The sequence below is a fragment of the Nyctereutes procyonoides genome, unplaced genomic scaffold (genome assembly GCF_905146905.1).
Source record: "Nyctereutes procyonoides isolate TBG_1078 unplaced genomic scaffold, NYPRO_anot_genome, whole genome shotgun sequence".
NCBI lineage: Eukaryota > Metazoa > Chordata > Mammalia > Carnivora > Canidae > Nyctereutes > Nyctereutes procyonoides.
The window spans coordinates 25,113,057-25,254,789 of NW_026575159.1; the positions used below are offsets into that span (position 1 = coordinate 25,113,057).

General features: G+C 53.3%; 1 protein-coding gene and 2 long non-coding RNA genes across 7 annotated transcripts; 1 reads left to right on the forward strand and 2 right to left on the reverse strand.

The window, feature by feature from the left end:
- Window positions 1-1,112: 1,112 nt before the first annotated feature.
- ST3GAL1 (ST3 beta-galactoside alpha-2,3-sialyltransferase 1) lies at window positions 1,113-96,171 on the reverse strand. Of its 4 annotated transcripts, none has more exons than XM_055313999.1 (10): window positions 95,980-96,171; window positions 77,439-77,595; window positions 42,353-42,407; window positions 20,668-20,783; window positions 19,317-20,238; window positions 11,585-11,781; window positions 10,490-10,669; window positions 9,092-9,137; window positions 7,550-7,669; window positions 1,113-5,567 (listed from the first exon to the last, which is right to left on the reverse strand). In XM_055313999.1, exons 5-10 carry the CDS (start codon window positions 19,626-19,628, stop codon window positions 5,394-5,396), a joined length of 1,029 nt encoding a protein of 342 aa, XP_055169974.1. In that variant the 5' UTR covers window positions 19,629-20,238; window positions 20,668-20,783; window positions 42,353-42,407; window positions 77,439-77,595; window positions 95,980-96,171; the 3' UTR covers window positions 1,113-5,393. The 4 variants fall into 4 exon arrangements, with proteins under 4 accessions (XP_055169974.1, XP_055169973.1, XP_055169975.1 ...); XM_055313998.1 differs by having other exon boundaries at window positions 95,832-96,171; XM_055314000.1 differs by lacking the exon at window positions 95,980-96,171 and adding an exon at window positions 94,892-95,039.
- A 99-nt stretch (window positions 96,172-96,270) lies between these two features.
- On the forward strand, window positions 96,271-104,960 carry LOC129502432 (uncharacterized). Its single transcript, XR_008662966.1, has 3 exons — window positions 96,271-96,624; window positions 101,431-101,642; window positions 104,691-104,960. It is a non-coding gene; the product is annotated as an uncharacterized LOC129502432 (long non-coding RNA).
- Window positions 101,668-108,340, reverse strand: LOC129502433 (uncharacterized). 2 transcript variants are annotated; one of them, XR_008662968.1, is made up of 3 exons: window positions 108,049-108,340; window positions 107,035-107,185; window positions 101,668-103,835 (listed from the first exon to the last, which is right to left on the reverse strand). It is a non-coding gene; the product is annotated as an uncharacterized LOC129502433 (long non-coding RNA). The 2 variants fall into 2 exon arrangements; XR_008662967.1 differs by lacking the exon at window positions 101,668-103,835 and adding an exon at window positions 105,102-106,510.
- Between the last annotated feature and the right edge of the window lie 33,393 nt (window positions 108,341-141,733).

Below are 141,733 nucleotides of genomic sequence, written 5' to 3' on the forward strand. Positions count from 1 at the left end.
CAATCAGGGGTGACCAGAGCCCCCAGCAGTGGCTGCAGGAGCCTGGGAAGAGGTGCAAGAAGGAAGTGGAGGGGGCAAAAGAAATCAGCCTGGGTGCCCAGGGAGGGGGGCTCACAGTCTGGCTGGCATGTCCTTCTCCACGCACGAGCTTGATTTCATAACAGGAAACATCTATCGGAGGCTTCAGGGGCATGTGTTTCTTAGCCCGCGGTGTGTAACTCATTGAATCCTCAAGCAGGTTTCTAAGGTAGGTACCCCGGCATCCCGGCTTTACCCACAAGGAGCTCAGGCACAGAGAGGTTAAGGACCTTGCTCGAACTCACACAGCTAATAAGAAGGCCCTGGAGTCAGGCCGCCTGCGTTCCTCTCTGTGCCCTTCTGCTCTGACACTGCCTTCAGAGGGTCGCCGCAGACAAACTTCCCAAATGAACCTGGGAGACATCCTCGTGGGGGGCTGCAGAGTGACAGACAGGAGCCCTGGGTCTGCTTGCTTTGAAGCCCACCTCTAATCCCATCTGGCTTTGCCCATGTAGAAGCCCGGCAACGCTCACCAGCCCCGCAGGGCTGCTTGGAGAACTCAGGATCGTGCCCAGGGAGGCCTCGTGCCAACTGTGACATGCCACACAGATTGGGAGTTACTACCGCTGACGCCAGTTTTGCATTACAGAACCCCAATCCTGGATTTCTGGATCTGTTCACAACAAGACTTGGGCCGACTCTGGATCAAACTTGGATGCATCCGCAGATGTACCCATTCATCGGGAAAAGAATGAACCCTCATTCGGCCCGCATGGGGCCCTGGCCAAGGCTGTTTCACTCAGCAGGTGCTTGGAGCAGCTGGCACAGAGGTCACACCCCCTGTGACGGCCAGTACGGTCACGTCCATTCGACAGAGGGGGCAGCTGAGATTCAGAGAGGCTAGGTGACTCATCACAGTCACACAGCAGCGAGAGGCACAGTGGCATTTGAGACGCTCATGCTCTGAACCCCTGGGCACTTGGTCGGGGACGACCCTAGACCAAGGTGCTCCCTCAGCAGGTGAGCCACTGGGCCTCTTGCAGGACGGAGAACAACCCCTGACCGGACGACGCAGAAACAGGACGACCATCCCCGAACGATAAAATAGCTTTGTTTTAATTCACTTTGATTTGGATCATTGGAAATATTCAACAATAAATAAAACAGAGCAGAGGCCGAGGAAGGCAGGCTCTTGCAAAGGTCATTCAAAAAAGCATCCAGGTTAGCGCTCAGCTACAAAACACACACAGGAGCGAGGCCAGAGGGAGAGGGAAGCAAAATTTTAAAATACCAACAATGAACCCAGCATGATTGCAAAGAACAAAAAAGTGCTCGAGAAACTTTGGCTTGGACGCGAAGCCGGTGAGGGGCCGGCGCCGTGGGGCAGCCGCGATCGTCCTGGGGGCGGCCCCTCAGGACCCGGGCCCCAGGGTGAAGCAGGCGTTGGGCGCAGGGCTGTCCGCAGGTGGCCACCAAGGCCAGGCCCGTCCTTTGAGGGAAGCGCAGCAATGGGGTCAAGGGCAAGGGCAGGGCAGACGTCTGCTGGGCCGAGAGGAAAAGTATGGGCCAAGAGGATGCAAATGCCCTGAGGCTGGGATGCGGGGACTGTCGCTTCTTCACCTGTCTCTGATCTTCCTCCCTGGTCCCCTGCTCTTCCCCGCAGGGAGGCATCACGGAGCACCCCACAGGCCGGGGCGCTGGTGTCTTCAGGACAGGCCCGAGCGAGGCAGCGGACTTGGTCTCAAACCTGTCAGCCCAGACCACAGGGGACGATGACCGGCCAGTGGCCTGTGGGCACGTTTGCTGCCAACCAGATGCCCGTGGTGGACACGATGACGACCCCGAGCTCTCCGGAGGGGCATGGGTGGTGGCCGGTTCCCGATGGCACGAGGCTGGCTTTGGCCGGACGGCGGCCACTCTGGGCTTGCGCCTCCCTGGAGAAAGCGGTTTTGGTCCTACCCACGTGAGGGACGGTGAGTTCTTTTCTGTTTCCCATTTTGCTTTGTGTCCAGGCTGCCTTGAAGAGGACCATTACCACAAACATCACAGTCCTAAATATTCCCCGCTGACTCCACTCTACCCTGGACCCCGAGAGGCTCGGTCCTTCTGGCCTCAGCACTTGCAAGAATCGCACCCGGACCCCCCCCCCCCCGCCCCCGACCTTCTCGTCTGGCTTCCCCGTTTTAAGTCCCATTTCCTTGAATTCGGCTTCTCCCACTAAGCACATGACCCTAAAATCATCTCTTTAAGAACTTTTTTTTTTTGCCTGATGGCTCTGGGAGCCAGACGCTACAAACCCGCCCTATCAAGGGGGTGAGGACAGGGGCGGAGGGGGGCACGTGGAACTAGGTCTTGCATTTGCGGCAGGTGACTCCAGCTCCTGGCTCCCCAGGGCCGGGGAGGGTGCTAAAATCTCTCCCTCCCTCCTCGGCCCTGGTCTTCCTGGCTTTGGGCTCAGCACTAAGAGAGGCAGGGATGCCTCTGCTCCCTGTCCCGGGGTCCAGGACTGGCCTCCAAGGGAGCTCTGTGCTTGAGGAGCAAGCAGGGCCCTAGGCTGGGAGCCCAACACTGGGGTGGGCATTCAGGAGCCTCCTCCGAGTGGAGGGGCGGGTGGTTCTCGTTATCCTGCCCACAGCCACGAGCTCTGGGGGAAATACTCTGGTCGGATTCTCAGCCACCCTTACCCCAGGTACGGATGCCAGGGGGCTGAAGCCCGTCGGTGCATTCGGGTTAGACCCCTTTGCTAAGCCAACGAACACAAAGACAAGTCTGCTGGGGCCGAGGGAAGAGCAAGGATGTCTCCCTCACTGGAGGGATGGGGGAAAAGGCAGACACCGGAGCTTGCGGGGGCCACCACAGGCAGCCTGAGGAGCCCACCTGTGCCCGGTCACAGTCCTCAGGGAGGCTGGATGGAAGCCGGCTGGGAAAGCCCACCTCGAGGTGTGTTCAACATGCAGCGATCGTGCTCTATCTTTGCTCAAAGGGTCTGACTTGCGTTGTCCAGCACAACAGGTTCACTTTTGCAAGCCACTTCCCTTCTCCGGGCCTCACTTTTCTCAAGTGTTACACGGGAAGGCAGGTGGGAAGTCCTCTCAACAGCCTGGATGGCCCAGTGGGGTGGGGAGGGAGAGAGACCCCCCTCCTTACTCTGGGGACCTGTCCTGACTCAGCACAGCTCCGATGCAGGCTGAGCGCTCTGGACCCATCAGCTCTGACTGGACTCGGCTCTTCCAGGACTCGGGGAGGAGCTCGGAGGCCGCTCTGTGCCCACTTCTCTCAGCGGATTCATCAGCCAACCCACAGATGCCTGCTATATAGTCTTTGGGGATTTATGATCAGCTTGCTGACCTCGTAGTGATTTACGAGCCTTTAGGGGTCAAGAGAGTCTAAGTGTTGGAGGATTTTAAAGCTCAAACGGGTTTTTGTTTGCTTGCTGTCGTTTTGTGTAAACCATTGTCTGGGTTCTGAACCTCTGACAATCGAATGAAAGCTACGGCACCGCTCCCCAGGAATATATGCTCATACACACAGGCTTGGGGTAAAACACGGGCATGGCGTGCTCTCTCTGGGGACACTTGCGAACCCCCTGAAACCACCTGTGGCCCCCTGAGCTCCCCAAATGCCTCCCTCTCTGTTTGCAGAGGCAGAGACTGAAGCCAGGAGAACAGAACTTGCCAGAGTGCTGCTGCAAGGAGCACAGGAGACGGGCCCCCGTGACAGCCGGGACGCTGTCATACCTCCTCGAAGTAGCAGTGGCCTGTTAGGAAATGCTCTCAATAGGAAACGTGGATTTTCTGATTCAGTGTCAGCAACCGGAGCCAACCATTGCTGCCCTGCCTGTGTGACTCCACTCCCCACCTGGCCCCAAGGTCGTCCCGCTGGGTTTTGCAGATTCTTAGCCTGAGAATGATCCCGACCCGCAATGATGGAGAAGGGAGGCAGAGCTGAAGGGAAGGAGGTACAGAGCACTTGGAGAACCTACCAACCTGAAACCCTGGCATTTGCCCACCAGCGAGCCCCCAAGCCCTAGATATGCATCCCCCTCCCAAGTCTGAGGACTCCTGCAAACCTTGACTTAAGCCCCCCATGCCCCGGCTGCCAGGTGAAGCAAGAGCAAGCTTAATTAAAACATCAGGACCAGCTACGGAGCCACAAAGTGCACGCAATGTCAGCTGAATTAAAAATAATAATAATAAATCAATAAATAATCATGAGGAGGAATCAGAGCAGCCCAGAAGTGAGAGGATGAGGTATGTCTTCTCCCGCTCCGAGGGTCATGTTCCTGGGATGGCCCCACAAACCCCAGGACACTGTGCAGGTGGCCCGGAGGGACTTGGCCCGGAGGGTGGGCTCCTGGGGGAAAGTGCTGGCTGGTGGAGGTTCTGTGTGTGGCCTTGGAAGGTCATGGGCCCCAAATCCATCAGTCTGTGAACCTAAGAATGACGTGCCGCGGCTGACGCGCCTCTGGACGCCGTTGAGCATCATCCTAGCTTCGTTCCAGCTCTGGGACCGCCTCAGGAAACTAGTGAAGATGTTGCCCAGATCCAGAGCAAGGGGGTGGCATTGCTGGGGGGGGGGGGAGGGGGGAGCTCCCCGTTCCCGAGTTAAGGCTTTTGCCTTATTTCAGCCAATGCGCACAGCTCTCCCCCAGGCACAAAGGCACGTGGAAGTAGTCAGATCTGCTCTCAGCCATCATTTATGGCCACAAAGATCGATCACTCAAGGGAGCCTCAGCTTGCAAAGAAGACACCTGCTGGAGTCTGAAACACTTGGCCAAGCGTCTGTGAGGACCTTCGGCGTGGGGCGCCTCTCCTGGCCACCACAGAGGAGCTTCGGGAAGACCGCAGAGGCGGTGAGGGAGGGGCCGGGCATCGTGCAGAGGAAGGTGCCTCCTCATCCCCAGCGTCCACATGGCCCGACGTGGCTCTGTCCCGAGGTCGTCCTCACCCAGCAAGCATCAGAGTCAGAGAGTCAGCCCCGGACCCCTCTGCCCAGGGCCAGTGTCCTTCACTTTAGAACACGGAGTCTTCGATATCTCCCCCTCCGCCCCCCAAAGCTGAAATGACTTGAGCGTTTGGAGACCGGACCTCCTCCCGCGTCTCCCCACCTGCCCCCCGCTCCAGGACAGCAGTGGCGGTGCAGGGAGGTGGGGGGGGTGTCCCCATCCAAGACCAGTTCTGACACTCGCTCTGCAGACCCAGCGGGGCTCTAGGGCCTTGCTGAGTCGATGCTGCCAAATGTCGGGGTGCGAGGGGGTGCGAGGGGCACCTGAACACGCCCCCAAGGTTGGCCCTCAAAGCCCCCAGCACATATTGGCTCCAGCCAGAGGCTGGGGCTGGCCACGGAGAGGCGGGCTCCGGTGCTCCTTGGCAGCGTCATCTCCCCTTAAATATCCGGATCTTATTGATGGACGCCAAGGTGGACGTCACGTTGGACTCAAAGTCTCCGTCGTGCACCCCGGTCTTGCGGAAAGCCCCCGCCGATGGATTGTTCTCCCAGTAGTGATGCCAGTTCCCCTTACTGTCTGCCCCGAAGCCGTACAAGTCCACCTGTGGGGGGGGGGGAGGGCAAAGCAAAGGTCAGAACCAGACAGCAGGGCTACAGGAAGAAGCTTGAAGAACGGGTGCCCACAGGGAACCCCTGACTCTGTCAACACCACCTCCGAAGAGCCACATGAAGCCTTCTCCCCATGAACCCTTCCAGCTCCTTGCTGGGCCTCCCAGGGGCTGAGAGGAGCAAAAGCACGAGAGGTCAAAGTCAAGTCTCCGGCCCAGGGGTGGCCCACAGGGTGCTGGGCAAGAGGGCCCCTTCCCCAGAGCCCGCAGGGAGAGCGGGGTTGAGGGTAGGGCCACCTGCTGCTGCAGCCTGCAAGTGCCAAGCCCACTGCTCTGAGTCTCATGTCCCCCAGCTGGAAACTGGGGCCAAGAGGGAATGAGCACATGGAGGCAGGTGGTAGGTGCTGTTCTTTTCATTCCCTTAGGCTAATGTCCATGTGGTCCGGGGGCCTCCAGGGACCAGGACCCTTGCCCACATGTGACAAGCATTTACTGAGCATTTCCTTGATGCCGGGCACTGCGCCACACACGTCAGACTTCAGGGAGGCCTTCGTCGGGGCCCCCTGGGTGGGCGCTGGGGAAATCAGGGACACGGGAGCCTCGGGGTCTCAGACCTGGAGCTTGTGACTGGCCAGGGGCACCAGTGAGGGACAGGAGCTAACCTCAGGCCTCCCGCAGCATGGAGGGCAGGGCCCAGAAGGAATCTAGGGATCTGCGGGCGCAGGTGACATCTGAACTGGGTCTCGGGACAGGAGTGGAAGACGTCCGGGAGGGAATAATCGAGGGCTTTCCAGGGAGAGGAAGCGCTGTCTGGGCAGATCTGGGGGTGGGGCCGCACCCAGGGCAGGGGACAGGAGGAGGGAAGAGGAGGGAGTAGCACTTCTGAGGGAGCCAGCTGGAGAGAAGGAGGAGATGCAGCTTCTGGGAGAGACACCCAGGGTCTTGATGGCACAGCGGGGCTGGGGTGGGGATAGGGGTGACGAAACAACCCCTGCCCCCACCCTGCCTGGGATTCCACCCAGGAGCCAGGTGGGGTAGGGGCAGGGATGCCTGCATGGGACAAGAAGGATCGCGCTGCCGGATGCAGGGCCCGGGAAGAAGTGGGGGGTGGGTGCTGTGGTCCCTCCCGCTCCTCTGGCCAGGGCTGCAGCGAGCACCCCACAGCATCAATGGAGGATGGACGGTCAGGCCAGTCCACGAAGGAAAATACAAAGCACGCTTGGCAATCACGGGTTCTCCACCTCGGGGAAGAGAGGAACCCCTGGGTGCCTGGTCCCCACTTTCGGACATTCTGGTGAACATGGGCCTGGGCATGGTCTGGGTGCTGGGATTTAGCTCCAGGGATGATTCATTCTCTTTCTTTCTTTCTTTTTTTCTTTCTTTTTTCTTTCTTTTTCTTTCTTTCTTTCTTTCTTTCTTTCTTTCTTTCTTTCTTTCTTTCTTTCTCTTTTCTCTTTGATTTTATTTACTTATTCATGAGAGACAGAGAGAGAGGCAGAGACACAGGCAGAGGGAGAAGCAGGCTCCATGCAGGGAGCCTGATGCAAGACTCAATCCCAGGACCCCGGGATCACGCCCTGAGCCAAAGGCAGATGCTCAACCACTGAGCCACTCAGGTGTCCTCCAGGGACAATTCTAATAAGAGGCCGAGATTCAAATCACAGGTCTCCCTATTACGATCGGCTCCGTTACTCTGCCCCCCAAGTCTGAGCTTCCACCCATGGGCTCTGACTCTGCCTTGGGAGCCCGCACAGAGGGAGCCAGGACCCTTGCTCCTGAGAACGTGCTCCTCGGAGAACAGCGCTACTCCCTGAAACCCACTGTGACAGCAGCGCTGCAAGCTCCAGCGGGGAGAGAAGGAATCGGAGCTTCTGGAAAAAGAACTACATTGGAGCCCGCGGCGAGGAAGGAGGAGAGCCTGAAGGCAGGTGCTCTCAGTGACGCTCCTGGAAAGGTGGGAGGGGGAGCCCTCGTACCTCGTCACAGATGTGCAGCGAGAAGATGACGGAGAGGATGCCGGTGGACGGGTACCGCCCGTGGCCCTGCAGCCAGCTGTCGAAGACGTACTTGATGAAGGCCGGGTGGTAGATGAGGATCTGCGAGGGGAGGACAGAGGCCTTCGTGAGCCACTGCACAGGACGCCGAGCACCCGTCAGGTGCCCCCCGCTGCTGGGGCCTCGGGGGACAGAGCCGTGAACGGAACCGGGAGCCCTGCACTCGTGGGCCTTACGTCTAGTGGGAAGGACGGGCAGTAGCCTAACCCCGGGGCCAAAGGATGCTAAGACACAACTACAGAAACGTGGAGAGAAATTAAGCAGAGGAGACAAGAAAGCACTGGAGGGGAGGAGGCTCCCTGAGAAGGAGACTTCCGAGGAACATCCAAAATCAGGCCAGCGAGGTTCCGGGAAACAGCATGAGGGGGGGACGGGATCGCTCTGGTCACACTGCAGGAAACACATGCACCGAGACACCTGTCCTGCCGGTGATGGGCCTGAATGGTCTCCACGCCCCGACATGGTCCCATGTGCTCGCCTTCCCTCTGCTCGTGTGACAGATGAGGAAACCGAGCTCAGAGAGGCGAAGCCGTGGGCCCGGCATCACACAGCCAGGCTGGCCACGCCGGGAGGTGTCTGGTATCAGACCTGCCCTTGCCTCCACCCTCACAGCTGCCGTGAGGACAGCGAAGGGGACTTCTCAGGCAGGAGAGGGTGAGCATGCACGTCTAGGAAGCCTGACGCCAGCCCCCAGGAAGAGACTGGAGCTGAGGACCATGTGGGTGTCTGGTGAACGGTTCATTGCTCAACCCGGCCTCAAGCCACTGCCGTCTGGGAGGCTCTCCCCTCCACCCACTCAGCCCTACAGGGATTCCCATGTGGCTTCTCCCCCAGGCGGTGTACTCCAGTGTGAACAGCAGGTGCTGGGGGCGCAGGGAGCGCTCCAGTTCCAGCCACACCATGAACTGCCTGTGGGGTCCTGAGCACATTACTTGACCTCTCTGACCCTCATCTCGACATCTAAAAAAGCACAGTGTGTGCAACGGACATGTGTGGTGGACACGTCATGACTTTCATCCTCCAGCCCCTTGCCCAGGTCTTGGCCAACCCCCTTCCGGGGAGGAGGAGCCAGGGAGGCAGGAGGTGAGGTCTGGCTTTGAGAAGCTCACCCCTGTACAGCTCTGATTCTAAATGCAGCCACATCAGCACCCCTGGAGGGCCGGTTAAAGCCCAGGTCATTGGGCCGTCCCCTCCCTGTAGAGTTTCTGATGCAGTCGGTCTGGGGTAGGCCTGAGTATGTGCATCGCAACAGTATATCCCCGTGACACTGCTGGTCGGGGGCCCCACTTGAGAGAGGCTTTGCCAGGGTTTGTCTGTCGAGCCGGGAAGCTGCGTGGAGGCCTCTGCCCACCCAGGAGCCCAAGGGCTCTCTGGAGCCGGGTGCTGGCAGAGGGGAGAGGTGGTGCTCTCTGTCACCAAACTGAGCCTGAGCTCACAGGATGAGGGACCTCAGCCTCGACTTACCTTATCCTTTTTCACTTTGATCTTTGCAGGAACAGGAACATAGGTGCTGCAGGCAGAGAAAGAGCAGGTGGTTAATGTGGGAGGGGGCGGAGGGGGCCGAGGGGGCCAGGCTGCAGCGCTTGGGGCTGACCCTGGAGAGGGAGGTAGAGACGCCACTTCCCGCCCCGACCTGTCCTCCTGCAGCAGTGGCCCATTACGGACACCAGAGGGCGCTCGTGGCTCACTCAAGAATTTTCTATATCTATAAAAATATGTATATATACATAAAATGTATATACGATATACATATGTGTATTGTACATATATATATAATATATAGACTTTTTTATTGAAGTTCGATTTGCCAACACATAGTATAACACCCAGTGCTCATCCCAAGAATTTTTTTTTAATGCCATATTTTCCCCCAGAAAGGTGAAGACCAGGGGACTGGCTCCAAGCAAGCCTGAAGGAGCCTGATGGAGCACAGATCAAAGGATGAAGGACGAGCCCCACAAGGCCCCCTCCCATCTGCAATGTTACATGTGCCCCAAGGTGCAGATGTAAACGCCTTACGTGGGATCTACTGGGGCAATTCATGCTCCTGACCCCGTGGGACGGGGTGGGAGGAGAGGGCAGCTGAGCTCAGGCCTGGCCCACTCCTCCCCTGCCTGAGCCTGCATCCCTCATTGCCCTCCTGAGGAGGTAGCCCCAGACTCCTGCACCCCAGGCCATCAGGCTTGGCCGGGCCCCGGACTAGGAGGCTGCTGGACATCTGGACAGGGAAGCTGCTTCTTTTCAGGAAGAGTAAGGGACCTAGGGCTCAGACCGAGGCCCAGCCTGGCTCTCAAGCTTGGGCAGCATGGTCGGGCAGGCTTCTGTGTCCTCCCAGGGAGGAGGGAGGCGAGAGGCACAAACCGCGGAGGAATGCAAGGAGACAGCAAGTGCCCAGTACCCAGTGGGGTGCCTGGAACAGAAGAACCGCTCAGGTGAGCCCCCATTCTCGGGGCAGCTCACAACGACTCAGGCCGGGGGTGCTGGGCCTCTCTGCCTGCCTCCAGTGCAACCTGGGGCTATTTTTAGAGCTCCCAAGGTGGAGGGCTGTCAGCCTTGGGATGCACGGCAGAAACAACGCAGGTCTGTCATGTGCAGAGTCCTTTCTTGGGGGGGGGGTCCCTCCTCCCGAGGAGTTTCCAGTAAGCCCTAGAGCCTATTCTGGAGTCCTGAGGAGGGGGGAAGGTCAAAGCTTGCAGGGTGTTAGCAGCAGAGGAAGGCACCAGGAGTCGCTGCAGGCTGCACTGCAGGGCTGGTGCATTCCAGAAGGAAGTCCAGCAGGGGAGGCATCCTGGTGCGGGCACCACATGGTGGGGGCACGGAGGACCGGTGAGGGCATGGGGGCTCTCCATCCCGGGGACTCACTGAGAGATGGTGCCTGTGGTGGTGGCACTGACCACCCACTCCAGGTCGGTGGTCTTGAAGGGCACCAGGACCATGCTGACATTCTCCGCCAGCTCCCTGAAGCTCTCGGGGTACACCAGGTGGTGGGTGGTCTTGCTCCCGACGTCCATCTCGAAGCCCGCCGTGGGGGCCTTGTTCATCCTGGGAGGGAAGGGACAGCGGGACACGCATCGCATCACGTCGCACGGGGGCGGCTTCGATGGAGACGATCAGGACACAGCTCAAATGCTCTTGCTGCTTTCCTTCTCTTACGCGCTCTGGAGTGAGCCTGACCGTGGCCACTCCTGCTGACCTACTGTGTGCAAGGCCCCGTCCTGGCCAAGAGGCGTGCCTTGTTACACCCGAACGATGACTGCGCCCGGGAGGTATTCTCTGGTCCTATTCTATGATGGGAGAAATCTGAACGCCAAGAATTAGTCCCAGGACACGGAGCTGGCAAGTGTGCAGCCTTGAACTCAGGTCTGTCTGACCTGGGACCCGATGCTTTCCTTCCCCCACGGATGTTCCTGCCGCACGCCGGGCACATGGGGGCTCCGAGAAGCTGGGCGAGAGCAGTCTAAGGACATAAATGCAGAGATCGCAGAGACGGGAGACTATTCTAGAAGGCGCCTGGGGAGCAGCGGCCTCACTGCCGACTGAACAGCGTGGAGATTATAAGAAACCCAGGATACACCTCTTCCCGGGGAAACTATTCTCCTTGGTGACAGGGAAATGCATTTACGTTAAGAGCACATAGTTTTATTACAGCCTAGGTTGCAAAATGGGGCTGAATTTTAAAGATCGAACAAGGGTCTGCAACTGCCTCTTGCCCTCCCTCCAGGCCTCTCTGTGCAAAGCTCCCGACCCGCTGGCTTCCTCCCATGTATGGTCTCCCATCGGGGTCCAGAGAGGCACTGCTGGTCTACCTCCTTCCTATAATGCACAGATGGGGAAACTGAGGCCCAAAGGGAGCCCCCAAGGTCTGAAGGGGAGTCTGGGCCTGCTAGGACTGGGTCTTGCCCTCCTGGCCCTGAGCCCAGGCGCCTCCCGCGGCTCCGAGGGGCTCCAGGCGCTCACCTGAGCACGAAGTCGTGGCTGTCGATCTGAGGCCCGTACCAGGACTCTCGGAGGTTGCCAGAGTTGCCCACGACGGCGCAGCGCCGGCAGCCCACCGACCTCTTCTCCAGCAGGGGGTCCACGTTCCCGGGCACCACCTGGAACAGCTCCCTGATGGTATCGTTCAAGTTGTTGGGTTGCTTCTCCCGCTGGAGCCTCTGCGGGCAGAGGGTGGAAGGAGAAAGGTCAGCTGGGCTGTGTTGCCTCTGGCCGGGGCCCCTGAGCCCCCTCCCTGGGCCCCCTTCCCTGGTACCTTCCTTTCTGCAAGGAGCCAGAGGCCCCAGGAGGCTCAGCCAGCCACCTCCTCACCCGTCCAGAAGCCCAGGGCCCACTCCAGGAGATGGGAGAGAGCTCCCTCACTCATTCTGCAAAGGCTTATTGAGCACCTACTATGTGCTAGCTCCTCCATCAGCCGGAGGCAATGACATCGGGTGATAGGAGAAGGGTCAGGTGACCTCGGAGCCCACCTCCCTGCCTCTGCTCCCTCCATCCTCCTGCCCCCGCCGCTGCTCCCAGGGGACCACTGGGCTCCAGCAAGACCAAAAAACCAGCCCCTTGCTGGATGCACAAGGCCTCCGATGTCTGCCTGGCAAACTGTTTTCATCCTCAAAGACCTAGCTCCAGACTTCCCACCTCTTCACTCACGGTAAAACCTGGAGACATTTCCTAAGCAGTTATCACCTCTGACCCCGTCGCCATGCCGCAGCGTCTATACCACACCACATCTGAACTGTGGACAAGGAGGATGCTCTGGGGCCCGGGCTGGCTGAACCAAAGGTCCCAAATCCCAAACCAGGATTAGAACCCAGGCTTTTAGAAACCCATCTCAAAGTCTCTCCCACAATACTGACCCCATCTCAGACCCTTGGAACCTTGACCTTTCAGAAAGCCCAGTCCCTGGGGTTGCAGGGGCCGGGGTGGGGGTGGGGGTCAGGGGTGGGGAGGGTGGCTGTGGGGTGAGTCTCACTAGCCTCTCCCAGCCCCCTGCCCAGGGCTCAGTGGCTGAGAAAAGAAAGGAGAGCCTAGGGCCTGCTTTGACCACCGTCCAGGAGATTCGTGATGGGGTCTATGGGGAGATCCAGAGGCAGGCAGCCCCCCCGGCCCTGAAATGGAAGGAATCAGGTCTCCGAAGCAGAGGCCCACCAGGAGTTCCAGGTGGCTCCTCTAGTTAAAACCTCCAGCATCTCCTCCGTACGTGTCATGAGAGAGCCACAGGCGACAAGAGCTGGACCACTCACCACTCACCACCACCCCTAGGAGGCTTATCATAAATTAAAAAGAGAGAGAGAGAGAGAAATAACGAGTGTTGGGGGAGGATGTAGAGATCCTGGAACCTCATGCATTGCTGGTGGGCACATCAGATGGTGTGGCCGCCGTGGAAAACACACACAAGTACATCCTCGGAAGGATGGAAACCAGGGTTCTCGTACGTCTGTGTTCACAGCAGCAGGGTCCGCCGCAGCCAAGAGGCGGAAGCGACCCAGCACCTGTCTACTGGCAAGTGAACGGGTAAGACAAGTGCGGAACATCATTCCATCATAAAAAAGGGAATTCCAGGGGCCCCTGGGTTGGCTCCGTCGGTAAAGCATCTGCCTTCGGCTCAGGACACGACCCCCCAAGTGCTGGGATGGGGCCCTGTGTCGGGCTCCCTGCTCAGCGGGGAGTCTGCTTCTCCCTCTCCCTCTGCGCCTCCCCATCCCCACCCCCAAGCTCCTGATTTCTCTCTCTCTCTCTAACAAATAAATGAATAAAATCCTTAAAAAAGGGGGGGGGACTTCTGATCCATGCTACAGCATGGATGGGCCTTGGAAACATGTTTTGTGACAGCAGCCAGACACAGGAGGACAAATGTTGTAGGATTCCACTATATGGGGTCCCCTAGAGGAGTCGAATCCACAGAGGGTAGGCGGCTGCCAGGGCCCAAGGGAGGGCTAAGGGGAGGGAGTTAGGGTTTAACAGGGCAGGGTTTGGGGCACCCGATGCTGGCTCTAGAGGGTGGTGTTGGTTACACAACCCTGTGAATATCCTTCCTGCCACCGAATCGTACACTTAACAAATGGTCAAGATGGTAAATATTAGGTTATGTACATTTTAACACAATAAAACAGAACAATCCCCAGATTAAACACCTGCTTCCGATAAGATCTCCTGGGCCGGCTCCAAGCTCCCGGGTGGGCAGTCACCCAGGACCTCGTTGACTCAAAGAGCCTGACCCCGGAGGGCTGGGCTGAGCCCAAGATCCTGTGCTTCCAACGGGCTCCCCGGGGGCGATGCTGCTGCTGGTGTGGGTAGGGAGGGGGCCGCAGCCACGCTGTCCTGCAGGAACCTCCACGGAGGTCCCCACCCAGGACGGGGCCCTGTGCGCCCAGCACCGCGAGGACACGCTCAGGGCTGGGGTCTTCACCCCTGCGCCTTTACCTCATGGGAGTCTGGCACTGTCCCTGGGATTAAGGAGGGACACGGCATCCTTTGGCCGGTGCTCAGCAGTATTTACTGAGCACCTAGTACATCGCCCACGTGGGTGCGTTGCCACCGAGGCCCCGGGGTCTGAAGTCTTGAGGGGCGCCCGCCCAGGGGACGTGACTGGGGAGCACGAGCACAGCGGTGTCTTCGCCCGGCTATTACTGACTCACTCATCTTTAATGGCTCATTTCAGAGAAAAAAAAAAAAAAGTCAGTTCATTTTACGAGGAAATCTCCCATCCTGACCACAAGTGGAAAGTGAGGATTACTTGGCAGAAGCAAAAAAAAAAAAAAAAAAAAAAAGTAATCGCATGAAACAATGAAAACAAGACGACTTTGCTGGGTTCCCTCTCGCGCTGTTGCTCGCCGGGCAAGCCGCCCACTCTTTGCTGGAAGGAAGACCGGCAGGTGCGGGAGGGAGGCGGAACGAAATGTCGGGTCGGATTAACGTCCTTGCGACTGCAAACACAGCAAGAGAATTGAGAGCGGACTCACTTCCAGGCCCTGGGACGCGAGCATCTTCTCAACGCCCGGCCCCGGCCTCCCGGAGCATCGCGCTGCCGGCCACACCCGCGGCTTCGGATCTGCGGTCATGCCTCGCCGGCAGGGGTGGACACGGGGCCCAGCGAGTCTGGGAAGGGCTGGGCCGCCGGGCAGGTTTGCATCCACACAGGAACTGGGTGGGAAAGCCCAGCGGTGGTTCTGCAGCTCTGAATCCTCAACCCCCCACCTGCTCACTGCTGTGTCCGAGCCCCTTCCCCCCCCCCCCCCCGGGAAGGAGCGTTCCAATTGCCCTGACTTTTGCAAGTGACGGTAAAAGCATCACCAGGCTGCTAACTCGCGCACGCGAAAGGATGCTGAGAAGTTCAAAAACACCCTCCCCCTCTCACTCTTGCAGGGGAGCATCCAAGTATCCCCTTTGTATACAGTCGGTGCTCCGTAAGTGCCTGCCAACTGGGGGCTGGGGGCTCCCTGAGGCTGTCCTGTGACTTAGGGCAGGGCGGGGAAGCAAGTGCAGGGTCCGCTCCACCGGGCTAGGGCCAGGGGGATGCAGGTCGCGGGCACCCTCACTCAGGGCACAGACGCCGAGTGCTTCGCTCACCGCCCCTGCACTTCGCCCGACGGCACGGGGGAGCCGGTGGGTGTGAACTGCGGCACAGAGGACATCCGGCCTCCTGACGCCCCTGGAAAGAGGTACCCTCTCCCGCCTCCTACCCTTCCTCTCTTCTCCGCCCAGGGAACCTTGCTCCTCCTTCTAAATCCAGCTTGCCCTACGGCTCCCCTCTCGGGGGCTTCGCAACTCCCAAGGCATCTCAGTCCCTTAGACTCCAGCTCCCCACAGCTCCGGCTCTGACCCGCACCCCCTCCCGGCCTCCCTTCTGGGGTCCAGGGGAAGGGAGGCCAGCGTGCTGGGTCCCAGGCCCGGCTCCTCACAGGTGGCTGAGTGGCCTGTCTTCCCTGGGCTGGGTGTCCCCTTGCACAGATGGCAGGAGCACCCGACACTAGTCGTCTGGGGCAGAGTGAGTCCAGGGAGAGTTGGGGCCTCCCTCCCCTGTCCCGAGGCACCAGCCACCTTCAGCTGGTTCTCCTCCAGCTCAGCCCCCAGCAGCCACCCCCACCCCCCAGCCTCTGAGCATCTGAAAGGCAAGGGCTCCACTTGGGGTCTGGGGTCCTGGGTCCGGATCTGCCGACGAGATGGTCCCGGCTGTGAGGGGGCCTGCATGCAACGCTGTGATGCATCCTGGAATGCACAGGGTGGTGTTGACCTCAAATACCCTGTGCTCCAACCAGAGAACAGGAATACTTGTCCAATACGGGGTCCTGATTCTTTCCTCAAGACACGTGGGCGGGGGGTGCCTGGGTGGCTCAGTCGGTGAAGCGTCTGCCTTCAGCTCGGGCCATGATCCCACACTCCCCAGGATCGAGCCCCACATTGGGCTCCCAGCGAGGAGTCTGCTTCTGCCTCTGCCTCTGCCCCTCCCCCTGCTCCTTCTCTCTTTCTCTTTCTCAAATAAATAAATAAAATACAAAAAAAAAAAAAAAAAGACCTGTGGCCTCTGTGTTGTCCAGGAACCTAAGAAGCCGTACAGCCCTGCTCCTTTCTATTGATTTCTACTGGTGAGGGCTCTCTCCCCGCCACTACCCATCCCTTCCAAGTGGCCACGAAGGGCTTGAACTGCAGGGAAGAAGGGGTGCAGCTAAGGGCTGCAGGTGGGGACACGGGAGGGCAATTTGATAACATCCCAACAGTCGCTTAGAAAAAATGTTCAGGGGCAGCCCGGGGTGGCTCAGCAGTTTAGCGCCACCTTCCGCCCAGGGCATGATCCTGGAGACCAGGGATCGAGTCCCACGTTGGGCTCCCTGCGTGGAGCCTGCTTCTCCCTCTGCCTGTGTGTGTGTGTGTGTGTGTCCCATGAATAAATAAATAAAATCTTAAAAAAAAAAAAAGGAAAAGAAAAACGTTCAGCTTTGGATAAGCGCTGTTGGGGGGGGGGCGCGGGGGGAAGAAATTCATTCAGACTTGCCCATTCAGCCGGCAAAAATAAATACAAGTGTTAAAAACTAACGCTTGCAAAAAACAAACAAACAAACAAAAAAACCTAACGCTTGCAGGGGTGCAGAGAAGCGGGTGGCTGGCGGGGCAGCTGTGACGGCCTCAATCTGAGACTCAGCCAGATGAAGAGGTTCCTCAAAAGCAAGACCTAGAAAGTCAGGAGCAAAACCCAGGCACCATGATGCACGGTGATGCCAAGTCCTAATTCCTGAGCCTAGAAGGCACAGAGCGTGTCCTGTGAAGATGCAGGTATAGCAAGAAATGGAATTTTTTTTTTCTTAGACCTTTTTATCCATCCTGGGCTAAGCCAGCCTGAGAGGTTTAGGAACTGCCCTCCCCGAAGACCTTTGGGAAGGAAGCCGGTGAGTACTGTCCTGCTACCCATTCTAGAAGTTTCTCATCATCACTTCTAGGTACTGAGGGCGAGATCGGGTGTGCTGCTTAGAGCAAATCACTTCTCTTAACCGAGTTTTCGCTCCTCTATCCCAGTGGTTATGGAGGCAATTCCGCGATCCCTCGTCCCCCCTCCAGGGTCACCTGGCATTATCTGGAGACATTTTGGTTCTCACAGCTGGGGGGTGGGGGGAGGGTGCCGGCATTTGAGGGGTAGAGACCAGGGATGCTGCTAATACACATCCTACAACGTGCAGGATGGTCCAGGCACAGAAGATGACTCCGAGGGTCAAGAGCACGAGGTTGAAACCCTGCCCTAATCCTGGTCAAGCATGGGCCACTTCAGCAGACACTGGAATCTTCCAGGGGGTGAAGGCCTGGCCTGTTGTGGCCTGTCACCCCAGGAATCGCACACTGAGGTGCTCAGCACAGCCCTAGTGAACCAAGACTCAGCCCGGGCACTCCGATTCACTTCTCCTGAGTCACTGTAGACTCTTCTCAGCTGTTCCAAGAGACCGTAAGCTCCCAGAGGGCAACAGATGCTTAAAGAATTGCTGACTGGGAAAGCCGGCCTCTTGCAGGAAGGCCCCCCTGGTTTTCTCAGCCTACGGGCAACTCTCTGTACTTCTTAACATGATATATGAAGAACTTCATGAGCCACGACAACGGCCTCATGGCTCGCACCCCGCTCCTCCCTCCCATTTGGAGGTTAGCCGGGATGCCCTACCTCTCCAGCAACCACGCAGGCCTTTCTCACGCCTCCAGGCCAATACGCAAACCGGCCCCTCCGCCTGGAGAGCCCCCATCTGCTCCCCACCTGGACCACCTCTCTGAGTCCCTTATGATGAGCTGCGCCACTATCTCCCCCGGGAAGCCCTCTCCGAGAGCCCCGGCCCCAGCCCCAGGGTTGGGTTCTGGGCCTCTGCACCTGCTGTGCCACTTCCCGAGCAGCACCTATCACCCTAGCGTGTGGCTGTCTGTCTCCTCCCCTCTCACCGCCCCCTGCAACCCCCAAGAAAGGGAAGATCGTCTTTTCGGTCTCAGTCTATTGGTGTTTGGCATATAGTAGGTACTCAATAAATCTGAAAGGCATAAATTATGTCTTACTCCCCTCCATTCCCTTTTGGGGTTCAGCAACCAGAATAACCTCTCAAACCACTAGATCAGATCACAGGACTCCCTTCAGATTCACAGTGGCTTGCTGTCGCACACAGAACGGACCCAATGCCCCACTGTGGGTGCTGCCCACTGCCAGGCCCCCTGCTCCTCCAATACACCCCAGCAGGGGCCACCCCGGGGCTCCCAGGCTGGATGCCACCATGACCTGTAGCACATTCTCCGGATCCTCCCACGGCCGATGCCTCCTCTACCTCTGGGTTTTAGTTCAAGTCTTGTCTCCTCAGAGATGGCCTGATGGCCCCATGTTCAGAGGTCCCCGACCCCAGCTTCTCTCTATCACAAACCTCATCTGACCTTCCCCAAGGCATTTCCACCCGAGCCTGTCTTCTTGGTTTCTTAACTCTCTCTCTCTCAGCCAGTTCCATGAGGGTAAGGACCTTGTGTCTTTTTTGCATCTCAACATCTGCAGCGAGTGGAGCCAGTAGCCTCCACAAAGGAAGGTCCAAGCCCCAACTCCCGGAACCTGTGAATGGGACCTTGTGGGAAAGGCACTTTACAGAGATTGTTGAGTTAAGGATCTGAAGATGGGGGCACCTCGGTGACTCAGTGGTTGAGCATCTGTCTGCCTTTGGCTCGAGGAGTGATCTTGGGGTCCTGGGATGGAGTCCTGCATCAGGCTCCCTGCAGGGAGCCTGCTTCTCCCTCTGCCTGTGTCTCTGCCTCTTTCTGTGTGTCTCTCATGAATAAATAAATAAAATCTTAAAAAAAAAAAAAGGATCTCGAGATGAGATCACCTGGAATTTAGGGCGCCCTGAACGGAGTAACTGGTGGCCTTGCACAGAAAGGCAGAGAGAGACCAGAGATGCAGAGAGACCCAGAAGAGAGGGTCAGGTGGGGATGGAGGCAGAGCCTGGCGTGATGTGTCTGTTGTTTCAAGGCACCCAGTTTGCGGCAGTCGGCTCCAGCAGACCCCACAAACGAATACGGAGCACTCTGCACTGATTTACATGTAGCACATCCTCGGTAAATCATTGTTGAACGAATGAATGCAGGCCAATATCCCAAATCTGGCTAAGCGCCCGGCAGGGCCCCAGGTGCACCCCTCCCCACACTCCGCACGCCCGTCCCGCTGGGCCCCAGCCCCACACCCAGCCCCGGCTCTCACCAGCCACCAGCTGTAGGTGTCCTCCTCCAAGAGCGCGTTCTGGGCGGTCAGCAGCGGCTGCATGGACCGGTTGAACCTCTCATCGAACCAGGCCGAGACCCTCTGCTGCCCGATGCAGCGGGCACAGGTGCAAGGCCTGTGAGTGTATTTCATGAACTTCTTAAAGTTCTCCGAGAGCTCGACAACCATCTGCTTGGGAAACCAGGTGGTGGTCACCATGGTGTGGGAGTAATTCAGGAAGAAGGAGGTGAGGAAGATGAAGAGGACGAGGAGGGTGAGCACTTTGAGAGTCCTCTTTCTCATGGTCACCATCTCTGCTCTCTGGATGGGCGCCTCCTGGGGCTGGCGGGGCTGGAGGAAATCACGCCTGGTAGATGGGGAATTTGGAACAAAATTCCCAGAGACGAGAGGCTTGGTCACAGGGTGAGGCAGGGACTCGCAGGGGGGCCTCCAGACCTGCTACAGCAGACCTCACTCCCGCCAGGTGATGGCCACACCGGTGCGCTGGACATCACCCTGTGGTGGTCGGAGGTTAAGTGGACCCCTCGGGGAGGGGGGCTGACGCTTCTCGCATATAATTGGTCTTTTCAGGAAACAAGCAGGCTGCTTTGTCAGCAGTCCTGAAACATCCGGCAATGTCTCTTGAAGCTTTAATCAAACTTAATAAAATGACTGCCTTTGCCATCCAAAGGGGTTGAGGGGTAATTAATCTTGGTGACAGGGCATGGACTCTCGGGGGTGAGGGGAGGACCTCGGAGGAAGGGTCACAGTGCAGGATAGAGGGGAGCTGTCTTTGCCACTCTTCCTCCGGAAGAGGGTGATGTGTGATGACGCTTAATTAGAAGCGGCCTTTCCCATGCTGTCACCAGGGATGGGCAGGTAAGCAGCCCGCCCGATGAAGGCACTGAGGGTTGTCTGTCATCTGCACAGAAAAGGAGGAAGAAAACAGGATGAAATTCTATTAGTTTGCTCTAAAACACCATTTCCCTCTCACCACCTCCTCCAGGATGAGCTCTGTCAGCTTCTGCTCTGGGGCCAGGCCAATGCGGTGGGTGGCAACGGACCATCTCTTTACCCTCTTGGGCCTTGGTGTGTGCGTGTCTATACTGGGATGTCAACGCCCATTCTGCAAGGTTGCTAAGGGACACAGGAGTCGCCCCACCGTCTCTCCCCCGACCAGAACCTGGTACATTTAAGCATTCAACCGAAGTCTGTGGAATGAGTCAAGCGTGCACGTAGGGTGCGATGCACACAGAGATGGTTCAGCACAGGCCAAGGACATGCTACTTTCTTTCTCCGTCACTCCCTTTTGGGGTTTGAATTCCATCAAGGACTGTATGCTTCTGCCCACCTCAGCCCTCAAACTCTGCCAATTAGCCTCGGGCCTCCGGAGTAGGCTTGAGATGGCGCAGGTGCAGGTTCCAGTTTACCAGATGTATGGTCTTGGGAAGTCAGGTCAATCTTCCTCTGTAAAATGGGAAAACAACACCTCCACTTACAAATGGTTATAAAGATAAGATGCTACATGCCGAGCTTCTGGGATCTATTGGGCAATTGCTAAGCTTTTCCTCTATCAATGCATGGATAAATATTCTTGGGTGATCCACTAAAAACCAGACGTGATGGTAAAAACCATTCATGTACAGCGACTTCCCGCAGCCGTCCTCCCTGCATACTGCCAGCCTGATTGGGGTTCCCTGTTTTGTGCTCAGAATAAACTGAGATTCAAAGAGGTGAAATGACTTGCCCAAGGTCATGGGGAAAGGGGGAAGCATGACCTGAATCCCAATCCACGGGCCTCTGATTCCCCGTGCCTGGAGGGGCTCTGCTCTGGAAGCAACACCCTGTCTGTCACGGGTCTACAGTAGGAAGAAGATAGAGAAGTGGGGGTGGGAGGGTATATTTTCATCAAAGAAAGCAAAGAGGGACTCCTCAGATGCCCGCCACATGAGCCCTCCCCGCCCCAGACTGCACTGGCTTTGTGGTGGTCACATCTCTTCACATGAGCATGACGACTCTGGTCTTTGCTCGGAATGTGTCCCTCGTCCCCGACCTAATCACTGCCCTGTCAATTTGTTCCTATCCTCGATATGTAGATGTCCACGAGCAGGATCCATTTTTTTTTTCTAGGAAAGTGACAGTTGAAGGGTTATTGATTGCCTTTTGGTAGGAAAGCGGGAGGGGGGCAGGGCGCGGGGAGGGGATGCTTAAAAATCAGGTTAACGTGGCTGGCAGAGATTCCCCACCCTCTCGGACCTGGGACGGGTATGTGCGCTAATTCATCCGATCACACTTCTGAAACCCCTGACTTGCGGGGAGGGCAGAGACTTTATTCTGCTCTGGCTGTTTGGTCTGGCATACAAAAGTCAGGCCATTTCAGCAGCTCATGTGGAAGAGGGGACAGCTGAACAGAGCTGAGACAAGTGGTGCTGAATCCCTGATCTAGCCATACCTGCAGCCCACGCGACACCTCAACTTTTCAATAACATGAGATACTAATACATCTCTTTTATTTTGTAAAGCAGATTACTCATAACTTAAAGCAATGTGACTGACCCCAGGCTGACCCCACTGTGCAGAAAGCCCATCCCACCCTGCTTGACTCTTGCTCATTCTTCAGGAATCAGCAGGTGCTCCCGTCTGGAGGAAGGCCTGCCCACTCCTGGCAGGAGCAGGGTCCCCTCCTGGCTTCCACAGTATCGTGGTTCCACTCCACCTGCACTGTTTACACTTATCTATCTCCTCCCTGGGCTGGGAGCTCCATGAGCACAGGAACTCCATCTCAGTCATGGTTGGGCCCCCGTCCCCTGGCGTATGGATGGCATGAAGGAATGGGGAAAGGCAAGGACCAACAGGTCAGAGGAGCGATCTGAGCAGAAAAGCAAAGCCCAAGAGTCAGAAGACTGATTCTCAGGCTGTCCCACCCATTCTCTGTGTGACTGTGAACAAGTCACCTGCTCACTTTGAACCATTTCTTTACCTGGAAAATGGGGGTGATAACACAGGTTTTATCCACTTTTCTGGGCCATCAACCAGGCAAAGTCTGTCGGATCATCTGATTTACTCACTACGTTATTTCCTAGGGCCCGGCGATGTGCCAGGCTCTGGGACAGGGGGTTGGGACACATCGTGAAAGAGTCTAAGGTGGGAGCTTCCTAGGCACCTGCAACACCCTGGTGGCTTTGGGAGAAAGGAGGCTGGTACCCCTGGATCAACGTGAAGGAGAGAAGCAGGCATGTGTGGGGTGGGGTGGAAGCCGTTGGCAAGACTAAGTTTGCTCTGAATGACATGGGGACCCGCTGCAGGGTCTGAGCAGAGGAGCGACACATTCTCACTGCATTTGTCTTCATGACGAGCACGGCCCAGGACGCTCTCACTGACTCTGTACCCGGTGCCAAGGGCAGAGCCAAGGTCGCTTAAATAGAGCTGTTGAACCACGCAGACCAAATAAAATCCTGAACGAGAGGTCAGGTGCCCGGCGACGCCTGGCTCCATGAGGGAGGTCCTCGTGGTCTACGCTGGTGCTGGGGTGGGCTGAGAGGGCAAGGCTGGGCTGCAGAAGCAGGGGAACCCCTATACCCTCCTCCCGTCCACGCAGCACGTCCCGGCAGCTGTGTCTCGGAGGCTAGAGCACGTGTTTGGATCCCACCTCCTGGCAGAGGCTTCCGTGCTGGTATCAATTAGTGCTTTCCGAAGCCCTGGCATAAGCTGCAGTGGAAAAGCAAGAACACCCTTCCACCCCCTTCCCTGGCCCCGGGGAAGAAACGAGGAATGCGTGACTTCTCTGTGCTCCAGTAAGCGAGGCAGCCTGTGACACACGGGGGAGTGCCAGCCCGGCTCCCGGACATGGGACCTAAAGCCAAGATGCCAAGTGTGCAGTGAGGGAGGCCGGCCACCTCCCCTCCCTGAAAAAAAAAAAAAAACAGGGTGTGGGGAGAACGCAGCTCCCCGTCCCACCTGCAGAGTGGCTGTCCTCTGCAGCCACACACCGGAGACAAACCATTCCGTTTCTCGTGCTCTGCGGACACTGCACTTGTTACAGATGGAAAGTTCCACGGCCAGCCTGCGTCGTGCAAGTCTATGGGTGCCAGTGCCAATGGCACTTACTCACTTTGCATCTCCCTGCGACACTTTGGTAATTCTCCCAATACTTTCAACTTTTTCATTACTACATTTGCTAAGACGATCTGCGACCGGTGATTATGATGGGCTGAAAGCTCAGATGATGGTTAGCTCTCTTCTGCTAGGAGGTATTTTCAAATTAAGGTATCTATCTTGATTCTTTTTTTTTTTTTTTACGATTTCATTCATTGATTCATGAAAGACACAGAGAGAGATGCAGAGACACAGGCAGAGGGAGAAGCAGGCTCCTTGCAGGGAGCCCGATGTGGGACTCGATCCCGGGACCCCGGGATCATGCCCTGAGCCGAAGGCAGACGCTCAACCGCTGAGCCACCCAGGCATCCCTCTATCTTGATTCTTAAAGATATAAAATGCTATTGCACATTGAATAGACTCCTATGGTATACATGCAACTCTTGTCGGCACTGGGAAACCAGGAAATTCATTTGACTCACTGCGTTACCACGGCCAGCTTCACTGTGGCGGTCTGGGACCCGGCCCCCACGCTATCTCCAAGGTACACCTCTCCTGGAGGAGGCACCAGAGAATGCCAGTGACACACTAGCGGGGTGACCCACATGGTGCCGAAGCACGTTCATGCCCTTTCAAGGACCCAGAACGTCAAGATTTATCTAAAAGTGGGTCCCTAACAAAGATAAACCCACCTGGCAATGGGGAGACGCTGCTAATGACCAGCCACTGACAGATGAAGCGTTTGAAATGCTTGGAATACCAGGTGGGTGAACAGTACGGGTTTCTGAAAGTGTAGTTCACACCTGTCCAAGTGCACGCTTCTCCCCAGGCTGGGATGCCCTCCTCGGCCTCTGCACGAGGGTTGCTGGTAACATCAGCATGTCTAATGAAGAGGGGCTGCAACCGTCCTCCGTGTGATCCTCACACCGACGGGGCAAATTGGATAATTATGCTTATTTCTCTGATGTAGGAAACTGCGGCTCAGAGAAGGCAAGTGACTTCTCTAAGGTCACACAGCAAGATGGTGACAGAGCCAGCACTCTGACCCAGGCTTCTGATTCCCTCTTCCAGATCTTTTTCTTTTTTTTTAAGGATTTTATTTATTTGAGACAGAGAGCAAGAGAGAGAGAGCACAAGCAACAGGGGGAGGCACAGGGAGAGGGAGAAGCAGACTCCCCACTGAGCAGGGAGCCCAATGTGGGATCCCGGGACCATGACCTGAGTCAAAGACAGACACCCAACCGACTGAGCCACCCAGGCTGTCTCTCCTGGATCTTTCTAGGTGCCGATACCTAACACGTGATTTCATTAATATCTGCTCTCATCTTCATTATCTTGTCATTTTCCTGTCATTCCTTTGGACTTGAAATCTGTCATCTTAACAATTTCTTGAGGTGGATACTGCCCTGTTCACATCCTCCTTTGCTGTGTGAATTAAGGTATTACATTCATTTGAATCATTGTATTTTTCAGTTTTAGAATTTCCATATGAGCAAAATTTTTATAAGCGCTAGGTCATTGCAGCTGACATTCCCCATCTTGTCCATCTTCCTGCGAGTATTCATCACAAAGACGATGTCTGCACCTTGTGACGTTTGGATAACCTGTGGGTCTATTTCTATTGTCTATTTTCTCTCTTTATCTCTCTTGGATCACTTGGTTCTGTCTCCTGGCACGCCTGGTAATGGTGCATACTGTGTGTGCCAATAGCGCAGAGGCTCTGGAGCGGGCCGTCCTTACTCAGAGGGGAACGTGTGCCTCCTGGTGGGCAGGCAACGCACAGGCACGTTACTTTGATCCAGGTGATGACCGGGATGACTGGGGCCACGCTTCAGTGTTCACAGTGACTGGTTCTTTCTGGCTTGCCCCCACTTACAGCCCTTCTCAAAGGGTAGCTGGGATGCCCACCAAGGTGCCTCCTCCTTGCATGCTCTCAGCTCCCGATTCCTGCCTCCCCTGCACCGTGAGGTTATCAAAAGCTGGGTCTGGACTCTTCGTCTCTCAGCTGCTATTCACAGCTCGGTTTCTCAGGCTCTGCTCCCAAGCAGCTGGAATATTGGTGGATGCTTCAGAAGGAAGAAGGGGTGAAGAATCATTCCTTGTTTTCTCTGTGGTTCCCTTTGCTCTAGGTTCTTGGTTGCTTAGATTTGGGCTGACCTGGAGATCCTGAGTTCTATTTTTTTTTAAATATTTTATTTATTTATTTGAGAGAGAGAGAGCACAAGCATGGAGAGGAGGAGAAGGAAAGGGAGAAGCAGACTCTTCGCTGAGCAGGTAGCTGGACACAGGGCTCAATCCCAGGACCCTGAGATCATGACATGAGCTGAAGGCAGATGCTTAACCACCCGAGCCACCTAGCTGCCCCCTGAGTTCTATTTTTAATTTTTATTTAATTTGCTTTATTCCCAGCCATGTGAGATGGCCCCACACCAAGCTGCTGCTCTCTGCTTGCTTCTGGAGCCTCCTACGAGTCAGCACATCCTTCAAGCAGGAAGGCAGCAGGAGTACCGGGGTCAGCCCATCCATCTCCCTCCTCCCAGGGATCTTCACCTCTCAAGTGTTAGCTGCCTTGGCTGTTCTCTTAATGCCTCCAAAGAGCTGGATTTCTAGCTCATTCACCTTTAATAGTCCTTGCTAGGAGAAATGGTCCACAAGCCTCTGCCACTGCTGGAAGTGGAGGCCACAGTGTATTTCCTCTGCCTCTCTAGATGCCTGGTGCCTGGCATAGAGTCCTGGGTGTGTTAGGAGCTTGGAAAAATCTGGAGAAGAGGGCGGGGCCCAGAGAAGCCCCAGAGGTGCCATGCAAATCAAATCTCTTCACACCAAGCCAAGCGAGCAGATGGTGGGAGGGACGGCAGCAAATCAACAGGCAGAGGGCCGCAGCTGCAGCCCTTGGTCTGCCACCAGCTCCCCGCCCCCGGCTCCATCTGCTTTCACTTTGCCTCAACACACACACCAGCTTCAGGACACACAGCGAGGATGACTTCCCAGCTTAACCCACCCCGAGAACACGATGAGTAGTTACGGGGATTTAGCATCCATGAGCCTTCCTTCCGATCATTGAAAACCGGGTCCCACTATGTCCTGGCTGCTTCACATGGCCCAGGGTGGCATGGAGTCAGAACGGACTGGTCAAGGGCTCCAGGCTTTCTAGCAAAGAAGATCCATTCTTCCCTGAACTGCTCTCCAGCCCTGGCCTGTTCACCGGACACCTGGAACCCACCTAATCTGCTTCTATGAGGCACCTGCTAGTGGGTCATGGTCAACAGTTGTCGGAAGAGAAAATGGCACAGAGGGACCCGGGTTCAAGTCCTAATTCCTCCCATTTCTGGCTCTGTGCTCATGGGAAAGGTGCTTCATTGCTCTGATACTGGCTCCTGAATCCAAGAAGCGGGATTACTAGGGTCCACACAGAGGGTTGTGGTGGGTTAAAAAGATCTGCACAGAAGCAACCAGCCAATCTTTGGCACAGAGTTGGCCCATTATAAATGTCAATTCTCTGTCCTCCCCAAGGTCCAGGCTCTCATTAAAAAGAAAAATCCAACAGAACCTCTGACTTGCCTTCCTAGCAATTATTTAAAAGAACAAATGAGGGGCGTCTAGGTGGCTCTGTCGGTTGAGGGTTTGCCTTCAACTTGGGTCACCATCCCACAGTGGAGTGGGATGGAGTCCCACATCGGGCTCCCTGCTCAGCGGGGAGTCTGCTTCTCCCTCTGCCTCTGGCCCCCATCCCCTACCACCTGTGCTCTCCCTCTAGCTCTGCTTTCTCTCAAATACATAAATAAAATCTTAAAAAAAAAAGAACACATGAAATCAGACATGAAAGAACCACCGAGGGGTGTTATGAAAATGATGATCCCAACTTGCTCCATTACCTGCTCCCATCCCTTGAGGGACTGGACTGCTTCTGGTACTACTCGCCATGACCTCTGAGAGCCTGCTGGTCAAGTGGCCCAAATTCTCTGTGCAAAGGTTAGTGCTCAGAGTATCAACCTTGCCTGCACATGAGCGCGTTAGGGCATCCTCCTGTTTCTTGCTGCTTCCAAGGCCTCCTGGGCTGGATAGTTTACTGGAGCGAGAACTCTTCCTTCCCTCCTCTGTGTCCTCTCCTCTACGTTAGGGTCTGAAAGTCTGGAATCCACATTTCCCAGCTTCCCCTGCCCTTAGGCCTCTGGAGCCAATAATCGATGGACAGCCAAAAGGGAGGCAGGGCTGTCCTCCCTCCCATGGCGGTGGAGGCGGTGGCATGGTCAGAGCATCAGACCCAGAACCACCCGCCTCCCTCACCTTTGGGCTGGCTTTTGCACTGGCTTCCTGTAATTTCCTGGCCTCTGGACCTCGGCCTCCAGCAGTAGTACAAGGACTCCCCTCCTGCCACCTTTCCAACAACTTTGCAAGTACCAGATCCCCTGAATCCAATCCTGCTGCTTAAAGTTTCTGCCTCAGTTCCTTTGTCCACAGCATGGGGATAAGAAGGGGACCTACCTCCCTGGGTTGGAGCAAGAAAAACATGAGGCCGTGGAAGTCAAGTGTGTGGAGCAGAACTCAGCACATCCCAAGTGCTCCCTAAGCATTATTACTGCAGTGGGTTCTGTTTTCTCACATGGAGCCCAACATCTTCACCCTTACCTTTCAGCCCTATTTCTTTTTCTTTTTTTTTCTTAGAATTTATTTATTTATTCATGAGAGACCCAGAGAGGAAAGCAGAGACATAAGCAGAGGGAGAAGCAGGCTCCATGTAGGGAGCCTGATGTGGGACCCAGGACCCCAGAATCACAACCTGAGCCAAAGGTGGACACTCAATCCCTGAGCCACCCAGGGGCCCCTCAGCCCCATTTCTTCTGGCAGATGTAGAGGTTGAGCTCAGAGAGGGGAAATGACTTGTTCACTGACAAGAGATGGGGCGCCAGCGTTGAGAGGAGGCCCAGGCCTCAGATTCCAAGACGTGCCTGGCTCTGTTCACGCAGCTGCCCCTGGCATGGCTGTTTGCACGCTCGCTTCCCATGGAAGGAGCTCAGGAGGTGTCTGAGCCTACAAAGAGCAAGAGCCAGCAGAGGCCGAGGTGGAGAGGTCTGGGAGCTGGTCCAGCTGCTGTGCAGCCAGGGGTGAGGCCCTGCAGAACAATCCGAAGGCCGGGAGCCCCTGGCAGTGTGATCCCGGGGGTGGTATGTGGGCCGCCTGAGCCTCGAGTCTCTGGTCTATATAAATACGGGGTCGAAACCACCCTTGCCCCTGAGGTGGCTGTAGGGCTGTAGTTACTCCATTAACAGTAAGTAGGGTGTTCTCTCTGGCAGGCCCTATTCTAAGCAGTAGATCCAGTTGCCGGAGCCCCACGACAGGTACTGGGGATCACCTCCATCTTTCAGAGGCAGGAACAGAGGCCCCATCGAGTTCCCTGCCTGAGACCCTCCGCTGGCAGGTGATGAAGAGGGGTTGTAGGTGAGACAGGCCAGAGGGTGGTGTCCAGGGGCCCGCCCTGCTCTGAGCCTGGCATCTGAGCTGCAGGAGGGGTGAGGAGCCCCACTGGCCAGTACTGATGGGATCAGCAGGGGCCCCAGCTCAGGCCCCCCCCCGTTTGTCTGGCTCGGTCCCCGGTGGGCTCCCTCCAGCTCAGCTCCACCCACTCTGAGTCAGCCACAAAGCTGGCAGCCATATCCCCATGGCCCAGCCCAGACCTGGACGCCCTCAGTGCCTCGCTGCTCCCCAGGAGTGGGGGTGGGGAGACAGGCCAGCCATGCTGCAATCGGACCCTGTTCCCAGCCCAAAACATCACCCAAGAGAAACCCAGCCATGGTGAGGTGAGGCCTGAGAGGAGGTCCCCAGGCCGCAGGGGTAAATAGGGGTGACAGGCTCCCCTGACACTGCAGAGTGGGGAGCAGCAGCTTCTCTCCTCCCAGAGTAAAAATTGGGTTTCTGATTAACCCAGCCAGCAGGTGTGCTGACCCTGGGGCCTCTCTCCTTCCTGAGCCTCCCAGGGGACAGGGGATGAAGGACACAGCCCCCACGCTGGGGCAGCAACCCCGCGATTGGCAGTGACCCGGAGCCACCTCAGGACTTTAGGTCAGTCCGCATCTCTGGGCCTCCTCTACAATGAGACGACAACGCCAGCCCGTGCTCACCCCAGACTCAGTTACGAGGAAAAAATTTGGGACGCCTGGGTGGCTCAGCAGCTGAGCGTCTGCCTTTGGCTCAGGGCGTGACCCCAGGGTCCTGGGATCAAGCCCCACATCAGGCTCCCTGCAAGGAGCCTGTTTCTCTCTCTGCCTGTGTCTCTGCCTCTCTGTGTGTGTCTCTTGTTAATAAATAAATAAAAACTTTAACAAAAAAACAGAGAGAGAAAAAAATTAATGCATACGTGGTTAGCACGGACGGTCACTTTCCAAACAGACTATAACATGTAGCCTCCACGTTATAAACATGTCACCTAGAACACTGAATATATATAATATGCATGAGAATCAATGCTGAGGGTTTGTGGATATAGAAAGTGTCCAGAACGATCCTGACCTTCAGGAAACGAGAGCTGTTATCGACATTAATATTGGGGAAATTTCACCTCGCCCCGGCCTCAGCGTACATCTGAGAAACTAGGAAGCATGTGTATGCACTGGGGGGTAGGGGCAGGGTTCAGAATGAAGGCGAGGCCTGTGCGAAGCAGAACACTCATCACGCTCAGTTACTGTGCACCAGATGGACACCTCACTCTGATTTGCACCCCGCCACTCCCTCCACGGATTCTCTCTCCCTTTGATTCTCTTACACAACGGTTACGGGGCACCTGCTGTGCAGCAGCCGCTCTGTCAAGCGCTGCACAAAACAACAGTTAGAGAAAGTAGATGACCTTCATCCTTGCCCTCAGGAAACTTAACCTAACAGAGTGGGGGGCAGAGGCTGAGATGATTCAGGAATCACACAAAGAATTAAGAAAGGCTGAGATGATCACATCCATGAGTCAACTCAGCTAGGCCATGGCACCCGGATGCTTGGCCAAACGCTAGTCTAGGTGTGGCCGTGAAGGCATTTTTATAGATGTGGTTGCCATGAAGTAAAGGAGATTATCCTCCAAAATGTGGGTGGGCCTCATCTAATCAGTTGAAGGCCCTAGGTGCGAAGGAAACAGAGGCTTCCAGGAGAGGGAATTTTGTCTCAGCACCGTAACAGAGAAATCTAATCCTGCCTGAGTCTACAGCCTGCCATCCAGCCCTATGGATTTTGAAGTTGCCAGTCCCACAACACTTAAGCCAATTCCTGAATATGTGTATGCCTATTCTGTAGGGTCCGTTTCCCTCGAGAACCCTGACTGATAACAACCACCTGCAGTGCCACAGGGAAGTGGGCATGGGCTGCAGCTGGCAAGTGTCCCCAGGAAGTGGTAATGGCCTGAGGTCTGCACGACAGATGGGTCACGGGGCAGAAAAGATGAGCCTCCGGACCGGCTGCTGGTGCAAAAAAGGTCTATGGGGGAAGAGTGGGTGAGTCCGAAGGAACTGAAAGAGAGAAGACCAAGCCCAGCAGAACCCCAGAGAGAAAGATGCAAAATGGAGCTGGAGGGCAGGCTGGGCCACACCCTGGGGGCCACAGCAAGCCCCTGGCAGGGTGTGACACGGTGAGGTTTCCAAGTCAGGCTAAGGGAGGTCATGGCCTGCCTGGGCCACGCTGCTGGGACACAAAGTCAGGGCCCCCAGAAGGGCACCTCCCACGGCGCCACCTCTCCTGGCCCTGCTGTCGAGGAGCCCTGAACGTGTGCACCTGAGCCTTCCTGGTAGGGTGGGGGTGTTCAGGCGGGGAGCTGGGCATCTGGGCTTTCCCTCTGTCTTTCCCGCCTTGCTCCGTGTCCCAGGCTGACCTTAGGGCCTGCATCAATGGGCTCCCACCCTGGGGGTCTTGTGGTGGATATGGCCCATGGGAACGTAGGTGGGAGACTGGAGAGAAAGGGGACAGAGGCTGGGGGTCCCGCCCGTCTCTGCATACACTGGTCAGTCCCAGGGTCTTAGTGACATCTCTGACCTCATCCTCTCACCTACTTAGCCCTAGGGCTAGAGACACTCACGATTTCCATCCCCAGGGATGGGCTGGTCCCCGTGGTTTCTCTACCCATCCCTCAGGCCCACGTGGAGCGCACCACCTGCATCCTGCCGAGGGCCATAGATGGCCTGTGGGCCCCTCCTGTTGGAGGCAGCAGGCCTGGAGGTGTGCCCTGTACCTCTAGGAACAGCCCTGGCAGGCTCCGGCGATTCCCATGAAGAGCTGGTCCGGGCCAGCTGGATGCCCAGAGCCCTGGCTTCCCTCCCACCTCGGGAGCTGATCTTTCTGGAATCTTCCCAGCTGCTGCCCAGGAACTCACCCCTCAGGAGGTCTTCCACTGGGAAGGTCTACGGCAGGGACAGAGCCAGAGGCTCCCCCCTGGGCTCCCCTGGGGGTCTGGGCTCACCACCTTCCAGGTCCCAATAGGGGGCACTCTAATGAGCCCGAGCCCTGGACTCCCCGAGTGACAACCTCCAGCCGCCTCCCTGGCGTTGCCTCCTACGGGCCGTGCAGTTGATGCAGGCGAGCCACCGGGCAAGGCCGCTGCAGCCCGTGGCTGCTCCAGAGGGTGACTGTGGCTGGCCCCCCACCCACTCCAGAGCCCCTCTCTGCCACGGATTCACCTGCCTCTCCCGTTACCGGCCCTCTGACTCCTGCTAGGCTTCGATATCAAGCTGTCAGAGACAATCCTCGTGGTTTTGCCAGCAGACAAAGGCCCATAGAGTATCTCTAACCAGCTCTGTGGCCACAGGTGGGGACCCTTCCGTATCTGGGGATGGCTTTGCAGCCTCAACCGCCTCCCCATCTTATCCGTGCGGAGTCGGCCCATCCGGCAGTGTCAGTATCTGGCACGTTCTTGTGCAAGGTGCCCAGGGGATCTTTGGGGCAGGTACCCTTCATTCTGCTCTGCAGGGGGTGAGGTAGCTGGGCTCTGAGAGGAGGCTACACGGCTTCTTAGGGACTAGCCAGGGCATGCAAGAGGCAGTTCCAGGTCCTATGGGGAAGGTAATACTACCCGTCCCATTCTATAGATGAGGTTAGGATATCTTCTCTAGGTCCCCACACCCAGGTGGTACTGAGAGATCGAGAGCCCCCTCCTTGTGCTCGACAATCCTCCTCTCCTTACCCAGGTACCTCTTGCCTGCTTGCTTGCTTGCTGGAGGAGAAAACAAAGATTCCCTGCAGCACCAGTAGTGAGGTTCAGAACAGGCGGCTTGGAGAAGCGCCCCCGACAAACATGATTAACCAGGATTAGGGTCATATGAGAAGCAGTGGATATATTTTCATATTTTGAGCCTCACAAAAGGAATTTTAATCCGCAAATCTTCTTATGTGTGTAGATTGAGCGGTGGTAGATGCTAGATTCAGAGTCTGAAGACAACCACCCGACACTCAAGGCGTGCAATGTGGTCAGGACTGCATATGCACGTCCAGGCTGACACCTGCCCCCACCTGCCCCCACCAGAAAATAAAGGGACATTTCCCCAATTTGGGTGGTGCCGACGTCCTGGCAAAGGAAAGACTGTTCAGAGATCTGAGGCCCCACCCCAGCCCTGCCTTACGGGTCTGTGGCTGGTTCTAAAGGGTCCCGGGGAAGCAACAGGCTGGAGTCCTGGCTGTTCTGGAGTGAAGGTTTAGAAAGTTGGGGTAAGGTCCTCCCAGCCCCCCGACTTCCAAGGAGAGACTTTTTTTTTAACCCTAACCATTTATAGGGGCATCCAGAAGGCTCCTGAAGGCTCCCTGGTGACATCCAGCATGGGAATTCAGATTGCAGGATAAATGCAGAGCATGACCCGGCGGCAGGAGCCCGGCAACCCCCGGCGTTTGGAGATGGGAAGGAGCCCCAGGCGACAAGCGTGAGTCTAGCACAAATGATCCCAGAAACCAAGGGTTGAAGGGGTGTCGTGATGTCCAGTGGGGTCACTGGGGTACGGCTGTCCTGGCCTCCCCCCCCCCCCCGAAGCCCCCTCTCGGGAGAAGCAGAGGTCAGCTATCATCAGAAAGAGCCTGTTTACCTCCTAGCACGACTAAGCTCACCCTGGGGAGAGGAGGGACATCGTGCCTCATTGACAAGGGACTTCCGAGCAGCTCACTGGGAGGACCGGGAATGTAGGTGCCTGAAGCAGATGGGCAAGACTCATGTCACAGGCCGGGCTGCTTCAGAGCAGTCGAAACTGGGCAGCCCTGTGTGGCTCAGGGCAGGAAACACACAAGCCCAGGGCAACTCGGGACAGTGGAGGGCCCAGCAAGGAGGGGCCAGAGACCAGTGGTGACCCAACACGTGGGGCGAGGGCGTGGGAGGTGTCCCCAGAGCTGGGAGCAGCCAAGGGGACAGAATGAGATTCTAGTCTTGGCATCCAGAGCTGGGGAGTCCTGGAGAAATCCATGCCCAAGCGTGCGGGGAGAGGGCAGGGACACCTGTCCCCTAATATCCACAGCTGTGTGCCAGCACCTGGCGGGACGCTGCTTCTCCCAGGGGCTCATTCAATCATCACATCAGCTTTGCGAGGGTATGACACTTCATCTTGCATAGCGGCGGCCAAGGGCACGCGCTCAAGGGCGCACAGCGAGGGATCCGGATCCCACCTCGGGTCAAAGCCTGTGCTGCGTGTGCTGTACCTTAAGTGGCGCCGATCCCCTGCGCCGTCGGTATTTGAAAGCAAATAGGGAGATGCTGGGACCTGGGAACGGCCAGCCAGCTCTGTCCCCTCGGCATCACTTCCTGCCCCATGTCGTTAGCCATCATGAAGACAGGCTCATCGTCTAGCACCTACTGGCCACATGGGCTCAGACAGGTTAGAGGACCTGTCTCAGGGTCACTCACCTGGTTAACAGCAGACGAATGCAGTCACCTCAGGTGACTAGAGGCCTAGAGGCCATATGGGAAAGTGCAGAGCCACCGGGGGCCGGGGGTGGGGGGCAGCTCCAAAGGCTCATCAGCTCTGTGACCCTGGACAAGCCCCCTGACCACACTGAGCCATCCCCGGCCCCTTGCGCAAAACCAGAAAAGTCACAGCACGTGCCTTAGGAGTTCCGAGAGGGCAGCAGCAGGGAAGAGCTCTGGCCTCTGCATGGGTCGTCAGCCCATCCGATCCCTCCTCTGTATTTTTTTTTTAAGATTTTATTTATTTATTCATGAGAGACACAGAGAGAGAGAGAGAGAGGCAGAGACACAGGCAGAGGGAGAACCAGCCTCCATGCAGGGAGCCTGATGTGGGACTCGATCCCGGGTCCCCAGGATCAGGCCCTGGGCTGAAGGCTGCGCTAAACCACTGAGCCACCCGGGCTGTCCCTTCTCTAGCAGGCATTTCCCGTCACTGGCTTCACGCCCAGTGAACTCGATTCCTGTTAACTCGCTGAATCCATTAATCTGCCCATTTTACAGATGGGAAAATGGAGGCCCGGGGAGGTTAAGCCACTTGGCCCAGGGTCTTACATTTTACAAGTGTAAAGCTCAAAGGTGATCCACGCAAGCGCACCCACAAAACCAGAGCATTTCATGCCAAGTATCTGCCCTTCAGGTGGTGGAGCCCATGGTCTCCCCTGGGGGTACGTCCACACCAGCAGGGGGACTGTCCCCACTCAGCCCTACTCCCCTGACCCCTGCAAGGTGCACACAATGGCTACTCACCCTCTATCCATGGAGAGGGCAGGGAGAGCTGGAGAGAGCGAAGGAGTGAGCCTTGCTGACCTGCAGGACAGGTGAATGCTCTGGAGGCTGGGGCGCCCCTGCTCCAGCAGAGCTGGTCCCCCAGTCGACAGTCAACACTGGGAGGCTTCCGCCCATCCCCACCTGCGTCTCTGCTGAGCCCTGGGGGCGGGGGACTGCACGGCTTGTCCCTTGTCCCCGGCTCCCCATCAAAGGGCCTCCCACGTGGGGCCCACAGCGCCTTTAGGGCACTTTCATGTTCTGCCCACTTTGCTTTAAAACAGGTGCTCTTTTACCTCCTACAGCATGGCATGGTGGGGAGGGGTGGGCTTTGGAGAGGCTGGCTGCTATCCTTGGGGTCACAGAGAGACCAAGGCTAGACAGGGTGGCCTCGGGATGATGCTGGGTGGAGCACAGCATACTCAGGGACCGCAATCCGAGTGCCAGCCCTTACATTTTGCCAGCTGGGGGACCTTGCCGGGGCTTCCCTGTCTCTGAGCGTTGTGGGCTGACGCCGGGACCTCCCGAGCATGTGTGCGAGGGATGCTGAGAGGAGCCACTGCTCCCTCCAGCTGTATGGCCCCGGGTGGGACGAGGGACCAGATCTGGAGAGGGGATGTCCCACATGCTTCCTTTCACTGTTTTCTTGGGCCTTCTGGGGTCCTGACTCTTTGCGCCTTCTCCTCCCCTCCCCAGTGAGCGACCAACAGCGTCCTTTACCAGGGGAGACGCTGGCGGGTAAATTCTGCATCGGTGGCTGTGCGTGTGCATTGTGCACCAGAGCTACGTATCAAACATTGCTATGTCCTGCGAGGAAAAGGAATAATCAAAAACCTAGAACGATGACCCATCGGGATGAGTTCGCCTCCTCTAGGCTGTGCGTTGCTTTGTTACGATTTCAACTGCACTTCTTAAGGATTTTGGCGGAGTTGTTTTGACCTCAGGGTGAGCTGGCTTCCCTCGAGGAGGCTGTGTCGGGATGGGTCAGGATGTCGCCATCGACATCTGTCGTCCAGAAGCACTCGGACCCCAGCGGCTGGTGGGGTTCCCGAGTGCTGGGGACTTGGCGGTAAGAGCCTAAGGAGCAGCGGCTACGACACTGTGGACATTTGAACTTTAAATACCAAGAATGGTGAGGAGTCACTGGGCGTTTTGTCCAGGCAGGTCTCCCCTTTGCTGACCTAAATCGCTCTCCAGAGATCTTGAGACCCTCGCTCTGGCCTTGGCCAGGCTGTTCCCGGGAGGCAGTGGCATTAAACCCCTCAGCAGTCTCCGGTGGAGAAGGACACCGGTTTTGGCCTTGGCGAGGCTCAACCCTGTGGGCAGTGGTGCAGGCCGCGTGACAGTCCCCAGGGCACTAACCTTCGGAGCAGCCCGCCTCACTTGGCAACGCCCACTGGCTAGGCAGGTGCCCCAGCATCCAGGGACCCACCCGGCAGCTTCTACTTAGAAAGGACCAAAAAAAAAAAAAAAAAAAAAGACCAAATCTGCAGATAAACAGCTCATAGAAAGGTACAAAGACCTTGACTACATTTGGGATTTCCTCCTTTCATCACCTTCTACCTGGAAGCGTAATCGATCATCGGCTCGGAGCACGTTATTCCTTTACTGGCTTATTAAAAGACATTATTCTATAGACTACTGGGTTGTGAAATATTACTATTATAAATTATCATTCCCGCCGTGAACCTGTGCTAAATTATTGGCAAAGACCATCTCAGTCTCTGAGCGTAATCTGCCTCGAATAAAATGTTCTTGCTAATGCAGATAAGAAGCACACGGTCTTCAGATTCAACTTCCATTCACGAGGCTCACAGAGTACGCCCCGCTGCTCATTTTCTCCCCATCTGACAGGTAGGCCGAGAGAGAGATGAGGCCTTCAGATAAGCCGTGACCTGACCCGGCCCCAGGAACCTTCCCTCCTTGCTGTTTCCGGAGCTCAAGATCTGCAACTGTCGTCTTGCCCCAAATTTAGAAGGGGCTGTCACCCTGAGCCCCCTTCACAACGGTCCCTTGTCTACACCCAGAGCCTCACTGAGTCAGCCGGGATCCTCAAAACAGGCTAGCTTCTCAGTTAGCAAGAGGGGGACTGGATAAACTCAAAGCCTGGACCGTACATGCGCTCCAGACCCTCCACGCCCCTCTCTGCTCATATCTCTCACTTCCCAAAAGTCTCCACCGAGCATAAAATCCGAGGCTCTTGCCACAGCGTGCAGGATCCCACTAGAGCTGGTCCTTGCCTACTTTCCGACTCCACTCTCCACGCCTTTTGTTCGCTCACTTGACCTACCAGCCCGTGCCCTCCCTCAAGATGGCAAACATGGGACCTGTGCCCAGGCTGTGTGCCCTGCTCAAGTGCTCCTCCCAGATAGGAGGCTATCCATCACTTAAGTCAGGATGCTGGGTCCCACGTCAGCTCCCGGGAGAGACTATCCCTCCACCCTCTGCATCCCTGAATCACGATGTCTATCACACTCAGCATTTCACCTGCTTGTTTCCCAATGTTATATCCTTATAGACAGCTGAAAAGATTCTCCATGCACCTAGGTCCCTTGAGCTCAGACTCTATTTTGTTCCCTACCGTGTTTCTAGAACAGTGATCTTACATAATCTCGAATAATCACCTGAAAGGTGGGTACTAACCCACCTTACAGGTAGTAAAACTGAAGCTAAATGCTGTTGAGCAATTGCAATTTGCCTGATCTCACGATTCACAGGTGATAGACCTAGGATTCAAATCTAGACATTTTTAGTGCCTCCCTATTGTCGAGAGACACCATTCCATGGGTCTCTTGCATTCCTACGTGTCTTATTTGGCACTAAGAAAGCTAAGACCCTGACTGTCTTTTATCTGGATCATTCTTTTTTTTTTTAAGATTTTATTTATTTACTCATGAGACACACACACACAGACAGAGAGAGAGAGAGAGAGAGAGAGAGAGGCAGAGACACAGGCAGAGGGAGAAGCAGGCTCCATGCAGGGAGCCTGATGTGGGACTCGATCCCAGGACTCCAGGATCACTCCCTAGGCCGAAGGTAGGCGCAAACCACTGAACCACCCAGGGATCCCAATCTGGATCATTCTTCAGAGCTGCATCTACAGCCACCGGTTGCAAGGCACGAGGTCACGTCTTCCTCTGGGACTAAAAGAGGGCTCGTTTACTGTTTGCTACCAAAGGCTGAATTTTATCATCAGCAAAATGCCCTTGCTGATGGAGCAACGTTCTGGCTCCCGCGTCCCCCAGCTGGTGAAGTCCAAGTCTCCAGTGCCACCTACCCAGGAACACTTCCCTGTTTCCCTCCCCTTCCTGCTCCCCCACCCCCGCCACCCAAATTCATGTGAGACAAGGATGTACTAGAAGGAAGACAGTAAAAGAAAATTCGATTGGATCAAAGAAGGCCAAGCCAATGACCCTGGGGCAGACATCGCGGAAAGGAGAAAACACGAGAGAGGCGAAAAGTTTCTGAACGTCTACATTTTGGCGACCTTGAGAGTCCTCTCGGCCGTGAACTCTCTGGAGTTCGAGCCAATGAAGCAAGTGGTCAGACTGAACCTGACCTGCCACTGGGAGCACAGACCGTGTCTCGTTTAGTTCAAGGTCTCTGGGACTGTGCCCGCATGGGGACCCGCCTCTTGGGTAGACGGACGGAGACTGAACCAATGACGCTGACTCACGGTGGGCCTGCTGGTCGACCCCCACGCTACTCACTGCGGGGGTGGCAGGAGGGCCCGGGCTGCCTCCTCCAGGGGGGCTCTTCGGAGTGTTCCTTTTGGGAAACATTCAAGGGGTTCACAGGCCAGTGACCAAGCAGAACTGCTTTCTGATTATTATTTTTCCAGCTGAATGAGATTCAGTTCATGGAACCCTTCTGGGCCCCAAGGAAAGGGAGACATTCCTCCGCTCCTGGAAATGAATTGCTGGCTCCACCGCCACAAGAACCCAGATCAGGGAGGCCGAGAGAGGAGGACTGCTGGAGGCTCTTAACTGAGAGCCTGAGGCAGGACCGCAGAGGTCGCGCCCCCCCCATCCCTCTGCTGAGAGACCCCCGGGCTTACAAAATCAAAGGGGAGCTCCTGAAGGCTCTGTTCCTGCGCCTGGCTGCTGCCTGCCTCAGAGGCAGAGGCTGGTGGCATTTCAGGATCACAGAGGAACGCGGGGAGGACCATACGTCTCTGTTTCCTCTTCCAGGCAGGGAAACCAGGGCTCAGGGAGGGGATACGACCTGCCCAAGGTTGTGCATGAGTCTGTGGGGGCGCACAAGCCTAGAACCTGGGGTCCGGAACTCTCCAGACATGTCCCTTCCAGCACACCTTCCAGCACACCTGGCCCATGAACAGCCCAAGCAGGTGCCAGACAGCCATCAGTATCAACACAGACAGCACAAGTGCCCCCCCCCCCCACCCTCCCCAGGGCAGGACTAGTGACTACCTCTGCCCCTCCCCCACCTCCACCCCTACCTCCAGCAGGTGCTACTTGCTGGACTTCCCCTTCCCGAGGTCAGTGCAAGGTCAGTGGTACAGCGCCAGCCCCAGTTCTTGCTCTATTTCTGTAGTTCTGGAATCCAGGCTCTGCCCGGCTTGGAAGGACAAGCCTGAAGTAATGGACCAGAGTCCTGGTTTGAGAAAAAAATACAAAGCAAGAATAGGGAACTACTTCGAATGCAAAGGATTAAGGAACAAGACAAGTAGCTTCCTATTCGACACACACCTGCCTTCTGCCCCATTCAGTTCTGTTCCATTTTCCTTGCCACACAGCCAAGACCGCCTGTCTCACCCCTGCAGGCACTGGGAGGGTGACAGATGGAGGAGGCAGCAGAGACTGGTAGCTATGCCGGCCCCAGGGCCTTTGCACACGCCGTGCCCCCTGCCTAGAATGTTCTTACCCTAGAATCCGCATGGTGTGCTCCCTGGCTGTATTCAGGGTTCTGCCCAAATGCCCTCCTTGGAGGGGCCCGATCACCCTAAAATAGCGTCACTGCCCTCTTTGCCCAGCTGCATTTCCCACGATAGACTTAATCGCGAAATGACACTTCACCATGTACAGAACTCCTTTGCTTGCCTGTCTCCCTGCACCAGGTGAGCAGGGACTTTTCACCCGGGTCCCTTACTGCCATGTCCCCTGTGCTGGGAACAACAGTGGTTCTCAACAACATGTGTGGGCCGGAGGCAGGGTGAAAAGTGCTCAGAGCTCAGAAAGCAGAGGTTCGTCTGGGTTTGTGCCTTGTGTGTCTGTGGGGGCGGGGGGAGGTCCTTGGTCATTCCTGGGCCTCAATGTCCTCATATGGAAAATGGGAGGGTGACAGTGACCACCTCAAAGCAGCCCTGTCCACGGGCAGCCCAGGGCAGTGTCCAGCTCCGGGCAGGTGCCCTCCCAACCCGGGGCCGTGTGCTGGAGGCCTGCCTGCCCCTGAGCGAGCACACCTTCTGGAGGGGAAGACAGGGCTCGGCCTACAGACTTCCTTTGGCTTTTGCAAAAACGACAAAACCAAAAATACTATAAAACCACACGATGCATTTGTGCAGCCACAGAGGGCGGTGGTGAAGAAGCAGAGTCCTGCCTCCTGGGGTCCTCTGTGGCTGAGGCAGGATGTGGGGCCCACAGCATGTGACGGGGGCACCTGGCTCTGCTGTGGGGCCCACAGGCCCACTTCCCAGAGGACCGGGAGCCTCGGAGTGACCTCTAGGGAATCGTGGAATGTCAGCCATGGGGGCGGAGGGGCTCATACCTCACCCCCACCCCCACCCCGGAGGTGTGTGTGTGTGTGGCTCTGGGTTTGTCCTGACCAGACCAGTGTGGGATTGTTTATCAAATACCACCCTTCTCGGTTCCCCACCCTGATGCCTTTTCTTTGTCAACTCAGGAGCAGGAGCAACTGTATGACATTCATCAAATCATCAAAATCTCACTGCTGCTCTGGCCTGGAAACCAGAGCCGAGGATCCCACTGTATGTATGGACGGACAAACTGAGGCTCAGCAAGGGAAGGCACTTACCTCCTCCCACCAAAAAAAAAAAAAAAAAAATTCACACACTAGAGTCTTCCCCAAAGCAGAAACTAGCTAGTTAAACAGCTTTTCCCGGTGAGTGGGGGTGGGAACCCCCTAGCCCAGCTGCTGGATCCCCTCACCCCCTCAAAGAGGGTTTGCAAATCAGAGTCACACCCACTTCCACCCCCACTCCAGAGTTTTCTCTGAGGACTCAGGAGACCAAATCAGGCAGTTCATCTGCGGTCATTTTACTAAGTGGGGCTTGTTCATTCTCAAAGCTTTTTCAGAAACAGGTTCTAGGAAATCTTCTAAAAACAAGAGAGTGGGTTTCCAGGAAGAGAGGAGGAGACGGGCACCCCTAGTGATGGGAGGGAGGGGACGTGAGAAGCAGCGGGACCAGGAGAGAACAGATCCGGTCAGAGCCACAGTGAGGACCTGGAAAAGGCTTGGAGGGGGGGAGGGAGAGGCCCTGACGGGGCCCTAACAGGATGTGGGAGGAGGGCATCGGGGGCCTGCTTGGTGTCAGCCCCAGGCTGGATGCCCCCTCCACCCCCCACCCCCCGCGCCCTCCTTCCCACTACGAAGTCCAGTGTCCTACTTTCTGAATCACAAAGACACAACCACCGTCAAAATAATCTATCTGTACGGTCTGCACAGAAGCAGAATGTTAGACATGCTTTAGGGTCAGGCACAGAACGCACTCCCCGTGCTGTCTGTGCCGGTGACCTGTTGATGCCCTTGAATATAGCAAAAAGGGAAAAACACTGGGTTAACCAGAACTTTCTGATGATTAGAGGAACCTCTCATTTCCTGAACACTGCCCGGCAGCATGGGGTTTAGAAAGGACAGCCCTCAGGACACCTGGGTGGCTCAGTAGGTTAAGCATCTGCGTTTGGCTCAGGTCATGATGGCAGGGTCCTGGGATCGAGTTCTGAGTCGGGCCCCCTGCTCCGTGGGGAGTCTGCTTCTCCCTCTGTCCCTCCCCCCACCCATGCTCTCTCTCTCTCAAATAAATAGATAAAATCTAAAAAAAAAAAAAAAAAAGAAAGAAAAGAAAGGACCACCTTGGAAACAGCCTGTATGTCTGGAAAGCCTACTGTGTCCTGGGTCCTGCAGGAGGCACAGTGAGAGACACAATAACAGGGTCACAGGCCTCCCACACTGGGGCAGTGGAGGGACATCCATTCTGTTACAGCTGAAGGCAGAGAAAGCAAGCAATTAAAAGCACAGGTTCCGGAGTCACAGAGAGCAGGGTTCAAATCCCAGCTCCGCCACTTACCAGCGGTGCAACCTCGGGGGAGTTCCTTAACCTCTCTGAGACTCAGTTTCTTCATCTGAAAAATTAAAAAAAAAAATAACTCAGACTCAACCGCAGGGAAAAGGCATGAGGGTCTCTCCAGAGAGTGCCAGCGACGTCCTCAGCTCACAGGCACAGAGTGAACGTGAAGTGCTATTTTGATGGCAGGGCCCTGTAGGGCCCCCGGCGTTGGGAGAGGACAGCGGTCGCCTTCAGAGTGCGGGGCCGGCGGCAGGGGAACCCAGTGGCAGGGCTCAGTGCTCCAAACCGTTAAGTGAAAGCATGCACCGTCCTGTCTCCTCTCCGAGACCACTTCCTGCCTCAGATCAAGGCCCGGGGGTTGGCGTGCACTCATCCGGTGACCTCTTGGGCACCTGGCAGGGTTAGTCACTCTACACACACACTGTTGACGGCAGCCCCAGCCTCCCATGGGAACAGGAAGGAAACTGAGGCTCATGCAGGGTGGCCTGGTGGGGCCACAGGAGTGGTGGGCACAGAGCAGAGCTGGAAACCATCCTTCCCCCACAATGGAGGACAGAGGACTTTTCGGGTGCTCCTGCAACGGGCCTGGTGGCAAGTCCCAGATCACATGGAGGTGGGGGGGTCTGATTCTGGAATATTCTAACTGGCAAGAATCTGACAGCTGGGAGAGGTCAGAGGTGACCTCAGAGGGAGAGGTGACTTGAATCTGAGATTTAGGGAGGTGTTATTATTGTTTGAGCTTTTTTTTTTCTAGATGCTGACACAGGGGCGGGCCCTTCCTAAACAGTCATAAGGACGGAAGAAAACACCCCCACTCTGCCGTGGGATGAATAATAAACCCCCGCTTGCAGCCGATGCAGCCACACGCCTGCCGTCTTGGCTCTTGTCACCTGTGAGGCATGCAAAATGCTTTCCCTCTGGGAGTGGGGATGAAGAGGACTTTCTGTAGCGTTCCAATTTTATTATGTGCACTGCCAAGGCAAGCAAGAAGAGAACTTTCTGAATAGTCAAGACCACCTGGGCTCCTTTCTCTCCCCCTCACCTGAGCGCACCTGCTCCCATGGACCTGAGCCCGCTGACCTCTGCACGTCAATAATGGATGACCCAGAGGCCCATGGATGTTAATATTACATAGCGGCCGCCCCAGCCAGCAGGAGGGAGTGGGTGCCTAGGACAGGCTGGCCTGCCTCTTACTCTCCACGGAAGTAACACGAAAGGAGAAATTTTAAAAAAGTATAAGAAGGTTTAATTAAAAGTAATTACTCTCCAGAATAAGTGGCATGTGTTGCTGGCACCCTCTGTCCCATCACACGCACGGGAGCTTTGAGGGGAACATGGTCCTGTGTAACTAACACTGGGTGAGCCTCAAGGCCATTGAGGCAATGGCTGGGGACCACCAGCCTGTCACTCCTGGCTGTGTATCCTTCAGTGAACCACTTACTGCACCCTACCTCTGTTTCCTCATCTGTAAAGTAAGGAGAATGATAGTGCCTAGCTCCCCGGTTGCTGAGAAGACTAAGAAGGCAAACATATATGAAGTGTTTAAGGCATGCCTGGCAGGTACTAAGTGCTCTCTAAAGGCTAAGGTGCCATCATCACCATCACTACCACCACCACCAGCAGCTTCAGAATCATCTCCATCATCACTATCACCATAACCATTATCATCATCTCCATCACCAACCTCACCATCCTCACCATCCCCATCATCATCATCATCATCATCATCATCATCCCATCATCACCATCATCATTTCTTATCACCATCACCACCACCACCATCATATCATCATCTCCATCAATATCATCTCCATTACCATCATCATCACATCACCATCACAATCATTACCATCATCATCGTCATTATCACCATCATCATCATCATACCATCATCACCTTCTTCACCACCACCATCATCATCTCCATCACCATCATCATCATCACCATCTCCATCAACATCATCATCATATCATCACCATAATCATCACATCACCATCATTATCATCTATCATCATCATCATCACCATCACTGTCATCATCACCATCATCATTGTCTGCTCTGGGCCAAGTACCACAAATCTTATGGAAAGTCTCATTGCTCCCATTTCCCGGATGAGGAAATCGAGCCTGTGAGAGTCAAAATGCACTTAATTATTCATCATGCCAATAATTAATTATCAGTGACCTGGGAGGAGGCTCAGAACTTGCACATGGTGCCATCCACCCTGACGCTGCTGAGCTGAGCTGAGTTGAGCCACATTAGACTTCGAAAGGAGGGCTGTCCCCATGTCCCTTGATCTTTTTCTCCTTAGCTAGTAGATCCTAAGCAAGGCCAGATGCAAATTAGGAAGAAGAAACGTAGAGTTTGGGGTGTCACCACTGAATCCCAAGAGGTAGCTCTGAGCCTGGTGGTTCTGTCTCTGGCTACTCAAGATAAATACCCAGACTCATGAATAAGTCCCAAAAACGTTCCTGGACATAGGGCAGTAAGAGCAAGTTCTCCTAATGTCCTTCCACACCCAGCCCTGTCATGCAGGGTCACTGTGGTGCTTTATTGGTGGGAGACAGTATTTCTGGGAGGGGATTCGGAGAATTACAACTGCCACTTTGAAGTTTACAACAGCATCTTTGTAAAAAAGAATCTGAGTCTATTTTGATCCTGAAGATTGCCCAGTTACCCTGGTGTAGCCACAAAAGGCTGCACGAAAATGAAATCTGCTGAGATTTTGCTGGCAAAATCTTTGGCCTTTTTCTTTAAAAAAAAAAAAATCAGTGTAGTTAATATACAGTGTTACATTAGTTTCAGGTGCACAATGTAGTAATTCAAGAATTCTATAGGTTACCTAGTGCAGCATTATTGACAATAGTCAAATTATGGAAGCAGTCCAAATTGTCCATCAATAAATGAATGGAGAAAGAAGATGTGGTTATAGAAATACAATGGAATACTATTCAGCCATAAAAAGAATGAAATCTTGCCATTTGCAAAACCCTTGTCTTGCAAGGTGGAGCCTGGAGACAGTGACATGCCTTAAGTCTCGGCAGGTTAGCAAAGCCCAGGGCTCCCCAAATCTGGTTGGCTCCCATTAACTGCCTCCTGGTTCACTGTAGGATTCCAAAAATGTGTTTTCTGAGCACTTGGTCTGTGCCAAGGGATAAGTGCCAAGGACATAAAGATATATGGAATTGAGGAATCACTGCTGCAGGGAAATGCCCAATCAGTATAATGTGGGACAAGCCCCAGCCAAGCACTAATAGCGACCTAGCTTTTGTTCAGCACCTCAATGTGACTGTATTTTGGAGATCGGGCCTATGGGGAGGTAACTGAGGTTCGATGAGGTCATAAGGGTACGGCCCTACATCCTTGTAAGAAAAGGAAGAGACACCGAAGAGCCCTCGCAGTGCACCCAGACAAGAAGGGCCCATGAGGATGCAGCAGAAAGGTGCCTGTCTGCAGGCCAGGAAGAGAAGTCTCACAAGACACCAACTTTGATGGCACCCTGATCTTGATTCTAGAATTACAAAAAAAAATACGCTTCTGTTCTTTAAGTCACCCAGTTGTAGAACTTTGTGGTGGCAGCCCCAGGAGACTCACACAGGGTTGTAATCATCATCCCCATTTTACAGATGAAGAAGCTGAGCCTAAGGAGGAGAAGGACCTTCCGGAAGGCCACACAAATAATAAGTGGTCGAGCCCGGTGGTCAGACGTAGGCATCTGGCTGCAGGGCCCAGCATTTGATGGCCAATTGTATATGCAAATATTTATTTCCCCACCCGCCCCCTCCCTGTCACTGTGAGAGGGTGATTCCTCCGACTCCATTGATGTTGGGCTTGGCCACCTCTCTTGTTTTTGCCCAGTGAGATGTGAACAGTTATCATGTGTACCATCTCCAAGCAGGAGATGTAAATTGGATAATGTGTTTTTTTACTTTTATTTATTTATTTATTTATTTATTTATTTATTTATTTATTTTTTGTGGAGTCTTCAGTTCTGGCATGAGCATGGCATGTCCTAGATAATGACTACCTGTAGCCCAGGCCTTAGAAAGACCTCAAGGAACATCGCTGGGTTGCAATTGATCCTCAGTCAACTTGTAATGTGAACAAGAAACAAACATTTGTTGTAAGTCACTGAGATTTGGGGATTGTTTGTTATGCAGCAAAGCTGACATATGTAGGGCTCCTTTGTAATTATCCTATTTCCAACCAATTGTCAATGTGTAAGGATGGAGTAGGTGCTTGGGACATCTGACGTCCAGCACAAGCTCTGTTATGCACCAGCTCTGTGGCTTTCACTTATCTGTGCCTCAGTTTCTTCTCTGCAAAATATGGGTAAAATGACACCTGTATCTTGGAGTTCTTGCAAGGATTCTGCAAGAGATGATATGAAGTTCTCAGCATCGTGCCTAACATAGTAAAGACCCACTGGGACTGGGGTTGCCAAATGGGATGATGGAGTGATGTGTCAAAGTCAAATATACATGCCTGGGTCAAATCAAGTGCTCCCTTTTCAGCACATCTAACAGCCAGTGCTCCCCTGGCCAGCCAGTGTGCAGGTCTACGTCCTTACAGGAGGAAGACCAGAGGCTGGTCGTGCTCAGGGAAGCAGCAGGGAGTAGATGAGGGAGGAGGAGGGGGGAGGCACTTGGTCCTGGTGACATGGAAGATGGGCTCTCTGAGGCCCAGAGATGGGAAAGAAGGGTGGGAAGGTACTGTGAGGGGCTGGTTCCTCTTCCATTCCAGTCCCACTTCATAGATGAGACACTGAGGCCCAGGAAGGGGAGTGTCTTCCCCAAGGTCACACAGCTGGTGAACATCAGAACTTGGACCAGAACCTTGGTCTCCAGAGACCAGCTCAGGCATCATTCAGCTGCCTCCTGCTCAGTTAGGAAGAAATGAGACTCATGCTTCATGTTGGCTTGGAAGGCAAATGTCAAGTTTCTCTATCCTCGTGGGCGGATTTACCAAAACACGATTCCACAAGCTTTCCTTTGAGTCACTTCAAAACACTCCCTTCCCTTTCCGGGAAACTCAGTCCTATTCACACACACTGGCTCCTGGACTGCCTGTGTCTCTGCCTCTCTCTGTGTCTCTCATGAATAAATAAAAATAAAACCTTAAAAAAATAAGAAAAGGAATTCCAGAGTCTTGTAGGGTAAAGCTTTGAAAGGGAGCAAGGAGGACAGAGGCCTCGAGCTTTTGTGTTCGTTTTTATCTTGCAGGGAGCAGGGTGGAGTTGACTATGAGTCATAGGTAGAGGAGTCCACGGTTTCAACTTTCAGGGAGCGTAACTGAAGCGAGCTTCATGTTTATTCATCTGAAAACTGGGGGAAACTGAGGCCCACCCCACAGACTCCTGGAGGGTAGCAAATGGTGGAAGACACGTGGAGCATCTCTGAGTGGGCACCATAGATGGCCCAGAGCTGCCATGGCCCAACACAGCAGCCACCGTTGGGAGACAACTCCTCCTGGTCTCTTGCACATCCAGGTGTCTTACGAGCAGAAGCACTGGCAGCTTCTGTTCTGGGCTATCTCTTCAAGGATGTCTGGAGAATGGCAGGAAGAGGTAACGGGTCCCTCTGGAGCAGAGCTCAGATTTGCTTACTGTCCAGTACCATAATGTCTCCCTCCAGGGGGCAAGTTGGGGAGGTTTGCTTGCAGCCCATTATAAAAGCTCACGCATGGTCCCTCATCTGTGAAGCAAAGCCACTGGACTTGGGGAACAAGTGGAAATGATGCAAACATGAAGCTCAGGCTGCCCTGCTGTGCTGTGAGCGAGAAAGTCCTTTGTCTCGGATCTGGGGAACTCATGTCTTCCTCCAGCATCTGCCATCAGGCTCATGTCTTAGCAAGCAAGTAGAGCAACACCTCAAGATTTCCACAGGTCTCGGATGCCTGGATGGCTCAGTGGTTGAGCATCTGCCCTTGGCTCAGGTCATGATCCCAGGATCCTGGGATCGAGTCCCATATCAGGCTCCCTGCATGGAGCCTGCTTCTCCCGCTGCCTATGTCTCTGCCTCTCTCTCTCTCTCTCTACTAAATAAATAAAATCTTAAAAAAAAGTCTTAAATAAATAAGTAAAAAATAAATAAAATCTTAAAAAAAAGGGATTTTCACAGGTCTGCATAGCCACTGGTCACACGTGGCAACTTTTAATTAACGTTCAATAAAATGTAAAATATAGTTCCTCCACTACATTAACAAAATTTCTAGTACTTAATGGCCATATGTGGTTGGTGGCTCCTGGACTGGACGGACAGTGCAAACATGGACCATTCCCATCACTGGGAAAGTCGTCTTGGTGAGCCCTGGACTGGTAGGTAAGGGCACAGGGGTTGGGGTTCGATCCTTCCTCCTCCTACTTACTGGCTGTGAGAGTGTGAGCATGTTACTTCCCCTCTTTGAATCCCTCTTTCTCATCTCAAAGACCAGAACAATAGGGCTGGCCACGTGGGTTCTTGTGAGGATTCTCCAAGATAACACACACAAAGTATACCTCGCCTGGACCTACAGTGAGGGCTCCCCACGCAAGAGCTGATGTTCTGAGGCATTGAGCAAATGCTAGTTCCCCCTTCGCACCACAGGGAGGGTGGCGGCAGGCAACACGAAGGATGCAACAGAGCAGGAAGGAAGGTGGCATAACACAGAGGGGCCTGGGAAGCCAAGCCCAGAGCTTTGGCCTTATCCCAAAGGCAAGTAGGAGCCCTCGAAGACTGTGGGCAGAGGGAGGCCTCTGCTCCCCCTACCTGAGCTCAGTGTGGTAAGAACGATCACAGCCTTCGGCCCAGAGGACATGGATGAGATTTTCCCACTGTTGCCCTCGAGCCGTGAGGCCCTGAGCCAGAGGTGTCAGACCTCAAAGGCCAGGGCTTACGCCTGGCAGACCATCCGGCATCCATCAGAGCTGCCTTGCGGGGTTATTGAGAGGGTTAAAGTGAGGCAACACATGCAAAGCTCCCAGAACAGTTGCTGGCACATAGTAGGGACACTACGAAAAGAAAATTTGCTACTTTTTTCCTCTCCGGAAAGGAAGGCTGGCCTACGGGACAAGCAGGAAACCTGAGTGGCCCAGTAGGGCAAGGGGTTGGTAACCAAGAGCGCCAGGCTTTCCTGAGGTAGCAGATTACTCCCTGTGACCTCTGCAGTCCCTTCACCTGGCAAGGCAGGTTTCAGGTTTTCATTTTCTTAGCTGGGGTCAGGCTACTTGGAAGGCTCCAGGTCCCCGCGGAGCAGATGCTGTTGGGGCCCAGCCTGAATGGCCATCCCCCCTTAGCTGCTGTGGCGGGCTCCAGAGGATCACCCCGGCTGGACAGGAGCGCCCTGCCTGGGAGGTGCCCGTGGCCTGGCCCCCTTCACCCTGGGTAGCCCCCAGGATGGCTGAGGTGCCTGGGATTACATGATGCTGGCATCCTTGGCCTGTGTGTGGAGCCAACCCTGTCGTGGGCACGCTTTGTTCTCAGGGTTCCCTTGTGCTCAGCTGAGGCTTGTCCCTGCTCGGCATCTCTCCCCCTGCCCTCCCCTGTCTCCCTCACCCCCTTGTCCCCGGTCCTGGAGCACCTCGTTAGTAATCCCCACACACCCGAATGCCTGCCTCAGGCTCTGCTAGGAGGGAACTCAGATCCCTGCAGGAGGCTGGTCTGAGCAGTGACTGCCAGTAAGAGGGAGCCTCGGGCCCAAAATGCTTTCAAGTTCAGAGAATATTTCGAGAGCAAGGAATCTCCCCAGCAACCATCTGGTCCAAACCCTTGGCTTTATAATGAGGAACTGGGAGTCGTCGGTCAGTTAGCAAGGACTCGTCGGGGCCCAGAACATGCCAGGCCCCAGTCTGGATACTGCTGATACACTGGTGAACGAGGCAAAGCCCCTGTCCTCTTGAAGCTTATGCATCAAATCAAACAGCAGACCCCAGTGAATGCTTCTGTGGAGAACGAAAGTGGGAGGCATGACGGTGGACGACAGGAGCCCTGCAGTGAATACTCGGCTGGGCCTCCGAATGAGTCGGCCTGTCAAGGCAGGGGTGAGGGAAGCAGAGCCCAGGCAGAGGGGAGAGGGGGAGGGAGATGACAGGGCAGAAACAAGCTGGTCTGGCCGTCCTCAGTGCGGAGGCCAGTGCGGCACAAGCATGCCCGGGGTGGGGGTGGGGACAGGTGATTCTACAGGACAAGCTCGGATGGGGAAGTGGGACCCGATCACATCAGCCCAGGAGCACAGTGACCTGTCACCCAACAAATGGGCCAAGGTGACTCCTCCTAGTTCCCCTTCCCAGGCACTTCCTCTGGGTTGGCTCTGTCCTTCGGAAACCAGGCGATGCACCTGTTCCCACCGGACCTCTCAGGCCAGGACCATCTCTCACGTCGAGTGTTTCCATACCAGGGGTTAAGCCTCGTGGATAAACCAATTAGAGGCCTTTGAGCACCAGCTCCACTTTCCAAACTGCTTCTCTCCATGCCAAGGTGCCTGTCAGTCACGTGGCCGATCAATATTTCATCATCCCTCGTTTCATCCCACATCAAATGAGACCCGGCTGCAGGAGGCGCAGGGGAGACCTGCCGCAGGTAACCAGAGACGGGCTGAGGCCAAGCGTGGGCTTTCGGAGGGACTCGCTGCTCTCGGAAGGCAGCTGCACGTCCTGCCGCTTGCTTGCCAGGCAACCCAAAACCACTGCCTGGGAAGCATCAGAGCCTCAGTCTCCTCATCTGGAAAATGGGCACAGCAGTAGCCGTGACACAGTGGAGTGAAGGTGGCTCACAGACCCGGCACGCAGGAAACAGGTGTCTGGCCTTGTCACCACTGACGGTGTCACATGCCTTGGCCTGGCTGTCCTCCTCCGCCCAGGGGCACCCACCGTGACTGGGAGCAGCCTGGGGACCCAAGGCAAAATCCCTCGTGAGGGAGGAGCGGGGAGTCTGAGGAGGCCTGCCCCCAGCTCTCCCCTCCTAGGTCCTTACACTCCACAATTCTCGATAATAACCAGTGACCTCTTCAAGGAGGATTTTAAGTGATCAACAGAGGTGCTCGTGGCCACAGCAGAGACAGGGCAGAGGGGGAAGTTCTTGCCATCCTCCTTCCTCCGGTCTCCAGCATTACTGTCCCGTGCCCGGATTAAATCCTTTTGAGACTTGTACCTTTTGGCAGTAAATACTCATCTTGAGTTTTTGTTTTTGTTTTTTTGTAATATGTTATTTATTTATGAAAGACACAGTGAGAGAGGCAGAGACACAGGCAAGGGAGAAGCAGGCTCCATGCAGGGAGCCCAACGTGGGACTCGATCCTGGCACTCCGGGATCACTCCCTGAGTCAAAGACAGACGCTCAACCGCTGAGCCACCCAGGCGTCCCGATCTCGGGGGTTTTAAAAGATCAGCAAACACATTGTGGAAATTCTCATCAAGCCAAAGCCGGCTAAGGACGGGGAAGCAAGGTTATCCAGGCTCGGGGCTGTCATTAGTGGTACAAGGAGAGGTTAGATAAGCCGGGGATCTCTAAGTCCTGGGAGAAGTGGGGGAGATGCATATAATGGAAACACTGTGGAGAATCGAATAAGGGAGAAGGGTGTCTTAGTGAATAGCTACTACGTGCCCAGCACTTCAGCTGACCTCACACCAGCAGGTAACAAACACTTCATGCAGATTAAGCCACTTCATCTTCCAAACAACCCAGGGGCACTAGCGGCCCAGGGACCACTCGTTTTAGGGACCTAGTGGCACTCCGTATTTAGGCAAGCACAGAGAGGTGAGGTCACCGGTCCAAAGTCACACGGCCAGTAGGTGGCAGCGTCAGTAGCTTGAATCCAGATCCCCAAGCCCTGGGGCTGCTGCTGATATGACAGGAGGTCAGGGAGTCTCCCCCTTGGCTACAGACCTGGAGAGTTCTACAGGATCACCTCCATTCATAAGGAGCGCGCCCACTGAGGTGCAGAAAGGTGAGAGGTCCCTCCGCGAGTGGACTCGGAGACTGGACCCCAAGCCTCAGGTCTGCAGGGGGCCCTGAGGCTGACCAAGCCAAGGAGGGGGTGGGGGTGGAAGAGAAGGAGGGAGAAAAGCCACTGGCCCCGCAAATCCAGAGAAGCAGGTCCATCTCCCCATTCGCACTTTGCAAAACCAGGTGGGGTATTTGTGTTTTTAATTAAGATTTTCGACGGGCAGTCCGTATCCTACATGCAGCACTGGGTTTAAGAACAGCTGCTAAAAAGGATCAGAAGAGAAGGCTGGAGGAGTCTCCTCTGGCTTGGTGTGAAATTCACGTACGATTTTTGAGTATCGGTCTGACGACCAGTGCAGAGAAGGGTCCCGATTTGGGGGGAAGAGAAGGGTACAAGGGACTGGTGGCTTCTGTGGAAGTTGGGGGTCCTCACTTGGGGTCCCATTGGGGCTGCCCAGGACGAGCTGATTGGCTGGACAGGGCTCGCAAATCTCCGGAGAGCACACTTTCCAGGGTCAGTGGCAAGAGCAAAGGTCAGAGGGGAGGGCACAGGGCAGAGGACTCCCCTCTGGAGGGCCATGCTCCACTCTGGGCCATCCTGCTCAGGGTCCCAATGCCTCTGGCCTTGACCCAGTCCTGGGCCTCTCCCTGCAGCAGTGCCCTCCCTCTCCCCCCCAGCAGCAGCAGCCCTCCCCTCCCCGACCTGCAGCAGCACCTCCTCCATCCCCATCCCCCACCCCCACAGTGGGGGGCCCACCCCTCCCTTCTCCTGCTGGGGACTTACACAAAGGAAGAGATAAAATGGGCACTGAGGGAGGCACTTGACACTTGATGGGATGAGCACCACCACGTGTTATACTATATGTAGGCAAATCGAACTTCAATAAAAACAAAATATTTATAAAATATAAAATATAAAAATTTATATAAAATATAAATATATATTTATAAAATATAAAATATTTATAAAATATATAAAATATTTTACATTGTATATAAAATATAAAATAAAATATATATAAAATACATGTATAAAATATTATATATAAATATATATTTATATATAAAATATAAAATATTTATATATAAAAATATAAACATTTTATTTTATATAAAATAAAAACGAGGACACCTGGGTGGCTCAGCGGTTGAGCATCTGCCCTCTGCTCAGGGTGTGACCCCGGGTCCCAGGATGGAGTCCCACATCGGACTCCTTATGGGGAGCCTGCTTCTCTCTCTGCCTGTGTCTCTGCCTCTCTCTGTGTCTCTCATGAATAAATAAATTATAAATAAATAAATAAATAAATAAATAAATAAATAAATAAATAAAGTAAAATCAGGTCCTTGATGACTGCAGCTAAAAAAAGAAAATGTTAACTTTTCCAAGGTAGGAGCTGGGAAACCACAGTCTGGCCCCCTATTTTTTTTTTTTAAGTAAAGTTTTATTGGAACACAGTGACGCACATTTCTTTCTGTATTGCTTGTGGTGGCTTCTGTGCTACGAGGACAGGCAAGGAGCAGTGACAGAAAGGTATAGCTCTCGAAGCCTAAACTACCTACAGTCTGGCCCTCTAAAGAAAAAGGTGTCTGGCTCCCACTCTAGGGGATCAAATGCCCGGAGCGACAGTGGAAAATAAGGGCGAAGCAGGAAGCTCATGCCAGCCCCCCCCACCCCGGGCTAATGTTCATAATATGTAAAGAGTGCTCACAAAATAAGGACACACACACACACACACACACACACACACACACACACTTCATTTCTAAATATGAGGAAAAGCCAAAAAAAGGCAAGCCGACTCAGGAGAAATGCAAGTGACTGATAGACTATAGTGGATCCACTTCACTAACAGTCCAAGTGATACACACGACAGAGTGATGTCGTTTCTCATATACTGGAATCTCCGGGATTCCAGAACAAACCACAGGACTGAGTAATCGCTGCTTCTGCATCTCTCCCAGTGACAACATGCTCCCAGGCAATGGGGGGGGGCGCTTCGTGGTGGTTTCAGGGTCACCAAGCAGCACGGAGTACCCCAGAGCCACACAGGCCGCCTCTCCGTCGTGTCGCCAGCATGGCGCAGAGAGGGGACACGCCTGCCACGTTGTGGAAGGGAGGCAAATGGCCTGGGGTCAGCAAAGGGGGGCTGCCTGTGGCTGCCCCACTCCTTCTGGCGAGCTCTCCCTTCCCCTGCCTGTCCCTCCCTTCCCACCCCTGCGTCCCCACTCTGTGGGACGGTCACTACACGGGCAGAAAGAGTGGGGGAGAGTGTCCCAGGAGGCTCCTCAGAAGTCTGTGTTCTCAGGCTGTGACCTTGCAGCAAATGAGTGAGGCTGGAAGGGATGGGGTGGGGGGAGTCCTGCATTCTCGGGGCGCAGGTAGACACGCGGGGTCCAGGCGTGACACAGGTGTGCCTGCTAAGATCCTCGAGGTCCCCTGGGTTCCTGGTCGCTGTCCTTTCCATCCTGGTGCCGCAGCTGACCCCAGGCCCTGCCTGGGAAGCCCATCTACCTCTCACCATTCAGCCAAACCCTGCTCATGCCTCACAGCCCAGGTGATCCACCTCCCTTCCCCTTCCTCAATGTCTTTTGGGGTGACCCCCCTTCCTCATCCTACCATCCTCTCCAATTTTTGGACCTCTCTATTCTCCTGTCCCACAGGCCTCAGAACAAAAGGTGGGCCTCAGAAGGTGAGCTCCTCACTGCCGTCTTGGAGGGACAACAGCATCCCATGAGATGCGGGCCAGCCAGCCGGCCCTCCCTCCAGAGACCGCACCCTGCACCCTGCCACCTCTTTCCGCTTTTGCATCTCACGTTCTCCATTGTCCTCTCTCTTCCAGTCCTGCTCACTCTGTGTCCATTCTTAAGTTCTCCATGCTCATTCCTGCCCCGGGGCCTTTGCACCTGCTGAATGCTCAGACTCTTCCCTGTCATTCCCACCCCAGTTCAGAAGGAACCTAAGGCCAAAAATAACCTCCGTTTCTCTAGCATGTTCTCTGGCAATCTGGATCCACCCGCCAGACCACAGTCTCACAATAAATAGCTCTGTGATGTCAGCAGGGCAACAATTACTGAAACGGCCAGCCAGTGTCACAGCTAGGACATCCTGAACTGGCACTGCCTCATAACTCTCGTAATTCCAGGCCCAGGTTCATGTTCCTAGGCCATGAGGCTGACCACAAAGAAGAATGAACATCCCCACTCAGTCTGGGATGTCCCTGGCAGGCTCTTTTAAGAATGCCGGCTCAAGGGCAAGGACACGTCCTTTTATCAGACTCGAAGCACTGGGTTGGAGGGACCCTGCAGAAAGAGGCCACAGGTGATCTCGGTACTGTCAGGGCTGACACGGTGAGCTCAGCGAGCCTACAAGCTGCCCACCAACTGCTCTCCCGGCGGCAGCAGCGCCTGGCCAGGACTGCCCACTGGTGGGCCGGCCGCTTCCTGTTGACGGGCAGCCACTCAGAATGTGCCCTGTGCCAGGCTCCCGGCCAGGCGTTTGCTGAAACCCTTCCAGGGCCATTTCTGGCAGCACAGTGGCTGGCTGGTCCCATGCAGGAGGCTCCGAAGCCCCAGCCCGACTCCGGACCCCGCCATCACAAAGCCGTGCGACTTAGAGAGACAGTCCTTACCCCTCTCTGGGGACCCCCACCATCCCTTCAGCTCCAGCCTTGGAGAAAGGTAGCACTGAGGGCCCATCAGGCTGGTGGGCAACAGGCCTCCACGAAGCCACAGAGGACTGTGATCTACATCCCTTGGGTCACCCTTCCCTGGGGTGGGGGGTAGGGGGACCTTTGGCAAGTTCCCAAACTCTAAGCCTCCGTTTCCCAATCTGCCAAATCTTGTGCTACGTCAGAGGGTATGGAGACTGCTGCCTCAGGGGCATGTTTTATCTGTGCCATATGGCAATAGACAAAACTCTGAATTAGCTAAAGCTTTTAAAACATCAGAAAACTGGGACGCCTGGGTGGTTCAGCGATCGAGACCTCCCTTCGGCCCAGGGCGTGATCCTGGGGTCCCGGGAGCCCCATAGTGAGCCTGCTTCTCCCTCTGCCTGTGTCTCTGCCTCTCTCTGTGTCTCTCAGGAATAAATAAATAAAATCTTAAAAAAAAAATCAGGAAACTTCCAATAAAAAAAAAAAAAAGTAAGCTTTCCACTTCCTTGGCTGAAGGAAGAGAAGATCCGGGAGCCCAGAGGCTCACATTCCCCCAAGGGCTAAGCAAGAGCCAAAGGGGAACCTGGTCCTTCGGCCAGTCCGTCACAGACCCCACTACTCCCTACTGCTCACCCAGGCCTCCTTACCCGTCTGTACTCCCCACACAGCCCCTGTGGGCCCAGGAGACTGCGGACCCCTGAACCCCTGTGCTCTGGCTTCCCGTGACTTTCCTGACATCCACCCGCCACTAGATGCTGCCCTGCCATCCCCTGGGGTAGCGAGCCGAGTGGAGGGTTGGCAGCTTGAGGACGGCTCTGTGAAGGGAGGGGCCCTGTGTGTGCCAGGATCCCGATCCCGGGGCCGCAGAAAGATGAGAGCTCCTGAAATGTAGGGAGCAGCCGCCGGGCCATGCGGAGCTCCTGCCGCCGCCTCGGCCTCTGTAATGACCTGCAGCCTGTAATCAAGCCCCATGAGAAACCTTAGGAAGGAGGGTTTTTTTCCCCGGGGCAATTTCCTGATCATAGAATTTGAGGGTTGGAAGGGACTTTAAAATGGCATCTAGACCAACCCATCATTACTGTCTTGCTGTCTGCCCAGCACTGCTGGGAGCTGAAAAATATAAGATGCAGCAAAAGCAGCCCCACCCCAGAGTCCTCCCCAGCTGCAGAGGCCCGGAAAGTAAACAGGTAATGACAACGCAGGATTACCAGGGCTCCGGTCCCCAACAGCTATCGGTACTCGTACTCGGTACTCGGCTCTGGCGGGCGGCGGTGGGGGGGGGAGGGGAGGCAAACACTGCACGGCAGTAATCTCTCCTAATTCTCAAGAAAACTCTCCCAGGAGGTGCCGGTTTGCAAGTGAGGACTCACAGGCTCAGAGAGGCTGAGGCCCTTGGGGGAGGTTGCACAGCCCATAGGATGCTTGAGCAGACTTTGATCCCAGCGATGTCAGACTCCAGAACCTGATTTGTAAGCGGCACCTTATCCTGCTCTTCTGGAAGGGCAGCGTGGGGAGCAGAAAGGGAGGCCTGGGACCAGAGCCTGCGGAAGGGGCAAATGTCTACACTTCTCTTGAAGGACAAGCAGAAGAGAGAGCAAGCCTGGGGTGAGTGAGCGGCCAGGTTGAGGGCAGGGCAGGCACAGAAGTCCGGGGCCTCGTTAGCAATCCAAGAAATGCAAATGCAAACAGGATGAAGCATCACTTGATACCTATTAGCCTGGCAAAAAATAGCAGGCCGCCGCGATGCCAAGTGTCTGTGGGGCGTGTGTAGACACAGAACCTCCTGCTGGGCTAATGGGAAGGTAGACTTGTCTGCCGTTCTAGGGACCAGCGGCAGTACCCGGGCAAGTTACACATAGGCACCCTCTGTGCCTCAGCAGTAATAGTGCAGGGTGAACATGAGAGCTGCCCAAAGTATCCAGCAGAGTATGAAGCACATTCCAGAATGTTCTTATCTATGTGAGAGGAAGAAAAATTCTGGTTTACAGATATTAAAAAAAAAAAAACGAGGGAAATGTTTCTGTTATAATGTCAAGGTGGCAGGAGCCAGGATATACCTAGGATGATCACAGAGCCACCTTGTAGGATGGCCCCGGGGGGTGTCCGGATTGGATGCTGGGCACACATTATGAACTCGATAGATGATGACAAGCAGGGACTGTTATGTCTAACAATCATGCTTTGGGACCTGCGAGGAGGTCCCCCATTCACCACCCCCCCATTCAATACACATCACCTGCTATGTGCCAGGGAAGGAATGAGCCGGGTGTTAGGGCTGCAGTAGGGAGCGAACGGATGAAGCGGCTTACATCTCCTAGGGGCTGCAGAGAGTCAGCAAAGAAGGAAATGCATTCCTGGTCAGATGTGCAGAGGTCAGGGCCAAGAAGAACGAAGAACGAAGAGGAGGGCCCAGCAGGGGCACTGGGCACAGGGCTGGGGGCAGGGGGAGGTGTCATTCTGTGCATTATTCTTTGGCACACTCCATCTCGCTGGAGGCAGACCTCTTCCAGCATCACAGAACCTTCAGTATCCTGACCCTTTTGTCTTCCCAGTGCTGGCGGTCGTCCCAGCTTCAAGGGGGCACTGACCCTAGACCACTAAGGTGCCTTCCCTGGGAATCGGGAGCTCACAGATTCAGATCCCACTTCACGGACAACACGAACCCCCCCTCCCCAAGGACGAGGCCTTGCTCCCGTCGGCTCTGCTGGACCACAGCCTTTCTGTCTAGAACCTAAGTGCCTTCGTGTGGGGCATCGAAGACCTCAAACATTCTCTTGCTTCCCATCTTCCCCTCCGAAATCCACACCCCCACCCCCAGGGATGTCTATTCCAGGAAACAGTTTGACCTGCAGGCCTGTGCCCAAAGGGGTCGATCACCATGTTATTGTTAAGAGCCAGAGAGCTCCTAGGAGCCCCATCTTAAGGAGAGCATTAAGAGCAGCCTGGTAGGTTCAAATACCCTTTCTGTGATGGAAAAGTCTCCATCATTAACAATGCTCATGAAGAATTCAAAACGACAGGAGGAAACATCTGCTATACTGCTGAATTGGGGAGGAGGGGCGGGGAAACACAAAAGAAACAATACCAGAACCAGAATCACAGTCTCAACAAAACAGGATACAAAGGTGCAGAGAAAGGAAATACCCTAAACAACACTAAAAAGGGTACATTCTGGGACGGTTTTGTTTTGTTTTGTTTTGTTTCTTCCTCCGGGGCTGTTAAACTTTTCCCCAAGTCCAGGATTTTCTTCAGGGGTCATGGCTACTCTCCCTGGTTGTAAAACAAGACTACCGAAACCCAAAACAGAACAAACCCACCCCTAGACAAATAATGGCATGTTTAAAATCGTCTCTAGCGACCCCCGTGCTGGGCTGGTGTCTCCCCAGGACCTTGCCCTAGCCAGCTCCCAAGGGAAAGCCTCCCAGGATTTGGGATTTCATTTCCAGAGGCTCAGGCCCAAAGCAAAGAAGGAAAAAGAGGCAGCAATAAAGAATACCTGCCGGGGCAGGAGGTAAGGGATGTGTGACCAGGCAGATCCAGCAACATTTTACAAATTAAAAAAATAGAAGCTACCAACAGCTCCGGGGAATGAGGGCTTGGAAGGACCGCCCTGGACCCTAGGCTCCCGGGGGGGCCCCCCTCAGCCCCAGAGTTGCCGACTGTGAAGTCTGTGGGGTGGAAGCACTGTCGGGAACGCAGACAGGCTCTCCCTGGACTTTGAAAGCTCACTGTGGTTGCATCTCCTCCCACCCTCCCGCTGGAGACGTATCACAATGTCATGGATTGTATGTCACAGCTCAGAGAGGTCATCCCACCTGCCAGGGCCACACAGCTGCTCAGGGACAGAGCAGGAAACGGGACTCCGGCCTCCTGATGCAACCGTGCAGTGCTCCACCCCCTGGCACAGCCGGCCCAGGAGCCACGCGCTGGCATCCCGAAGCCTGGGTTCAAGTCCGCCCCGGAGGCCGTGGGTCTTGCCAGTTAGCCCCTCAGGAGATCAGGTTTGCTTTGCAAATTGGGGGCTCTGCCGGGACCAGGGTAGACGGCGTGCCGGGGAAAATGGGCCTTAGAGCATAGACACCAGGATGGAATCTCAGGAGGAGAGCTGGCCCTGCTGAGACACTTGGCAAAATGTTTCCACGCTGCTTTTGGCCTAATAGAGCCGGTTTCTGGCCAACTGTGCTCAATGCCTAATTCCAAACAGATGGGTCTGTGCCCTGCCCCCACTCGTCTACTGTGGCCTCCTTGCTCCAGGGGCCTCGGGCGAGACGGGGGTGTGGGGGAGCAGCTTTCTGGGGGCCTGCTGGGTCTCCCCAACCCCACGGAGGCAGAGACTGGGAGTCTAGACCTGCATTAGCCAAGGGATTAACAAACTCCATCCTCTTCTGTCACAGCACTAGGTAGGGCCAAGGTGCCGGAGTCTGATTCTGGCTCTGCCAAATCTTTGCTGGGACCACTGGGCAAGTATCTTCCCATCTCTGTGCCTTTGCCTCCTCTGAGAAGCAGGCACGGTTGTGCTGAAATAAAGCTGTGTTTGCAGGGCACCTGACGGGATGAGCACTGGGTGTTATGCTAAATGTTGGCAAACTGAACTCCAATAATGAATAAATAAATACATACATACATACATACATACATACATATAAAAGCAAAAAATAAAATGAAATAAAATAAATGAAATAAAATAAAATAATAAAAGAAAATAAAATAAATGAAATAAAATAAAATAATAAAATAAAATAAAATAATAAAATAAAATAAAATAAAATAATAAATAAAGCTGCGTTTCAATCAGCCAGAGAACGTATGCCAAGTGCTCAGAAGAGGCGTCCCACGGGGCCAGGGGGATCGGCCCAGCCAGTCACGTCTCCTGCCCTGTGTCCGAAGCGCAGGCCACTCTCATGGGATTCCCACGACCCCCCGCCCCAGGCCTGCAGTGGGGTCAGCACTCTCCCCACATAATGGATTTCAGACTGCTCGCTCCCAAAATACCTGGTTTAACGAGGGTTGGACAAGTTGTCATCATCCCAGTTGCTGAGGTGAAAATCAGAAACACAAAGAAATTAAGACCTGGTCCAAGGTCACCCAGCCTGGAAGCAGTGCAGCCAGGACACAAACCCCAGCGGATCCCCCTGGCACAGAGCTCCTAACCACCACGCAACACCACCGCTTGCAGCGGACATCACCTTCTGCAGGGGAGTGCATCCTGCTGCTTCTCCCAAAGGTAGTGCTGAGCTGAAGGCCGACCTGCACCCCGGGGCTGCCTGCATTCTGGCAAAGCCCCTGAGCTGAGGATCCTTTCTTGCTGCAGACAGAACAACTCTCCCCAGCCCTGGAGTCTCCCAGACCCCGAACACCCTCACCCCTGCTGCTCACTGTCCCATCATCCACTTGCCAGCCAGCACCCCAGGGTCTGGGCTCCTGCGGATTATTCTCTTTCAGGAGGAAGAAGACAGGGGCACCTGGGTGGCTCAGGGGTTGAGCATCTGCCTTCGGCTCAGGGCGTGATCCCAGGGTCCTGGGATTGAGTCCTGCATCGGGCTCCCTGCAGGGAGCCTGCTTCTCCCTCTCCCTTTGTCTCTCATAAATAAATAAATAAATAAATAAATAAATAAATAAATAAATAAATAAAATCTTAAAAAAAAAAAAAAGAGGAAGAAGACAGAGACGATGAAGACTTTAAGGGTTCCCACACCCAGAGTCAGCTAATCCATGTGGCCTTCTTCTTCTTCTTCTTTTTTTAATTCATCTGTTTATTCATGAGAGACACAGAGAAGGAGGCAGAGACACAGGCAGAGGGAGAAGCAGGCTCCATGCACGGAGCCGGATGTGGGACTCGATCCCGGATCCTGGGATCACGCCCTGAGCCAAAGGCAGACGCTCAACCACTGAGCCACCCAAGTGCCCCTCCACGTGGCCTTCTCATTCAAGGGTCATCTCTAATCATAGAGTTTGCTTCAACCAGATAATCTCTTCCCTTTTTACCCAGACATCTGTCTCCATAGAAAAAGGCCTCCACGGAGGGGCCAGGGCCTCATTGCTGTGGGTTCCCGAGATAGGATTACATGGCAGAGAGAAACGGAGAGCACCGGGACTTTGGGGCAACAGGGAAACCACTATAAAACCCTGCCAATTATAGGGCTAAACAATAAAACGGAGCTGCCGCGGCCTCCAGGATGAAAAGCCCAACGTGGTGTCTTGGACTTGCACCACTGCCCGGGATGAGGTCAGAGTGGTGGCTCACGGGGTGGGGGTGGGGGGGTCACTCTGCAGCTGAGTGTCCTGGGTGGGATGTGCTGCAGCTGCCTGGTGCAGAGCAGGGGAGGCAGCTTCAGGAAGCAGGGACTAGAGGCCACATTTGCTGAGAACCAAGGGCGGGGTGACGGCTGGACACTCAGGTACATCACTGTACTCGATTCTCAGGACACCTCAGGCAAGGCGGGCCTTGCAGCCCCAGGAGCCAGATGAGAAAATGGAGGGTTGGAGTGGCAAGTGGACCTGCCCCAGCCCCCTGAGTACTGATTCTTGAACCCAGATGGGGCTGATCCCAGGACACCCCCCAGCCATGCTGACTAAGTGCATGTGTGCACCATCACCCTGAGAAGACGGGGCTGTTTATTTTTTAGCAAAGGAGGAGGTGAGAGGTTGTTTTACTCTAGATGGATGGAGGGACCTGGCTTCTGTTTATTGATAGGTCAAAAGTCAAAGAAAGGATTTGAGTCTGTAGGTAAAGCACTGGATGAGGAAGTCAATCATCCTGCTTTTTTTTTAAGATTTTTATTTATTTATTCATGAGAGACACAGAGAGAGAGGCAGAGACACAGGCAGAGGGAGAAGCAGGCTACACGCAGGGAGCCCGACGTGGGACTCGATCCCAGGACCCCAGGATCACGGCCTGAGCCAAAGGCAGACACTCAACCACTGAGCCACCCAGGTGTCCCATATCTTGCCTCTACTATGAGGGGGCGCCTGGGTGGCTAAGTTGGTTAATAAAAGCATCTGCCTTCGGCTCAGGTCATGATCTCAGGGTCCTGGGATCGAGCCCCAGGTCAGACTCCCTGCTCAGCTGGGGCCCTGCTTCTTCCTCTGCCTCTGCCCCTCGCTCGTGCGTGCTCTCTCTCTCACTCCCCTCTCTTAAATGAATAAAATCTTTAAGAAAAAATCTTGCCTCTACTACAAATGCTGTGTGATCTCGAGCGGATGACTCCGGTTCTCTGTGCAGTGATGTCCTCACCTGGAGAAGAGGGGGTTGGAGTGGTAGCTTGCTTGATCCACATGCTTCCCTCCGGCTCCGGATCCTATCTATTGCACGTCAGCTTGGTGCAGGGGGATGTGGGGGGTTACGAGCAAAGACCCCGGTGTCGGATTGCTAGGTTCAAGTCCTGATTCTGCCTCCCCACCCCCACACCCCTGCATTATGTGAGCTCAGGCAAGTCACTTTACTGTGACTCAGTCTGCCCTGTATCAAATGAGGGTAATGACACCCGGGGCAGAGGCTGCTATGCCAATTAGGTGAGATACTGTGTGCGGAGCACAGGGGGCTGTGCCTCTGTGTGTGTCAGGACTCAAGCCAGGGCCACACAGAGCTCAACACAATCTGATGTAGGAAGGAAACCGCTAGCCTACTGCGGGGGGGTGGGGGGTGGGGGAGTGGTCTCACATTGTAATGCCTTCTTCTGGGGGACCCACAGCAAACAGGACCCTCACCCCAGCTCCGGGGACAGGTCAATCCAGGTCGGCCCTGGTCAAGGCTGGGTGCTTAGAAATCTGGGTTTGTCCACTGGTTTCCAGAAGGGAGGCATTCCCAGGATGTCAGCGTCTAGAGGGCCGAGCCACACCCTCCCAGGGTGACCTCCAAGGGACTGCACCCATCCCCACTCAGAGCTCTTTAAACTCACTCTAGAAATGGCATACCTGGAGGAGGTGATTTAGTCTCTTGCCCCGGGGTGGGGGTGGCCCAGCTTAGTTGTCTGCAAGGAAGGGACCGGTCTAGCCCAGATGACCAGGCTCAGGAGCTATGGAAAGGTCATTCCCAGGTCCCCTGACCCGTTCCCATACCCTGGCTGCTTGCCTGTGCCCTATGCCCCATGCCGGGCACCATGTCGGTCACCCCGGGCTCAAAGCTGAGTGCAGCACTACCTGTAGTCCCCAGGAGGCCCTGCCTAGTGAGGGGTCATGTGAATAGCAGATGGTGCACGAAAGGGCTAATCCAGCTCTTTCCCTCTACACCTACATGGAGTCAGGACCAAAGGTCAGGAAAGCACAGCCCATGGCTCAGACTTGGCCTGCCTCCTATTTTTGTAAACAAAGATTTAGGGGAACACACCTCCGCCAATTCACTTAAGCATTGCCCGTGGCTGTGTGTGCATCCGGCCTGCCAAAAACAAAAATGTTCAGGCTCAAGTTTGCAGCCCCGCAAGCATGCAGCCACCCGAGTCCTGCTAGTGCATAAGGCCTTCTCAGTCCGCTGTGGTGAGATGAGAACATTCCACCAGGACAGGGGAAGCGGCGGGGGCCAGGACTACAGCAGATGGGGCGTCAGTGACAGCTTCCCAAGGAGGTGGCCCTACTGCTGAGGTGGTAAGGGCTGGGCAGACAGACGCACCTGCTGGGTGAAGAATTAGGGGTGGGCCCTCTGGGCAGAGGGACGGCACGCATCAGGACACAAGGAGTGTGCAAGTGCTAAGCTGGTCCTTCCTACGGGGCAGGCGGGCAGGCGGTGCAGGACAGCTGATGCTCAGGAACCAGGTGCCAAGGCTTGTGGGGCAAACCCGGTCCCCATCCTGACAGCAGAGCAACCACTGAAGGACCTACTGGCCCTGTAGCCGTAATGCAGGTGACACACAGAGTTCAGGCCACTGTTTCAGAGGTGTACCCAGTGCTTGCACCTCGGAATTCAGCATCTAGCAGAGGAATCTGACAGGCCAATGCCAGGCAGGATGTGCTGAGGGCCTGGGAGGGGTACAGAGAGAATGTGAGCGGGGGTCTGAGGGAGAAGGACACGGGGTCCATTTGGGAAGAGGACGAAAAGGGTCCCAGAGAAGAACCAGCTCAGATGTGAGGGGTGGGGGTTGTTTAGAAAAAAGGTAAGAGGTCATGAAACTCTGGACCAGCAGGCTGTCCCACTTGGTGGGTAGAAAACCGAAAGGCCAAGCTAACAGGGAGACAGAGGGGCAGGCCGATTAACTTGCATCTGAAGTTGGGGACAGGAGGCTAGAGAAGCCTATGAGGGATGTCATGGGGCACCCATAGGAGAGGGCCAGGCCCAGTGATGGGTGCAGGCATGATTTCCTAGAGGAGGTGATGTTGTGATTTGAGGAGCTTTAGGGAATTAGCTGTAGGATGTCACTGGGGTCCATTGAGAGGCACAGTGTCACTCTTGGTGATGCTGGTCACCCAAAGACCAAGGAGGCCACTGCAATGCTGGGCCTTTCTCCTTCCTCCCTGACCATCTGCCAGCCCCTCACTTGCTCTGCAGGGGCCCCCCGGGGGTCTGAGGCTCAGATTCCCCAGGAACGCTCCTGCCCCCTTAGGGTTTGGTGACGGCCATCCCCCAGGTACCACGTGGACAGGGCTCTCACCTCCTCCATGCCTCCTGAGAGTTGCCAGCCCCAGCCACCCTCCACTGGCAGCTCTGACCCTCTCCCAGCATGTCTCACTCTCCTACAAATGCCAAACTCCATTTGCTAACTTTGGAGTTTATCAGAAGACCCCCCACAGGATGTACATTTCACAAGGGATTGCTTGTTAGTTTGCTGAGGCATCCCCAGCTCTCCGAAGCCCTCCTGGCACAAAGAAGTATTCTGTCAATACTTGTTAACTGAATTAATGAATAAGCCAGAGTGGGGAGCCACAGTCTGCACCAGACGCAGGTGGAAGAGGAGCCAGCACTTGAGTGTGAAATCTCCCAGATTCCTTCACGCAGGCCCCATGCTATGATGATATAATCTGAGCCAACCTTTTATCTTTTTTTTTTTTAACTTCTGTGTATTTTCAAAGGCTGAGAGGATGCATGTGCCTCTGTAAAGCTCAGACTATGAGCTTCCAGACAAAAGTATTTCAGGACAAGACTCCCAGCGTGAGATGTGCCCCTGACGGAGCACGGCACTGCCCATCGGGTGCAGCCGGGAGTTTAAGGAAATCCCTGGGCCCAGGCACTGTGGGCTCCTTCTTTGATTTTGGCCCTGCCCAATGGCCAGATGTTCTCAATCGGGTGGCTAAATGAAGATGGTCACGTCACCAGCAAACAGAGGAAGAGAAAAGGAGGAGCGGAGTCAAAAGTTGGGACCAAGCCTTTGATCTAGTTTCTAGGAAAGCAAAGAGGAGGGAAGCAGTCTGTTGGCCCCCCGGGACCTGCACAGCTGGCCTCTCATCTGGGTCTCACACTTTTGGTTCTACTCTATAAGCCACTCCCTGCACATGACCTTGGCTGTATTCAGAGGGTCCCTCGCCCTGGTAAGGGGACAGAAACGCTGCCTTAAGAAATGGCTGTGTTGGAAATTCAGATTGTTAGAAATGATGTGAAATGGGTGACTTTTATTGTCATGACCTTAAAAAATACTTTATTGGCATTAGTCTACGTACAGTGTTATATATAGGACATATACACATAATTGTATATTCGCATGTAATATATATACATATACACACATATAGAGCATGCATAGGGACACGTGTGCATAGATATATAGCACACATAGCATTTAATATGTGCCCGGCACTGTTCTAAGTGTGCTATATGCATCCACTCTTTTGATTCCCACAGTAATCCTATGATGTGGATCCTATTATCCCATTTTACAGACGATGGAAGGGAGGCACAGAACAGTTAAATACCTTGTCTCAGGTCCCTCAATCGGTTGCAGGTGGACCTGGGATGTGAGCCCCTGTCCCCCCAGGCAGCCTGCTCAAAAAGCCATATTCTCAACCACTGCACCTACACTTCTGAAATTATGTTCCCGGAACCCTGAGGGTCACGGAGGCCCTTCCAAGGAGTTCATGATGCAAACCATTTTCATACTAATACTAAGACATCATTTCCTTTGCCCCTGTCTTACAAATGTACAGGGGAGCCTCCCAGAGGCAAGCGACAAGGGATTTCAGCACAGATTGAATGCAGAAGCAGACAGGAAAACCCAGCTGTTTTCGTTTAAGCCAGACATTGGAGAGATTTGTAAAACGGTACCAGTCTTCTCACTAATGTTCTCTTTAGGCATGAAGTTGTTTCTCATTATACGTATGTTACCATGTGATTCGTTTATTATTCTTATTTTCCAAGGAAGGAACAAATCTGAAAAGCACTTCTCAATTTTAATAATTGACAGGACACATGTTAACAGGAGAGGGCCCCCATAAGGAAAAGCTACTTGGGATCATCAGTAATGTTTAAGACTGAACATAAGCAGCTCGAGAACCACTGCAGGACACCAGCTATGCTGCTCCACGCCACGTCCTGCAGGGTCTTGGGAAGGGCACACTTGGCAATTTGGACAGGACTCCATCTCCTGCCCGTGCAGGACTGACCATACTGAAGCATCCCGGGCACCTGCCTCCAAAATGCCCGAAGACTCCCCAGGTGCATGACAGCTGATAGGATTCTCCCCAGTGTGTGTGTGTGTGTGTGTGTGTGGCTGAGAAGCACAGCTCTGAAAGGGTATCTTCCCTCACTCCCTCCCTCAATCCCCCTATCCATTCACCCAAACCACCTAGGAACTAATTAGGAGCTGGGTAGGAGCTGGCGCAGCCGCTGTAAATTAATTTGTCGTTCTTGACTATTTTTATTTCGGAGGGATGACTTCAGAGCCCTAGCTCTCTGGGTTCCCACGGGATGTTGGAATTCTGGGAGCCCCCGAGTGTCCACGGAAGGCGGGCATTCTGCGCCTCTCATGGTCCAATGGCACCCTGAGTTTCAAGGAGACCCATGGAGCCTTCGAACTCCAGAGTTCTGCAAAGTCCCTGAAGCCTATCGGGTCCAGGACCCAGAGCAAAGGATCCCCAGATGTTACAGACACCCAGCATGTCAGCATCCCTGTTCATGCTGCAGGAGTGTATTTTTCCCTGTGAATTACCAACAGTGCAGTTTTACAGATGAACATGAGGGGCACCTCTGGCTCCAGTCCCACCTGCACAATCCTAGAGAATCCTCCCTCCCCCATCATGGCACACGCTGCTCCCAAGAAAGGAAGGGCCTGAGGACCAACTCCCTCTCCCAACAGAAGCAGGTTTCTCTGTGCCAACTCCCCGTCCCTTCACGAGCATCCCTATCTCTCCCCTATTCCTCGTGGACCTGGATGCAGGGCCCAGCTGAACGCAGACCCCCTCGTCAACACCAGACCCCATTGCCAGGTCTCTCCCCCAGTCCCAGCAGGGATGGTCTTGCAGCTCTCATGTCCAGTCTGCCTTCCTCTCTCTGTTCCAGAACAAAGTCACAACTGGTAACAGGGCAGCAAGAACATCTTCGGGAATCTCTCTCCTGAGAACTTATCTCAAGAACACAGTTCAAATGAAGGAAAATGCTAAAAGGATAAAGATGTTCAACGAAGTGCTGTTTATGATGATGATGCTATATCTACGCAACATAAGCTATAACATGCCCAGTGACACAAACGGTGAGGTCACTCGGGTACTACCACTCGGTGAAGCATTACACAGCCACAGAATGAGACGATCCTTCATGTCACCGCCAGAAGCACTCTCTGAGAGACCCCAACTCCATCCAGGTACTGAGGACACAAATGGGGAAGGACATGGCTCCTGCCTTCAGGCAAGTTCCAGTTGAGTGACTGTCCATCTGCTGTTCCTTTAAAGTGCAGAGAGCCAATTCCATTCTATTCAACCAACAGAAAACAAATCCATGCCTCCTGCCCCAAAAGCCTTCCCTCCCTTCTCTTTTTCTGCTGGCTGATCCCTCGACACAGAGGGTATTTTCAGCACCTATGAGGAAGTGTTCACATGGAGGCCATTGAGCAATATGGAGACATGGCCCTGGGAAGGTACTATGCAAGACAAAGCTTCCCAAGTGGATTTGAGACAGGCAGGCTCTGGTTCCCTTCCACTTCCTTCTTCCTCCTCCCCGTTATCCAGATCAGAAAGGGCACCTGGCCATTTGGGCAGGTGTGCTGGCTTGACCTGAGGCAGGCACGTCATCAACGGCAGCTATTCCAGCAAGCATAGAGGCAGAGCTATGAGCAGCACAGAAATAGTGGCTAGTCCCAAAGTTATAGGACCATGAGCTCCCAGATGTGGGATTCCCCCATTTGCAGTTCTCCAGAAGTTGGAGGCAGAAGTCACAAGAAGCGACTGACCGGTCGATGCCCCCAGGGAACAGAAGAAGAGAGAAATAATCCCTCAGGGGGCCCACGCCTGCAATTAGCTGGACGTCATACTTATCAATCCAGCTGCCGCCGGGGCTGGGTCTGTGTGGCCGAGACAAGGAGTCAACTGTGCCCGCCTGCATATACCCATTCTCGGCCCTGCAGATGCAGATGTACCTGGCACAAGCAGGTGACCCAGGTGAAGAGTGAATCACACTCCGGCTCCCCAAGGCGCTGCCAGTCTAATGGGGAAAACACACACAGGCACTGCCAGACGGGCAGTGTGGTCGAGACACACACACACAGGTGTGCCCTGGGGTCTGGGGGGAGGTCAGCAGACAAGTTGCAGGGAAGGATTCCCAGAAGAGGCGATACTTGAGCTGAGTGTTGGAGAGGGAGGATTTCAACAGGAAGGTACAACGAGAAGGGTGTTCTGGGTGGAGGGATGAGCACGAGCAAACCACACGCTCCGAGTCCCGGAGACATGAAAGTTCCTTCGTTTAGAATGAATGTTCTCTGTGATAAACACAGGCTAGATCTAGACCTACAGCTGCACCTCTATAGCCACATCTGTAGCTCAAGTACCTGACAATGAGCTTTTTTGGCTATGATAGAAGTAAGCCCCTGACATTAAACTTTGGATTGCCAAAACATTCACTTTAAAGACATCTATCTCGCTCTCTCTGGCTAGATGGGTGCTGGGGATTAAGGAGGGCACCTGTTGTGCTGAGCACTGGGTGTTGAACGTAAGTGATGAATCACTGAGTTCGACTCCAGAAACCAATATGGCGCTAAGTAAAACTTAGGAATTTAAATGAAAACTTTAAATAAATAAACACACAAATAAGTAAAAATAAAGATATCTACCTCAAAGACCTGTATCGCCCGCTACACAACTAGATGAACAAGCAGGCCGCCCCACCCACGGAGATCTCCTCTTGGAAAGCCAATGGTGACTCTAACGGACAGTTTGAGTGACCCCGCTTTTCCCTTCCCATGCCCTCACTCCTGCTTTTAGGTTTTGAATTCACCAATCGAGAGTAAACCTGCAAAAACCTGGCACCCCAGCCCTTGACCCCAACAAAGGCAGTACCCCAGTCCCCTTGTGGGCATTGCCCCAGGGGCTGACCACAAAGAGGAGGCCCAGGAGAGTGTCTCTGGCAGTCAGAGGGTTAAGACACCCCCCCCCCCCGGCCAGAACAGTACCTGATGCACAGCGTCCAGAAGGGCCCCAAGCATTTTTACATATATTAACACGTTTGATCCTCACAACACCCCTATGGGGCTACACTACTGTCTCATCTATTGGGTCCATTTTGCAGATGAAGAAACGCAGATCAAGACAGGTTCAGTAGCTTGCCCAACGTGGTACCGCAGGCCACAGAAGTGTGATTTGAACTCAGGCCTTCTGTCTTAACAGTTTACACTCTTGACACTACTCTTAAAATTACTGTGTGGTTCGCAGAAGGTGAGGTGAGGCTGGAGAACGGTGATAAGGCCGGGGTCCTGGGTGGGGGCCCAGGTCAAAGCGAGGCTTGTCCATCCTATTGTGGAATTTGGACTCTGTCCCAGGGCTGGAGGGGACATGGACACCGAAAAGAGGAAGGACATGACTGGATGCCCTTTGAGAACAAAGGTTATTGGTACATATCCAAGTGCTTATCATCCAGGCATGACTGGAATAAAAATAAGTCATTCACAGCCGACTCAATCTGTGGGCTTGGCCTCCAGAAGCACAAAGGAAATTTCCATGCTTCTGGTGTCTGGTGGTACCACTGCACCCCCCAACTTCTTGTGGCACAAGTGGTGTCAAGGCCTCCAGGCCTGGCCACCGTGGTTACCCCAGAGTGTCCGTCCTCCCATGAAAGGTGTGTCTCAGCTCCAGCCAAGACACCTGCCCTGAGCCGAGCCGGTGGAGAGGGAAGCTGTGTGCACGACAGCTCGCCCATGGCCCAGCAGCGTGGGTCAGCTACGAATAACACAGGTGACGTGTCGGCACTGATGACGGGCCAGGCACCAGGCCGGCTTGGTGCACAGCGTCTCACCCCGCCAGGCCCTCACCGGGAGCTGGGGCTGTCTTCCTTACAGACAGGGATCCGGGTGACAGAGCTGGACAGACACAGATGGAGGAGCCTCCAGGCCCATCTCAGGCCGAGATTTCTTCGGGTGAACCCTCAGAACTTGCACATCCCTATGGGGTCCATGTCACCAACAGGTGGAACCGGCCCCATCTTACCAGGGGAACGAGGCTCAGCAGGTTAAGGACCCACGGGGACAAGCGGAGTCACAGTGAGCTTGTGGTGAGGCTTGTTGCTTGTTGCCTTTCCCCCTTCCAGCCCTGGCTGACCACCAGGGCTGGATCTTTGAGCCCCCAGGGAGGGCACTCACTGTTGCCACCTGCCCCAGTCTCAGGTGTGGGTGTTAATGATGCAACATGCCTGCAAAGCCTTCTGGGACCACAGTGGAGAGCATGTGCTCTGAAATCCAGAGTCTGTTGGTCCCCAGCTCTGTTTTACAAATGAGGTGACAGGTCCGGGAAGGGGTAGGGATCAATGAGACCTGCTGGTGGTGGGAGAAGGCCAACCACATGGCTTGAAGGCCCATCGCCACCACTTACTGACAGCTGTGCATCTGTGGCTAAGGTACTTAACCAGTCCGGGCTGATTTCCATCACCGGTGAAACAAGCAGAATGACAGCGGCCAGCTCCCAGGATGGCTGTGGGGGTTAAATGTGTTAATGCTTGGGGCTCTTAGAAGAGCAAGTGACCCACGGGGAGACCTTCTGAGGGTCGGCAAACACTCTGCCAGCACTTACACCCCGGGAAGTTCAGGTGATTCCTCTGAACACAGTCCCAGAAGTGGGATCGTAAGTTAGATCCCTTGCATAATGGCCAGGAAAGTGCCTTTCTGCACTCAAGTGCCGGCATCACTTAAGAAGAAAAAAAGTCGGGATGCCTGGGTGGCTCAGCGGTTGAGCGCCTCCCTTTGGCCCAGGGCATGATCCTGGGGTCCCAGGATCGAGTCCCACATTGGGCTCCCTGCATGGAGCCTGCTTCTCTCTCTGCCTGTGTCTCTGCCTCTCTGTGTCTCTCATGAATAAATAAATAAAATGTTTAAAAAAGAAAAATAAGAAAAAAAGTCTTTAGCTCTGATTAGCCCAAGAACAAGGGCCTGAAGCATCTAGAAGGCAAGTCCCCCCTACCACAGCCCCCAGGATCCCCACCATCAGCCTTTCTGCTAAGTCTCCATCCAGCCTCCTGCTGCAAGGAGCCCCTCGTGCCCCGTGACCCCTGCGGCCCAGGTACCTCGGGAGAGAGAGCATTCTCACCCACCCCCAGGAGGCCTGGCCCACGCCAGGGAAGCTTCAGCCCCACCCCTGGCTGCACCCCTCCTTAGCTCGGGCTTGCCTTCCATTCTCAATTCATACCTGGTATACTGACTTCTTCAAGAGAACTCCCAAATTGTATTAGCTTCAGGCCTCCCCAAACTCAGAACTGCAGCTGTGCCTATCACTGTGCTGTTAATGTGCCTGTTTCTCCCACTGAATCCTTAATATCTCGAGGACAGAGCTCTGGTCTTACTGTTTTATCCCGGGTGCTTGGCACAGGGCCCGGGACCCACGGGTGTCTGCTGCCCAAACGAACAAACGAATGGATGGATGAGAAGGACAGAAAGAAAAACGGCCTCCCTGCCCGCAACAGTTGCTCTTTTCTTAAAGGTTATCAGCAACAGAATCCCACCCACAACTCGCTGCTGCCCATTTTCATATCTGTGACCACCAAGCTTGCCTCTTATCTGGTCAGAATGCCTTGGCCTCTGGTTCGCCTCTGGACCAGCTGATAACATTTAATTTTTTTTTTTTTCTTTTTGGAGGAAATACTTGAGTTCTGAGAGAGAGTGCCCATGTGCGTGACTCTTCAGGCCTGAAAAGATGCACCAGAGACGCCAGTCCTGGCTTTCCAGGGCGAAGGCCCGCGGCCCCTCGGGGAGAGTAATGAGTCCCCCACCTGTCCTCTGATCACCAGCCGGGGCTCCTCGTCCTCGTGCTCTCTCCTCCGGCACACTACATTGTGCTCTAACCCGCCACCCCCCACCCAGTCCCGCCTGTCCCCACCCTACCGCACCTATACTTACATCCCTGCTTACCATTGATCTTCCCCTCTTCCCCGTCCCTTCACCTGGCACCTGAGCTCCCTGGGTCTCTGTCGGCCCAGGACGGTGCCTGGCACATAGAATGAGCTCGGAAATAGTTGTTGATGCACAAAGACACTGGCATTTATCAAGTTCACATCCTACAAACACTCCACTGGGAGCCAGGGATCCAAATGTGTTTTAAGTTAAAGCCTCTGTGCAGAAGCAGCTCAGCTGGAGATAACACCCCGCTCCAAGGGAGGAAATGCCCTCTCCCTGGGGGGAGGCCCACTTCTGCATTCATGCCCTCAACCCGATCAAGGGCTTTGCAATCAGGACGCCTGGAGGGGCTCAGTGGTTGAGCATCTGCCTTCAGCTCAGGGCCTGATCCTGGGGTCCTGGGATCGAGTCCCGCATCAGGTTCCCTGCAGGGAGCCTGCTTCTCCCTCTGCCGGTGTCTCTGCCTCTCTCTCTGTGTCTCTCATAAATAAACTAGATTTTTAAAAAAAGGGAGGGGGCTTTGCAAGCACAGGACAGCAGCCACCACCATCCCTCCCCTCCATGGTAATGCTCATGCACACACGTGGCCCTGCACAGATGTGCGGCCCTGCAATGCCACATACATCTCTGCACAGCCTCAGACTCCATCAGACGTGCAGACTGTAAGCACCTCCCGGGAGTGAAGGAACAGGGTGTCCACCAACACACCGTCGCCTTCCTCAGTGGTCTCAGGTCCATGGGGACAAACACTTCCCTCACCCTCCCCTCTGCTCAGGTTTTCTGGGCCAGCAGTGTCACCCCAGGCCATCCAATCAAATGCCAACAGACAAACAGGCACTCACTGTAACCTTGCCACATTTACTAGTTGCACAACTTCGCACAAGTTATTTATCTCTTCGGACTCTTGTTTCCTCATGTGTTCTTGGGCCACCGAGTTGTTAGGAGCTGCAACAATAAGCGAAGGGTCTGGAACAGGGCCTGAACCATAGTTTAATAAATGTGTTGGCCTGCTGTATTGGCAGTGGGCCTGGGGGACTGGTCAGCATCACTGAGACAGACGTGGATTTCAAGAATGCTGTAGCCTCACCCAGGTGCACTGGTGGTGGTTTTAACATATACATAGTTTGATTTAGAAATGATCTAGATGACGTGCCCATATATGCACATTCACACACATGTATGATGTGTATTCACATACATGTGGATGCGTACACACATGTCTATGACTTTGCATGAGTATATGTGCACACATGTGTGCACATGCACACAAACACACACACCCTGCCTCCCGGGTCTATCTGCTCGGAGGGCCTAGAGGCCACACTATCTCAGTAGCAACAGACATACCCTATGACCAGATGGTATTTCTAGATACCACTCTCCACTGAAAAGAGCCAGAGCTCCTTGACAAACTGCTGACTCCGTCATTAACCAAGTGATAAAGCCAACATCGCAGTCAAGGGACAGAGCAGCACTCACCCTCCAAACACGAGGCATGGGAGACACGATGTGAGTGCTGCGGGATGCCTGGCAGGAGCATCCGATCTAAATCTACTCACCAGGGAGCATCAGACAAACGGCGACTATGGGACACTCTGAAAAGTAATTGGCTTAAACGCGTCAAAACCATTAATGTCACGAAACACAAGACTAAGGAAGTTTTCCAAGAAGGCCGCGTGCCAAATGGATTTTCTTTTGCAAGGAAGGACTTCATGGGGGAGCGGGGGAGGAGCACTTGGTAAAATCAGAACAAAGTCTGAGGCTCAGGTCGGTAGCAAATCAATGCTAAGTTTCTGACCTGATTGCACTGAGGTTATAAGAATCCTCTGATTTCAGGAACAGAGAGAGGAAAGGATAGAATGAATCCAGTAAAATGTTACCCCTTCCGGAATCTGAGGGAAAGGTATCCAGGAATTTTTTTTTGGCTCCTCTTGCAACTTATCTGTAAATTTGCAATTATATCAAAATCAAGCAATTGGGGGAAAAATGTAATGGGAAGCATACTCTGGGTTCATGTGCTGAGAAAATGTGACTTTAGCACTTAGCACGATAATTTAAAGCTATTATGATAATTATTATTATGACCAGACGGTGCACGTAGCACATCATCAGCTTGAGATGGACAGAGGATGTTATCACTGTTAATGTCACCATCACCACCACCACTGTGGTGCCTGATGGGCTTGATACTAAGTACTAAAAAAAAAAAAAAAAAAAAAAAAACAAAACTTTTCTTATTATTACGTCTAATTACTTCATATCGGCATTAAGCTCCACTGTTTGAAGTCCAGTTATGGAAACACCTGTTTCAAGTGCTTCCAGCACTCACCTGCAACCATGAAGAGCTTAAAAACCAACCAAGAGAAGAGAGGAGGGGCCCATTTCAGATCTAGATGTATAGATACACATTGATTCAATCCTTTTCTATCACCTGAATCTCTTTGTTCTTGCTACTTCCTGGGTAACCCAAAGTCGGGAAAGTCCAGCTCTTAAAGACAGAACCTGGGGCCTTTGCCTATAGGCCTCCCGGCCACCTAAGGATCCCTCTCTGTTCCCTCTTGGAACTCACCCAAAAATGCTGTGCAGCTCAGCGACTGGCCCTCTTATTCTGCACTGCACACCACCTTATTCAACAAGTAGAATCTCCTATTATGCCCCAAGTCCTGACCCATCCAAGATGGCGGCACTATTGCCAAATCCAAGCTTCTCCCCATGGGTCTGTGGATTAGAACTGGCTGTGCTCAGCTCGGTTCTGAGATGCGATAAGGTCCCAATCATCATTACTTTGTCTAACACGTTCTTCGAAGGTAAATCCATGGTCCCATCCCTATCATTTTCTGTCTCCATCATTGCTCATTCTTCCAAGACTCACAGGCACCATATCTTTAGTTCATTTTCTTCCTCTCTTGGTTTCTTATCTCTCTTCAACCCCTGTGGACACTATAGTCGTTGCTTCTTCTTCCCCTTTACAGGAGGCCTCACACTGCATCTGACCTTCCTACGACCATGGAAAGGCTCATATTTGTATCAACCTATTTGTATAGGTAAAACTGATAAATTCTAATGTCCAAGTGGTTTAGTGTTTACATGGACTCATACACAGTGACCACAGGTTGGCTGTCCAAAGACATTTTAGAAGCAATTCTGGTTTTACAGGTAAGAAGGTAGATAAATAGATAGATGTCCTCACCAATAGTCATATATAACAGCTACACACACACACATACATGTACCAACCTTCCTTCTTCCACGGTGGCTGCAATTATATCCAAGCTCAGTTAGACACTGGCGGAGCAAAGGGAGACATCCCCGAGTGACCACAGTTTTCCCAAGCCAGCTTTCCTCGCTGATGGAAGCATTCTCAATGTGCACTGTCCACAATGGTAGCCACGAGTCACGCGTGGCTATTGAGCACTTGAAACGTGGTGAGTGTGATTGAGGGCTGAATCCTTCATTGTGATTAATCTTAATGAATTAAAATTTAAATAGCCACACTTGCAGGGGCTCTGCATGTAGACAGCTTCTCTCTAGACCAGGGGCTAGCACCCTTTTTCCACGAAGGACCAGACCGTAAATATTTTAGACTCTCAGGCCACACGGCCTTTGTCACCACTGCTATTGTCATGTGACAGCACCACAGACATATCTGAAGGAAGGAATGGGACTGGGTACCGATAAAGCTTTATTTATAAAAAATGACCAGGCTAGTTTTGTCCTATGGGCCCTAGTTGTTTGCTGACACGCACACCAGTACAGGTCGCTCCAGACCTTCTTGGGGATGGCAGGTACTGGCCATATGAGGCCGTTCCTAATCCAGTTTGTACAGAAGGCTTTCCTTTTAAGAAAAAAAAGGCTGCTTTATATTCTAATGGTCCTGCATTTTTCCCTGAAGGTAGAAAGCTTTACCTCTTAATGGAATATCCCCAGGAGAACAGGCCAAATGACAAAGAGACCACAAGACAGGGAAACATCTCTCCTCCCTTACTCAAGTCAATCTATGGAAGAAATCAGAAGAGACAATACCTCTCACTGGTGGGGGGGGTAGGGGGGGCGAGGGTAGGCATTTACCTCAGTAGGCTGAGGGACTGTCCATCTCCGGTCCTCAAATGAAACTGCCCTGGCCACAGAGCTCCAAGCGTTTGCTCACCACAGCCCCTGGCGATGATGATTATTACTTCTATTGGCATTTCCAGGTCAGAAAGGTTGAGTCTGAAAATGGTCCCGGCTGCAAGGGAAGAGGAGAAAAGCTCAAGTCAGTTTTGACATTTAGCTCCTCCACCGTGTTTTGAAGATGACTCGAGACAATTCAAAGGCATTTCCCCATCGCTCCACTCTCTCACCCAATGATTTATACAAATGTTTTGTTTTGTTTTGTTTTGTTTTGTTTTAAGTAGAACTTATCCTGTGCCATGCACACAGCCAAGTGCCAGAGACAGAAAGGTGAGGAGACCGTTGTTCAAACCCCTGGGAAGCTCAGCTGGTGGAGAAAGCAGAGAGATAAACAAATAACTCCGGGCAATGCGGTACAAGCATGTGAGGGATATATTTGGGGAGCTAAGGGAGAAATGACCAACTCAGCAAGAGAAAAGCAGGTGGGTTGTTTGTTGCTCCTTGCTCAAGTGAGATGCCGTTTGGCAAAAGGAAGGAAGGAAGGAAGGAAGGAAGGAAGGAAGGAAGGAAGGAAGGAAGGAAGGAAGGAAGGATGTGGGGAAAGTGTCTCTGAGGAAGCAGATGGGGAAAAATCAATGTGTGAGGTCGGGGTGGGGATGCACCAGGCTGAGGCCCGGTGGGAGGCTTTGGAAGGCCTCCCCTGAGAGTAAGAGCCCTCAGTTTTGACTTCTTACTGTGTCTCAAGCACCGAGAGATGAACAGGCCACATATTTTCTCACTGAGTCCCTGATGAAGGGGGGTCCTCAAAGACTATCCCCATTTTATGGATGGGCAGCGGGGCCTGGAGAGCTATGAGCTCTTTGACCTGATGACAAAGGCAGTAAGCGGTAGAGCACAGCCCCCAACAGGACGCCCCCATGATGCGTGAGAACTCCAGTGGCACAGCCCTCATCTTTGCCACTGGGGCAGGTGCGCTGAGCAACGGCCCCCACCTGCCCGGGCCACCCGGTACACATGCTCCTTGGGGGCAGCTTTGCTCCCCCTCCCCACATAAATTGAGGCCCATTTCGCCACACTCTGGATCTGCACTTGGCCATGTAACCTTGCTTTGGCCAGTAACAAAAGACACAAATAAAAGCTGTAGCGGTGCTTATGCACAGAACACCTCCCTTTCTGGCTGCGGCGAGGCCACATTACCCCACCTGAGCTGGTCACTAGAGGCCCCAGGCATCCCAGCTCAGCCGGGCCCCCAGGTCCATGGACCACCCCAGTGAGTCCCAGCCACGCTGCCCAAACCACAAGAAATGGCCAATCAACCCACAGAATCGGGAGAAATGACCGTTCGTTGTTTAAGGCACTAAGGTTTGGAGCTGTTCCTTATGCAGAGAAAGCTCACTGATAGAATCACCAGGTCATCTTTACGCTGCCAGCAATGGCGATAAAACATAATAAACCTGCAGCTTAGAAAGAAAGATCCTGGGTCAGTGACGTGGAGGGCCAGACGTGCGGCCGGGTGGCGGTGGCACCGAGGAGAGATGGAAGATCACGAGCTACGCTAGAAGTAAAGTCAACAGGATCCAGTTACACAATGACCCAAGATTGGTCTAGAGGCGCCCGGTGCTGACTAAATAGATTCTATTTGGGGTGCGCTGAGGGGGAGGGATGCTTGCATGGAAGACACACGCAGTGGCCTGAGCCAGGGCACTCAGGGTTTAGCGTCACAGAAAATACGAGCTCCCAGAATGAAACTTTCTAGTCTCAGCCATTAGAAACAACAAATACCCACCATTTGCTTCGACGTGGATGGAACTGGAGGGTATTATGCTGAGTGAAATGAGTCAACCGGACAAGGACAAACATTATATGGTCTCATTCATTTGGGGAATATAAAAAATAGTGAAAGGGAATAAAGGGGAAAGGAGAAAAAATAAGTGGGAAATTGCAGAAAGGGAGACAGAACATGGAAGACTCCTAACTCTGGGAAACGAACTAGGGGTGGTGGAAGGGGAGGAGAGCAGGGGGTGGGGGTGAATGGGTGACGGCACTGAGGGGGGCACTTGATGGGATGAGCACTGGGTGTTATTCTGTATGTTGGCAAATTGAACACCAAAAAAAAATAAATTTATTAAGAAAAAAAAATGAAACTTTCTAGTCCTTGTTGTTTGAAAGGAGAGCTGAGATGGGGGGTTCACTGCCCCGGCCTTCTGACCAGACCTGCCACCGCCACCTCCTCTGATGCCAGTCCCTGCCGGCAGCAGCCCGCAGCGGGACCTTCCTCCCTCGCGTCACCAGCTCACACCTCCCGCCGTGTACTGCTACTCACTGCTATTTCACCACCAATGGCCCTTCCCAGGGAAGGGGCAGCTGGCCGTCTGGACAAGGCCAGGCACTGGCACCGCCCAGGGCTCCCCGCACTCCCAGAGAGCATGTGCCCCTAGCCTGATTAACGCCACGGGGGTGCCAGGGGTGCCCGTCGCACACACCACTCTTGCCACGCGGGAGAAAGTCAGTTCTTGTTCCTTGAGTGAGAGAATGAACAAAACCATTCATTCCTGGGTCACACGTCCAAGATGTTTTGTTGTTTTTTGTTTTTTGTTTTTAACATACTCCCACACTCAAAGCTGGGTTAGCCACCTTACGTCCGGGTACCTGTGGCTTCCCATGCTTATCTTCACCCCTTTGCACTGGATTCCCAATCCCAACTGGCACGTTGGCAACTGTGGGACTTTTATAAACTAGAACTGTTCCCCAGGTGTCCCCCACCTTCCAGGCCCTCGGTGTCTCAGCTCCTAACACAGCACAGGGATGCTAAGTACACAGAGAAGGTCACTATCCCACTCTGAACCTGTTCATCCCCAGGTGCAACCTAAATATCTACTGAGACTCTCTTTGCCTTCTGCTTTTTTTTTATTTGTTTTTTTTATCGAAGTTCGATTTGCCAACATATAGTGTAACACCGAGTGCTCATCCCATCAAGCGCCCTCCTCAGTGCCCGTCACCCAGTTACCCCAACCCCACCCACCTGCCCTTCTGCAGCCCTTTGCTCATCTCCCAGAGTTAGGAGTCTCTCATGGTTTGTCTCCCTCTCTAATTGTTCCCACTCAGTTCCCTCCTTTCCCTTATAATCCCTTTCACTATCTCTTATATTCCCCATATGAGTGAAACCATATGATAATTGTCCTTCTCCGTGCCTTTTGCTTTTTTTAACACGCAGCCCCGAAACCTCTTCTGGAATGCCACGTCGTGGCTCTCTTCCCACGCTTTGCCACCCTGCATCTCCCCATGCCCACCTGCCTCCCTACCCCTCCTCTCCCAGGCCATTCTCTCCTTTGCTTCTATCCATACAACCTGCAACCACCAGGTACCGGCCCAGGCCCCCGGCTGCCAACCGCTGGGCTTAACCCGGGACACTCAGGAGCGAGAAACATGTCCTCCAACATCTATCTGCCACACAGGAGATGAGGGCCCATAAATCATCCCTTCTTTGGCCCTAATAGAACATCACCATGGGCTGGCCCCCACCCTACGGCACCATCACGCACTAGACCATGATCGATCTCAGGAGAGATTCTGTTCTCCGATTTTTGTTTCTTTGGGGAGCGGAGCAGGGGACCAGAAGCGAAATTCTACCTCACTCCCAGAGGAGGACAGCCAGTTGGCTTAATAAATCACAGCTTTTTCCTCCACATGAAAAATGATAATCTGGATAATTGTGAACGCTGAGCCCAGCTGAACAACAGCTTTCAATTGCACAGACACCTTTTCTCAGATGCCCGTGGTCATGTCATATTCCAAAACGGGGTGCCCTGCCGCTGGGTGTACCGACCCGGGGAGGCTGGTCAGGCCAGGCTGTGTGACTATGGACAAATGGCCCTTCTCGGCGTCTTAGTTTGCTCCTTGGTAACACGGATGCGGTTCCTGCTTCAACTACTTCGCAAGACTATACTGAAAAGCAAGTGGATAAAAACCAACATGAAATAGTAAAGTGAAACTAGTAGTAGGAATTGTGGCAGATATACTTTGAAGGGCTTAACGGCACTTTCCTAAACCAAGCCCCGTGTTCTCAAAAGCTCTGCTAATCTCCACGGTGATGTGACATCAACTGTTATGTGCGTTATTTTGCGGATGAGTAAGTGGAGGCTGGAAGAGGGTAAGCAACTCTCCAAAAGTCAGAGCCGTGGCCAGAGCCCAAATGATACACCGAGGCCCACGTGGACGAGCGCGGCGCTCGCGGAGCCTCTGTGCACCGTGCAAGTTCCCTGCTCCTCCCTGGCAGGGGCCACAGCACACTGTCGGGCTCTGCCGGTGAGGAGGGGTGGGGGGCACACAAGCCAGCAGCAGCCTCGCCACCCTGCACCCCAGGGGCACACCTGGCCCCAGGTCAGCACACAAGTGGGCGGTTTTTCAGTCTGAACTCCTGTCCAGAACACACTGACCACGGAGACAGAAGTCAACATGGAGACTGTCTGGCCGATCCATCTGCAGAGGGACAGGTGCCCCAGATATAGGCAGGTGCAGGGGCAGATCAGAAGCTGGCGGGGAGGCAACCCAGAAATGCCTGGAGTAGGAGCTGGGATGCCTGGAGCAGGGGTGCTGGCCGGGCTCCGGGGTGGGAGCAGGGTGCAGGGCCGGGGAGCCAGGGGTGCCAGGGACTGACTCGAGGGTGGAGAAGCTGGCCGGCCCCTTCCTGATGCTGCTGCACCTCCCTGCTCGTGGCCCCGGAGCGCTGATATGAGACGCACGGAACCAGGCGGGAAGCACGTGCACTTGTTGGCGGGAAAGCTGCCTCCCACGTGTACCCTACCGCTCTGGAAGGGCTTCACCTGGGGGCAGTCCTCAGAGTAAGCGGGTTTCTGAACCCAGACGCTAGGTGCTTCTCCAGGGGAGGCGTTATCACTGCCAAGAGCGAATGGATGAGTGTGGACAATGAGGCCGGCACCGGGCTCAGCATCTCGTGGGCATGAGTTCATTCAGTCTTCACAGCCATCCCTGGGGAAAGCGGGGGGAGCAAGCTGACCTCCATTTCACAGGTGTGCAAGCTGAGGCTCTGAAAGGCCATGAGGTGGGAAACCAGCAGAGCAGAGGCACAGCTCAAAGCCAGGGCCTCCTCCTACACAGGCCCTTCTCACCGTCTAGCCCATCAGGGCTCTAGAAGGTTGTCCCCCCCACTTCACTCTAGAAGGTTGTTCCCCCCACACACACTTCACACCCCACCAGTCCTCGAGCAGGGGGGCGGTGCGGCTCGCTGGCTCACCCCTGCTCTGGGTTCCATAACATCATCTGTGGCTCCCAGCTCTCTCCAAGAGGCTTCAACTTTGGGTTGCCCACAAGGAGCACAATCAGCTCGAAGATCCTAGAGAAATGAAGGCACAGGTGCTCCTCCCAGCACCAACACGGTGGTGATCACTCCCACGTGCACGAGCTGGGGGACTCAGGCTGCTCCCTGCCTGCCTCTACCTGCCGGGGCTCCCCAAGTGCACCAGCCAGGGGGCTCAGGCCACTCCCTCCCTGCTTCCACCTGCTGGGGTTCCTCCAACATGGGGCTGATTGAACCTCTCCAAAGTGCAGGAAAGGAAACCTTGTCCACACCTCATTACTGAAAGAATGTAGGTCACTCAGGACCCCCAAACGTCTCTTACACCCCCTTCCTACAAGCACATGACAGGGAGATGCCCAGTTCCCTCTTGGGGTTCCTCTGTGGGGTCCCACGGGCACTGGCCCTCTCTACCCTCACCGCCACTGTTACCAGGTCCCACCATCTTCCAGCTGGTCTGCTCTCTGGGGCTCTCCTCCATCCTCTCCTGTTATTTCTCTCAACCGTGGGCCAGAAAGCTGGGTGGTGCTACCGCAGGGCACAGGTGGAGAGACTGAGGCTGGGACACGGGGAAGCCCCACAGCTGCCCCAGAACCCCCAGGGTTCTCCAGGTGTTGGCAGTCCGCCCCCTGTCTCCTGCCCCCAGGCCTCTTGGACAGGAGACGCCTCCTCCCTCCCCTCCCCTCCCCTGCTGGGGCCACTGAACCTGCCTTCAGAGCAGGGGGACAGGGTTCCTCTGTGCCACCCAGAGCCACGACACCTGTGTCTGTTTTGCAGGCCGGCACGGCCTCAGTCGGGAGGCCTAACTCCGGATTTTGGAACACAATTTTGTGAGTGGGGGGGAAGAAGGAAGGGAAGAGAATTTGCTGACCACGGACACCTTGAGCCGGAGGACGGGCCTGGCCATGACATAAAGCCTGTCTGTGTGGAAGGTGACCCAGAGTGCCACCAATTACCATCCTATTTATATCCCTTTGAAATATGGCTAGGGAAGTGGGGGGAAGGGGGGCTTTGTTCTTTTGGCCTCTCATCTGATTCTCGGGAACAAAATGAAGGGAGGTGGGAGGGAGGTTGGCGGCGGGGCCCCCTGGCGTGGGCGGTGAGAAGACCAGACCCACTGGCCCCAGGAACCTTCTGGCACATGGGCACGTTGGAGCGAGCCCTGCTGGTGCAGGAGGAGGGTTACAGCTCCCCCGCTCCCCGACTCGACCCAGTAGTCTGGGGGGACCTCAGGTCAAACACCCAATTCAACAAACTTCAGTTTTCCCAACTGTCAAAACACCGATAAGGAGAATGACCACGGAGGAGTGTTCAGGAGGTTGCAGGAGTTCAAACCGTCCAGAACATGGTATTCTGGGCAGGAACTCAGGAAGGATAACAGGGCAGACAGCCACCAGGACTCACAAAACCCAACCCTGACGTGTGCTCGGAGGGAGGTCCCCAGGAGCCCGCGGGCGCGGGTGGTCTGAGGTCACGGCGTGCAGGGTGAGGGGGACACCCAGAGCCGGGCGACCTGGCTGCTGGCCCCCGGGAGGGCAGGGGACGCCCACTCTCTAGGACACCCTGAGCGTCCCAGGTCGGGTGGCAACCCAGCAGGCAGGGCAGGACTTGGCAGCTGCCAACTGCGGGCTGGCTGCTGGCCCTGGCTCTGGCGGCCGGCAGGCCGGGGAGCTGCACGGGGCGGGCTTTGAGCTGAGCCAGCTGCTGGAGCTGTGACACAGGGGACAGAGAATATACAAAACGTGTCGTCTGACCCATCCTCACCTGCCGCTAGGGCCCAGCGGCCACACCACAGCCCCAACCACTCTCCCGGCCTCGAGTTCAGAGTGGCACCCTCCCACCTCCTCCGGGAAGCCCTCCAGGGAAGCAGCTCTCCAGGCCTTCCTCGTCCAGGGAGGTGTCCGGAGGACAAAGGGCCACTGTGTGGGCCACGGAGCTCGCAATCACCGGCAACGCGCCAGTGGACACAGAATAACCGCGTGGGAGGGTGGACGCAAGGAACCAGTTCCTGGGAGCCTGGGCCAGGCGTTTCTGAACTTGAACGATGACGACGGTGACAATGGGTTGGTCCCAAGGACCAAGTCGTGTAGGGTTTCCTGAGTATACCTGGCGGGAGCGTAGGAATTCTTTCTCACATTCTACAGATAACGAAAATTGGGGGCACAGAGAGGTACAGCAACTTGCTCAAGGTCACACAGCCAAGAAGCAGCAAAGCCAGTATTTTTTTATTGAGCCAATCAATGAATGACTCAGGAGATGAATAATTGAAATCTTGGACTCGGAAAGGTTGAACAAGGGCATCACTAAGCCTCTGTGCAAATGCTCAGATTTTACGATTCTCGTTTCGTGCTCTGTAAACGTGCAACCCTTGTCATTTGTTATCATTCAATCTACTCACACACACACCCCCCCCATGCCCCTCCGGTAATGGTGACAGCTTATGACACCACCGCTCAGGCTCAGAGAGAAGAGAGGCCTCCTTTACGTCAATCCCAGAGGCAGAGTCCCAATGACGCAGACATATTCCAATATCCAAAACGGGTGTCTGGCACAGTGTAGACATCGGTTCAGGTTTTCTAATCCCGGAGGGCGAGGATCGGTGTTGCATCGTTCGCGTTGCTCCCAGTCATAGGCAGAGACAGGAAAACAACGGCAGATCTGTGGGAACCAGTGCTTCCAACCACCACCCCAAAAGGCGCGTCTTTCTTTTAAAATTTCTAGTAGGTGGTGGTGCGCGATCTCGCTGGCCTCTAAACTCCCCCCCCCCTTTTTTTTTTACCAAACGGCTGAGGTTTGAAATTTCAGATTTTGCTTTAGGAACAACCAGGGATGCCCCCACCCCCCTTTCCAGCAAGAACGTTCTTGTTTGCGCAGCTCACAGGTCTCCCAAGCAACCGGGTCTTTCTTCATCACACTCTCCACCAGGTGGTAGGATTAAGTGTTTTCGAGGCAGGAGAACAACAAACAGACCTTTCTCGCCATTGTGAAGATGTCATTAAAAGGCAATTTTCCAATGTTGCAAGAGCAACTTTTATTAATCATTTTACTTGGGCCAGGGCGGCTCGAGAGGCACCTGCCCTGGGAGCTGGGTGGGTTCACCCACCTGGTGATGAAGTTTTTACTGAGCTTTTCTGCTCGGGGTCCTGCCTCCTCAGTGGGCTCCCAGTCCTTCCTGAGCCCCAGAGACTACCACGGTTACCAGCTCAGTAAACCCCTCCAAGCAGCACCAACTGGGGAATCAGGGAAAAGGCCTGGAGCACTCCCCCCCCCATCCATTGGGAAAGAGCATGTGGAGAAAACTCAGGGCCTCCCCACAAAGACCAGGCCACAGAGCCCGGTCCATCTGCCAGGCCCTCTGGGTGAGATGGCACGCAGCGTGCCCTGGGCTTGGGGACAGGTAGCTGCTGTGATGTGTTCCCCACGTGCACCTCTTAGGGAGGCTGCCCCGCCCTCCCCAGTCCCCCTGATGCAGGCAAATGGGATGATCCCAGGAATGACCCAGCATGGTGCCTGAGATTTGGGGCTTTGGGCAGAAACCTAGGCAGTCTGCAATTCTGGCTCTGCCACTCTCTGGCTCTGTGACTTTGGGCAAGTGGCTTAACTTCTCTGAGACTCAGTTTCCACATCTGTAAAACGAGAACAGGGAACATGTGCAAGTGGTGACTATAGGGCTGTTACAGACACTAGGAGAGTAATACTAAGGGAAGGGTCGAGGCTGCCAACGGCACGAGCGTCCAGGCCCCACCGACGGGAGCGATATCCTTTGACCCCCTTCTCAGGAACACAGGGCACATGACAGCCTCTCTGCGCTCTGACGGCGAATCAGCCACCCCCCCTCCCCAGGTGTGGTCCTGGAGGCCCAGGATCTTGTCCCACGTCGGGCTCCCTGCAGGGAACCTGCTTCTCCCTCTGCTTGTCTGCCTCTCTCTCTCTCTCTCTCTCTGTGTGTGTGTGTCTCTCATGAACAAATAAATAAAATCTTAAAAAAAAAAAAAACATCCTGTTCATGCCTTTGTCCTCGGACTTAGACTCCGTGTACCAGCTCCCTTCCTCCCCTTGACCACCAGATTATTTATGTGCACAATAACAGCATGGTGGAAAAATCACCCAACTAAATGTCCCAGTTATTTGTCGACAGCTTCCTTCTGGGGGGTCCACTGGGATCTGGCTCCCTGGACCCCGCCCGCAGAACCTTACCTGGGCCCCTCTCCTAGGAACCACCCCCACCCCAACCCCACCCCGGAGATGGAGCCCCCTGGCTTCCTAAACCCCAAGCTGGTTCTCAGCCAGGTCGGTTTCTGGCTCAGGGTTCACCGGTCCCTACCCTACACGATCTCTAAGTGGTAGCCATGGCTGTTGTCTTACGTCCTGCGCTGTGATGTCATCCTGCGCTGTGTTGCATTATCACCACGACAAAGCCTGGGCTCCTTAAGTTGACTCTCGAAGACCTCAGTAGGATACGGAGACTCAGTTTGGGTTCCCTTGCCACCGTTTTCAGACTCCCCCAACCAGCCAACCAGTTGTGGGGGAGCAGAGGGTGAGGTGAAGACAGCTAGACCCTCGCGGGGTGAGGATGGAGGGTCAGAGGCCTGGATCTGCCTTCTCCACAAGCACAGGCCCTTGTGTGGACCAGGTCACCCCACTCAACTGGACAGCTTGAGCTGGAGAGGCAGGTGCTGGGAGGGGTGAGCTGAGGGAGATGTGCAGCGGGGCAGCTAGGCCATGGGAAGCATGGCAATGTCGGGTGCGCAAAGGAAGATCCGCGTGCAGAGACCATGTGGCCTTGGATAAGTCACTTCCTCTGCAACTTGGGGCTGGACCCTCCTCCCAGGAGGGCACCTCCTGGAGCTGGAGCGGAGTCCAAACAGGGTCAGGGCTGCAGACGCCAATGGCTGTGGGCGCAGAGGTCGGGAGGCTTGAGCAGGGGTTTGAGCTCTCAGACTGCTGGCGCTGGTGGCTCTCTGAGGCAATTATAGCAACAGCGCAGTAAAGAAAGGGAGGGGGGATCGCAGCCCTTCGTTACTGGGCCAAGCGAATCGGGGGGTTTATTTTGGGCTCCCGTCTAGTCTTCCAAGGAAAGAGGTTTTCTTTTCTCTTTCCCTTTTCTTCTCTTTCTGCTGAGCCTTTTATTTCTGAAAAGGTAAATGCCCAATTAGATGGATTTTCGTCTTTCATGTGGAGTTGTTTTAGGCTCTTTGAGCATGAAACAATATTTTGGAGTCATTTCACCCTCTCAGAGAAGAAGCTGGGTTTGCTTTGGTTGTGGTTTTTCTCTTTTCTTTTTTTTTTTTTCTTCTTTTTGTTTTTGTTTTTTGTTTTTTTGTGGGTTTTTTTTTTTTTTTTTTGGTTGGGTTTTTCTCAAGAGCCCTCTGCTAAATAAATATTCATGAAGGGGATTTTTAGCCACTCTGCTCCGTTAGTTCAACGTGGATTTAAATGGATTTTCTTTCTTTCTTTCTTTCTTTCTTTCTTTCTTTCTTTCTTTCTTTCTTTCTTTCTTTTTTTTTTTTTTAATGTAGCAAAGTCGATGACAATGATATCTATTTGGGTTCAATTCTTTGAAGGTAGCTGGTGAAGGAAGGATTTTCTTTGCATACCCACAGGTGGACCTATACCAAAAGTCATCTGCAATGCCCCCCGCCCCGCTTTTTAATTCCACCAATAATGTAGAATGAATGTTCTTTCCTTCAACTTCCCTGAATTACTGTGATTTTTAATTTGTATTTTATATTCTCTCAAGGGCTCCAGAGTCAGACCTAGTTAGATAAATTTTCCATATTTTAGAGGAGGAAAAAATATACAGACACATACGTACACACACACAGACACACACAGAGTCAGAAGAAATGGTCCAAACATCCCCAGATGTTTTTGGAAGAAAACAACTTTTAAGACAAAAATATTGAAACAGGGGCACCTGGGTGGCTGAGTCGGTGAAGCATCTGCCTTTGGCTCAGGTCATGATCTCAGGATCCTGGGATTGAGTCCTGCATCAGGCTCCCTGTTCAGCAAGGAGTCTGCTTCTCCATCTGTCCCTCCCCCCTGTTTATATGCTCACTCTCTCTATCTCATAAATAAGTAAATAAATAAAATCTTAAAAGTATTGAACAGAATTATCTGAGTATGGAAGAGGCTCTAAGGACACAGGGAAGCACAACCACCCCCAGCAGCACACATCTGAGCCTTGGTCCTCTTGGGAATAAAAGCTGCTATCTGTTGAAGGACTTGTTTATTTTTCACATCAGCTGTACTGAGTATCATCCCCATGACAAAAGAGGAAACTGAGACCCAGGAAAGGTAAATAATGTGATCCCTGAGGAACAAGGGAAAGCCTCAGACCCCAGAAGCCTTAATACTAAGGCTGTTCTGTTTCTCAAAGACGCTATTGAAAACATAAGGTTTTTGGTTTTTTTTTTTTTTTTTTTTTTTTTTATTTTTTTTTTTTTTTTTTTTTTTTTTTTTTTTTTTTAAGATTTTTAGGGATGCCTGGGTGGCTCAGCGGTTGAGCATCTGCCTTCGGCTCGGGGCGTGACCCTGGAGTCCTGGGGCTCCCCACAGGAAATCTGCTTCTCCCTCTGCCTATGCCTCTGCCTCTCTCTCTCATAATAAATTAAATCTTTTGAAAATAAAGATTTTAAAATTTTTATTTGAGAAAGAGCAAATGCACTATGGGGTGGAGGTGGGGGGCAAAGGGAGAAGCAGACTCCCTCCTGAGCAGGAACCCTAACATGAGGCTGGATCCCAAGACCCTGAGATCATGACCTGAGCCAAAGGCAGATGCTTCACCGACTGAGCCACCCAGGCATCCCGAAAACATAAAGTTCTTAGTAATATCTTACTCTTGATTCTCGTGTCTTACTAGGACAACCGAGCACAATGGTTAAAACTTGGGCTGCCACCAGCAACACGGACATGGCTCCCTTCCTGCCTCCAGGTCTGTCTTTTGTGGATCCTGTGACCTCACAGGCCCCTGGCTGCTGCAACAACAAAGGAGATGACAAGTGAGTACAAGATCACCCTCCAGGTCTGTCCAGGCCCTGAGAGGCTCCGACAAGGAACTCCCTGACCTCTGGCCGCTGGGCGAGCTCAGCTCTCAGTGACACCAGGGTCGTGAAAAGCAGGCAGGATGGGGCATTATCCTCCTGGCTGTTTCCTGTCCCTATTACCACACTCCTGGGTTCCTTTACCCATCCATCCATCTGCCTCTTGGGGGGCGGGGATAGGAGGGGGATGGTGGGGGGTGGTAATTGGGCTCAGGTCCTGTTCATCCCTGGTGGACTTCTCTAAACACCACTCCCCACTCTATACACATTCCCTTTATTAAACTCTCTGCTCCGTTCGCGAGGGCATGTTTCCTACTGGCACCCGGATGGATCTGATGTTTAAAACACTTGCCACTGTTCTGGGATACCCTAAATGCTTATTAAAAAGTAGAAACTACCGTATTTATTATCAATAAGGCAGGTTCATGGCCTCATCCTGCACCCCCCCTTCCCCCCTGCCCAAAATGCTCCCGGGCAGAGTGGGAGTTCCAAAGTGCCATCCACCTGCTGAAGGGATGGGAGACTCTTAAGAAGCTCAGTGATGCACCCAAGGTCCTCGGCCAGGAGCCGGTGAAATGGGATGGGGACCAGGAGCGAGGAGTTCTGACTCCCAGGCCAATGGTTGCCCTGCCTGGACCCACCTGACTCAGTAGGAATTACCCTGACGCCAGAGGTCAGTCTCTGACACTCGTCCCACAGTAAACCGTGACAGACCCAGTCCCCTCCGGGTGCCTTTGACATTGACACAGGTCACACCGGTTGCTGAGCCAGTCGGGCCACACCTGGGAGGGGCTCAGGGCCAGCAGCACCTTCACGGTACACTCCCCTCCGCCCCCAGCGATCCCTGCTCCTGGTAATTCCCAGTGTCGTGCCCTAGGGATAGAGAAATTCAGTTTTACGCAATCCGCAGGAATGAGAAAAGCAAGCTGTTGCTCTCACCCGCTGATTCGGCCTCCCTCCTTCCAGTGGGAGTTACTAACAGACCATTTAACATTAACACCAGCCTTGCACATCAAGTGTTTTTCCGTGAGCTTTCTAGAACTTTCTGCCTTTCAGTCAACTCTTCCATTTCCCACATGCTCTGTTTGGATACCTTGCCTCCAGCCATCAGCACTTACCGATCTAACCCTCCTGCTCAGGTTTTTACTTGCAATCCACCCCCCCCCCCCTGCCAACCACACAGTCCTGTGCAGGTGCAAGGACTGCAACCCCTCACCTTGTGTCCAGAGATAATCACCCACCTGCCCTTCAGCCCAGCCCCCCAAGTGCAGGCAGGGCTTGCCCGAACTCACACCATCCTGTGCCTGAAAACCTGGGCACGGTGCACACCCCCTTCCCACACCCCAAGCTGCCTGCCAGGCTTTTAACCCCGTCTCCCCACCGAGGGAGCCATTCAAATCTGAGATCAAGTAGAAGGACAAGGATTAAAGATAAAGCACTGAGTTTTATTTTCTTAAAGGGAAAGCAAAGCAGCTACCCTATCTCACATGCTATCACTGCAACGCCCGTAACCCTTGGAAGATCACAATTCTGGATCCCGCGCTCGGGCTGAGCAGCACTAAATCCCACCAGAGCAAGCCAGGGATCGGCACGTGCCACAGGACTGGGGCCAAATCCCTGACACCACCCCTCCCCAGATCCCAGTTCCCTCGCTCCCGCACCATGCAGAACAGACCTACGCCTGGGCTCTTACTTTACTTTCTTTTTCTTGGGCGCGCAGGGTGCACAGCACACTAGACACCAGCTCTCTGCATTCTAGAATATACCTTTGCTTCCCTGCAGTCTGATCCCCCTAGTTATTCAGGCCTGGTCTCCTCAGTGATTCCTTCGGTGGGTCTCACAAGGCAGAGGAATCCATTCCCTTCTCGGTTCCGGCCCTCCCGCAGCACACGCATGTGTCCCTGTGCAACCCACACCGCAACATACTCTTCATGCACCCATGCACCTCCGCAGCACACTGTGACCTCTGGGGGTGGGTGGGAGCAGGGAAAGGAAGCAGGATCGATCTCATGTTCTTCCAACCCTATTATTTCCAGCATCTTGCGTGGTGACTAGAACATAGTTGAGTTCCTAATAAATGTTGGTGCTGCCGAAATCAAAACAACGCGACCCACAACAAGACCCAAGAAACAATAAAGCCCCAGGCTTCCCAAGGAACGCTGGTTTCAAATAAGGAAATGGAGACTTCGGTGTATGGAAAAGAACACAGATGTGGGGAAGGGCAAACAGAGGACTCACCTATTTGGAGTTTAGGAGAGCAGCGAGTGTTCTAGGTCAGCTCTGTCACCCAGCCTTCTGTGATTTCCATCCCCCCTCCCTAGGCCTCAGTTTTGTTTTTTGTTTTTTTGTTTTTTCATTAATATGAAAGATTGAACAAAATGATTTCTATGAATATTCTCAGCTTCTGGAGTGGGAGCAGAATTGGTTCTGGTGAAGTCACCACAGTTCTTACTGGCCATACTGGGAGTCTCCACAAATGTCACCTGGGCTCTGCCCACTTTCAGACCCAGTGCCTGAGACTTCTGGGGTCTGAAACCTCTCAATGTCCAGTGCGGAGAATTGTTGGCGAATGACTTCACCAAGTGGGCGTGGGCTCTGAGAGTCTGGAGCAGGCTCTATGAGTAAGGGAAGGGCCCGGGGGGGGGGGGGGGGGCGTCACTGCCTGGATGGCCCTGTTATCTGACGTGCCAGGACTTTCTGGAAGGTTCTGAGGATGGACCTGGAGCAAAAGCAGGAAGGGTGCAGGCTGTCTTCATGAAGAAAGGTTTTAACGGCCCCGAGGCCATGTCAGCGGAACTCGGAGCCTCTCATTTTGCAGAGAGTGAAACTGAGACCAGAGCCTGGAACAGTGTGGGTGCCAAGTTACCAAGCAATTGAGCGCTGGCCCTGGGAGTAGAACAGGCTTCCTCTGGGGCCCAAGGCTGGGCGCGTGTGCCCAAATTAGAGCAGAAAGCTCTCAGATCCTCCGGTCTGCAAGGAGGGGGGCTGTATGAAGTTTCCACGTGTTCCACAACTGAACAAAGTGCCTGTGAGCCTTATTCTAGACTTTTCTGTGACCTGGCCAGCAATTCCACTGGCCAGTGGTGTTCGTCTTTGGTGCATACAGGCTTTACTGGGAAGCAGGATAAGGAGATGACTGGTGGATATATATATATATCTGAGACCTGCCTGGCACAAAGCCACACACACACCCGAGGCTCCAGGAAAGGATTGCTCACCGCCAGGCCCCCAGATGGATCCCCCCACCATACCTAGGGGACAGCTCCAGACAGCCAATATGTGCAGGTCCCCACCTTCAGCAGGGGTGCTGGTAAGCCCGGCTGGGGGGGGGGGATGCCCAGCCTGTGCCGTGAAGTGCCAACACAGCCCTGAGGTCAGCAAGAAGGCTGCTCAGAAGTCAGCTTCCGCAACTGGGGCAGAGCCTGGAGGAGCAGAATCCACGCCCCCTAAAGAAACCCTCTGCCATCACTTCTGGCAACACTTCCTGTTTTTGTTCTCAGGGGAGCGTTCAAGAGGAGGCCTGGGGCCTGCTAACCCCAGGAGGTGAGGGGAAGACCCTGCTTCTGCCCAGACCCTGGCCGTGTCCCCACCCTACAGCCTGGACAGCAAACACTGGGGTAGCAGAACATGCACGGGCCGCACATTCCCTGGCTTGCGGGGTTATTCAAAGGCGGAAGAGGAAGGAGCCCCCTCCCCTTTCTGTTATTTATCTATTCCGCAAAAATATTTTTCTTTAAAGATTCCTTCTCCCGGATCCGAAGTCACAGGTGGTCACAGGTGAACGCCTATATCCCCACATGCACGCACATTCGCACAATGATACGTGACGCTCCGCGCAGCACATCTGTAAGGGAACAGTCATGACCCCATTTCACAGATAGGGAAACTGAGATTCGGGGAGTTCAAGGCTCACGCCTGAACCTCACAGAGGTAGAGGATGGAAGACCGGGACCTGGGCGAGCACGGGGGAGGCGGGAATGGTGAACTCCAATGGGTCTTTTCAGCCAACCACGGGATTTCAGAAACCGGCCGCGCCAGGGTGTTTGGGGCAGGAAGGGGAGCTGCAGGGGGCACCTTGAGGGAGCCGCCCCACCCCCCACCCCACCCCCACCCCCACCCCTGTGGCCCGAGCCCCTTCCCCACCTCGGGGCCGGGCGGCAGGTTCCAGCGCTGCCGGCAGGGGGCAGTGCACCTTGCCTTTTGCGAGTGTCCCGCGCGCCCTTACGCAGCTCCGGGGAAAGAACACCAGGCGGCTCCGCCCTCGGCTTCTAAGAACAGCTCAGCTTCGAACCCGGCACGTAGTAGGTGCTCAAGGCACGGCCGGGAGCCTAAAGGGCCGGACTGGGTGGATGAACGCGGATCGTGTAGTGGAAATGGGGAGGAGGAGGGGGAGGGAAGGGGCCTCCCCGGCCCCGCCAGCGCATTGACACCGGGGGGGGGGGGGGGGGGCTTTGCAAACAGCCTTTTTCCCCTACTGTGTGTTAGGCTCGGGGACAAGGTCGCTCCCGGCGCATCTCGATCTCCCCGCGCTCACCCCACCCCGCACCGGTCCCCAGCACACACACTCAGCCTCAGAGCGGGGGGGGCGCGCTCGCTGTGTCCCCCTGGGGGACCATCTGGGTCCAAATCCGCGGGGCGAGGAGCCCCTCCTGGAGGTGGGCACGTGAACGCCGGGCGGGACGTCTGGAGCCCTCCTGCGCCCCGAGGCCGTCTCCCGCTGCGGGACACGCAGCCCCCCCCCTCCCCGCGCGCCCCGGAGACGCAGTGACCCGCCCAGCCCCCACGGCTCGCGCACTTTGGGGCGCGCACGTGTCCACCCGCCGAGCACCCCCGGCGAGTCCCGCGATGGCCGGCTGGTGGGACCCGGGGCTCCAGCCGCGGAGCGACCCCGGCGACGCTGCAGACGCCCTGCACCCCTCCCTGCACCCCTCCCTGCACCCCTCCGGGACGGCGGGCCGCGCGGGGCATGGAGAAGCCAGCCCCGGCGCAGCCTCAACCCCCATCTCAAGTTGAGCCGCGCTTCCTCCCGCAAGGTCACGCTCAAACACACTCACGCTCAGCGAAAGGAGGAGCTCAAAGTTGCGCCACGGTCCCGATTCCGAACGCCGCCGCGGCCCCCTGCGCGCGCGCGGCCCGGGGTCGCCGCCCGCCGCCAATGCGCCCCCCCAGGGAGCGGCCCGTGCCCCGCGCGGGTCACACGCCCCGGCAACGCGGACAAGTTGCTAACTTTTGTCAGATGCTTCGCTGCGGCGGCGGCGGCGGCGGCGGCGCCTAACGGGCTTGGGGCGGGCTCCGGGGTTCCGCCACCCCCGCCGCGCTCCCGGCGCCCGCCCCATCCCTCCCTGCCCACCGCGCCACGTCCCGGGCGCCAACTTCTGCACCGTCCCCGGGGGCGCCCGCCACCTCCCGGAGGTGCTCCTCGCGCTCGCTGGGGCTGGAGGAGGCTCGAGGCAACCCCGTCCCGCCGCCGCCGCCGCCGCGACCGGATCGCGGGCAGCCCGGGCGCGCGCCCCCGCGCCCCCCGCGCCCCTCGCGCCCCCCGCGCCCTCGCGCCCCAGCCAGCCGCCCGGAGCGGGGACCCCTCCTACCGCGGCCCCGCCGGCCGCTTCGCCCTCTGGCGGCCCCGACCCGGGAGGCTCCAGCCTGGCGCCGGTGCAATGTCACTGGGGCCACTCCGGGGACCGCTGCCCCGGACCCGCCGCGGGCTCTTGGGATCACGGCCTCCCCCTGCACCTCCGCCCTCTCCCGGCGACCCGGGTGACGCCGGGGCCGGGCCGGGGCCGGGGCAGGGGCAGGGGGTCTCCCACGGGTGTCTTCGTGCAGGCGCCCGCCCGGGGAGGAGGGCTTTGGTCCCCCTGGCGCCGTCACACGTGCCTAGACCCCTCCCGACCGCTTCCGCCCCCGGCCGCGGGCAGGTCCCCGCTCGGCTCGGAGGACACACTCGCAAACTGCCCGAGCCCCAACTCCGCGCACCCGGGCGGCGCGCTCGCTCACCGCAGCTGGAGACACGCTGGAGTTTCCGCGGCTCGGGGACCGGCAGGGGGGCGGCTCCGAGGAGAACGCAGGGGGGTCCCGAACACTCGCCCCCTTCCCGGCTCACATCGCTCCGTCCTCCTCCCCCCCCCTCCTCGTCCTCCCCTACCTCCTCCCTCTGGTCTTTGTCTTTGCAAAGTGTCGAAACTGTCTGGCATAGTGGAGCTCCGCCGGCGGAGGCTGGGGCCGGGGAGGCGGGGAGGCGGGGTGAGGATGGGAGCGGCCTCGGGAACACCTTCCCCCGGGTGTAACGGGAGGGGCCGCTTCCCTGGCCGGCCGGGGCCCGGAGCGGGGCGCGCCGGAGCCGGAGCCGGAGCCGGAGCGGGGCGGGCGCCTCGGCGGCGCGCGGCCCTCCCCTTCCTCCGCCCAGCGCCCGCCCCCCGCGCGCGCGCTCCCCACCCCGCGCCCCCCGCGCCCCCGCCGCCCGCTCCCGGCTCGGCTTTCCGCTCGCTCGGGGCTTCCTGCGAGCTCCGGAGCCACGTGCCCGGGAGGCCGAGCCCGGGAGCCGCGAGAGGCGCCGCGGGGACCGGATCGCCGCCCACGAGCCCGCAGGACCGGAGCAGGGCCGCGGGGGCACTCGTGGGGTCCGCCCCGGGGGGGGAGGCGACCGGCGCCCCCCCCCGTCCCCACCCCGAGAAGCCGCGGGGATGCCCCGAAGAGCCCGAGATGGGCGCGCGCCGCAGCGAGAAGGGGCCGATCCCGGCCGGTGACCGGGCAAAGCCATCGACCTCCTCCTAAGGGCGCGGGACTCGAGGTGGGACTCGGGGAGGAGGAGGCGGGGAGGAGCGCGGCGGGGCGGGCCGGGGCCGGGCGGGGCCGGGGCCCCGGGAGGCCCGAGCCGCACAGCGGCCACCGCGGCCGGCCCCCGCCCTGGGTCGCCTGCCCGCCGCCTGTTCTTTTCCTCCCAGATGCGGAGGCTGCGCCGCGGTGCCGAGCAGGGCCAGCGCCAGGCAGCGGGACTCCACGCAGGGCCCGCGTCCAGGGCGGCCTGGGGCGGGGGGCCTCGGGGACCGGCTCCCTTTGGGGCTCAGGTTTGCGGGGGAGGGGGAGGAAGGTTGCCCTTTCTCCGTTATGGGGAAGTGAGGGCATGGAAGACAGAATGCCAGTCTTGGAGGCTAAAATGCTGGACACAAGGCTTAAGAGGCATTAACAAAACGTGACTGTACAGCTCTTATCCCCTTGCGGGGACTGCACCCTCTTTTGAAACTTCTTTGAGCTGATGCTAAGAAGAAGGAGGCACAGTGTGGCCTAGGGGGCATGTATTTCGTCTAGCTTCCACCCTTGGAGAGGTCAGCCTTTTGCAGTGGAAAAGGGGATAGCTCCCTAGCACATCGTTCATTAGAGGGAGGCTGTGGTGTGTGCTCCAGACCAGAGCCCGCTGGATGGGACTTCCTGCTTCGGATCCTGCCTTGCCCTCATTGGATGTGTGACCTTAGGCTGGTTAGAGAATCCAGGCTTAGGTAGCCCCGTGCCTCGGTTTCCTCTTCCGTGAAAATGAGCCTAATAACTGTCTAACCCATCGAGTTTTGGAATAATCAAGTATATTCGTACATGTTGAACCCTTAAAACTATGCTGGTCATATAGGAAGTGCCCAGTGAAAGTCCTGTTTAGATGATGGGCCTCCACCTGCAGAAAGGAGGTGGCCTGCCCCAGGGAATGGGTAAAGGCTGGTCCAGGAGACCTGGCAGCCTTGGGAGAGGAAACGGGAGCTTTTCAGAGCATAGAGAGGTAGAGAAGGAGCAGACTGGAAAAGAGGAGGGGAGAGTGAGAGAATGCACCACTAGAAAATAGACTACTTAGGGATTAGAACTGTACCGTCCTATCCTAGCAGAGCCTGGAGAGAAGACCAGACTGGGCAAGTAAGTGGCCCCCGATCATCCAGCTGTTTGTTCCACTTTGCAGCCAAGAACCAAAGTCAGCTCTTAATTTCAGCCTCGGGTTCTTGGCAGTTCCCCCAGGTGACTCCACAGTGAGATGGGAATTCCTAATTAAGTGACTCTATGGTGAAACATGCATAAATCATCACCTTATCTATAAAAAGATGTGCATCAGATGCACCTTTCCCTAGTCTCGCTGGGTTAACCTGGCAAGGCCTTTTCTGGCCCACATACTTTTTGTTTCAGTGTATTTCTTACCAGGTAACAGAGAGGACCTCTCCCACCCGCCACCCCACCCCCACCCCTCGCTCCTGTTTGTTCTAGTGTTGTGATATGCCTCAGAGATAGCAATTCTGAGGCCCCTGGACCTTTCCCAGGAGCCCACATCCGGGGCTGTGTGTCAGGGGTGTGTGTGAGGGCATCCCTCATTGTCACCCTGAGTGTGTCTCCCGGCAGCGTGCCCTGCCCAGGAATAGCAGCCATAGTCATCACTGGGAGTGTCTGCGCAGTAAATCCCCCCAAGGAGCCCTGACATTGATTTAATGCTCACACCCCCACCCCCACCCCCACCCCCACTTGTTCAGAGCTACTGCAAAGCTCTGGGTAATAATGGTGAAGGTAATTGATTTCGTCCTCCCACCACCCCCTTTCTTCACACAACAGAATGGAAGGAGCCTAATGGGCCCTGATGCCATCTGGGTGATCGGGCAGAAAAGGCTGCCTGGCTCGTCAGGGGGGAGTTCAGAGCTGCTGCGCGTGTGGCAGTTGGTTTGGAGCAGTGCTTTACTTACCATGGTTTGGGGGACCCGGCTTTCCCTAGAGAAAAAGAAGTAACCGAGGGATGTAATGACAGAAGCTGGAAGCAGAGAGACAGCCAGTCTTTCTGGCTCTGGCTCCAGCCCCGTGTCTCTCCTTCCCTGAGAGAGAAGCCCGCCCTTCCTCTCCCTCCTCTTGACCCGTCTCTGCTCTGTTCTCTCCCTGCCCACAGTCTTCTTCTGTTAAGTCCTGGGGGCTGCCGTCTGATTTTCCTGGTGTTTGTGGCCTTGGCCCTTCTATGTCATGACAACTGTCAAAACACTCCCTCCAGTTTCACTTTCCACTACTCCTCTATTCTGGGTTTTAGTTTTTCCAGAAAGAGGAATCGGATTGGCAGGCCTCGCTGGGTCACGGGTCAGCAATCCAACCGTGAATGGGCTGCCCGGGCAGCATGTACCCACCTCAAGAGTGAACATGTGGAAGGAGAGCTGTACACTTTGCATCACAGGGAATGCAGGATGCATGACCCTTCAACCCCCTTCCAACCCTGGGAGTCTTCGGGGCCTTTGAGCCAGCAGACCTAACACAGAATCACACACTCTACACTAACATATGTTACACCCAGTATCCATGTGAAGGCAGATGCTTAATCTTGTCCAATCATGACCATCCTAATCTCTTTGCCAGATTTTGGCTCGGGAAACTGTAGATTTAATCTCTGTTTGGGTCAACAAGGTAAAGAGAGAAAGATACTTGTGTCTTCTAGGAAAGGAGGCCTCAAGAGTCCTGGGAAGCTTCTCTTTATTTCCAACTGTACATGAACATGAAAGTATTTTGATCTCAGTTACTCAGTTCCCTCTGAAAGACATCTTATGCCCATGAGGGGAGCCAAATTGAAGCTTAGAAGACCCAGAGCCTTGATCACACCATCCCTGAAAGCTTAATTCTAGACTTTCTGTTGTATTCATCAGTGCAGTTCTTTTGTTTAAGCCACGTTAGGTCATGGTGCTGTTACTTGCTACCAGATGCAAGTAACTGATAGACCTATAGCCAGATTAGTTTTTTTCCAAAGCTGCAAGGCATTCCCAAGCTCAAAATCCTTAAAACATCAGTGGTTCCCATTGTCTAAGGATACAAATCCAAACTTCTGAGCCTAGCAATGGAGGTCCTCCTTGATGTGGTCCCAACGTGGATTTCTCCTTCATTTTCTCCCATTATTTCTCTTAATGAGCCCTGTGTACCAGATACGATTCAGTCCAGAAGCTCTGGTTAAATGACATGTTGTTATGTCCTTGGAATCAATATGGGTCTCCATCTTCCTGGGCTGGTGAAGATGTCACTAACAGCCATCATGGGGCTCCCCAACCCCTGCAGTAAATAAAGATCTTGAGATCTCGTGTGAGGCCTGGCGTGCAAGAACTCTGATTCCTAGCAGTCCTCACTGTTTCCGCAGAGCCTTTGCTGTTCTAGGCTGCAGGATGGACCCATAAAGGACGACTATTGCTCCTAAGCTTTTGTCCTTGGATCCAGCCCTCCTGGATGTGTTCACTTCCTGGTGCTGCTGTAACAAATCACCACAAACTGGGTGGCCCCTCAAAACAACAGAAATTCATTTTTCTGCAATGCAGGAGGCCAGAAGTCTGAAATCACGGTGCCACCAGGTTTAGCTCCCTTGGGGAGCCCTGAGAGAGGATCCATCCTGTACCTCTCTCCCAGCCTCTGGTGGTTCCTGGCAGTCCTTGGCCTTCTTCGGCTTGTAGAGGATCCCTTGGGTCTCTGCTGCTTCTTCACGTGGCTGTGTGTGTGTGTATACGTGTCTGTGTGTGTTCTCCTCCTCTGCCCAGAACAACAGTCATTGGATACTTAGGGCCGACCCTGATCCACCAGACACTGTGCTAAGTACTGGGGTCATGGAGGTGGACACAACACAGTCCCCACCCTCCAGGAGCCCACAGGTTGGCAGTGGGGACTGAAGTCCCAGTAGTTTCAGCACACTGGGGCAGTGTTGTGATAGGCCAGCAGCTGGGCACTTAGAGGTGTTGGTTTGCAGGCTCAGGAGCATTTGGGGTAAAATCCAAAACTGGCCCAACTCACAGAAGACAGGGAGAGACAGACAAAAGAGATGGTGAGTGGCAGGTTTAATAAGCAAGAGAACTTAGAAGTCTTATCTTGGGTGCCTCAAGATGAGTAGATCTCTGAACCTGCCTTCTAGACTGTTAAAAGTTTATAGAGAGGCCTTAATGAGGTCCCGTCCTATACACTGTCCAGGAGGTCTCAGCGACCCCTGGCTTTTTCAAGGCTGTGTCCCTGAAAACGGCTCCCACTGGGGGAACAGTGTGCGGGAGAGGTGGTGTGTGTATTCCAAGGACAAGGGAGGGGGTGAAGATCCTCCACCTGCCCCGGGCCAGCTCTCCTTTCAGCTGGAGGTCACGTCCTCTTGATGACCTCCTCCACCACAGGGTAGCTCCTGGGGACAGGTGGCCCGGGATCTCAGGATGAGCTAGGTGAGAGCAGGGGGGCATGTGCGGTGTGTGCAGGACGCATGAGCTCATCCAGTTCACCCACAGCCTAGCAAGTCTGGGCTTCACCCTGAGAGCCGTTAGGAGCTCGGGGACTTCACATTTGAGCAGAGGCGATGGGGGGGCATGTGGACCCTCGCATGCTGGCCAGGCCACTCAGGCAGCCTTGTGAGGCGGCGGTGGGTGGGGGGTGTCCAGACTGGAGGCAGTGATCGTAACAATAATCCAGGTGTCAGGGGTCTGACCTGAGGAAGGCGCAGAAGCCTGGGCAGAGGCAGATGCATTTCAGAGGAGAGGAAACCAGCAGAACCCACCCACGTGTGTCAGGGGTGGTGAGAGGAGGGGAACACCCCGATCCCCATCTCCTCCTTCTTCCTCGCCCAGAGCTACAAATTTAACACCCACAGACACACCCGGATGGGCACGAGGCATCTGAAGAGGCAACAGCCATCTCTCATGGCAAGACAAGCGTTGGCACGATTGGGTTAAAAGCTAGAAAAATCTCGGATCCCCGAAGGCAGCGCTGAGCAGTGGATTCAGCACTTGTCAGCATCTTCCCCTTGGATCCCTGGCTTTGTGGGACGAGACATGTGGCAATACTCAGCCCTCTTTCTTGAAGGTACCAAAGTGAGATTTGTTTTACGTGGAACCCCAGGGTGATGGCAACGAACGCTGGGTGGATGGTGGCCATCTCCAAACACAGAACCTCAGGAAGGAGAAAGTACCGTTGGCCCACATCACATTTCACTTTTTTTTTTTTTTTTTTGTGGGACATTTGGTTGCAGTTTGTTCTAGTTCCTGATCCTTGCATAACAATACATCCCCCAGGGGTCCCAGGGGTCCCAGGGGTCCCAGGGGCACCTGGGTGGTCCAGTTGGTTAAGCATCTGCCTTAGGCTCAGGTCATGATCCTGGGGTCCTGGGATTGGGCTCCCTGCTCGGTGGGGAGTCTGCTTCCCATTCACCCTCTGCCCCTCCCCCTTACTTGTGTTCTCTTTCGCTTTCTCTCTCTCAAATAAATAAGCATATATTTTTTTTAATCCCCAAAAACGAGAGGCATGAGACAGTAGCTGTTGCATTTGATCAAGGATTCTGGGGCTCAGGAATTTGGATAGAACCTCCCAGGGTGGGCTTATCTTCTAGCCTACATGTCAGGGAAGCTGCAGTTAAGTTCAGTGGCCGAGGCTGGGGTCCTATGAGGCTTCTTCCCTCCTAGGTGTAGGGATGGGGATGGGTTGACTTGAAGACTACACTCCCCGGGCTCTGTCCACCGGAGCATGTCCAGGTGGCTTAGGCTGCTTGAGGCAGAGGCTGGATTTTGAGACAGAGCATCCCACCCAGGAGGACCAAGTGGAAGCCACATGCCCTTCATGACCTGGCTCCTAAAGTAATGTAGCGTCGTCCTCATGTTCTATTCTGCGAGCACTCACAAGCCAGTCCAGACAAGGGAGTGGATGGAGTGACCGAAGAGTGTCAGGCCACAGGTAGTTGTGTGTTTAGGACTGGGCTACAGGACTAGATTCCCAGGAAAGCGTGGTGGTGGAGACCAAGCGTGAGTGAGATCACATGGGGATTTTTTTTTTTTTAAGATTTTATTTATGCATTCATGAAAGAAGCAGAGAGAGAGAGGCAGAGACAGAGGGAGGAGCAGGCTCCCCACGGGGAGCCCGAGGCAGAAGTCGATCCTGGGACCCCCAGATCGCGCCCTGAGCCAAAGGCAGACGCTCAACTGCTGAGCCACCCAGGCGTCCCTACATGAGGATGTCATGGAAAATGAAGAGGGACAAGGTTGGAACCCTGAGGACATGGTAATTGTCAGTAAATGGTTATAGAGGAAATCAGTCAAGAACGTGACCTACATAGCCTGCCAGGTAGGCCTGTGGCTCTTCATTCTGGCCCCAAGCAGGAGAAGGAACACAGCTACGTCGCCAGTTACCTCCTGGGGCCAGACTAGGAACCCTTGGAGAGTCCACTTCTCCAACTTCAGCGTGTGCAAGGATGACTCCAGGAGGCTTATTCTAAGCACAGAGTCCTGCATCCCACTGCCAAGGGAGTCACAGTTCACTAGCCCCGCATCAGGGTCCAGGACTCTGCGGTTTTGAACAAGTTCCTTTTGTAACACAGCTGCAGGGGCTGGGTGGACACATCCTACTCGGCCTTTCAACCATAAATCCCAACAGGGCCATGGACAAAGTCTCTCTGATAAGGTGTTCTAACCCCAAGGCCTGGCTCTGCCACTGTGTAGCCACCTGACTTGTCAGTGGCTGTGAGTGTCCTTTTTCTGACCTCTGCTTTCTTGTTTTGAGGAGGTTGAGTTAGAGCAAGGTTTTCAAACTGCTCCGTCAGACCCGAGGGGATTGCACATGGGTACCCATGTCCATTAATCCACTTGGCAAGTATGTATTGAGTGCGTGGATCCTGGAGATATTCTAGTATCCATGATTAATTATCATTATGGAAGTTACTTGCAAAGAGAACCACACGAAGGGGTGAGAGAGGGAGCTGACAAAGACGGCTTCAATTGTGCGTGCGCTTCCACTTGGGTTGCCGTTTGGACAGAGTGTTCCCAGGATGGAAACCACGGGCTTAGATAATCTTAAGGGTCCTTGCAACCGAAGCCTTTCACTCTATGATGTCTTCCAAGGATTTCGCTTCCGAGGAAAGTCGAAACAAGCAGAATGCAATTGCTGCATTTGAGATATGTCAAGGAGCCCAAGGTTAACACTGCTTCTTGAAAAGAAATTGCGGGCTCTTTAGGGATGGAAGATGGTCTGTATCATGGTTTTCTGACATTTAAGAACCAGCGCCTTCACCTGGGGAATTAAAGGAAAGAGCACAGGTGGCGAAGTCCAAGGGCAACCCCACCTGCTTGCTGGAGGGAGGCCTGGGGCTCCGGACCCGTGTGCCTGCCCATGACTTACACTTTCTGAGCCTTCCAGGTTTTGTTTTGTTTTGTTTTTTAAAATAAAGATTTTATTTATTTATTCATGAGAGACACAGAAAGAGGCAGAGACACAGGCAGAGGGAGGAGAAGCAGGCTCCATGGATCAGGCCCTGAGCCAAAGGTAGACACTCAACCACTGATCCTCCCAGGCGTCCCCTTTCCAGGTTTTGTCTGCAGAATGGGCCGATGGTACCTACCTCTCAGAGTCGTTTTAAGGGGGAAAGATTACATATGAAAAGTTATTAGCTCAGTGCCAGGTACTTAGTATGCATTCAATAAATGATGGCCATTATTAATTTAAGTATCTTTCTTATGCATGGTATACTTGTCGACATTCTTGCAAATGTTTTATAGATGAGAATGGAAAAGTACTCCGTGTGGGAGTTGCCAAATATCAGGGCTCCGCCAGGCCAAGGGCATCTTTCTGAGGAAAGAAAGCCTTATAATTGCCTCTTTTTGAAACTACGTGCCCATGGTGCTGGTCTTACAATTTTCCAATTGCCTCCGCCCCTCCCCTCCTCACCCCCAACCCCCCCACACAAAGAAGAACAAGTTACTTTTGCTCAGCAGAAACCAAGCCTATATCCAAATTCGGGATAGGGTTAGAAGGTTTCCATATTTAAAAGGAATAAAGATGACAGCCTTATATGGTGCTGAGAAATGGCAAAGAAACCCTGAAATAATTTCTTTCTTTTTTCTTTTTTTTTTTTTTTTACTTGAATAGGCTAACATCCCTTGAGATGGAACCTGCAAGCATCTTTTTATTTTCTTCTCTGTTGATCATTAAAATCATGAGGAGGACAGCCCGGGTGGCTCAACCAGTTTAGCACCGCCTTCAGCCCAGGGCCTGATCCTGGAGACCTGGGATCGAGTCCCACGTCAGGCTCCATGCATGGAACCTGTTTCTCCCTCTGCCTATGTCTCTGCCTCTCTCTGTCTCTGTCTCTGTGTCTCTCATGAATAAATAAATAAAAATCTTAAAAAAAAAAAAAAAGCTTAAAACCGTGGGGAGACCGCACACAGGCAGGAGTACCTCTAACACTTTGTGCTGTTTGCGGGGTGCGGCTGCACGTCTGAGCTTGGGCTGAACCTGTGGCTGCGGCTTCCTTACATCTAAAATTAGGATAAAGACACACTTCACCCACTAGGATGTTGGAAAGGTTAAAGACAGTGGCTCACAAAGCCATGCATGTAGTAAGCGCACAGTAAGCTATTACTGTTTTCGTGTGTATTGATTTACTAGACATTCTGGTGTTAAGCTATATATTTTGAACTGCAGACTCATAAAATATGAATTAATGTTAGATGCTTTCATTTAATGATCTGCCTTTAATGATTCTGGAGTCAGCTGAATCTACCTCGATGTCGTGTTGGGAGCTCTAGCCTCAGTTTTAAGAGATATGACATCTGCTACTGATTTGGGGTGTCAGTTAGGCAAAATCCTGTAAGTCGTCGGGGTGCCTTAGGACTGTCGTCTATGACCAGACACGGAAGAAGGCGAAATTGCATCAGTCCGCAAAATAGCTGACTGGCAAAGAATCCTGTTGTCAGGGGAAGAATTTGGGATTTCACCTATGTAAGTCAGGCGGTAGTGTCGGTAGCAGTTAGGATGAGATTTGACAGCAGAAAACCCAACATCGCACTGGCTTAATCAGGCAGGAGCTAATCTTTCCTTTCTCTGAGTCCTGGTACACGAGGTTGGCGTGGCATTCTACAGGGTTAGGGACCCAGGCTCCATCCAGCCAGTTGTTTTACAGTAGGGTGCACCATCCATCCCCAAGTGACTCCCTGGTCTGGGTTGGCTGCTTGGGCTCCAGCCATCAACTCTTCATCCCAGTCATTCAGAAGGAGATAAGAACATGCCCTTTACCTTTAAGGACATTCTCCTAGAGATTTGCCCACACCACTTCCTCTTACATCTCATTCCCAAGGCCACTCCCAGCCACCTAGCTGCAAGGGACACTGGTAAGGGTAGTCCTTATCCCAGGAATACGTGCTGTGGAAAATGGGTATCTGGGGGCAAGTAGCAATCCCTGCTGCCAGGTTAAGAAGGGGTTAGATCACTGGGCCTAGATGCAGAGGCAGGAGTGCAGAAGCTGATCCCAGGTGCACAGTGTGGCCTTGGAGCTGCGTGTTGCCATGGTAACTAGAAAAAGCCTGAATCAGCGCCAACTGTCTTGAAGGTAAAAAAAAATTGTCCTTGCCCCTCAGACCTTGTGTTCTGGCCAGAAATCTCTGGTCGATAAGTTCGTGAGGTTAGGTCGGTACTTGCTTGTGAAGTTGAAATAACTTGTTTATTCTCCTAACCTGACCCCTCTCCACCCAGCAGGCAAAGTTTAGAATGGGTTTTACCGACTGGAGGGAAAGTAAATCCCAAAAGTAACGTTGGTGGGGAAGTCGGCATATGTTTGGTATTTGAAGTATGTGGTGTAATAAAAAGAAAAGGAAAATGTTTTGATAGCGTCCGATTAGCCTGATAATGCCCATTTGAAACGTCACTGAGCGGTGGTGTAATCCAGACTTGTGAATTTTCATTGGAAAAGACTAAAAAAAAAAAAAATGAGAGAGTTAACCACATTTGATTGTTTAGAAGAACCCACAAGTCTTCAAACTTAGTTGTAAGTTGAGTGATCGTGTCAGTCGGTATTTTAAACACCTTTTGTCACAGCCATTTAAACAGGGGAGGGGATTTAATGAATCCAGCTGTTAGCTGGACCAGTTGTTTGAAGTTATTTAGGGTCCTTTAAACACTGAACAAGAGACTCCTTGAAAGTAATTGCTAAACTATAGTCTAAGTTAAAAGAGATTTGTAAGTTGAATTCAGAGACCTCAGGAAAAGTGTTTTTTTTTTTGTTTTTTGTTTTTTTTTTAAGTTTATTTATTTAAGTAATCCCTACACCCAGAATGGGGCTGGAACTCATGACCTCAAGATCCAGAGCCACATATTCTTCTGACTGAGCCAGCCAGGCGCCCCACAAGTAGATTTTTTTTTTAATGATTTTCGTATTAAAACATTTTTCAATGTGCAAAAGCCTCACAACAAAAATAATATAAAAATAAAAACTCACGGGATCCCTGGGTGGCGCAGCGGTTTGGCGCCTGCCTTTGGCCCAGGGCGCGATCCTGGAGATCCGGGATCGAATCCCACGTCGGGCTCCCAGTGCATGGAGCCTGCTTCTCCCTCTGCCTGTGTCTCTGCCTCTCTCTCTCTCTCTGTGACTATCATAAATTAAAAAAATAAAATAAAATAAATTAAAAAAAACCTCACAATGCCAACCTTAGCTTTTTCCCTATTTTTACTTATCCATATACAAAATAAGAGGACTCTGGGGATACTTTTTTTCCCCCCTCTTGTAGTGGAACCCTTTTCTGTTTATTTATTGCTTCACAGTGAATCTTGTGCGGAACCCCCATCCGCCTTTGCTTTGAGAAATGGCTCTTCCCCATTCCAAGTAGTTTGAGGAGACTCCCAGCCGCGGGACCCCTGCCTCCTCACTTACAAGGTGGCAGGGGTCCCACCCTGGGGCCCACCATGCAGGCCACTTCCTGAAGCGACCATTCTTTATTCCTTTCCCCCTAGAGCACTGCACTAGACCTTACCTTCCTGCTTCTGGCTTTTCAGTATAGTGGTAAAAAACATTGATTCAGAAACCAGATTGTGTGTGTTCACATCAAGGCTCCGATGCTACCTAGCTGTGTGACCTTGGGTTTGTTATGTAACCTCGCTGAATCTCAGTTTTCTGAGCTATAAAATCAGCACCATAATAGTGTCCACTTTAGTATTTAGTATTTTTATAAAGATTAAGTACGTTAATAAGCATAAAGTTCTTGAATAGTGAGAGACAGTAGATACTCAATACATGTTTATTATTAGTAGTAGTAGCTAGTTGTTGAGCTTTCCTTGCATTTTCGTAGAAGGAACCCATTCTTTTCCACCGAATGCCTTTTGTCCTCCTTACTTTTTAACTGTGGACTGTTTCTGTTCCTGACAAGCAACATTTTCCGGTGGAGACAACCCTGGTATAAAAAATAAATATATCCTCAGTGCAGGGGAAGGGGGCCCGCCCTTGGACCTCCTTTACCTGCTACAGCAGCTTTAAGATCCCCTCCGTGATCGTGGACACAGCTTGAGATCCACCAGCTCCAGTCACATCAAGGGCTCCTCGATCTGTGTGCTCTGGTGTTTTTTCTCAGGTTACACCTGCAGTGCTGGCCCTAAGGGTTATGTGCTGAGTAATGACCTCAAACTCTGGACAGGTGTGCAAACAAGGTCTGTGATGTTTACGAGAGGCTCTTCTTGGTAAGACAAAGGAATAAACTCATGATTTTATACTATATTCGGTATGGGTCCATTGAGAAAGGAGAAAGGGCGAGGAGCAGGGAAGAGGAGGAGGAAGGACAGGAGGGGGAGGAGGAGAGGGGGGGAGGAAGAGTGGAGAGGAGGAGGAGAAGGGAGGAATAGGAGTAGGGGAGGAGGAGGAGAGAGGAGCAGGAGAGGAAGAAAGGGAGAGGGAAGAGCAGAAAGGGGGAGGAGGAGGAGGAGAGAGAGGGAGGAGGAGAAGGGAGGAGGAGGAGGAGGGAAGGAGGAGAACACCAACACCACCATGGGGTCAGGACTACCTGGACACCCCACTGACCCATTCACTGTGCTGTTGTGTGATCTCCTCCGTCATCTGCAAGATGTGACACCTCATCGGCAGGGCACGCAGATCTCCTGCACTGCCCGTGGCTGCCTGTCTGTCCCCGGTCCTGCTCCTTCTTCCCTCCTCGCCGTAATTTGTTTCCTACGTACCAGAGCCCTGTTGTGTCCTGTGTATCTTATGCTCTCTCTTGCCTCCGCATTTTTGCCTACTGCTTCCTGGCATCTTGTCCAGCCGGCGCTGACTGCTTGGCCTGCAGCCTCAGGTGGCGCGCTGTCGGCCCTGACACGGCCCCTGGCTCTCCCAGGCGTGTTCTTGAACCCCTTCCCCTAGTGTCCAGGGTACCTTACACATAACCTCACTCTGGCACTCAACAGGCCTGTGTCTTCTTGCAGACCGGGTGCATGTCACTCCATCGTTCTGTGCTCCCCTCGCCTAGTCACTGACCCAGAGCTTGTAAACTTGAACATTTACTAAATGTGGTCTTCCCCAGACCACGCTCTCCTTCTCGGATGCCCCCTCTCCAGTGCCTGGCTATTACGGTGTAATCCCAGCTGGAAGTTGGTTGTTGGGCGGGAGAGGGGGCCCTAGTTCACTTTGTGCATTTTATTTATTTATGTATTTATTTATTTATGTATTTATTTATTTATGTATTTATTTATTTATTTATTTATGAGAGACACAGAGAGAGGCAGAGACACAGGCAGAGGGAGAAGCAGGCTCCATGCAGGCAGCCTGATGTGGGACTTGACCCCAGGACCCCAGGATCACACCCTGAGCTGAAGGCAGATGCTTAACCCTTGAGCCACCCAGGCGTCTGAATTAAACAGAACAATAAACCTATCCTCTTTCTATCTGCATCCCTCTGGATCCAAGACTATGCCCTTAAACGAAGCGATCTCCACCGAACAGTGGGGTTGTCGCCGTCCCATAAGAGGCCATCTGAGCTTCCCCAGGAAGCAGAAATGCATTCCTCGGAATCTGTAGGTGCCAGGGTTGGGTGTCAAAATGATGTCATTCCAATACACATGAGCAACGAGTCTGGTCCTGTGATACCAGGACAGAAAGAACACATGTCAGTGCCACTCTCTGGGGACAGGGTGACAACGTCCAAATAAACTTACAGGAAATGCTGTTAGCTCGGACTAAAGGAAGAATATTGGGACTTCTGTAGAAACGAGACCCCGGGCAGGGAGAGGGTGCATGGGTGCCTGGCTCGCATCCTCACCCCCCCTGCCACCTGACACCCTGATTATGTCCCAGCCTGACTGCCACCCCCCCTCCCCCACTCCACCGGGAACCCACAGAGGACGGCAGAGGCTCTGAGTTTCTCCCACTTCCGTTCTTCTAGGAAGGCGACAAAAGAAATCTTACCTTGTTCATTTATGTGATGGTTTAATATGGTGTGAAGTGTTTTATGGTCAGGTGACTGGCAATGTCTCGAGAAAGAATTTTAAAAACCCAGACTAGGGACACCTGGGTGGCTCAGCAGTTGAGCATCTGCCTTTGGTTCACAGCGTGATCCCAGGGTCCTGGGATCAAGTCCTGCATCCGTCTCTCTGCAGGGAGCCTGCTTCTCCCTCTGCCCTATGTCTCTGCCTCTCTCTGTGTCTCTCCAGCATAAATAAATAAAAAATATATATATAAAAAAAACCCAGACTGAACACGCATGTATCCAGAATTTTCTGGGGAAGTTGAGGTGGCTGCATGCAAATGTCTGCTGGGCACCCACCACGTGCCCAATCCACTGTGGCCTAGCAGACAGCCAAGCAAATACGGGAGCTCCCATCCAGATGTGCTCGTTTCCTCTGGGAGCCTAGGTGTCACGGCATCCAGCCCTCCCACAGCGGCCCAGACACCTGGGCAGCTGCCGCCCTACAATCCGGGAGCCACCAAGCCCTCAGGAGGACCCCCTATAAGTTGCCAGGGATGCATCCAGCCCCGCAGTCCCATCCTGAGCCCCAGAGCTGGGGTGTCTGCAGGAATACCTTGTCCCCAGGACTGGGCTGTATCGTGGGGCGACCAGTGAACCAGATTCCAGTCTGTGCTCTGATCCCATAGCTGACTCTGCAACCCTGTACAAGTCACTGAACCTCTCTGAGCTTCCCTTTCTCTTCTGTAAAATACAGGGAACTCACCACAACCACACAGGCCTCTTGTGAAGATTAATTAGGGCCTGGTTTATGTAAATCTTAAGGCCATTTATATAGGATCTATGACCATCCCTGACCCGCAACGGTGCTGGATTCACATTAGCGCCCGGGGAGGCGTTGGGGGGGCAGGGGTCTCTTTAGAAAACAGGGGCTCAGAACTGGTCAAGTCCTTTATTAATTCAAACCTTTCATTTTGTTGCTAAAGAAATAGTGGCCCAGAGAAGCTCACTAACTTCCTCAGAGTCCTGCAAACAGGCAAAGTCCAGGGAGAGTCCTGCGTTGACTTGTATGTTTAACAAGAGAATAAATAACACCTACGATGTATCAGACACTGTGCTAGGCGTTTGAGAAATTATCAGTACACTTGATATTTGCAGAAACCCCATGACAGAGGAATCATTGTCGTCTGCCCTTTCCAGATGAGGAAACAGAAAGTTCAATGCTTTGCCCAGTGACAGGCTTGTAACTAAGCGAAGAGGGATGCAAACCTGGGCCGTTGGCCGCAGTCGGCCATCCAGTCTGTGCACTGAACCACCACTGCACTGCTGTCAGTTGCTGAAATGCTCAGGATGCTTCTTTACTACCCACCTATGGCCAGTGGCACCCCCTCTCTCCCTCTCAGTCCTGCTCTGACTCCTCTTTCCTCTTGCCTTTTAGCTATCCTAATTAATAATAATGAGAGGGAAATTACTTTCTCTTAGAATCCCACTGAGCAAAAGCTGAGGAAAAGCTTCCTTGCTATTATTTTACCAGAGAGAAGGATTCCAAAGAAGCTGGAGAGAGAAAGGGCGAGGCAGGCGGGACGAGTAGGGGAACACACTGGAGGGTGTGAACCCCAGGGGCTCTACTTGGTATGGCCCTATCACAGCAAGGGTCCCCAAGAGGCACAGAAAGTACTGCACCTGAGACTAGGGGGTAGTAGGTGGGAAGGGAGAAGGGAGGGAGCAGGTTCCTGGGCTCCTACTCTCCACCCATCCTAGATCTGGCCTCCTGGGTCCTTCACTCTCCAGCACATCCCAGGCCCCAGATGCTGGTCATGCCCAGGCTCCAGGAATCACACCTGAGGAGCAGCAGAACCATCTCCCTTCCCCCCGGGGGTGGGGGTGGGAGGAGCCTGTCAGGGTGGGAGGGGCTGGAGCCCTGCAGATGGGGTGAGAGGAAGTCACCAAGGTCAAGGTGGGACCACCCCGGAAGGGGGGTTGCCCAGCAGAGCTGTTGAATCATCTTGAAGTCCAGATCCCCCCCTCCTCCCCGGGAGCTCCCACCTTATCTCGTTTTCCTCGTTCCTAGTTTATCCTTGGGCTAATTGTCTCTGTAATTTGGGGGCAGGTCTCTTTCTATCGCCTTTCCATTTATTAAATGGGATATTATGAAGATCAGATCAGCTAATGACCAGGGAGGGAACGCGTCCAAGATTACACAATGGGCTGGTGGTAAGGCCAAAAGAAATATCCAGCTTTTGCGGTGACATCGGGGTCCTTTTCAAGCAAGGCTCTAGGGGAAGAAAGGCTTAACCCTCTCTAGGCCAGCCAAGGAGAGGCAGCCTTGGGCAGGCTTCAGAGGAGTGGGCTGCCAAGGGCTTTGCGTCCCCTCACTCAGGGCCACGCAGCCCCGGAAATGGAAACTCTTGCAGAGACAAGAAAGTGGATGGGGTGATGGGGTGACAGGCACTGAGGGGGGCACTTGGGATGAGCACTGGGTGTTATACTATATATTGACAAATTGAACTCCAATAAAAAAATATACCAAAAAAAAAAAAAGAGAGAAGACAAAAAAAGAACCTTATTAGGAATGAAAAGAGAAGCAATGGACAGATCTGCAGATTTTTTAAACCATAAAACATGCCATACTAAGAAAAAAAAAAAAGAGAAAGTGAATTCTTATTCCCTGACTTCTCAGTAGTCAAAAAAAAAAAAAAAGACTTTATTCTCAATTTATAAGCAATGCCCCTGCCTCAAGATGGCATCAGTAGCTGACAAATACTCCCTTCTTTACCTGATCCTGGCACAGGTCCATGAGGCATTGAAGGTATTGGATAATTTTGATAAGACATGAGATAAAAATAATGATCATGGAGCACCTGGGGGGCTCAGTCGGTTAAGCATCTGCCTTCAGCTCAGATCATGATCCTGGAGTCCGGGGATGGAGCCCTGCATCGGGCTCCCTGCTGGGCTGGGAGTCTGCTTCTCCCTCCGCTCCATCTCTCTCTCGCTCTCATTCTCCTTCTCTTTTGCTCACTCTCTCTCTCAAATAAAGACATAAAATCTTAAAAAAAAAAAAAAAACACCATCGTTTATGAAGCACCTCTTAGGTACCAGAAACTGCGCTAGATGCTGTATACCCAGTAGAATTGCTCACATATGTTATGTGTTCTGGGCACTGCTCAAGGCAGGGGAAGGTGTGTGCAACTCACGCAGTCCCTGGGGCGGCCCTGGGAGACCGGTACTGGTGTGAATCATCTCTGTTTCACAGAAAAACGAGGCTCGGAGAAGTTAAGTAATTCACCGCATGGCACACAGCTGTGACGGGATTGAGATCACGGTCCAGGCCTAGAGTGCATGCTGCACACTTCTGCTCGCTACTAGTTAACACTCAGCACGACTCATATTTGCCTCCCCAACCCCCAACCCAGCAGCTGCCAAACTGCAAACTTGCCCACGGGACAAAGTGCAAAGTCTTGGTGGAATGTGCGCTCCAGCCGACCTCCCCACGCCCTACAGAACCCTTCCCACTCTATGCCCCTCTGCAGGTGCAGGGGGAAATTGCCCTGCACTCCTTTTTTTTTTTTTTTTTTTTTTTATTTATGATAGTCACAGAGAGAGAGAGAGAGGCAGAGACACAGGCAGAGGGAGAAGCAGGCTCCATGCACCGGGAGCCCGACGTGGGACTCGATCCTGGGTCTCCAGGATCGCGCCCTGGGCCAAAGGCAGGCGCCAAACCGCTGCGCCACCCAGGGATCCCTTGCCCTGCACTCCTGATCGACATTTCTAGTTCTGTGATCTTGACCATGTGCCCTTCACCTCTGGATGTCCGTGTCCTTATCCACAGACTGAGGGAAAGAAAATTCTTCCTCCACAAGGGTCTTATGAAGAATGCTAATCATTGTGTGGGACACACGTCCGTGCCAGAACATAGAGGAGCCAGGGATGGCCCACCCTCTTCCCTTCCGCCTTCTGCACTTCTGAACCTCAGCCCAGATTAGTTTGCAACATGAGCAGGTGCCTCCCAGTCCCTGTGTCCCTCCCACACTTTGCAGGAGCCTCTGGAGTGAGCATGCTGTGTTATATTTATCACAGTATGTGTCTCTCCTCCTCCGGGGTCATGGGAGGGGGAAGCTTCTGGGCTCACCTCTTCCTAACTGCCCCGGCGCCGCTCAGGGTGGCTGATGAGTACCAGAGCTCCGTGGCTAAATGGCCTGTTGCATAAGCGAGCATACAAGGCAAGTGTATTCTGGGGTGCAGAACGGGTGTGCCATAGTGACTCGCCGACTTGGGATCTGACTTGCTTAGACCTGTGTGTGCCTGGCCAGGTCTCCAGATGAACTCGAGGGACAGGGATGATCCTTTTGCTTTTCTGGGTTCAGCTCAGTCCAGCCGGCCTTTCGCTAGTACCCACAAGGAGCCCCAAGCAGGGAGAGGCAACGGCCTGCCTCTCAGGAGGAGTGCACAGCTCTGCCCTAATTTCTGGGCTCATCAGGCCAGTTCTGCCAAAGCCCCGTACAAATCAGCCACTCGAGAAGCATTTTTAATGAGCACACGTTTGTCCGCATCCTTTGCCCAGGCTCACAACACAGGAGAAAAAGGAAGCAGGCGGGCTCCGAGAGAAAAGACATTTGAGGTGCTTATGTTCTCTATTCCCTCTCTCTCTCCCCCTCTCTCTCTTTCTCTCTCTCTCTCTCATCTGCACATGCACATACACGCATGCTACATTTTCCAGGTTTAAGAGGAAGCAATCTCAAGTAGCATGGAAACTGTGGGCCTGCCCCTCCTTCCAGCAGGGGTTTAAAATAGTTTTATGACTGCTTCACCCGGGTTTGTAATGGAACATTTCACACCACTGGGAGGGACGAGCCCAAGCTCCCCCCACAACCGCCCCCCCTCCCTGCCGAGGAGGCGGCCAGCACAGGACGAGCAGGGCCCTGGGGCTCTCCAGATGGAGTCCACGCTGCCGTGTCCCCACAGCGGGCCTGTGGTTCGATTCATCAACCTGCAGAGGCATCCACCTCAATTAGCGTGATGCGCAGGCTAAGCAGGGCCGGGCCCCGACGGGAGGTGCCACGCCACCTGCACGGTGACCCACGGTTCACAGCCCATCCCACGTAACCCGATTTAGCAGGAACCCTTCACCCCTCACAGGTGAAGAAGGGGCACGTTCTTCAAGTGTGAATTTGTGCTGCCAAGTGGCAGAGTGGAGCCCCCTGCCCATAATCACCCTTCACAGGAGGAGCAGGAGGGTGAAGCCAGAAGAGGCCTGTGGATGGCCCATGGTGGAGAGATACGGCAAAGGGACATTTGCCCTTTCTGCAGGGAACGACTTCTGCAGAGCGCACTGACCTTCAGGGTAGTGCTCGGTGACCTTGTACGCACTGGACACCTGCACACACTTCTGTGCCCCCACCACCCATTCTCGGCATTCTTGTAAACATCTCGTTCCCCTCCGCCAGGACATACGTTACCCCTAGTTCTCAACTGACACAGATGAAAAAGGACCCTTGAAATGGAGCACGCCCTTGGAAAAGAGACATTACCTAGGAAATCGCCCCAATTTATTACTACATTTGCTGCGATTTTTTTCCACCGGGCATGTACTGAATATCGTCATCAATAACACGATGACCACTATAAAGAATTTGAGAACCCTTACCACAGGAAATTGCTTTGCCAAGCAGTTATAAAGACGTGGCACCATCCTGTAGCTCCCTCCCCAGCTACCCTTGTTCTAATTTTCACTTTTTGAGAGACTCCCCCAGAGATCGCCAAACCGGTGGGTCGGTTCTACTCCAAATCATGCCGCTAACAAGTCACCCGGCGCTGGGCAAGTCGGTCTGCCTCCTGGAGCCTGAGACTCCCCATCTGTGATGTTTGCTTTTTCTTTGTGCTTTAAAGATGAAGACTCTTCTATCCCCAAGACCACTTGGGCCCGGCTCCCACCAAATCCTCAGATACATCTGGGACTTTGCTCACCTACATGGAGTCTCTGCAATTAGGGAGAGGTGCACCTGCTGGGTGGGTGCAGCCCCATAGCTCAGGGAACAAGGGTGATATCTTGGCGAAATGAAAATTCCCACTTGCTTTGGACAGATGCAGTCTTGCCCCAGGGAACTCACTTGGCCAAACGAGGGTGGGTTGGATTTCAGCCTCTGCTCATCTCCTTTGTGCAGTGCACAATCTGCAGAACTGTATGTGGTGGCAGCCTAACAGGTCTCTGCTATGTCCATCCAGGCCTTTTTCACTCGACCTAGTTGACTTCAGCCTCCCTGATGGGGCCTCCAGCATGGATCTCCCCCACTCTGGTCCATTGAGTGGATCCTTGGCATTTGAGGATTTTCCTTTCTTCATTTTGACTCTTGTCGAATCAATTTGGAAGGTTCACAGTAAAATGATTAGTTTAGAGCAGTGGCACTCAATTCAGCCATAGCCACTCATTAGCCTTGTGACCCTGGTCCAGTTCTTTGTATTTTCCAAGCCTCCATTTTTTTCATTTGTAAAACAGGACAATGATGGGTGTCTCATTGGGTTTATTCATTGGGAAAAGTCAAAGGGTGACTTGGGAAGGCCACTGGACACATAGTATACACTCAAGGGGGTTGTTCCCAGGACTGTTCTCTGATCCAGGTCACCACACTTTTCTCAGATTCTTTTCAAAATATATAAAATTTAAAAATATAAAATTTATCCTTGGTCTGTGGGCCATAAAACATTGGCCAATTGGTAGATTTGGCCCGTAGGTCACTAAGTGTTGCATTAAGTGTATGAAGAGTCATTTATCTTTTCATTTTTTAAGTTATACTTCTTTGAATTTTATGCAGAAAAGTATGATTGTGTGTGTGTGTGTTTGTTTTAAAAATTAGAAGATCCATGACATTTTTGGGGAGCTCCATCCTTCAATGACTTATTTTGCAAAATAGAAGCCCCCTTTCATGAAGTGTCTGCAAGTGGCAGGCCTGCCATCCAGTATTTACATATATTTAATTTAATCTCCAGAGGTTGGGATCATCTCCATTTTATACATGAGGCCAAGGAAATTCAGAGTGGGTAAGTAATTGACCCAAAGTCACCGAGCAAATAAGCAGCAGAGTCAGATCCTCTCTTGGCTTTGGCTGTCCCAGAGTTTCCAGCACTGTCCTCTCATGACCTCTACCTTCCCATCTGACCTCTTGGGTCTCATCCTGGGCCCTGAGCTGCCAGTTTTCCCCAGCCCCAACCCCATCATAGAGAGGGGAGGAAGCTCTGCTTAGTACTACTTGCATGTACTCTGAGCCAGGTGCCTCTTGTCTCCTAGCAGTCTCTAAGCCCAGCAAAGTCAGAAAAGAAGGTCCGAAAAAGAACTTCATTAAGTCTGGAAAATCCTCAAAGAACAGAAGACAGTAAGGATTCAGCCAGTGCTGGATCCTGGAATCGCCTAGAGAACCGGAGGTGGGGCCCAGCTGTCTTATCTCTGAGAGAGGGCAGGAGCCAAGGCCACCACGGGGGGGGGGGGGGGGGGCAGGGGCTGGGGACCTCGTGGGAGAGACATCTGGGTGGCTGTGTAAACGTCAGTGTGCTCTAGGATCAAGGCACGTCAGAAATTCAAATAAACCAATGACAATGGAAGCAAGAGGAGCAGTTTTACATAATATATGTCAGAAACGGTAACGAGATAAGTACATCACCAGAAATGTAATACTGATCTCATTGGGGGAGTGGAACATTTTGTCTTGCCAAAGGTTCTGAGGTCAGCCGTTGGCTGATAAGCAAAGCAGTTACGAGCTTTTCTGGTCAGATGATGTGTTTTGAAAAGTTTGGAGCTAGCTGTCTGTGGTCGGACTAGGGGGCTGAGCCTCATTGTGACGACTCCAGTTAGCCTTATTGCTAGTAGTTAAAAATTCTTCTTGAGCATCTGAAATGATCCCCCCAGACAGATGTTTCCCAAACTGTTACATGCACACAGATCCCCTGAGGGGCTTGTGAAAAATGTAGATTCTAATCCAGCAGGTCTGGGGTGGGGCCTGAGACTCTGCATTTCTAACCAGCTCTCAGGGGCTGCACCTCCAAGTAGCAAGGCTCCATGCCCCACATCCTACATGCACAGCTGGCCCTGACTCTGAGGGACCTCTATGACTCACGGAGAGTCCCTTGGTGAATTTGTAGCTGAGTCATAACAGAAAGAGCCACCACACTAGGGATCAGGACACAGAAGTCCAAATTTGGTCTATACCTTGTCTGTAATGGGGTCTTTGGCAAAGTACTCTAGCTCTGAGAATCCTATTTCATCACCTATGAAGTCAAGAAAATAAATATCCCACAGACAGGCTGGAAGCAGTAAATGAGATAATGTATGTAAAGCCACTCAGCACACGTGTACATGTATCTGAGTCTGAGGTTACTTGCACGTTCAGCCCTCCCTCCAGGATCCCTCGGGCACCTCTGGAGGCCACAGGCCAGGGCCCTGAGTGTGCCTGTGATGGAGTGTCAGCTCCATGCATCAGAGTTTGGAAAAGCAGATTTTTTTCCAGCATCTGTTCTCACGCTGTCCCCAGCCTGGATGGCCCTCTTTTCCCTTCTTCCTCTCATGACCCTCCCCATCCTCCTTGCTGTCACCAACTCCCTACTTGTTCGCCCCACCCCCTGCTCTGTTTGAAGGTCCCCACCTGTCAATGTGGGACCTTTCTATGACCCTCCTGCTGCCCATCCCCTTGGGGAGCTAGAACTAAGACCCACCAGCCAACCAGGCCAGTGGGGTGGACAGAGAGGAAACTGCCACGGGACTCTTACCCCTGACCTTGAATGGTCCTTCACACAGCTTGGCTCATTTGTGCTTTCCCACTGCCTCCTGACCTGGTTCATCTTACCTCAAGTACAAGCTCCTCTCACTGTCCCCCCAAAAGCCGCCATGTGTAGCAGGAGAGACCTTGACTCTTTGCTAGGAGATCAGGGCTAAGTTATCAGTCTTGATGACACCACAAGCACCAGCCACAAAAGAAAGCAGAGACATTGAAACTCTTCCAAATGCAAAACTTCTTTGCATGGGAGGAAATTATTCACAAAGTGAAAAGACATCACACAGGATGGGGGAGATATTTGCAACCACATATCTGATAAGGGTCTAACATCCAAAATATGGAAAGAGTTTTTACAATGCAAAACACAAAAGAAGACAAACAACTCAATTAGAAAATAGGCAAAGGATATGAATAGTGCATGAAAAGGTGCTCAGTGTTATCAGGCAAGTCAAAATCACAGTGGAGGGATGCCTGGGTGGCTTAGCAGTTGAGCATCTGCCTTTGGCTCAGGTGGTGATCCCAGGGTCCCAGGATCGAGTCCCATGTTGGGCTCCCTGAATAAATAAAATCTAAAAAAAAAACCCAAAAACAATAAACCAAATCACAGTGGAATACCACTTCATACCTGATGGAATACCTACCACTCAGGATGATGATAAAAATGTAGGAAGAGGAAAGTAGTAGCAGGTGTTGGCATGGATGTGAAGAATCTGGAACCCTCGGACATTGCTGCTGGGAATGGAAGATGGCTTGGCCGTTGTGGAAAACAGTTTGGGAGATCCTCAAAGAGTTAAATGTGAAATTGGTATAGGACCCAGCAATTCCGCTCTTAGGCATATGCCCCAAACCAATTCTCCTACATGAACATGTATAGTAGCCTTATTCACAAGAACCAAATGGTAGGAACCACTCAGATATCTTCCAGTGGATGAATGGATAACACATATTGGCAGAGGCACACAATGGAGTATCAGTTGGCCACCTGCTACAACATGGATGAATCTTAAAACCAGTAAGTGAAAGTTTGATTCCATTTATAAGACACACCTAGAACAGGTAAATCCATACCTACAGAACCCAGACTGGTAGTTGCCAGGAACAAGGGAAGGTATGAGTAACCGCTTACTGGGTAAGCGATTTTAGTTTGGATGATAAAGATGTTTTGGGGCTAGTCAGAGGTGGTGGTTGTGTAACGTTGTGAATATAGTAAATGTCACTGAATTGTACATTTTAAGTAAAATTGTTACTTTTTATATTATGCAAATTTCACCTCAATGGAAAAAAGTATTAGAAGAACTAAAGTAAACTAATAAATGTTCCGTCTTCCCTAAACACACACACACACACACACACACACACAACAAAAAAAAAAAAAAAAAAAAAAAAAAAAACACCTAGATCGTCTATGTGACTCTGGGAAAGTCCCGTGTACCTGAAAGTACCGGTGCTCTCTGTTCTGTAGAATGGGAAGGATGTTGGCTTCCCAAGTGAACTACTTTGACAATAAGATGAGAATGCATCTAATATTAATGAATGTGGGATTTTAAAATTATTTTTAATTTTTTAAAAAAGATTTTATTTGTTTATTCATGAGAGACACAGAGAGAGAGGCAGAGACATAGGAGGAGGGAGAAGGAGGCTCCCCTCAGGAGGAGGATGCAGGACTCGATCCCAGGATCTCGGGATCACGCCCTGAGCCGAAGGCAGATGCTCAACCCCTGAGCAACGCAGGTGCCCTGAATGTGAGATTTTTTAAAATAAGAAAATGAAAAGATGTCCCATGCATGTCTCATTTCAGTCTGAAGTCCACCCTTGACTTTTCCTCCTTTTCCTCTCTTCTACAATCTGTCCTGCTGGCCACCTCATGTGAAGCCACTCAGTCACTCCTTCCCTGACATCTGTTCATTCAGTCCTTCCCAACTGGATGTCTTATCTCTTTATCATAAACCCCAAGAAGGAGGAGCCCATGTCCATATTTACCCCTCTCGGCTCCTCAGTGCTTGGCCCGTCCCCAACCAGCTGCCACTGTGCAGTGCTTCTAGGAAGCTGGCTTGTAGGCTAAGCACTTTACCCACTTGGTATTTTATTAAATGCTTGTGGCAGTTCTACGAGGTAAGTATGACATACTTCCCATTTTGCAGATGAGAAGGCAGGTGCAGGAGGAAGGTGGCATCTCCATGGGGACACAGCTGGTGGGTGACACGGCAGGGATGTGTGTGAAGATCTGTTCTGACTGGACCAGGGTGCTTGGTCCCTAGACCACATCCCATTGAAAAGACTTGCTGGACTGAGTTGGATTTGCTTCATGATTGGGTGTCAACTTTTAGAGAATGTTGGTAGGAAAGGAACATGGTGGGCTGGCCATCAAAAGGCATTCCTCTGATGGCCCGGAGACTCGTCCTCTGTCCACACCTTGCTATTTTTCTCCCTGGGCCTTGGTTTTCCCATCTGTTCAGTGGGAGGGCTGGATTGGCCCTTCAGTTACCATAATGCTCTGAGCTCCCCTGAAAGACTCATGACCCTAGAATGAGAACCTCAGGCTTCCCTGATTTCCCTAGGAGCGCCTCCTATTTTCCTCCAAGGAGGAGCTGTTAGAGTGTCATTTCACTGTTGGAGAAATGAGATCTTCCTTGGGTTGACTTACAGGACTAACAGGTTATCAGACAGGAAGAGTACAAAAAGATCCCCTCTATGGAAAGTGGGGGGGTTTGCAGTGTGTCTGCCTCCATACTCTGCCCCACACACCCCAGAGCACTGGATGGGGCACTCTGTTGCCAGCTTTCCAGGACTTCTCTTGGGGACACTCATCACTCAGCTCATGGCTAAATCCTTCCCCAGGAACTGCCCTTGCTTGAAGGGCTCTGACTCCCCCAAGGTCACATTCCTACCTCCAGGTTGCCTGCACCCAATGCCCAGCCTGTGTGGGGACACAAAGCCAGGCCCCCGCACCCCAACTCCGCTCCCCACCTCGGGGCCACCCAGTGTGGAGCTCCCAGAGGAGAGGGCTCAGCCAAGGCCTCTGCTGGGACCACGCTACAGTCCACCTCCTCCACCTGCCCCATCCTGCTTCCTTCCCATCCACCCAGTGGATGAGGTCTCTTCCTGGTGTACCTCCTGCACCCCATCCATTCCCAGGGACCCTGAACTGGGACAGTGGAATTATGGTTGTTTGTTTTTTCAGAGGAGAAACAGAGGGGCCGAGGGGACTTGCTCCAAGTCCCAGCCCATGAGGCCACTATCCAGGAGGGGCAGGGCTGCAGGCTAATTTAGGGAAGAAGGGGGTTTGAGGTCTGTCTGCATGGCTGCCTGTCCTTCCATAGGCAGCCTGGTTTACTCTCCTGGTGCAGCAGCCCTGCTGTTACCGGTCAATATCCTTGACTCTCTTCTTTCCTGCTTTCTCCATCTGCCCTGCCTGCAGAAGCAGTGTCAAGTTCTGGTGCATGGAGATGCTAGTCCAGGGGGCCGACCTGGCACGGCCTCAAATATCACCAAAGCGCCTCCCTAGGCCTCCAGGAGGCTGACAGCAAGGGTTGGTATTTGCTGCTATTACAACCGAGTGTGGACAGGGGAGGCCTCTGGCATGTCCTGAGCACCTGCCACATGACACGCGTCAGGGCATGTGAGCTGGGCCATCATCCCGGGGGGTGGGGACTATGTGTTCATGTGACAGCTGAGACAGCTGTGGCTCAGAGACTCCCAAACTAACTTCTAAGAAGACCCAGATTTTCCAGAATCCCTTAGCCGCGGCAGTTTGCGGTTGGGCAGCACCAGCTGCATGATGGTGCTGGGGTGGGGGTGGGGCAGAGGCACAATGGGGGGACATGGCTCTAGAGTGGGTTGTCGGGGGTACAGGAGGGCTTCCTTGTCCCCACCTCCTTCTGCTGACCCCCTGTAATGAGTCTCCTTCCAGGCTGCCCTCGGCTGTAGCCAGGAAGTGGGGATGAGGGGAGAGGGCTAATCCCTCCTGGGCTCATGGGCATTTTTGCTGAGACACAACCCCTGCAGTTGTGACTATTGGGTGACAGAACAATTGGAGCAGAGGGGAAAATGTGGCATGCGGGCGATCTGAAAGTTGGAAAGTTGAGAAGCAGAGGAAACCAGGAAATCAGCAGGAGAGCATTGGACCCCATGCAGGGGACATGATGTGATGGGACAGGAAGTCGGCCTTGTGCCTTTCCAAACAAACTGGGTAAACATAACTTTGTTTTTTATCAAAAAGTGACAAAAGACAGAGAAGAAATGCGTGCCAACTTGTAGAGACGTGTACCACCCCAGGGATGGCTGGCATGTGTCCCCTCCCCTCGTCCACTCACATTCTGACTCTGTCTACACTGCACTGGACACGGGACTGGGAAAGCTCACTTTTGCACATTATTTAGTTGGTGGCTTTCAAAGGTCTCTGTCCACCGAAATCATCTGGGGGCTGAACCCCAGGCCCTACCCTGGACCGACTCAGCCTGCATCTGAGCGCTGGTGTTTTGTTTGCTCCCCATGGGTGGGTCTGCAGTGCAGCTGGACTTCGAGACCCGCTGGTTTCGTATCAGTTGACTTTGACAAAAGCTTCCGAGGACAGATTTTCTTTTTCTCATTTTGAGACGTCTGTCTGCATCAAGCGCTGATGCTCACGAGGCCTGGCTTGCCTGTGGAGGTGGGTTCGGGGCGTGTGGAGGACACTGGGAGGCACAGTGGCCGAGTGGCTGGAGAGGCGGTGTCACCTCGGGGCCAGCAGCCAGCTGGGCAAGGTCACGGCAAGCACCAGGCAGGCCCAGAGCTCCTGCGCGGGCCTAGCGGGCAACCTGCTAGCTGCCGGGGACAGGGAGAGGGATGCAAGCTTGGCTTCTGCTTGAGGAGACCTTGGGTCACTTGCTTCACATCCTCGCTCCTGGATTGCACCGGGGGATTGGCTAGAAGTACAAATTGCTGCCCCCCCCCCCCCACACCGAGCTACTGACTCAGAATCCTGGGCTGGAGGGTGCAGCAAGCTGTGATTTGACAGGCCTCGGGGGGATGCTGAGGCCTACTCCAGTCTGAGAGCTACTAGGCGAGGTCTCTGACCTGGGTTGTAGGACACAAGCCTCCAGAGCATCAGTTTCTTTATCCATAGGATGAGGTGGCGAATCCATATTCCATAGGATGAAAGAAGAGCATGGGTATAAGGCTTGCAGAATTACCTGGACAGCAGTAACTACAACAACAACACGTTTAGTATGTTTGTTTGTTTGTTTGTTTGTTTGTTTGTTTTGCCACCTGCCTCCTTGCTACCTGCTTTATCTAGATAATCTGAGTTAATGCCCACATGAGGGCTACTGTTGGCCTCCTTGTGCAGGTGAGGAAGTGAGGTACAGAGGCCCAAGGGCACCGCCTGGAGCACTCCAGGGCCGGGGCTCTGCATTGACCCCCTCCCTCCCACCACAGCACCTGGGTCCACTGGAGAAAGGAGAGACTGAGCCATAAGCACAACCCACGAGAGGGTAAGGTACTGAATCTCCCAGACCACCACCTCCCCTCTCCCGGTAAGACGGAGAAAGAGGGAAGAGGATTTCTATCCCATCTACAGGACCCCTTTATCTGGAAGACCAGAGTCTTGGAACAAGACCAAGTGAGAGAGGGAAATGCGAGAAGCGGGCTGGAAGGGGGAGCTGAAGGTCTGGCGCATCTCCATCCCTGGACGAAAAATGTGGAAGATTTATGTAAAAATATATCAGTGCTGTGCCCCAACAGGAACCAGAACAAACAAGCCGATGTAAGGCTCCTCAGAGCATGGGAACCGCGCCAGCAGAGAGGCAGCTGAGACCTGAGGATGAGCTGGGGTGCGGAGATAGACAGATGGGGGTGGGGTGGGGCGGGGACTTCCCCTCTGCCCCTTGCTGCTGTGAGACCCTGAACTGGTGCCCTGGCCTCTCTGAGCCTCAGGGCCTCAACTCCACAGTGTGTGAAGTGTTTTTCAGCTGTTATCATACTGAATTCTTATAATTACTGGGATACAAGCTCCACTTGCACACAAGCCTTGAGCCACAGCCTGGCTCAACCATCACTGGGTTATGTACATGCATGCGTGTGTGTGTGCCCATGTGTACGTGTGTGCACTCATGTGTGCATCCTATGTGCATGTGTTCCAATTGGCACAGCTGGTGGTGGCATTTGGGAAGGAGAATTAGAGGTAATGCATCCTCACCACCCCATTTTCTATATGGGGGAATGACATGCAGAGGATACATTTTGTAGCATCTCCATGAGCAGGACAAGAATGCAGACTTTGTGCTATTTTTTTTTTTTTTTGCCCCAGTTAAGGGCAAGAGAAAAGGAGCCAGACAGGTTCAGATCTCATGCTTCCACGTCCTAGCTGTGGGATCATGGGCAAACGACTGACCTTCTCTGTGCTTCACCTAGTTAGCAGAGCATAGCAGTGCCTAATGAGTGTGGTGGTTGCCAGTCTAACCGCTGCATTTACACACCCAGGGACAGACACTGCCAATGCGTAGGGACATGTAGAATGCATCTGCCAACCCAAGCACACGAGGATGGCACACCATGGCCACGGACTTGTTAAAGCAGAGTCTTTGGAGTCAGGCTGACACAGGTTCAAGGTCCAGTTGTGCAATCTTGGTCTAGACCTCTGTCTGACCCCCCAGTTCCCTCACCTGTGAGCCTCCCTGATTTATGAGCGCTTGAGACGAGTAAAAGGCAAGCAACCTGTCAAGCCCCGACGCAGTTAATTAGCCAGTGCTTCTTGCTGCTACTTGGCTCTTTGCAGAGAAGTCCGTGGCTTGTCATGGCCATTCTGATGGATGCATGTGGCTTTCCTGCAGGCAAGGGCATCTTAGCATCATTTTTGTTCCCTTTGTGTGTGCATGTGTGTGTGTTGCTTTTTGATTTGACGTATATATTTAAAACCCATAAAGCATGACAATGATTGCTTTGTGTGGTCCTCATTCACTTCTGTTTGCCCTCATCAGTGTCCTCACACCTCCGTGTTTCTCCCCAGGACCTTTTGCCTCTTGTCCCCACTTGTCCAAAGAACGGTCATTGTTTGGTGTTTCTTTCTCTTCTGGCTTGCCTGAAAAAAAAATCACTTTTATTTTTCAAAAGTGATTTCAGGGGCTCCCAAGTGGCACAGTCGGTTAAGCATCCACTCTTAGTTTCAGCTCACATCATGATTTCAGGGTCTGGAGATTGAGTTCCATGTGGGGCTCTGCGCTCAGCATGGAGTCTGCTTGAGAGTCTCTCTCCCTCTGCCCCTCCTCCCTGTTCATTCTCTCTCTCTCTTTCAAATTAATTAATTAATTAATTAATTAATTAATTAATTAATTAATTAATAAGAAAAAGTTCATTTTCACTGCCTATGTAGAATTCTAGTTGGCATTTTCTTCTGCAATTAGAGGATGTCATTCCATTTTCTCCTGGCTTGCATCATTGTTGTTGAAAAGTCAGCTGTCAGCCATACTGCTGTTCCTTTGAAAGAAATGTTTGTCTTTCCTTCCTTGCTTCGTTCCTTGCTTGCTTCCTTCCTTCTTTCCATCCATCCTTCTATTTTCCCTCCCTTCTTTTTTTAAATAATAAAGTATCACAAACATACAGAAAATGTATTCAACATGTGTATGTCCATAGGACTCAATGAACTCTTGCAGACTGCATGAACCCTCCCACCTCCACAGAATCTGCAAACAGGTAAAGAGGAAGAGTGTAGTCAGCTCATGGTTACTTACTTCTCCCAGAAGATTTCCTGTCATGTCATTTCCACTAACGATGGCCCAACACCCATTTCTAATGGCACCACTGCAGATTAGTCTTTCCTATTTCTGGATTTCATAAAGATGGAATCACACATGCTAATGCCTGCCCTTGTCTCTGGCTTCCTTCTCAACACGATGTTGGTGAGATTTATTCATGCCGTCATGTGTAGTCATAGAGGCTGTGTTCTCAGTGTTGTGTAATATTGCATGGGGGTGGGGGGAGATGCCACAGTTAATTTACTTGTTCATTCTATAGTGGTTGAGATCTGAGTGATTCTCAGCCATGAACAGTGTTTCTCCAGGTATTCTGGGACACATCTGGGCAAACATATCCAGGAGTGGAATTGCTAGTCAGAGGGTAGGCATGTATTCAGCTTTTGTAGATGTTGCCCCACAGACTTAGTGGTCCAGCTGTTCCATAACACCTGGATACTTAGTAACTTTGCCTTTTGTACTGTAGCTATTCTGGAGGGTGCTGCACCGTGTTTTGAGCTCAGCATTGGTGCACTTAGTGAATTGCTAACAGACTATTATAGAGAGGTGAGGACATAAACAGAGGCAGAAAGGAACCACCTACTAGTTATCAATCCTGAGGTCAGATCGAGCATTATTATTATTTCCATTTTACAGATGAATAAAATGAGGCCCAGAATGCTGAAGTGACTCGCTGCAGGTCACAGAGCTAGTAGAAGGCAGAAATTGTATTTGACGGAGATTTATCTGACTCCTAGTTCCTGGACATACAAGGATGGACACCTGGCTTTCCCCTTCTGCTTCTGGGGCACCTGAATTCTCCTGCCTGCTTTCACAATCTTGTCTCCGGACCTCCCTTTTCCACATAACATTATCAAGGAAAGTGAGAAAGTGACTGGAATGTGGGCTTCTATTTGTTCTTATTCTGATTCGAAGACCAGTAGACTAAGCCTCAGAGAGGGGAAGTGACTTCCCTGGGTTCTGGGAGCTAACAGGTGGCTGAGTAGACCCCTGGCCTGACAAGCTGCCTGCCACCCCACCTCATTGCCTCTGTGGCCTCCAGGGCAGTGCTGAAAAAAGAAGAGACATTTCTATTTTGTTTTCTTGGCATGAAACTGTGTTTGTGTCATGTCGTAAGGTGAAAACTGTTTCCAAATGATGTATGTGTACACATGTGCACATGCATATGCACACGTGTGCTCATGCAGGCTCACGGGAGAGGGCTTCAATGCCCCTGTCCTGAGGGTGAACAGTGTAAATATCGAAGAATAAAAGTTTTCTTTGCTCAGGGTGCTGCCTGAATTCTGGGAATATGAGGAAATGTGTTTTATAGTTTAGTCTTGGATCCTGAATAGGACCCAGAGGCAGAGGCACCTGGCTTGTGATGGGTCACATCTGTTCAGCAAACATTTATTGAGCACCTAATATTCACCAGACATTGAGCTGGATGCAGGGGTGTGAAACATCAATACTCACACTGACCATTCTTCATGAGGAGTGCTCTGATTGTACACACAAGGTGGAGACGCTGTGAGGACAGGGTCTTGCCTTTCCTGTCCCCACTGTGTCCCTTATACCTGGTACAGTTGCAGACCAGTAGGTCCTCCTGGACACACCATATCGTGAGTGTGAGGGTGGGACTGACTCTACTCAGGAAATCACGGGGGTAGAAGTGTAGCTAATATTAGAAGCTGGGTACCTATGCACTTATTCATTGTTTTTCATTCTTCATCTCAAGTGTTAACTGAGCCATTTGCTCTTGTGATGGTCATAGTACAGGAGGAAGGAAGGAAGGATGAGTAACAGCTAAATTGCAACATACTTGGAACGTGGTGCACCAGGGTCAAAACTGGGCTCCAGAAGAGGAAGGGCCAGATAGAGCAAGGGAGGACGCAGGGTTTCCCAGAGATGGTAGCACTTGAACTGGCCTTTAAGGGCAAATGGAAATTTCCAGAAGTTCAAGGGGGATGGAGTGAGGATGTTAGCAATACTGTGGGGCCATTAAAAGGCGAATTCCCAAATCTTGAAGACCCGGATCATAGTAGAACTGACACTACTTTACAGTGCAGCCATGTGTATGAATGTGCTTTACAAAATGTGAAGCACCCTGTGAATGATGCCTGGGAAGACTAAGCAAAGGAACAGTAAATTGTATGTTGGTACATTTCGGCACTATAAGTCCATGGGAGGTGTTGGCTTTGGGTGGACACATTAACACTCTTGATGCCATTGTTGTACACAGAATGATCAATCATACTTTCAACTAGTATACTTGGGAGCAAGGAGGCCTTCAAGACTCCATAATAATTGGGTTTTATACTCATTCTTTTACTGACTTATTCATTCATTCATTCATTCATTCATTCATAAGTAGCAGTGGATCTCTTTCTTCATAAGAACTTCATGGAGACTTCATACTTAGGCCAACCAAAGTAGAGTTACTTTGGTGGAAGTTAGAAGGGGAAATCTGGCCAGGACCCCACCTACTTTACCTACCTGGAGTCCCACTGCAGCCTCCTTGGTTCTTCAGGACTTCCAAGGAGCACAGTTGGAAAATGTCCCCTGGAATGTAGATCTAAAGAGAGCAGTGACTTGTCTATTAACTGAGTGAGACTCTTTCCATGAAACCCCTCAGGAAACCAAGCCTCACAACAGGCAAGGATAGAAACTATAGGCTTGAGAGGCCAATGGAGGCCCTCCACTCCTCACTTAGGATGGCAGACTGCCCTGGACGCTTGCTCCTTGACCCCCAGCCCCGCTCAGATACATTTGGCAGAAAGGGTGCAGCCACAGGGAGCAGGTCAATGAGCCCTTTTAACCTTTAACCTTGCTCTTGATCTGTAATAATCACACAATCTTGAGAAGAAGCATATTTGCCTCTCTGAGGCTCAATGTTCTCATCTGGAAAATGGAAGTATATTGAGAGGATTCAATAAAACAATGAGTGTCAAGCACAGATCCCATGGCTGGTGCAGAGCTGGAATTTGATGAAGTGGGTCTTTGGTAAATGTGATTTCTTTCCTACTTATCACACCACAATTTTCACTGGAGATATTTTCACTTGACCCTGCAGTTTCGGACCTGTCAAAAAAAAATTAGTCATAGGCATCTCTGTGGCCACAGAGCAACATTCTTCTTTCTCAAATCATCAAACTCTAAAACAAACCAAAATGACTCTGGCTGCTATCCTTCTCTCCTGCCTCCAGATACTGTGAGAGGAGGGTTCCAAAGCACCTGAAACAAGAATAAGAAGATGGGCCAGGAACAAGCATTAGGAAGGCTGCCAGCAAACCCATTGCCCTTTCAGCTGGAACTGTGTTCTGGAACAACGAGTGGGCCTAGAGAACAATGCATACCTTTTTTTTTTTTTTTTTTTTACTGGTAAAGAACTAGTAGAGCAGGAGCAGAAGGTTTTAGAAATTCTAGAGAGACTCTGGGTTAACAATTTGGTTTTGTCCTGCTCGTGACCAATTGCTGAGAACCTCCTCTGAGCTAGCACTGGTCTTGACTTGGGGACTCTGAGCTAGATTAGAACCATGTTGTCCAAAAGAAGCAGGGATTACCTGCTAAAGATGTTGGCACCGCAGCCCAGAAGCCCTGGTGGCAAGGTCTGAGGACATTTAGAAAAGCTGTGTGGAATTTAGAGTCACTTCTGATGGGTGAGACAGACGGGGAGGGACCTCCCAGGCCTCAGGGAAGCTCCCTGTGGAGTGATGCCAAGCTGAGCCTTGAAGGTCAGAGAGGAGCTGGCAAGTGAAGTGTGAGCCTGTGCCGAGTGTGGGCAGGGAGTTCTGAGAAGAGGAAGAGCGGAGGTGGAGACAGGCAGTTCAGCATCGCCTTGCGCAGGGGTGGTGGGGAGATGTGGCCGGAAGTGGAGGGGCGGCCACATCACAGCAGGTCTTGGAAGCTCTAGTGGCCCTTTACTTTTTGGCTCTTGGGAGCCGTGGGAAGGCTTTGGTAGGGGCAATGATGACACCTGACATGCATTTTGGAATGAACACCATGGAGATCGTGGAGAATGTGCTTCCAAGGGCAAACCAGGGGCAAGGCAGTTGCTGAGGGGATGTCTGGAAGAGGCTGAGAGAGAGGAGAGGGGGAGTTGGGTCCTCCCAGGAGAAGTAGGAATGGACCCATAGAGCTGGGCAAGAGTGGGAGGGTTCATTTCATTTGGGCGGAATGAGGGAGGCATGGGGCAGACACTGGCAGGTCTCTGCCTGCATGGTCCAGGGAACATGGGGCCATTCTCTGAAGGACACAGAAGGTGGGAGCAGGCGCATGGTGATGTGTCCTATCTGGTCTTCAAACCCCTCTTGACTTGGATGGAAGCACTGAAATGAAATCCCAGAAGGTTGGCTTCACCCAGCATGTGTTTCAGACTTTGTTTAGAAACATCAACTCCCAATGTGTCAGACTTGACCCTCAGAGACCATCGTAACGAAAAAATCAAGAAGAGTGTCTTCACATGTTCAGAAGTTGTACCTCATAGACTAGCCCCCAGAGTCATGTCTGTCACTTCATTCCTTGTGACAATGGGCTTACTACTCAACAAACCCTCCTGTTTCATCATTTGTAAAATTAGGAGGCTCCCCCAGTCAGCAGGCTGGTCATGAAGATTAGACAAGATGGCAAATGCAACGTATTTAAGTCTGTGGTGGGCTCCTCTGAGCTCAGGAAAGATTTCTTCTTCTAATTAACTCTTGTGTGATTAGATTTCTCCCCCAGCCCCTTCTCACTGGAGAAACCCAGAGGGAAAAGGAAGTGTTTTTTTCAAAGTCAAATAGCCACTCTGTGGAAGGGTGAGCTCTCACTCTTAGGCCATCCTGCTCCCAATGCTAGTTCCTACCCCTTGGTGTGGGGCCCCTTTGTCTACCCTTCCTGGCACCAGGTTCCTTCTTCCTGACCTTAAGTGTTGAAAGGGCCCCAGAGCAGCTCAGTGGGCCAAGGAAAATCCTCAGGTGGCTTCCAGGATTTGTGCAGTCAAGTTTCCTCATGGAAATTCAGATCAATGACTACAAGCCAACAACACACACAACTGGCCTGGCCAAGAGGCTGTCGAGGTGGTGCAGGGCCTGGCTTTACAAGACCCTTCTACAAACATGGCCACTAAACGAAAGAAGAAGCTGTGTTTAATTGCTTGTCTTATCCACAAGGTGGTAATGACCACTTCCGTCCATGTTCCCTCATTAGTCAACACACTTCAGGGGTTTGGTTCTGATTCAGCCAGTTTAGCTAGTGTTTCTTGAGCATCTACCTTGAGTGGAAGGAGCACTAAGTGCTTTCCCATGTTTGTCCTCACTGAGACCTCATGACGGGGTGATGACCATTTTAGAGTTGAGGGACTTGGAGCTGCAGAAGAGTTTTAGAGCTGAGAGAACATGTGGCATGGCCAGGATGGGAAGGCAACTGCTTTGGTTCCGTGTCTGGTGTCCTTTCCACCACCGGAAAGGTCCCTTCACAGCAGAACTGACCAGTCATTCAAGGTCAGTTGATTTTATGTCAAGCAGGCAAACCTTTCCAGCACAGTGACACGATTGACACAGTGACCATTTAGTTGAATTGGGGTCTGACTGGTTGTGCCGGGCAGACACAGAAATATTGATGACCTCATTCCTCCCAGGACCCATAGGGAACTGCATCTCGAGGCAAGGGCCAAAACGCCCCCTGCTTGCATCCGAACCTTCAGGGATGTGCCTGTTGGGGTCTCCAGGAGGGCAAGAGAAGAAGACAAGGGCGAGACGAATTAGGATATATTATGGTGAGTCGTTAGCAGATGCCAAGTCCTGTGGGGCAACAACGTTCAGTGGGTTCCATGGGCCTGAGCTGGATTTGGATCCCACTTCTGACACCTTCTAAGTGAGTGAGTTCTGACACCTGTGTTAGCTTACTATCACCCAGTCTCTGCTTTCACTCCTTTTTTTTTTTAAAGATTTTATTTATATATTCATGAGATACACACAGAGAGAGAAACAGAGACAGAGGCAGAGGGAGAAGCAGGCTCCATGCAGGGAGCCCAATGTGGAACTCGATTCCTGAACTCTAGCATCATGCCTGGGCCGAAGGCAGATGCTCAACCACTGAGCCACCCAGGCGTCCCTCTGTTTCCACTTCTGAACAAACCTTTCAGAGATCATGGTGAAGATTAGAAATAACGCCTCTACTGGAAACCATATTCACGCTCAACTCCCAACCTCAGACACCAGGCACAGAGCTCTGTGGCTTGAAAGCATGGATTACTGAGCCAGACTGCTTGGGGTCAGGTCGAGGCAGTAACCTTGAAGCGCTTCATTTGATGGAAGTCTCAGTGTTTGTTTGTTTGTTTGTGTGTTTGTTTATTTATTAATAAAATTTAATTTATTTATTAAAGAGAAAGAGAGAGAATGAATGGAGGGAGGAGGGAGAAACAGGCTCCATGCTCAGTGCAGGGCTCGATCCCAGGACCCTGGGATCATGACCTGAGCCGAGGGCAGATGCTTCACCGACTGAGCCACCTGGGGTCCTTCTAAATCTCAGGGTTTTTACCCAAAATAGAGAGAGTAACACACGTGCTCAGTAACCAAGAATTAAATGCAAAACGCAGCTCAGCCTGAGAGCAGAAGCTGCAACACCTGGTAGAAGGAGGTGCAGTATAAGGTGGTTCAGAATTTTAAGACTGGAATGGAGTCCTATTCACCAAAACACCAGTGTCACACAGATCTAGCTTAATTCCTGGTGCACAGGGGTTGCTGTGAAAGCAAGAATTTGTGCACAAGGGGCACCTGGGTGGCTCAGTCAGTGAAGCATCTGCCTTTGGCTCGGGTCATGGTCCTGGGGTCCTGGGATCGAGCCCCATGTCGGGCTCTCTGCTCAGCAGAGCGTCTTCTCCTTCTTCCTCTTCCTCTGTCCATCCCTTCATTTGTGCTCCTTCTCTTTCTCTCTCTTTCTCTCTGTCAAATAAACAAATAAAACCTTAAAAAAAATAAAGAATTTGTGAAAGAGAAAACACTTCACTGTGAGAAGCTCAACGCACATGACGTAAGATCAGAGCTCGTGGTTGCGACCCTGGGCACGGCTGCTGTATCCTGCAGCACTGTGTCGGTGTCTCCTGGTCTCGAAGACCGTCCTGGCCCATAGGAAAGCCACGTTCCCCCGGAGCTGGGCTCAGCGTGTGGCACACAGATGGGGTTCCTGGGTGTTTGTGGAGTTGCGTTAAGTGTCTGGCAGGGGGGCTGATTTCCTAAGACTCTGGGCCCTGCACACTTGACGCAGAGTGCAACTCTAGTGCATTGTAGCTGCTGCTGCTTGTGCTAATGATATGCACACGCAGACGCTGCCTTGACAACTGTAGCACTTCTCCAATGTTCACCAATATTATTATCTGCCAAGGGAACCCCCAGTGCCATCTACCCTGTCCTGGGACAGCAAAGAAAAAAACGTTATCTGTTTATAATATTTTTAATCTGGATTTTAAAAAATACTTCATTTTTCTATTCATGAGAGACACACAGAGAGAGGCAAAGACACAGGCAGAGGGAGAAGCAGGCCCCCCACGGGGAGCCCGATGTGGGACTCCATCCCAGGACCCCGGGATCGCGCCCTGAACTGAAGGCAGATGCTCAACCGCTGAGCCACCCAGGTGTCCCTCATCTAGAACTTTTAATAGGCAGCTTGCCATGCTTTTAAGAAGATGTGGAAATTAAACCATCTCCACAAAATTTTTTTTCCTCTGACTCTCTAATTTTTTCCTTTTTTTCTGCATTGGCAGGACGCCCTTCAGGGCAACCTGAAAGCAAACTATGTTCCCCTTGAGTGGTCATTTTGAGATCAGCACCTTTCCTGGGAGAAAAGATGAGAAGGAGGGGTTGGTTCTGCAAGACTTTCACCCCCACAGAGACGCCCTTGACCGTCAACAGCGTTGGGTCTGGGACCTGGCGTACAGCCTCGGCCACACTCGGCCCCTGTCCTGTGCCCTCCTCGTGGTGGCTCTTCCCAGACCCAGTCTCTTCCTCTAAATATTCTAGCTTTGCAGGTGCAGGTCCCTGGGGCATGCTGCCCTTGGCTATCTGATCTTGTTCTAGGCCATTCCTTCTGTCAGAGACTCTCTCTCTCCCACAGGTCCACTCACACACTGACACAGACACTGAGCAGGGCATGTCTTATCCTGGCTCCCAGGGACCCACCCTCTGGTCCCCAATCAGAGCATCTGACCCCCCAGCACACTGTGACCCCCCATGGTGGTCCCTTGGGCTGCTGTCACCCTCGGCATCAAATCTACGTCCTCGCCGTGGTTTCCAAGGTGCTGAGTGCTCTCCCCTCCACCTCCTCTAAGGGGCTCTTCTCCCTCCCTTGCTGAGGTCAAGGGGACCCCTGCTGCCCCTGAGGGCTGCCAAGCCCCTTCCAGCCTCAGAGGCTCAGAGACACTCTTCCCTCCAACCCCAGACACTCCATTGTCTCAACTTTCAGCCACTTCAGCTTCTGTAGTATCATCTCCTCCCCTGGGGACCTTTCCCAACAACCCCTTAAATGTGGCCCCTGGAGCCCCTCCCCCAGCCACCCCACCCAAGCCTTGGTTTATTTGGCTCCCGGAGCATCTTACTTACTGCACCTGCCCATTGTGTTTTACCTGTTTGCGAGCTTACCAGGGGCAGGAAGGCCTGTCCCTTGTGTCCTCATGCTGCCTCAGTTGGCAGGGCAGGGCCGGGCTCCCCATGCTCCTTTAGGGACATGGTTTGGAGAGGGCCCGTGTGCCCCACTCCGTGTTCCCCTTGCGCCTGGGATAGCATGCTTCCTCCGCCTGCCCAGCCTGCACCTCTACCCCGCTGGAAGTAGGGACTGGCCGAGGGAGTCAGCCAGCCCGGGTGCTGTGGGGAGGAAGCTCTGCTTTTCTCCAGACTTGCTGAACGGATAACCTATAGGATCTCCTTACCATTACTTATGGGGATGTGCCCAAGGAGGGGCTCCCGAGAGTAAAGCCAAGCCAAGAGGTGGTGAGAATCTTGCCCCAGGGCCTTTGAACTGGCTTTTCTCTCAGCTAACTCTCCTGGGTCCCCCGAAACCTGGATCTCTACCTTAGGGCCAGGGAACTCCCTCTTTGTTTTAGGCCAGTGAGAGTTGGGACGAGGTCCCCTGCAGCGGGGAGGGTGCTGAGTAGCTTCAGCTGAAATGCCTCCTCCTGGGGCAGCCCTCCTGCTCCTCCTGGAGGGCCAGCTTCGCTGTTCCTCCTCTCTTGTCCTGCACACTGCGTTTCTCTCCACGAGGGCCCTTGTGTCATGTTGTCATGGATTATCCGCCTCTCCGATTCCCCCACCAGTTTGGCCATTCCTTGAGGGCAGGACCCTAGGCGAGTTCTTAGACACTCTGTACCGAAACAAACAGGTGAGCATTTGTTGAATAAACTGTTGAATGAACAAAACAGCTTGCGTGGCCTTTGCCTGGGCGACGTTCACGTAGGTGTTCATGTGTTTCCAGATGCATCTGACCTGGGTGCCTTGGGCCTCTGCAGACCTCTCAGATGTTGACGTCTTGACGTCTTTCCATGTGCATGTGTGACTTCTCGAATGGCCCACCCAGGGCGGGCCGAAGGGGGTCCGGGGGCTGCTTTAGCCTGTACCTGACACCCGCCTGTGCCACTCAGGGAAGTGGCATCTCAGATTGAGTGCAGCAAACTGAACCCGGCAGCGAATTAGAAATGCCTTTGGATTAAAAAACAATACCTTTTATTTCAAACACAGAGAGGCAAAGAGTTTATGCCTTTTTAAAAACAATTTTATTAAAAATGATAAATGAAAATTTATTTTTTTATAAATTTATTTTTTACTGGTGTTCAATTTGCCAACATATAGAATAACACCCAGTGCTCATCCCATCAAGAGTTTATGCTTTTAACCACTGTTTCATATGCTGATTCGGATTGATGGAATGGAAGGAAAACGAGGTGGGGAAGGACGTAGTGCTATTTGTCCACCTGGTCAAAGTGCTCATGGGTGAAGGGTGTTTGGGGGTGGGTGGGTGGGAGGAGAATAGTACCAACTGGAGATTCAGGAGGTGCTTCAAGCCCCTAAGGCACAGGTCAGGGAGCAAGCAGAGCAACGGGAGAGGCGCTCTGGGTTTGGATGGCAGAGTGATGGGCAGCTTCTGGCTTGGAAGCCGCTGGGGCATGTGCATTTTCCCAGGGATCTGTGTGCGGAGACCCCCATCTCCGGGACCAGACATCTCAGTGCCCGGCCCAGCCCAGCAGGGGCACAAGAACATCAACAGCCTCCAGCAGAGCTTGAAATTCAGTCTTGCCCCACTAGCAGCTCTCAGCGTGGGGATGTCCTGTACTCCCTGCCGAATTGTGCCTCTGAGGGAGGAAGGTGAGAAGCACCATCATCTGTCCCTTCCCTCCTGGGGAGGGAGCGTCGCCCTCGGCCCCCGGGCCTCCATCCCCAGTGGCCCTGTGCCTAGAAAATCTAAAACGTGGTTTCTAAGACTCCCAGACAGACCATGGGCGCAGGGGCTGGTGGAAAGGCTCTGGGACCCCCGCACTGGGATCTGAAGACTGGGACCCCTGTGGGCTCTGTCGCCGGCCTTATGTGTTCTTGGAAGTCATGAGACCCTTTGACCCTGGTCAGTGAAAGGTGCACTGGCGACTTGGGTGACCTCCAAGACCCCTCCCAGGACTTATCCCTCCACATCCTGATGTCATCCTGCCCTGTGGGATTTCTCTCTATTGTGAACGGCCTGTATAAAAAAATTAAGAGTGTTTTTCAGCCATCGGGAGATGTAACTCCCGATTAGCTAAACTTGTAGCAAGAGGAACTGGCTGGTCCGGCCTGTCTCTGGGGGCACCTCTGACCTGTTCAACTGTAAACATGGTGAGCACTGGCCTGGGTGTGTCCCCAGCCCCAGGCACTGTGTCCTGACTAACCCACATTAGCTCCCAGACCTGCTAACCTAACTGGTTCCTTAGCAGCCACCAATCGCTTATTCCAAATCCTTCCTGGCCACTGCTGTTGTGGGCTGGAGTCCCGGTGGACTGGACTTACCAACGCCTCCGTAGCTGGTGGAATCCCACCTCCAACCCTGCTTCATCGCTAGCCACAGTCTCCACATCCTTTTCCAGCACACATCATGCTCATTCAAGCATCTGACCTTGCACCCACTGGTCTCTTGGCTTGGGGCACACTTTCTCCTCTTCTGTGGTCGACGAACTCCTACTCATCCCGCAAGGGCCAGCTCAAATATCCCCTTCTCTCGGAGGCCCTTTCTGATTTTTCCAGACACAGTGAATATGATTGATTTATATTTTTTCCAGCACCCTTGCCGATAGCCATCCCTCTCTCTCACCTGCCACCCCGTTGAACCTCTCCCCATCTCCAAATGATCCCTAATCTCTGGCAATATTTACTGAAAAGAGCTCGACATTGAGGTAAAAATAGGCTCAAAAAAAAAAAAAATTGGTCACCTCCCCCTTCAAGAGCAATAAGCAAAATAGGTGGTCGCAACACGGTACAGCCAGGTCTTTGGTAGAGGAAATCTCCAGAGTCAGCGGGAGCACAGAACACCAGACTCACCCGGCTGCAAATGCATGCTTAAACATCCCCAGTCTCCCCACTGGACTTGAGCTCCCGTGGCGAGGGGCCTGGCTAATCCTCTTAGCACCCCAGGTCTTGTCAGCCGGTGAGGACACTCAGGCTCTCAAGTGTTCTACAAGACAGAGTTGCCAAAGACCACACACAGCAGCCCAGGCAATCAGTCAAAGGAAATGGTTTCTCTTAATAACTACAGGGCTCCAAATTCAATTACCAAAGATTAGTGTTACAGATATTTGATATCTGACTCTTTTTTTTAAAGATTTTATTTATTTATTCATTAGAGACACAGAGGGAGAGAGGCAGAGACACAGGCAGAGGGAGAAGCAGGGTCCACGCAGGGAGCCCGACACGGGACTCGATCCTGGGTCTCCAGGATCATGCCCTGGGCCGAAGGCAGGCATCAAACCGCTGAGTCACCCAGGGATCCCCTGATATTTGACTTTTGATACAGTTTTGTCGCTGTGCTTGTTGAGTTATTATGGTTGGTGATGCACACTTTATGCAATCGGTTTGTTGGTGTCACTCCTCCTCACCAATGGGACTGGGGTGCGTTGTTTTACCGTTCGAGTTTCTCCCCTGTGTCTTTCCCAGTGCTCGTCACAGAACCTTGCACATAGCAGGTCTTCCCAAGCACTCGCCAGGTGACAGATGGAAGGAAAGGGGTGCTCTGGGTTGGGGCACCGGTTGCCTGCACCTACCTGGCTTGTGCTCCGCTCACGTGTTCCGCTCACGCACAGCAGCCATGTACTGGAACGAGCTGATGGCGGTGACACAGACTTCTTCAGCTTCTTGACAAACACTCAGGCCATGGGCCATGAGGGCAAAAGTAGGGGTAGGGTTGAGGTAGGAGTGGGGTCCCCACTGAGGCTAATTTTCACCTTACTTGAGGCGATGCCACTCGTGTGCAGGGTTTAGAGTCAGATCGTTTGTATCCAGGTGCTCTCAGTATATACATAGAAACAATGCACCAATGCATGTTTCTGTAATTTATTTCTACCAACTAGACATAGAGGATTTGCATCTGCTGGAAAAAATATGAATTATCTGTTTTCTTAAATTATAGATGGTGTATTTATAACAAGCACATGTAAATCGTGAGTGCACACCATAAATATATAATTTTGTCTGCTAACATCGAGGGCTGTGTGCTGTGTGCTGAGCTCTGTGCCAGGCACTTTATGTTCCTTATTTCATCTCCATAGTTACCCATGAAGCAGGTACGATGCAGTGGTTTTTAACTTGCTCTTTTTTTAAACAGAGCCCTTAAAATGCAAAAAAAAAAAAAAAAAAAAGATTTCTTTTTTGAGAGTGTGTGTGTGTGTGTGTGTGTGCAAGACAGAGGGAGCATGAGAAGGAGGGCAAGAAGGGGGAGGGTCAGAGAGGAGAGGGAGAAGCAGACTCCTCACTGAGCAGGGAGCCTGATGTGGGGCTCGATCCCGGGACCCCGAGATCATGACCTGAGCCAAAGGCAGATGCTTCACCGACTGAGCCACCCAGGTCTCTAAACAGAACCTTTAAAAAAAAAAAATAAATAAATAAAGCAGTGAGTGAAAACTCCAATACACAGAACAGATGGAGGTTTGCTCCACAGTTGCCGCAGACCTGGTGACCTTCTCAGCCTTCCTACTGGCCTGAGCACACCCCCTCCGTGTGCAGGAGGCAGACACAAGGGTACTGGCCTTGTGTAAGCTCCCCACTTACCAGCTGCATGATTTGGGGTCAGTGGCTTAGATCTCTGAGTCCCAGCTTCCTTACCTCTAATATCTCCAGAAAGTTCCTTGTAAGAATTAAACGAGATAATATATTAAAAAAAAAACAAAAAAACACCCAACCCCAACTCATTGCCTGGCACAGAGTAGGTGCTAATCTTGGGTTGGGGGTCTCTAGAAGTAGACCCTGGCATAGTTCACATGGAAGCGGTGTCTTTGGAAGTGTTTGCACCAAATCACTGGTGTGGTTGTAAGAAGGAAGGTTTGGGGAGAGGAAGAGGTCAAGCGAGACTGTGAGCTTATAAGGCAAAATCCCACAGAGGGTGACCTTTGCTCAACCCTGCTGGGGAGTTGTGGGGACAGGGCAGGTCAGAACTTCAGAGTTGTCCTATCCAGGGGCCAAGTGAGCTGGGGCTATTGAAATTCCTGTCAGTCAACTGGAGGCTGCTTTTAGTCCCCCCCCCCCCTGCACCCAGGGCAAGGTGGGCTCCTGCTGCCTCAGGGTGGCCCTTTAATGAAGTGATGGACTGACAAAGGGGCCGTTGGGAGCAAAAATGCCTAGAGGCCAGACTCTTTGAAATGGCAAAGCTTCCCCAGGGGTGTGGGCGGGGAACCCTCAGGTGAGCAGTGGTGGCTGCAGACTCCTAATCTGTGGTGGTCGGTAAGAGACCCTGGCGCAGGTCAGAAGAGGGTTTCATTCATCACCTGTTCCTTGGCTGGACCAAGTCAAAGGGCACAGTCCAATCAGCCCATGCAGCCCTCGGGCCTTCCCCTTAGTGCCTGGAATTTCTCTTCCTTTTTTTCTTTTCTTTTTTAGGATTTTATTTATTTATTCATGAAAGGCACAGAGAGAGAGGTAGAGACATAGGCAGAGGGAGAGGCAGCACTCGATCCCAGGAACCCGGGATCATGACCTGAGCCGAAGGCAGATGGTCAACCAGTGAGCTCCCCAGGTGCCCTGGTGTCTGGAATTTCTTTCCCAGACAGGCTCCCCCTGCGCAGAGATGGCAAGCCTTGTGTTCCTGCAGAACCGAGCTCCTCAGGGTACTGGAGACACACCTGTGCCTTCAGCTCCAGCTTAGAACCAGGAGGGGGCACATTTTTAAAGCAGGTACACCCAGAAGACAGCGCTGGAACCACCCTGGAGAGCCATGGCCCCCGAGACAAGGCCTTCCTGAGGCCTACTCCATGCTGGGTCCTTCTGTAACTCCCAGCATCATGGGACAACTTGCCCTTCTTGTTCCCATCGTCTACGTGGAGACCTTGAGACTCAGAGAGGTTTTGTAACTTACCCGAGGTCTCAGAGCCTCTCAGAGCCAGAACAGGAGTTCCAGGGCTGATCCTTTGGACTTTGCTTCACCGTTGCCCTTCAATTAACCTAAGAGATCCGGGAGCCCGGAGGGAGACTTTAACACTGCTAATTGGAAAGAGGCTGCAGCGCTATTGCCCAACCTGAAGAATGCACTCTGGGATCTCCAGGTGCTGCCTCCGGACCTTGTCCAGCTGCCATGCCTGGAAGCAAATGAAACTTCAGGGAGGGACAGTCTCTTTTGTCCACTGAATTAACTTATGTCAACGTATTTCCCACTAATTCCAAGCTGTGGTATAGAAACTCTAATTAACACTCAGAAGCAAGGACGTGTCCAATGGGAATGTTCCAAGAACATGTGCAGATAAGCTTGTCCTCCAAACCCATCCCTAATACTAATGAGCCCCTCACATTCTCCAAGGGGCTCGTCTGCTAATTTGGACCCCGGTGACGAGCTCTGTCTCTGCCTAGGCTCAGTGATCAAGGACACGCATCTTTTCATCTCCATCATTAGTGTCACGCCAATGGCCAAAGGGGACCTCACAACCGTCAGTGGTTCCCTGTGCACCAGGTGCAAGTCCTTCACAAAGTGACTCTGCTAGCTCCCTCCTGCTCGGCTCTGACGTGATGGGATTAGTTCTGGGGGCCGCCAGCCCCCCTCCCCGCCCCCATGGATGGCACTGCCACAGTCTAGGTAGTGTGCTTGACCTCAGATGG

Excerpts from the sequence above, each read along its gene's own strand:
- ST3GAL1 (XM_055313999.1), bottom strand. The coding sequence starts at position 19,628 with ATGGTGACCATGAGAAAGAGGACTCTCAAAGTGCTCACCCTCCTCGTC. Across the intron at positions 11,782-19,316 it reads ACACCTACAGCTGGTGGCTG|AGGCTCCAGCGGGAGAAGCA; the intron begins GTGAGAGCCGGG and ends CTCTGCCCGCAG. Across the intron at positions 9,138-10,489 it reads ACCACAGGCACCATCTCTCA|CACCTATGTTCCTGTTCCTG; the intron begins GTGAGTCCCCGG and ends CTCTGCCTGCAG.